At 43.9% G+C, this 144,179-nt stretch overlaps 2 protein-coding genes across 2 annotated transcripts; one reads left to right on the top strand and one right to left on the bottom strand.

The window, feature by feature from the left end:
- Nucleotides 1-9,541: 9,541 nt before the first annotated feature.
- Nucleotides 9,542-83,924, bottom strand: FSHB (follicle stimulating hormone subunit beta). The gene is made up of 3 exons (XM_056526674.1): nt 83,845-83,924; nt 20,267-20,426; nt 9,542-12,154 (listed from the first exon to the last, which is right to left on the bottom strand). Exons 1-3 carry the CDS (start codon nt 83,883-83,885, stop codon nt 11,930-11,932), a joined length of 426 nt encoding a protein of 141 aa, XP_056382649.1. The 5' UTR covers nt 83,886-83,924; the 3' UTR covers nt 9,542-11,929.
- Nucleotides 83,925-121,491: 37,567 nt separating this feature from the next.
- Nucleotides 121,492-126,121, top strand: KCNA4 (potassium voltage-gated channel subfamily A member 4). The gene is made up of 2 exons (XM_056526670.1): nt 121,492-122,017; nt 122,664-126,121. Exon 2 carries the CDS (start codon nt 123,528-123,530, stop codon nt 125,613-125,615), a length of 2,088 nt encoding a protein of 695 aa, XP_056382645.1. The 5' UTR covers nt 121,492-122,017; nt 122,664-123,527; the 3' UTR covers nt 125,616-126,121.
- The last annotated feature ends 18,058 nt before the right edge of the window (nt 126,122-144,179 follow it).

A 144,179-nucleotide genomic window follows, 5' to 3' on the forward strand; every position in this document is an offset into this window, starting at 1 on the left:
GAAATTTTAATTAAGCATGTATGTATCTATTTCACCAATCGTAAAATTAAAGGCCCAAGCCCAGAAGCATCATGAAGGCAAGTAGTTCCTGAAAGACACAGGAGCAGTCAGGAGTAGGCATCAGCAGTACCCAAGAGGCTTTCATAACCCCTTACATTGCACGATCAATCGCGAGATCGAGCAATAACAGGTGTGTGATGCCCTCAGATGTCCGGGGCTGCACGCGCGCTTCACTGAACGGACCAGCGTGTATCTATCCTTCACCGACAACTGCGGGTAACCCGCTCAACCCCATTCATGATAGGGATCGGGAATTGCAATTATTTGCCATGAAAGAAGAATTCCAACTAAGTGCGGGTCATAAGCTCGGGTTCATTAACTCCCTGGCCTTTGTACACACTGCCTGTCTCTGCTACCGATTGGATGGTTTAGTGAGGTGCTCGGATCAGCCCCGGCGGGGTAGGCGACGGCCCTGGCAGAGCACCGAGAATTTTAAGATTATTGTTGAAATTAGCATTAAGCATGTATTAGCTACTGCTAAACTTCCAAAAATTAAAGGCCCAAGTAGCCTGAAGCATCAGTGAAGTGAGTAGTTCCTGAAAGACACAGGATGAGCCAGGAGCAGGCATTCGCAGTACCCAAGAGGTTTTCATAACCACAAAAAAAATAAAAATACAGGGATTAAACCCTAAATTAAACCCTAAATTGCCGTGAGGCATATTGACAGTTTGCGCTCCAGAAGAGAGCTCCCCAAGGGTTGAATAAAAGAAGAGAACTCATGTTTCACTACTAATAGATGTCTGCTACGTTGAAATGTTCCATACGGGATGTGCACAGATGTCTTTTTCATTGTCTATTGTTCATGCTTATGATTCTTATTTGAACCTGTCTCTTGTGATAATGTATTTTATGTAGTAGTATATTTTAATTCAGAACTGGTGACCCCTCCCTCAGAGTTTTGCACAAAGAGGGGAAGGTGTGAACAGGTGGAATGGTGATCAAGAGCGTGCATGTGCACGAAACGCGTCCATGTTGTAGTGCATCACTGGTTAGGTGGTGTGTCGTGAGTGCTATTTTGCAATATTTTATGCTTTGGGTTACTAATAAATTTGATGTTTTACAGAATTGCTGGATCAAGAATACATTTCTTCATAATCATTTCTGTACAGATCCTTAATCTACTTTATCCCACGTTAAAAACAAATGACTGTCCTTTTCAGAAAACAAAATGCATATTTAAATTACTTTTCTAACCTTGATTGTCTCAAGGCTTAGATGGCATAGAATCAACAGTAGCGTCTGTGTATACATAGTTACATAATGCATAAGGTTGAAAAAAAAAAGACACAAGTCTATCAAGTTTAACCTAAAACCCTACTTTGTTGATCCAGAGGAAGACAAAAAAAAACCTTAAGAGGCTGATGCCAATTTCCCGACTCCAAATATGGAAATCAAAACAAGTCCCTGGATCAATGTTCTATCCTCATAAATCTAGTATCCATATCATCCATATCAGTATCCATATACATTGAATTCGTTTTTTCTTAGTCAGCCATCATAACATCATATGACAGAGAGTTTCATAGTCTCATTGCTCTTACAGTAAAGAATCCCTGTCAGTGATAATGGTGAAACCTTCTTTTCTCATGACTAGAGGTTGCACCATTGTCATGGTTACTGCTTAGGTATGAAAAGATCACTAGAAAGCTCTCTGTTCTGTGTATTCATATATTCATATGTCAAATTGTCCCTAAGACATCCTTTTTCCTAACTAAATAACCCCAAGTGTAATTACCTTGGCCGCCCTTCTCTGCACCCTCTCCAGTTCAGTCATGTCATCATGTACAGGTGCTCAGTATTAGACATGACACTCCATATGTGGTCTGACTAATGATTTATACAGAGGCAAAACTATATCCCTGTCACTAGCCCCTATGCCTCTCTTGATACATCCTACAATTTTGTTAGCCTTGGCAGCTTCTGTCTGACACTGATCACTAAAGTTAACGAGTTCCTCTCATTAACTTGATACATTTTATAATCCTTCCAGGTCACTGCCACCATTTGTGATAAACCACCCCCTGCCTTTATTTTTAGATTTTTTTTAGTTTTCTACCTTGATATTGCTCTGTTTCTGCTTAGTCTCAGTTTCAGATTGACAGACTGGGAAGGGGTGTTACCCAGCAGGCGTGACATCATCTGAAGTCATACAGGGGAGAACTTCCTCCCTCACTCAGCAACCAACAGCAAACAGCAGTTAAGTGTGAGAGGAGCAATGATTGGATATAGCTGGACATCCCCAATCCCTTAGCACTCCAGACTGCATTTCCTGTGTTTGGACTTCTGTCAGGCCAGTAGGAGTCCAAAGTCCGTGCAAAAGACTGGGGGGGGGAGGGTGTATGTGCTCTGGACAATTAAGAAGACACCTAGTGGCAGCTTTTTTTTTTTAAACACAAAACAGAGAGAATTTCATTTTTTTAACCCCTTAAGGACAGACCCATTTCTCACCTTAACCTCCCTAGCGGTACGATTCCGTCTGGAAATTTGTACCAAAAGCGGTACAATTTTTTGCATTGAAATTCCACATCTCCCCCCGTCACATTCCCCCTCCCTTGTCACATTCCCCCCCCCCATATCACATTCCCCCCCTGTCACATTCCCCCCACTTGTTGCATTCTCCCCCCCCCCTGTCACATTCATCCCCCCTGTCACATTCTCCCCCCTTGTTACACTCTCCCCCCCGTCACATTCATCCCCCCTGTCACATTCCCCCCTTGTTACATTCTCCCCCCCCCCTTGTTACCTTCTCCCCTCTCCATGTTACATTCCACTCCCCCCCTGTCACATCCCCCCCTTGTCACATTCTCCCCTCTGTCACATTCCCCCCCTTGTCACATTCCCCCCTATGTCACATTCCCCCCCCCCCTTGTCACATTCCCCCCCCCTTGTTACATTCCCCCCTATGTCACATCCCCCCCCCTTGTCACATTCCCCCCCCCCCCCTTGTTACATTCTCCCCTGTGTCACATTCCCCCCTTGTTTCATTCTCCCCTGTGTCACATTCCCCCCTTGTCACCTTGTCATCTTCTTGTCCTGCAGCAAATACACTAGGTTTGCCGGCAGATTTCAAACCTAGTGTATTTGCTGCAGAACAAGTCCTTTCCCCTTCAGCCAATCACAGGCTTTACACCACTGCGGCCTGTGATTGGCTGAAAAGGGAAAGGTCCTGTAAGATGAATAGAGCAGTGACCAGAGCGCACGGAGGGGACCGACATCTGCAGGGACCGGGACTAGGTGAGCAAAAGGTTTTTTTATTTTCTTCCTTCTTACTTTTACACTTAGTTCAGGGTTTTCTACCAGGGGGCCTCCAGCTGTTGTGAAACTACTGCTCCCAGCATGCCCGGACAGCCTTTGGCTGTCCGGGCATGCTGAGAGTTGTAGTTTTGCAACATCTGGAGGCCCCCTGGTAGGGAAACACTGACTTTTAGTATATGTCTTTACCTGCTCTGGCCGGCCCCCCAACGGGAGCTGACCCGAGCAGATAATCACATATTTTCCCGGGGGCTGCATCACTACATCGCAAAAAGCAAAAATCGCGATTTGATTGCTTTTGCGATATACTGTGCAGCCCGCACAGCAACTCTGCAATTCTACCCCGAGCGTGACTCGGGGTTACCGCTTCTAGCAGCGAAAATTAACCCCGAGTCACGCTCGGGAATACCGCTAGGCTGGTTAATGACCAGGCTCTTTTAATTTTTTTTACATGTATCTCTTTAAATCGTGACATATTGTACTTTATATAAGTGGTGCATTTTTGTTGACACATGCAGCATTTTTTGTGAAAAACTCCAAAATATTTTGAAAAACTGGAAAATGTCTTGCATTTAAATATTTTTTTTTAATGATGTACACAGTGTGCGGTAAAAGGGATTTTGGTTTTATTCTGTGGGTCAGTACGATTATGGTGATACCCATTTTATATAGTTTTCTATGTTCTTTTTCCTTTTCTGAGCAAAATTCTTTTTCTGTCATTAATTTTTTTAAACACAAAAGAGAGAAAATTTCATTTTTTTAACCCCTTAAGGACAGACCCATTTTTCACCTTAATGACCAGGCTCTTTTTTTTTAAATTTTACATGTGTCTCTTTAAATGGTAATAACTTTAGAGCGCTTTTCCTGAGCGGATCGATTCTGATATTGTTTTTTCGTGACATATTTACGGCGTTCACCTTACTGGATAATTGACATTATAGTTTTATAGTAGACATCATTACGGACGTGGCAATACCTATTATGTATGTGATTTGTGTTTTTGATCTTTTTTGGTGATAATACAGGGCTTTTATTGGGGGCATTTTTTTTCCACTTGATACTTTTATTTAACCCCTTAAGGACTCAGCCCATTTTGGCCTTAAGGACTCAGACAATTTAATTTTTACGTTTTCATTTTTTCCTCCTCGCCTTCTAAAAATCACTATTTTTGTGGGGAAATTAAAACGAAAAACGCAATTTTGCTAATTTTGGAAGGTTTTGTTTTCACGCCGTACAATTTCTGGTAAAAATGACATGTGTTCTTTATTCTGAGGGTCAATACGATTAAAATGATACCCATTATTATATACTTTTATATTATTGTTGCGCTTAAAAAAAATCACAAACTTTTTAACCAAATTAGTACGTTTATAATCCCTTTATTTTGATGACCTATAACTTTTTTATTTTTCCGTATAAGCGGCGGTATGGGGGCTCATTTTTTGCGCCATGATCTGTACTTTTTTTTGATACCACATTTGCATATAAAAAACTTTTAATACATTTTTTATAATTTTTTTTAATAAAATGTATTAAAAAAGTAGGAATTTTGGACTTTTTAAATTTTTTTTCGTTCACGCCGTTCACCGTACGGGATCATTAACATTTTATTTTAATAGTTCGGACATTTATGCACGCGGCGATACCAAATATGTCTATAAAAAATGTTTTTTACGCTTTTTGGGGGTAAAATAGGAAAAAACGGACGTTTTACTTTTTTATTGGGGGAGGGGATTTTTCACTTTTTTTTTACTTTAACTTTTACATTTTTTAAAATTTTTTTTTACACTTGAATAGTCCCCATAGGGGACTATTCATAGCAATACCATGATTGCTAATACTGATCTGTTCTATGTATAGGACATAGAACAGATCAGTATTATCGGTCATCTCCTGCTCTGGTCTGCTCGATCACAGACCAGAGCAGGAGACGCCGGGAGCCGGACAGAGGCAGGTGAGGGGACCTCCGTGCGGCGTTATGAATGATCGGATCTCCGCAGCAGCGCTGCGGGCGATCCGATCGTTCATTTTAATCGCGAACTGCCGCAGATGCCGGGATCTGTATTGATCCCGGCACCTGAGGGGTTAATGGCGGACGCCCGTGAGATCGCGGGCGTCGGCCATTGCCGGCGGGTCCCTGGCTGCGATCAGCAGCCGGGATCAGCCGCGCATGACACGGGCATCGCTCCAATGCCCGCGGTTATGCTTAGGACGTAAATGTACGTCCTGGTGCGTTAAGTACCACCTCACCAGGACGTACATTTACGTCCTGCATCCTTAAGGGGTTAAGAACTTTTTATTTTTTACACTTTTTACAGGTTATACTATGCTGCAATACATTTGCACTGCAGGACAGTATGACCCGATCAGATGCACACAGTATAGCCTGTGCGATCCAGCCTCTGGCTCAGTTATGTTTGGCACACAGAAATGTGCTGAAAATGTGTTGCATCACATAAATTCTCCCATTTTATGTTTAAAAACTAAAGTGGTTAGCTATATCACCTCAGAGGCTTCAACACAGTCTCACTGCTCCCTAGGGGTATGTTTACAAGGCGAAATGTCCCACTGGAAAATTTCCAAGCAGACATTCCACAGACTGTAGGTGATGGCACTTAAAGGGGTATTTCGAGCAAAAATATTTCATTCCCTGTCCAAAAGATTGGGGATAAGGTGTCTGATCGCGGGGGGCCTGCTGCTGAGACACTCCCCCCCCCCCTCCCCCCCCCCCGTGCTCTCCCTGCCGAATCTCCAGTTTCGGAAACCTCCAGGTTACCAGGACTGGGATGTGACGTCACGCCACAACCCCCTCCATTCATGTCTATAGACACATAGGGGGAGATTTATCAAAGGATTTAGACTGGTTTTTCCTGTCTAAATTTGTCGCACAGAAAGTCGCAGTCTAAATATGTGCGACTTTTCTGCGACTTTTGCTGTAGAGGATTTTTAGAACATGATGCATTCTAGTCTATTTTAGACGGAAATGCATTGGAAAATGCATTGGTGCTGAATTTATCAAGTGCGACTTTTGAGCGACAAGTCGCATCTGCCCAAAATACGCTGAAATGTCAGACCATGTTGGAGCAGGTCTAAATGCAGTTTAAGCTGTAGACCCTGAAGTCTGAGCACAGAATTTATCAAGGGCTGTGAGACCTTTGATAAATTAGGAGCACAATACACAGGAGACTACCACATACGCTGGTCTATAAGCATACCCAGAATAGACTAGATTAGTAAATGTCCCCCATAGACATGAATGGAGGGGGCGTGGCATGACGTCACGTCCCCAGTCCCGGAAACCCGGAGGTTTCCGAAACTAGAAACGCAGTCCCCGCATAGAATGCAGGGAGCTCAGCAGCGGGCCCCCCGCGATCAGACATCTTATCCCCTATCCTTTGGATAGGGGATAAAATGCTTTTGCTCAGAATACCCCTTTAGAACCAATGCTAGGACTGCTTGGAAATGCGCCATTTCCATAGACAGCAATGCATTTCCAAACGGATAAAATTTTTCCTGTGTTATCTGGAATCAGAATTTTCTTAGCAGATGTTTCCATTAAAAAAAACAAGATCCACAAGGTTGAAAAATTACAAAGAAATTCAAATAGAAATAGGAAATACGCAAAATCATCAAGGACCTGCAGCCAATACTAGCAGAAGATGAGGTGTTAAAGCAAATCTTTCCTGAACCACCCATCTTGGCCTTCAGACAACCACCCAACTTAAAACAAAAGCTGGTCAATAGGAAACTACCCACAGACACATCAGATACAGACAATAGGACCAAACCCTGCACCAAACCGCGCTGTAAACTCTGTCAACACATCTGCACAAATTCTGAGGCCTCCCACAACAACAAGACATACAACATCAAGGGACAATACTCTAGTCTACATGATACAATGCACCAAGTGTGACCTGGGATGTTACATTGGTGAGACCAGTCAGCCACTCAATAAAAGGATGAACCTTCACAGATCGTCCATCAACAACCATAGAGAAAAGGACTATTGCACCCCAGTTGGACACCACTTCACCCAAACAGGTCACTCCCTACAGGACCTCAAAATCAAGATCTTGAAAGGAAACTTCAAGTACACCCAGGAAAGAAAGACATTTGAAGCCAAAATGATAGTTTTTTATGACTCCAAGAACAGAGGACTTAATGTGGATTTAAGCTTCTTATTCCATTATCAAAATGTCCTATAACCTTTGTCAAACTGTCTTCCCTCTCTCTGCTCTAACACCATTACACCCCTGCTCCCCCTCCCCTGTCTAAGTCTTATCTTCAGTCTATGGTTCTGTAGTAAAATTGTCCTTTCTCCTCTGTCCAGTGTAACCACCATTCTCACCTCTGCTCTCCAGCCCCCCCCCTCATCCTTATCTGTATCTATTGTCCTATAGCTATACAATTTATAGCCCAACTTAATGTCTATTCTCCACATATGTTGTTTTAACCCCTGCACATTTTGTGAGACAGAACGTGTGTTTTCCCCTTGTGAGCTCAGAAATGCTTATGACTTGATAAAGGGAGGAATCCCGAAAGCTTGTCTCTACAAAATCTTGTTAATCCAATAAAAAAGGTCATTACAATATACTGAAACTACAGATGATTTTGCTTTTTAAAGAAATTCAGACATACTTATTATGCTGCCTAAATGAGAGGTCCATAGTTTGACTAATGTCTTCTCAATGACCTGCCAGCCTTGAGCCTTAGATGACTTTCTTCACTTACCAATGTCGAGAGGAAATAAGTATGGCCTTAACTCCTTAAAGACCATGTTTTTTTCATTTTTGCACTTTCGTTTTTTTCCTCTTCACATTCTTAATGCTTTCAATTTCCCAGGACTTGTTTTTTGAGCCACCAAAATCTAGGGTGGGCTTCAGACTCTACACAGAGCACTTTTCGGTAAAAATTACACTTTTAAAAATGTCCTCTTCTGACCCCTATAACTTTTTTTTATTATGTGTGATGGCTCATTTATTGTGCCGTGATCTGTAGTTTTTATTGCTACCATTTCTGTTTTGATGGGACTTTTTGATCGCTTTTTATGAAAATTTTTATGGTATACAATGTGATCAAAAATATGCAATTTGTGGCTTTGGTAGTTTTTTTTTTTATGTATACACCATTGACCATAAAGTTTTAATTAACATAATATTTTTATAGTTCAGACTATGACATATATACATTTTATTATGTTTACATATTTTTTATATGGAATTTGGGAAATGGGGGGTGGTTTTAACTTTTAATATGGAAGAGGTTAATTGGTGTTTTTTAAACTTTTATTCAACTTATTATTATTTTTTTTTTTTACAATTTATTGGTACCCTTAGGCTAGGTTTCACACTGCGGAATCTCCAGGGGAAAATTTCCGCCTGGAGATTCTGAGTGTGTCCAGCACCGACTGAATCAGTTGGCGCTAGGACCGCGCGGACACTGCAGTCTCCAATAGATACACAAAATCTTCAAGCGGATTTTCCGTTCACAAATTCCGCTTCACAAATTCCGAAATGGGAATTTGTGGACAGAAACCAATTCACTATATTATACATTTCAGTAAGCGGAATTGTAGGTGGAAATTCCATAGAACTACATTGATTTGTGTGCTCTGCTTTCGATTGATAAAGCCTAGTCCAGCCAGGCTCTATCAATTACAGAGCTGGGACCGGGACAGGAGGAGAGGTAAGCCCTCCGGCTATTGCGCTACTCTGTGCCCTGTACTGAAAAAATGTACCTCTGTGTCCCTTAAAACAATGAATGAGGTGTCTGTGCCCCCTCAATAAATTATTCCACTGCTTCCCCTTATGAACTTTGCTACTATGCCTTCCATAACTGTGCTACTATGCCCCCATGTACTGTACCAATTTTCCCCCACCATGAACTGTACCACTATGCCCCTACATTAACTGTGCTCTACATAATTTAATCGCATTGCCTGCATTACAGAAGAAGCGTCGGGTGGCCGGGCAGGGAACAAAGTGTTCCCATGCTATGAACTGCGACTATTCATTTGTATCAATGTCTTAAATGGGGGCTGGAGGTATCCTCAACCACCTTCTGCCACTCTCAGGGGTTTTTATTCCTTCTAGTCCCAAACAACCTAGAGCTAGGTGGTTTATTCAGCCAACTCTAACACCTGTCTACTATTACTACATTGATTCTATACTAGTAATAATAAATGTCTTTTTCTGAGTAAACGATGTACATGGAAAATTCAGGAGTACAGTTTTTATCTACTTATACATAAAAATGCACCACTTGATAAACTCCATTCATTATATAGAAACAAGAACATAATGCAAACTAAAACAAACGTATATTCTGCATATGAGAGACATATATTGCATTAAAGTGATGCAGAGAGTTGCATTTCATATATCTATACATTAGTATGCTGCTTTTTGAAAGTTTTAAAGTGCAATTCTACCTAAAAATCTTGTACAGTAGAATCATCTCCCAATAGTGGACACTCACGGGGAATAAAAAAGTGTCCGCTATTGAGAGATGTCCCCTATTGGAAAAAAATGCTTAAAAACCTTTCTAAATGACCGAATACAAAAATTACCTAAAAAACATGATAGAAAGCAATATTACAATAGAATCTCCCAGTGCCGTTTAATCATCCCTTATCAACCCCCTGTACCCCCCCTATACCCTGTGCCACTTTATCCCCCCTGTGCCTTATGCCAAATCATCCCCCCTTACCCCTGTACCACATAATTTCCCCTTGATCCCATCTGTGTGGGGGGTAATTTGGCAGAGGGGGAGTAAGGTGGCACATGGGGATAAAGGGGGATTAAATGTCACAGGTGGGATGAAATGGCACAGGGGGTGGTAAAGAGGGGATGATGAATTTACACAAAGGGTAATAAAAGGGGAATTAAATAGCACGGGGGGGGGATCAAGGAGAAATTTTTGTGGCACAGGGTGTAATACAGAGGGGAGGATTTGGCACAGGGGGAATAAAGTGGCACGGGGTGTTGGGGCGAATTATGTGGCCGTGGACGGACAGAAGCAGGAGACCACTTTTTATACAGGAGTCTTCTGCTTCTGTTCTGGGGCTTTTGCAGGGGGGTGCAGCTGGGGTCAGGATCCCCTTGGAGCCTGGGCCCCTTACTGATGTATTGGCTGTATCTCCCTGACGGTGGCCCTCTGTACAAGGCTGGCACACTGGCACATAGGCTGTCATAGGCTATTGGGTGTGTTTTGTCCTCTATTGGGAGTGTTTTGTCCCCTATAAGGTTTGTACATGTCCACTATTGGGAGTGTCTCCTAATCAGAGGGTGCATTAATACATTAAGTCTTATAGGACTCTACCGGGGAATTGCAAACTGTCCGCTATTGGGAGGTATCACTTATTGGGAGGTGTCCGCCAAGGGAGATTTGACTGTAATAATGCTTTTTCGCCTTTTTCTCTCAAGTCAAAATGTTGAAGTTCAGTTGAGTTGCTTCTTAGTTTATTCCCTTGTTTCAATTATTGGTAACTACTGCACTGCAGTACAAGTTACAGAGACTATCGAGTGAGATCTAGGATGTATAACAAGAGATATAAAAACCTTTGGTCTCAATATCATTTTACTGTTTTACAAATCTTTCAAATACAGTGTTTACTTTGGGCTCTGCACTGTAATAAGGATATAGGAGAGTGGGAAGGGATTTCAAGGTGGGTAAGGAGGCTAATAAAATTGTATTTTTTCAGCTCGAAAAAAAAAGTATATGTTATTACAAAGAATTCTTTATAAAAGACCAGGGTCATTCATTAGTTGTAGAGAGAGATAATTCAGACTTTTGCATAGGAAAGGGCTCTTTACATTTAGAGTAGTCAAACTATGGAGTTTACACGAAGAGGGAGTAATGTTAGATACTACGACAGCATTTAGAAAGCGCTAGATGCTTATCTAAACGTGCATGGTATTAAGGGTTATGAATAATCTAGCAATTAAAGGGCCACTTTAGCGCAAAATTATATTTCCCACCCAGCATAAGCATGGCTAAGGTAAACGGCGGCCCTGCTCTTACTGGGTGTTTAATTTTCATGACAGGACATTATTTCCATTCCCCGCTGCCGATTCACACTGAGGTCTGTGTGTAGACTAGAAGTCACTTTCTTAATGTAACTCTGTAAGTCTCACCAATAGTCTCCTAGAGTTACACTAATCACGTTACTTCCAGCACGGGACGGAAGACGGCATCCTATTGTGAAAAAAGAGTGCTTAATAAGAAGGGGGAACATGGCAGTCGTATACCCATATTATGCTTAAGCTGGGAGGGGAATATTAGGTTTTGCTGGATGGTCACTTTAAAGAGATATTCCCAAAGGATATGCCATATACCACCTCTAGGACCCAATCCTTTGTGCTGAATCGGTTTGACTGGGTTTGAAGTGCTCAGCTGAGTGTTGCACCCCTTCAGCTGTGCTCGCCTGATACTCGGAGAGGTGAAGCATGTGGTGTTTCTATGGATCCATAAATGGCTCAGTTTGCACTTCCGAGGATCCGCCAAGCAGAGCTTAATTGAGGCAAAGGGGCAAAGGGCTCAGCTGCCCCGTTGTTTCAGCATTTTTAGATAGAATTGCTCTTTACATTATTTTGTAAGGTATAATTTTCGACGTTCAGTCTTGGCTGAGGGAACAGTAAGTAGGCCCTAAGCCTCTCACTGTGCAGTCAGTAGTTTCAGAGTCGCACCTTCCACAATGACAATCAACCGCCATCGGATAAGTGTAGAAGGGATTGACATTCTCGGGACAGCCAGGAATTTTCACCATTTCATAAGTGATCTCTTTGTACGTGCAGACTTGTTGTTTTTCAGACTTGTGGGGGTGCATTATATTTGGATCCTGAAATAAGAACACATTTTAAATTATTTTCCAGTTGAATATGATGATACCTGGTTGTATATGAGTGTGTAATTAGTTTTTCATTAAATGTAAAGTGGGTGACTATTCATGAATACAGAAATCCTGGGACCCCAATGAAAAATCATAATTGGCCCAAAACACTACTAAGATATACTCCAAATATACATAAGGAAATCTCATCTTTGTGTGGTTGGTGAAGACCTGATCTTTAGGATCACCACTGATTTTGCGCATAGGGACTGCAGTCCTATCCTAGCACTTGTCAGAAATGATGCTGGTAGCCACCACTCTATGCCTTGTTGCCACCACTCTATGCCTTGTTGCCCTTCTCTCTCTATGTGCTAGGTAATTGGTCATCATCACTAATCTCTTTAATGAATGTGACCCAGCAAATCTGATGGTTAGATGTTATGGTTCCTTTCTCTCTCATGACTGTGTATGACTTAAAGGGGTATTCCAGCTTTATAAATTTTATCCCCCTATCCAAAGATGGGGGTGTGTGATGTCACGGCCACGCCCCCTAGTTACATCACGTCACGCCCTCTCCATTCATGGGAGGGGCGTGACGGCCCTTTGGATAGGGGATAAGATGTATAATGCCGGAATACCTCTTTAAGGTTTGTATTAAACGCTGATCAAGTAGATTGGTGCTAGTTTAAGAGTCTTTTTACACAGCTCCACTATCGTGCAAGCAGTTTTTTGGCCTTTTACTTCTATCATTCGCTGGCTGCACATCCTACAGTATGACATGGGGAGATGTGTTTCGCCAACGAAATAGGATTTTTAAACTTGCTTGAAAGATGCAACAGTGAACTAGCAAGAGGGATATTGGTCTGTTTAGTCAATAACTACCTCTTTTTTCCTGGACTAAGCCTTAACCCTTAGATTGTCAGCCTGCAACTTCTTGACCCACTACTGACTATACCTCTGCTGGTAGTTCTATACTTTTGAATTATTCACCATATTCCTGACCAAAGCTTTAGGATATCGTGCAGCAAAGTCTAAACTTCTCATGGGGGTTAAAGGGGTACTCAACTGGAAAACATTTTCTTTTTAAATCAACTGGTGCCAGAAAGTTAAACAGATTTGTAAATGACATCTATTTAAAAATCTTAATCCTTCCAGTACTTATCTGCTGCTGTATTTTCCAGAGGAAGTTCTTTTCTTTTTGAATTTCCTTTCTGTCTGAACACAGTGCTCTCTGTGATGTCTATGTCAGGAACTGTGCAGAGTAGGAGAAAATCCCTATAGCAAACCTATGCTGCTCTTGACAGTTTTTAAATCAGTGGTCTCCAAACTGCGGCCCTCCAGATGTTGCAAAACTACAACTCCCAGCATGCCCGGACAGCCGTTGGCTGTCCGGGCATGCTGGGAGTTGTAGTTTTGCAACATCTGGAAGGCCGCAGTTTGGAGACCACTGTCTTAAATGGACAGAGGTGTCAGCAGAGAGCACTGTGGTCAGACAGAAAGGACATTCAAAAAGAAAAGAATTTCCTTTGGAAAATACAGCAGCTGATAAGTACTGGAAGGATTAAGATTTTTATATAGAAGTAATTTACAAATCTGTTTAACTTTCTGGCACCAGTTGATTTAACCCCTTAAGGACTCATGACGTACCGCTACGTCATGAGTCCGCTCCCGATCTATAACGCGGGGCCGCGGCGTGACCCCGCATCATAGCGGGTCGGGCCCGGGTCGGGTCGGGCCCGGCCTCTAACAATTGTTAGAGGCTGGGACCCGTGGCTAATAGCGCGCTAAGAGGCCGGAAGAAGCATGCATAGACCCGTGAAATGACCGGCATAGCCTCTGAGCGCTTCGTCTCCAGCCCAATATCCTCCCGATGCCCCGGACCTCCGGAGATATAGACACCAGTGTTGCGGTGAGTGCATGCAATTGTTCCTCGTGTTTATTGCCAAAGGTTGACTGAGATAAGCATACATGTTTACCCTCTCCATGTTTATAGGGCAGTCAGGGATACATAATACTGTAAATGTATATGGGTAACTATACTGTATTATTGTGACTATAGCTACACCAGAACAACAACCATAGCGGAATTCTTCACATTATGGCAGCATTTTGGAGACATACTGGGTGAATATCAGGAACTGTAATGTTTTGCAATATAAAATCCATCAAGCTACATTTCCTTCCTAAATGCAATATCCCTTTAAGACAGCTCTCAATGAAAACAAGGCATAAGCAAGGGCAGCAGTATCGGAGCTACATGTATTCTGGCACAGTTTTCCTTTTCATTTTTAGCCTTGTATCCAATTCTCCTGAGATCAATTATGTGTATAAAAGCTTGTAAGGAGAGGTCCCCAGCAACTGTAAATGGTGAAAGACCAGTGAAGCGGACACATGCCTAGCAATTCATAAAGAAATAGACTGAAGTCAAAGGCATGTATAATATTAGCCATTTTTTAAATACAATTCTTAGAATAGTCTCCTAACTTTTTTTATATTTAAAAAGAAGCAACAGAAAATATATGGAAGTAGTAGATCACCTTCCTAAAGATCTTTTTGCTATTTCTTGTCTCATGTATGAGCTCTGGACCTGCTTCATGCATGCATACTGCATATCACAATATACTATAAAGTACCATAAAGACAATCTACATATTACTCCTGTGGGGTCCATTTGGGACAGGGACCTATATGAGTGATGAAAAGCCATGAGAATTTGTACAGGACCCTCTCTACATTGACTTTTCAATGTTAGCAAGGATACGAGGAGTTAAATCAAGGTTAATGGGCTGGAAGAAAGACATTAACCAAGTATGAAGTCTTTCTGCTCCAGGTGGTAAAGGGTATGATGGCGTTAATCTGCACCAGAAAGTTTAAAGGTAATGTATCACCTCAATTTCATGCCACTTTCACTGATACTGAAACAGATTCTTTTTTTAATAATCTGTTTTAATTCTCTAATTGTATTTTTTTATTTCATTTTTGTATTATTATCTAGAGATATGTTTTATAGCAAGCCCCATGGACATAGTTAACAAGTAACTGAAGCTGTCCTATTGATAGGAATTGGAAAGGTGTCTGGGCATGCTTAGTGACCTTTACAAAAGTCATTTTAGAGGGAGGAGAAGGCTGAGCTTTAAGCAACATCTATTATGTGTACCTCTGTTTTCTATATACTGGTGTCATCTTTTACTGTACTCCTGTCTGTGATGACATGGAGTGGACAGCTGGAAAATTATCTGTACAGAACAGGAAGTCTCAGATTCTTATTAGGCCTAGTGGCCAGAAAGGAAAATGCAAGATTTCAGGAAGATACACTGCTCAAAAAATAATAATAAAGGGAACACTTAAACAACACAATGTAACTCCAAGTCAATCACACTTCTGTGAAATCACACTCTCCACTCAGGAAGCAACACTGATTGACAATCAATTTCACATGCTGTTGTGCAAAGGGAACAGACAACAGGTGGAAATTATAGGCAATTAGCAAGACACCTCCAATAAAGGAGTGGTTCTGCAGGTGGTGACCACAGACTACTTCTCAGTTCCTATGCTTCCTGGCTGATGTTTTAGTCACTTTTTAATGCTGGCGGTGCTTTCACTCTAGTGGTAGCATGAGACGGAGTCTACAACCCACACAAGTGGCTCAGGTAGTGCAGCTCATCCAGGATGGCACATCAATGCGAGCTGTGGCAAGAAGGTTTGCTGTGTCTGTCAGTTTACTGTCCAGAGCATGGAGACACTACCAGGAGACAGGCCAGTATATCAGGAGATGTGGAGGAGGGCAACAGCCCAGCAGCAGGACCACCACCTCCGCCTTTGTGCAAGGAGGAGCAGGAGGAGCACTGCCAGAGCCCTGCAAAATGACCTCCAGCAGGCCACATATGTGCATGTGTCCACTCAAATGGTCAGAAACAGACTCCATGAGGGTGGTATGAGAGCCTGACGTCCACAGGTAGGGGTTGTGCTTACAGCCTAACACCATAAAGGACTTTTGGCATTTGCCAGAGAACACCAAGATTGGCAAATTCGCCACTGGCGCCATGTGCTCTTCACAGATGAAAGCAGGTTCACACTAACCACATGTGACAGACGTGAGTTTGGAGACACCGTGGAGAACGTTCTGCTGCCTGCAACATCCTCCAGCATGACCAGTTTGGCGGTGGGTCAGTAATGGTGTGGGGTGGCATTTCTTTGGGGGGCCGCACAGCCCTCCATGTGCTTGCCAGAGGTAGCCTGACTGCCATTAGGTACTGAGATGAGATCCTCAAACCCCTTGTGAGACCATATGCTGGTGCAGTTGGCCCTGGGTTCCTCCTAATGCAAGACAATGCTGGACCTCATGTGTCTGGAGTGTGTCAGCAGTTCCTGCAAGAGGAAGGCATTGATGTTATGGACTAGCCCACCCATTCCCCAGACCTATATCCGATTGAGCACATCTGGGACATCATGTCTCGCTTCATCCACCAACGCCACATTGCACCACAGACTGTCCAGCAGTTGGCGGATGCTTTAGTCCAGGTCTGGGAGGACATCTCTCAAGAGATGATCTGCCACCTCATCAGGAGCATGCTTAGGCATTGTAGAGAGGTCATACAGGCACGTGGCGGTCACACACACTACTAAGCCTCATTTAGACTTTTTAAGGACATTACATCAAAGTTGGATCAGCTGGTAGTGTGGTTTTCCACTTTGATTTTGAGTGTGACTCCATTTCCAGACCTCCATGGGTTGATAAATTTGATTTCCATTGATCATTTTTTTGTGATTTTGTTGTCAACACATTTAACTATGTAAAGAGGAAAGTATTTCTTACAATTAGTTCATTCATTCAGATCTAGAATGTTATGTTAGTGTTCCCTTTTATTTTTTTGGCAGTGTATAAATAGTTAAATGGAAAATTAGAAAAACACATCACAAAAAATACTTAAATGGGCACTGTCAGATTAAAAAAGTTTTATATGTTGTACATCTTGCCAAAAAATTAACCTTTCTAATATACTTCCTAAAAATGTTTTTCTCCTTTTTATAGAAATCATGGTTTATAAAATCATGGCTTTGTCCAAGCTGAAGCACAGGCATGGACAAAGTCCAGTAAGTGAATGGGCTAGAACTCCTCTGTGCTCTCTCCTGTCTGATAGCACTCCTCTGTGCTCTCTCCTGTCTGATATGACTCCTCTGTGCTCTCTCCTGTCTGATAGTACTCCTCTTAGCTCTCTCCTGTCTGATAGGGCAAGAGAGAGCACAGACAGGGCCGCCATCAGGGGGGTACAGCCAGTACTCCAGTAAGGGACCCGAGCTCCCAAGGAGGCCCAGTCCGCTTCACCCCCCTGCAGCAGCCAGGGTCGGAACATTGGCAGTGGCTGGAGGCTTGGAGTCCCAACACACATATAGATCAGTCAGTGTGTCAGCCTGAGAACTCAGGACCTGTGTGTACCGCAACTGCAGCATTACACACAGGTCCTGAGACTGACAGCTGACACAGTGACCGGAGGTCCAGAGGCTACAGAGTCTGTACTACATACTGTACAGACAGGACGCTTACTGCTGCCTCTAATGTCTGCCTTCTCCTCACTGGTTCTGGCTCCTCCTGCTGATGGCACACAGGAACAGAAGCTGCTCAGGGGAAGATCTGCTACACTGGGTAAGAGGAGAACCTGATATTATTACTATGTGAGGAGGGGGGCTGAGAGTCCTGCTGTGTGATTGGGGGGTGGTGGTGGTGGGGGAGAGGCCTGTTATAATTTGGGGCAGGGACTAGAGAGGGGTGACCTGTTATAAGGGGGGGGGGCTGGAGAGGGGAGACTTGTTATAGGGGGGGAGGGAGAGGGGAGACCTGTTATAAGGGGGGAGGGGAGTTATAGGAGTGAAGATCTGCTGTTACTACTGTGTTAGGGAGGGGGCACTTTGTTTCTCTTTTTTTTTGCAATCAGACAAGAGAGCACAGAGGAGTACCATCAGACAGGAGAGAATACAGAGGAGTGCTATCAGACAGGAGAGAGCACAGAGGAGTCCTATCAGACAGGAGAGAGCACAGAGGAGTCCTATCACACAGGAGAGAGCACAGAGGAGTACTATCAGACAGGAGAGAGCACAGAGGAGTACCATCAGACAGGAGAGAGCACAGAGGAGTACCATCAGACAGGAGAGAACACGGAGGAGTGCTATCAGACATCAGAAAGCACAGAGGAATCCTATCAGACAGGAGAGCGTTGCACAGAGAAGTGCTATCAGACAGGAGACAGCACAGAGGAGCGCTATCAGACAGAAGAGAGCACAGAGGAGTGCTATCAGACAGGAGAGAGCACAGAGGAGTGCTATCAGACAGGAGACAGCACAGAGAAGTACTATCAGACAGGAGAGACCACAGAGGAGTGCTATCAGACAGGAGAGAGCACAGAGAAGTGTTATCAGACAGGAGAGAGCACAGAGGAGTCCTATCAGACAGGAGAGAGCACAGAGGAGTCCTATCAGACAGGAGAGAGCACAGAGGAATACTATCAGACAGTAGAGAGCACAGAGGAGTGCTATCAGACAGGAGAGAGCACAGAGGAGTGATATCATACAGGAGAGAAAACAGGAGTACTATCAGGCAGGAGAGAGCACAGAGGGGTACTATCAGACAGGAGAGCACACAGAGGAGTGCTATCAGACAGGAAAGAGCACAGAGGAGTCCTATCCGACAGCAAAGAGCACAGAGGAGTCCTATCAGACAGGAGAGAGCACAGAGTAGTACTATCAGACAGGGAGAGCACAGAGGAGTGCTATCAGACAGGAGAGAACACAGAGGAGTACTATCAGACAGGAGAGCACACATAGGAGCCCTACCAGACAGGAGAGAGCACAGAGGAGTCCTATCAGAAAGGAGAAAGCACAGAGGAGTCCTATCAGACAGGAGAGAGCACAGAGGAGTCCTATCAGACAAGAGAGAGCACAGAGGAGTACTATCAGACAGGAGAGAGCACAGAGGAGTACCATCAAACCGGAGAGAACACAGAGGAGTGCTATCAGACAGCAGAAAGCACAGAGGAGTCCTATCAGACAGGAGAGCGAGCACAGAGGAGTGCTATCACACAGGAGAGAGCACAGAGGAGTGCTATCAGACAGAAGAGAGCACAGAGGAATCCTATCAGGCAGGGGAGAGCACTGAGGAGTTCTATCAGACAGGAGAGAGCACAGAGGAGTACTATCAGACAGGAGAGAGCACAGAGGAGTGCTATCAGACAGGAGAGAGCACAGAGGAGTACTATCAGACAGAAGAGAGCACAAAGGAGTACTATCAGACAGGAGAGAGCACAGAGGAGTGCTATCAGACAGAAGAGAACACAGATGAGTGCTATCAGACAAGAGAGAGCACTTACTGGACTTTGTCCATGCCTGTGCTTCAGCTTGGACAAAGCCATGATTTTATAAGTCATGATTTCTATAAAAAAAAAATATAACATTTTCTTATTAAGTATATTAGAAAGGTTAATGTATTATCTTGCCCTCACTTTACAAGTGGCTTACTACTGCCAAACCCAACAAAACAAACTTTCCATGTGTTACCTCACCAAAGTTGCAATTGTCCCAGGAACGGTAGCAGACCTCAAGGCTTAGGACAAAGCTTCTCTCAGCTAGTGCAAACTATCAGCTAGTTCTAAAGCTCAGTGACCAGCTGTCTTCAGCACCTGTGCTGATCTGCACAACTGTGAAAACCTGTCCTGGCCCAGAACCAAACCTGCCTTTCATCCCATATTAATTGATGCCTGGTAAAAGGGTGTATAAATGTCCCTAGCAGCTATGGTCTACTAGAGATTTAACTCTTTACTGGATTTTCCCTTATTCCACCTAGCCTTCCCTGGATGAGATATGCGCCTCCTGAAACCTACTTGCTACATATGACCAGTACCTTGGGGAAATATATCGACCTCCAACCACTATTCTTGTCACTGGCTCACAGTGGCCATCCAGAGTTTGTAATGTGAATTGCAGCCTGTCGAGAGTTTTGCTAAAATGTTCTGATAATGTAGTACATTTAAAAAGTGGAGACCTTAATGAAATATGGGGGAAACTAATGGGGGACACAACTGTATTGTATAGCACATTTTAATGCACATATTTTAGACTTGTTCCACTCACCTTTGTTTCACAATATCCTGAGCACCAAGTTGTATTTACAGAGACACAGGCACCGCATTCTTCCTTCTCCAGCACAATGGTGATGTTAGATAGCTGGCAGGAAGTGCACAAAATGATCTTCCAACACAAAACCAGCGCGTATAGAAATAATTTCTCCATGCTGTGGAATATAGTACAAATAGCTTTAACCTCCCACTGAATAATTAGAAAACCCCAGACATTTTGGAAACTAAGCAACAGAACAGATTCACTTCTAGATGAACATGCAAGTGACTCATGGGTGGCATAAACACACATGAAAACATCTAATCTCATATAGTAATGACTTATCTCTAGTATACACCATCACTATGATAAGTGAGGGTCTGATCTCTGGGACACTTAATGATCCTGCAAACGAAGGGGCTGCACTGCTGATTCAGCACTGTGGACCCTTCACTGTTTTCTCCCAGTCGCTTGCTTTTTAGAAAACTGCAGGCGGTCCCATTACCTTGAATGGATTGAAAAATAAATACTAGTTTTTTTTTTAGTCTGTATAAACATCTTCTTGGATATTTTTTCAGTATTGTTTTATCCTCAACAGATTTTCCACATGTCATGTTACAAGGCAGTGCATACCATATGGTACCATGGGTAACAAAAAGCCATTATACCATCCAAAGGATAGGGGATAAGATGTCTGATCATGGCATTCGTGTAGAGCGTCGGGTTTAGTGCTGGGGGCTCATGACGTTGCGGCCACGCCCCCTCAATGCAAGTCTATGGGAGGGGGCGTGGCAACCGTCACGCCCCCTACCATAGACTTGCATTGAGGGGGCGTAGCTGTGACGTCAGGAGCGGGGCGCGGCCGTGACGCCACGAGCCTCTGCCCTGCATCGCCATTCATCCAGCATGGATTCGTTCCTCTGTGCACCGGATGTCTGGGGTGCCGCAGCCAACCCCCGCGATCAGATATCTTAAGATGTCTAGGGGCGGAGTACCCCTTTAAGGCATTCTTATTTGTTACTTCCTTGAATTACCTCAGAGAGTGACTGCAAGAGCATATCTCGCTCAGATGCAACCAGTACTTCAAAGGGCACTTGTAAAGCTTCATGGCGCTGTTGGGGAAGTGAGGTTCCCCTGCAGATTATAACTGTTTACTTGACTTGGACTCTTTGTCTTTTATCAAGCTTATGAACTATGGAACTATAAATATTACAGGTTTTGGATATCAGTTTTTTTGGGATAGAACATTGATGCCGGAATTTATTCCAAGTCGGGAAGGAATATTTCTCCCTGGTATGGGGCAATTAGTTTCAGCCTTATAAGGTTTTTTTTTTTTTTTGTATTCCTCTGGATCAACACAGTAGGCACACAGTAGGGATAGAGGTTTAACTTGATGAGCTCAGAATTTCTAACATAAATGGCCTATTAAATCCAAACAGAGATGCTCTGTTATTTCTTTCATTATTATACCGACATCCGATGGGTATAGCCCCTGCTACAGGACATAGTGTGCCAGTGTCTTTATAATGTACTCTGAGTCCAGGTAACACCAAAAATAATCTATGCAGTCTGCGAGGCGTATATGCTTACTCTGCATTGCTCTAGGCTTAGAAACTGAATATAAATGTAGAGAACAGATCTTGTCAAAGTCGAAGAAGCAAGAAAACTATTAAAACAATTGGTGTATTTGCTGATTTGCCACGGGATGGCTTACAGCTATACATCCCAATAATTTCACAAAAATTGTGTCTGTCCTTTAGAGTAGAGTTTGGTAGTTTAATTAAAATAAAGGTCATATATATATAATGAAAAGCTATGGAAGTTTCAAATAAACTTTTTTAGTTTACTATTTTCATGGTAGCTGCGTATAGCACTTTTGTTTATAGTCAGTGGCTGAAATCCTCTACACACATAATGGGGTTATCCAGGAATAGAAATGCAAAGCAAATTCCCTCAGGTTGTGTGGGGTATTACAACTTGGCTCCATTCACTACAATGGAACTAAACCGCAATATCAAACACACAGATCGGGGAAGTTAAGTGTGTGCGATGAGATATGATTGGATAAGGCTGCACCCCCCCCCCCTCAGTATTTCCTGATTTTGGACTTTTGCCAGGCCAGCAGGAGTCCAAGGTCTGTGCAAAAGATTGGGGAAAATGTGGATACCTAGTGGCAGCTTTTTTAAACACAATTACAATTATTTAGTATAAGGAGTGCAATAGCAAAAATTAGTTTTAATGAGAGTGCCCATTTAAGCAGTCTTTTACTCTATATAAGGGGGTGGCCATTACAATTCTCTCACTTTCTGCTGAGGACAGCAAAGCACAGACATCACAGATCCTGTGTCCAGTACAACTGGAGGCCATAAAGCCTACAAACCAGCCACATTGTCAGTTTATCTATGTCTGCTGTCTCTACTAAAGTCAAGACACTGATCAAGTCTATTCTAGTCTGTGTGGCTGGACTAAAGTCTATTACAATATCTACATGTACCAGCAAGCTTCAGGGCCCTTTCGGTGTTACTGGTTGACTCTCTGGGATTCTGGCCTAGCTGTGAAGATAATAACACCTGTCTTAACTCAGTAAAGCCTCCGTTAAACCATAACTTGGTTGTGGACGCTCATTTCACTGCCTAGCCATTGGAATAGCAGAGATACTGTTCGTGTGGTTCCGGTATCCAAAAACCACTCTGGTGTCACGAACATTAGGGGATAATAACACCTTGCCCCTGGGGTTAATACCATCTTGCCCCATCCACATACACCGCTACACCCCGTAGTCCCGCCATCACCGTGGGTCACCACAGTACCCTCACAAAATGACACTGTCATACACTGTACCCTCTGAATATAACTCTGTCATATTTTGAACCCTCTGAATACAACCCTGCCACACTTTGTACCTTCTAAATATAACACTGCCATGCATTTGTGCCCTTTGAATTAAACACTGCCAGAAACTGTACCCTCTGAATATAATAGTTATAGATTATGTGCTTTCTGAATATAACTTGCAGTTGCATTCTGCACCCTCTTTATTTAACACTGCCACATAATGTACCCCCTGGATTTAACACTGCTACACACTGTATCTTCACAATATGACAATGTCAAACACTGTACTCTCTGAATATAACCCTGCCAGATATTGTACTTTCTAAATGCAACACTACCAGACTCTGTACCCTCTGAATATAACCCTGCCATTCACTGTCTGAATACAACTGCCAGACACTGTACTCTGCCTTTAAATATAACCCTGACACATTTTACACATACTGAATATAACACTGCTAGACTCTGTACCCTATAAATATAACCCTGTCACGAACTGTGCCCTCTACATATAACACTGTAAAACACTGTTCCCTCTAAATATAACACTGCCACACACACTGTACCCTCTCAATATAACACTGCCAGACACTGTACCCTCTGAATGTAACACTGTCAAACAATGTATCTTCTGAATATAATCCTGCCATGCACTCTGCCCACTGAATATAACACTGCCAGACACAGTGTCCTCTGAATATAACCCTGTCACATTTTATACCCTCTGAATATAACCCTGCCACCCACTGTGCACTCTGGATATAACCTTGCCACAAACTGTTCCCTCTAAATATAATACTGCCATACACTCTGAATATAACACGGCCATATACACTGTATCCTCTGAATATAACACTGCTAAATGCAGTAACCTCTGCATATTACCCTGCCAGACACAGTATCCTCTGAATAGAACACTACTAACACAATGTTAAACTTGGATGAACTTAATGGACATGTATCTTTATCAACCATATTAATTATGTAAGTATGTAATATACAACCTAACTATAACACTGCCACACAGTGTGTTCCCTAAATATATCCATGTCAGACACTGTACCCTCTGAATATAATACTACCACACACTATGCAATCTAAATGTAACTGTCACGATGCCGGCTGGCAGGTAGTGGATCCTCTGTGCCAGAGAGGGATTGGCGTGGACCGTGCTAGTGGACCGGTTCTAAGCCACTACTGGTTTTCACCAGAGCCCGCCGCAAAGCGGGATGGTCTTGCTGCGGCGGTAGTGACCAGGTCGTATCCACTAGCAACGGCTCACCTCTCTGGCTGCTGAAGATAGGCGCGGTACAAGGGAGTAGACAGAAGCAAGGTCGGACGTAGCAGAAGGTTGGGGCAGGCAGCAAGGATCGTAGTCAGGGGCAACGGCAGAAGGTCTGGAAACACAGGCAAGGAACACACAAGGAACGCTTTCACTGGCACTAAGGCAACAAGATCCGGCAAGGGAGTGCAGGGGAAGTGAGGTGATATAGGGAAGTGCACAGGTGAACACACTAATTGGAACCACTGCGCCAATCAGCGGCGCAGTGGCCCTTTAAATCGCAGAGACCCGGCGCGCGCGCGCCCTAGGGAGCGGGGCCGCGCGCGCCGGGACAGAACAGACGGAGAGCGAGTCAGGTAGGGGAGCCGGGGTGCGCATCGCGAGCGGGCGCTACCCGCATCGCGAACCGCATCCCGGCTGGCAGCGGAATCGCAGCGCCCCGGGTCAGAGGACGTGACCGGAGCGCTGCCGCGGGGAGAGTGAAGCGAGCGCTCCGGGGAGGAGCGGGGACCCGGAGCGCTCGGCGTAACAGTACCCCCCCCCTTGGGTCTCCCCCTCTTCTTAGAGCCTGAGAACCTGAGGAGCAGACTTTTGTCTAGGATGTTGTCCTCAGGTTCCCAGGATCTCTCTTCAGGACCACAACCCTCCCAGTCCACTAAAAAAAAATTTTTCCCTCTGACCTTTTTGGCAGCTAAAATCTCTTTGACCGAGAAGATGTCCGAGGAGCCGGAAACAGGAGTGGGAGGAACAGATTTGGGAGAAAAACGGTTGAGGATGAGTGGTTTGAGAAGAGAGACGTGAAAGGCATTAGGGATACGAAGAGAGGGAGGAAGAAGAAGTTTATAAGAGACAGGATTAATTTGACACAAAATTTTGAAAGGACCAAGATAGCGTGGTCCCAACTTGTAGCTAGGGACACGGAAGCGGACATATTTAGCGGAGAGCCATACCTTGTCTCCAGGGGAAAAAACGGGGGGAGCTCTTCTTTTCTTATCCGCGAACTTCTTCATGCGTGATGAAGCCTGTAAGAGAGAATTTTGGGTCTCTCTCCATATGATGGAAAGGTCACGAGAAATTTCATCCACAGCGGGCAGACCAGAGGGCAAGGGGGTAGGGAGGGGGGGAAGAGGGTGACGGCCGTACACCACGAAAAATGGGGATTTGGAGGAAGACTCAGAGACCCTGAAGTTATACGAGAATTCGGCCCATGGGAGGAGATCTGCCCAGTCATCCTGGCGGGAGGAAACAAAATGTCGCAAATAATCACCCAAGATCTGGTTAATCCTTTCTACTTGTCCATTGGACTGGGGATGATATGCAGAAGAAAAATTTAATTTAATCTTGAGTTGTTTACAGAGAGCCCTCCAGAATTTAGACACGAATTGGACGCCTCTATCCGAGACAATCTGCGTAGGCAACCCGTGAAGACGAAAAATGTGTACAAAAAATTGTTTAGCCAACTGAGGCGCAGAAGGAAGACCAGGAAGAGGGATGAAATGTGCCATTTTGGAGAATCGATCAACGACCACCCAAATAACAGTGTTGCCACGGGAAGGGGGTAAATCAGTAATAAAATCCATACCAATCAGAGACCAAGGCTGTTCGGGGACAGGCAGAGGATGAAGAAAACCAGCGGGCTTCTGGCGAGGAGTCTTATCCCGGGCACAGATAGTGCAGGCTCGCACAAAGTCCACAACATCCGTCTCCAGAGTCGGCCACCAATAGAAGCGGGAGATGAGTTGCACAGATTTCTTGATACCCGCATGACCTGCGAGATGGGAGGAGTGACCCCATTTGAGGATTCCGAGGCGTTGGCGAGGAGAAACAAAGGTCTTTCCTGGAGGAGTCTGCCTGATGGAGGCAGGAGAAGTGGAGATCAGGCAGTCAGGTGGAATGATGTGTTGCGGAGAGAGTTCAACTTCTGAGGCATCCGAGGAACGAGAGAGAGCATCGGCCCTAATGTTCTTATCGGCAGGACGAAAGTGAATCTCAAAATTAAATCGGGCAAAGAACAGAGACCACCGGGCCTGGCGAGGATTCAGCCGTTGGGCAGACTGGAGGTAGGAGAGGTTCTTGTGGTCGGTGTAGATAATAACAGGAGAACTTGATCCCTCCAGCAGATGCCTCCATTCCTCAAGTGCTAATTTAATGGCTAGAAGCTCTCGATCCCCGATGGAGTAGTTCCTCTCCGCTGGAGAGAAGGTCCTAGAGAAAAAACCACAAGTGACAGCATGCCCGGAAGAATTTTTTTGTAGAAGAACAGCTCCAGCTCCCACTGAGGAGGCATCAACCTCCAATAGGAAGGGTTTGGAAGGGTCAGGTCTGGAGAGGACGGGAGCCGAAGAAAAGGCAGATTTGAGTCGTTTAAAGGCGTCTTCTGCTTGAGGAGGCCAGGACTTGGGATCAGCATTTTTTTTGGTTAAAGCCACGATAGGAGCCACAATGGTAGAAAAATGTGGAATAAATTGCCTGTAATAATTGGCGAACCCCAAAAAGCGTTGGATAGCACGGAGTCCGGAGGGGCGTGGCCAATCTAAGACGGCAGAGAGTTTGTCTGGATCCATCTGTAGTCCCTGGCCAGAGACCAAATATCCTAGAAAAGGAAGAGATTGGCATTCAAACAGACATTTCTCAATTTTGGCATAGAGTTGGTTGTCACGAAGTCTCTGAAGAACCATACGGACATGCTGGCGGTGTTCTTCTAGATTGGCAGAAAAAATTAGGATATCGTCCAGATATACAACAACACAGGAGTATAACAGATCACGAAAAATTTCATTGACAAAGTCTTGGAAGACGGCAGGGGCGTTGCACAGTCCAAAGGGCATGACCAGATACTCAAAGTGTCCATCTCTGGTGTTAAATGCCGTTTTCCACTCGTCCCCCTCTCTGATGCGGATGAGGTTATAGGCGCCTCTTAAGTCCAATTTAGTGAAGATGTGGGCACCTTGGAGGCGATCAAAGAGTTCAGAGATGAGGGGTAAGGGGTAGCGGTTCTTAACCGTGATTTTATTAAGACCGCGGTAGTCAATGCACGGACGTAGGGAGCCATCTTTTTTGGACACAAAGAAAAATCCGGCTCCGGCAGGAGAGGAGGATTTACGGATAAAGCCCTTTTTTAGATTCTCCTGGACGTATTCGGACATGGCAAGAGTCTCTGGGGCAGAGAGAGGATAAATTCTGCCCCGGGGTGGAGTAGTGCCCGGGAGGAGGTCGATAGGGCAATCATAAGGCCTGTGAGGAGGTAGAGTCTCAGCTTGTTTTTTGCAGAAAACATCCGCGAAGTCCATATAGGCCTTAGGGAGACCGGTTACTGGAGGAACCACAGAGTTACGGCAAGGGTTACTGGGAACCGGTTTTAGACAGTTCTTGGAACAAGAGGACCCCCAACACTTGATCTCCCCAGTGGACCAATCCAGGGTAGGGGAATGAAGTTGAAGCCAGGGAAGTCCAAGGAGAATTTCCGAGGTGCAATTGGGGAGGACCAAAAGTTCAATCCTCTCATGATGAGATCCGATGCTCATAAGAAGGGGCTCCGTGCGGAAACGTATGGTACAGTCCAATCTTTCATTATTTACACAATTGATGTAGAGGGGTCTGGCGAGACTGGTCACCGGGATGTTGAACTTGTTGACGAGAGAGGCCAAAATAAAATTTCCTGCAGATCCAGAGTCCAAGAAGGCCACTGTAGAGAAGGAGAAGGCAGAGGCAGACATCCGCACAGGCACAGTAAGACGTGGAGAAGCAGAGTAGACATCAAGGACTGTCTCACCTTTGTGCGGAGTCAGCGTACGTCTTTCCAGGCGGGGAGGACGGATAGGACAATCTCTCAGGAAGTGTTCGGTACTAGCACAGTACAGGCAGAGGTTCTCCATACGGCGTCGTGTCCTCTCTTGAGGTGTCAGGCGAGACCGGTCGACCTGCATAGCCTCCACGGCGGGAGGCACAGGAACAGATTGCAGGGGACCAGAGGAGAGAAGAGCCGAGGAGAAGAAACGCCTCGTGCGAACAGAGTCCATATCTTGGCGGAGTTCCTGACGCCTTTCGGAAAAACGCATGTCAATGCGAGTGGCTAGGTGAATAAGTTCATGTAGATTAGCAGGAATTTCTCGTGCGGCCAGAACATCTTTAATGTTGCTGGATAGGCCTTTTTTGAAGGTCGCGCAGAGGGCCTCATTATTCCAGGACAATTCTGAAGCAAGAGTACGGAATTGTACGGCATACTCGCCAACGGAAGAATTACCCTGGACCAGGTTCAACAGGGCAGTCTCAGCAGAAGAGGCTCGGGCAGGTTCCTCAAAGACACTTCGGATTTCCGAGAAGAAGGAGTGTACAGAGGCAGTGACGGGGTCATTGCGGTCCCAGAGCGGTGTGGCCCATGACAGGGCTTTTCCGGACAGAAGGCTGACTACGAAAGCCACCTTAGACCTTTCAGTGGGAAACAGGTCCGACATCATCTCCAGATGCAGGGAACATTGGGAAAGAAAGCCACGGCAAAACTTAGAGTCCCCATCAAATTTATCCGGCAAGGATAAGCGTATCCCAGGAGCGGCCACTCGCTGCGGAGGAGGTGCAGGAGCTGGCGGAGGAGATGACTGCTGAAGCTGTGGTAGTAACTGTTGTAGCATAACGGTCAGTTGAGACAGCTGTTGGCCTTGTTGCGCTATCTGTTGTGACTGCTGGGCGACCACCGTGGTGAGGTCAGCGACAACTGGCAGAGGAACTTCAGCGGGATCCATGGCCGGATCTACTGTCACGATGCCGGCTGGCAGGTAGTGGATCCTCTGTGCCAGAGAGGGATTGGCGTGGACCGTGCTAGTGGACCGGTTCTAAGCCACTACTGGTTTTCACCAGAGCCCGCCGCAAAGCGGGATGGTCTTGCTGCGGCGGTAGTGACCAGGTCGTATCCACTAGCAACGGCTCACCTCTCTGGCTGCTGAAGATAGGCGCGGTACAAGGGAGTAGACAGAAGCAAGGTCGGACGTAGCAGAAGGTCGGGGCAGGCAGCAAGGATCGTAGTCAGGGGCAACGGCAGAAGGTCTGGAAACACAGGCAAGGAACACACAAGGAACGCTTTCACTGGCACTAAGGCAACAAGATCCGGCAAGGGAGTGCAGGGGAAGTGAGGTGATATAGGGAAGTGCACAGGTGAACACACTAATTGGAACCACTGCGCCAATCAGCGGCGCAGTGGCCCTTTAAATCGCAGAGACCCGGCGCGCGCGCGCCCTAGGGAGCGGGGCCGCGCGCGCCGGGACAGAACAGACGGAGAGCGAGTCAGGTAGGGGAGCCGGGGTGCGCATCGCGAGCGGGCGCTACCCGCATCGCGAACCGCATCCCGGCTGGCAGCGGAATCGCATCGCCCCGGGTCAGAGGACGTGACCGGAGCGCTGCCGCGGGGAGAGTGAAGCGAGCGCTCCGGGGAGGAGCGGGGACCCGGAGCGCTCGGCGTAACAGTAACACTGCCACACACTGTACCCCATAAAAGAAAGCAGCTCCACACAGTGTGCATCCTACATTTTAAACTGCACCCTCTAAATATAATACTGAAACATTTCATAGCCTATAAAGCGGTTCCTCACAAAATACTTCACTGCTCAAAAAAATTAAGGGAACACTTAAACAACACAATGTAACTTCAAGTCAATCACACTTCTGTGAAATCACATTGTCCACTAAGTAAGTAACACTGATTGAAAATCAATTTTACATGCTGTTGTGCAAATGGAACAGAAAACAGGTGGAAATTATAGGCAATAAGCAAGACACCCCCAATAAAGGGGTGGTTCTGCAGGTTGTGACCACAGACCACTTCTCAGTTCCTATTCTTCCAGGCTGATGTTTTGGTTACTTTTGAATGCTGGCGGTACTTTCACTCTAGTGGTAGCATGAGACGGAGTCTACAACCCACACAAGTGGCTCAGGTAGTGTAGCTCATCCAGGATGGCACATCAATGCGAATTGTGGCAAGGTTTGCTGTGTCTGTCAGCGTAGTATCCAGAGCATGGAGGCGCTACCAGGAGACAGGCCAGTACATCAGGAGACATGGAGGAGGCCATAGGAGAGCAACAACCCAGCAGCAGGACCGCTACTTCCGCCTTTGTTCAAGGATGTGCAGGAGGAGCACTGCCAGAGCCCTGCAAAATGACCTCCAGCAGGCCACAAATGTGCATGTGTCCACTCAAACGGTCAGAAACAGACTCCATGAGGGTGGTATGAGGGCCCAATGTCCACAGGTGGGGGTTGTACTTACAGCCCAACACCATGCAGGACGTTTGGCATTTGCCAGAGAACACGAATATTGGCAAATTTGCTACTGGTGCCCTGTGCTCTTCACAGATGAAAGCAGATTCACACTGATCACATGTGACAGACGTAGAGTCTGGAGATGCCGTGGAGAATGTTCTGCTGCCTGCAACATCCTCCAGCTTGGGGTGGGTCAGTGATGATGTGGGGTGGCATTTCTTTGGGGGGCCACACAGCCCTCCATGTGCTTGCCAGAGGTAGCCTGACTGCCATTAGGTACCGAGATGAGATCCTCAGACCCCTTGTGAGACCATATGCTGGTGCAGTTGGCCCTGGGTTCCTCCTAATGCAAGACAATGCTAGACCTCGTGTGGCTGGAGTGTGTCAGCAGTTCCTGCAAGAGGAAGGCATTGATGCTATGGACTGGCCCGCCCGTTCCCCAGACCTGAATCCGATTGAGCACATCTGGGACATCATGTCTCGCTCCATCCACCAACGCCACGTTGCACCACAGACTGTCCAGCCACCTCATCAGGAGCATGCCCAGACATTGTAGGGAGGTCATACGGGCACCTGGAGGCCACACACACTACTCAGCCTCATTTTGACTTGTTTTAAGGACATTACATCAAAGTTTGATCAGCCTGTAGTGTGGTTTTCCACATTTATTTTGAGTGTGACTCCATATCCAGACCTCCATGGGTTGATAAATTTGATTTCCATTGATAATATTTGTGTGATTTTGTTGTCAGCACATTCAACTATGTTAAGATTAAAGTATTTCATATGATTAGTTCATTCAGATCTAGGATGTGTTATCTTAGTGTTCCCTTTATTTTTTTTAGCAGTGTATATGTTCCACATATAAATTAATTACAAACTGTGCCTCCATATATAAATTACTTACGTAGATGACCTGATGAAGAAAGGTGTTTGTCCTTTTGAAACGTATAGTCTTGAATTACAATAAACCATTTTATTATTTTCCATTGTGGTCCTGTAAAATCGGTTTTATTTCCATTTATTTATTTTGCATTGAACTTTACACTTCTATCCAAAGTGGACCATTCTTGCCCAGGAGATTGGTTTGGGACATGGGCTGCTGCCAGTAACCTTTGATTATATTTGCAAAAGAGTTTTGTTCCACAAGTACAACACGGTAAGGTGAGCATACATAATATTTACTATTTGTTAGACTACTATCTCCAAAGATAACGGCACTAGATAGCGCCCCTATGTGCTCTTTTCTTTTTTTATGCACTAAATTACTATATATAAGATACGTACCTGACCTGTGTTCACCTCAGTTACATCTTCACTAAGTGCTGATCTTGCCTCAGCTAGCCCAGCCTGGCATGCAGATATCGATGCAGGTAGCGTGATTACTCAGTCACCCCTACATCCTACAGGAAGTGTCGAGATGCAGTGAGCCTAGGGCCATTGATAATTTAATTGTAGTGCATCCTAAAGAGCATGTTAACATGATGGAATTTCCATGCGGAATTCTATTTCTAATGGAGATACCACAGCAGCAGAGTCCCATTGATATTAATGGAATTCTGCTGTGCTGTGCACAAACATCTGCTGCAGAAATTCAGATTCTGGAGTCCACAGGAAGAATAGACATGTCAATTCTTTCTGCGGAGTCCACATGGAAACATACTGCTATCTATAAGACAGCACATTTCCGAGTGGTCCCAGCGCCGACTTGTTCTGTCAGCGCTCCGCTGTCAGGGCAATGTCCACATGTGAACTTTCAAATAGTTTATAGCTAGGGAACCAGTCCTGGATCTCACCGATCTGGCTGATATTCAGTTGGTTCCTGTGCATCAGGCAGAATTGACTGAATCCCACCACTGCAGCAACAGTTCCATTAAAGTGAATGGAGCCAAGTTGTAATACCACACACAACCTGGGGACAGATGTTGAGCTGTTTTTCTTTTAAAAGAAATTAGCTCTGTTTTACTATTCCTGGATAACCCATCAAAGCTTGCTTTGAGTAACACTGGAAACTCTAATAAACATATTAGAATAAATACCGCAAGAAGATAAATGGACAAATGCACCTCTTTGTGTCCCGATGTTCTATAGTTATTCTAACCTCTTATGAAGCCTGATGTTCTTTGAGGAAGTTAATGATATGTAAGGTAAAGGCAAAAATGAAATATGCAGTGGAGATACAAATATGATCTGTATTCAATTTCAGTTTTTCCCCCCATATCATGCACACCTACCATCACTTGTCCTACAGCGCCATTTGTTTCATTCTAGCACAGCTGGATATATGCATTTCATTGCTGTAACTTCGCCATGTGATCACCAGTTTGACCCACAGAAAATCACAGTGCTCCACAGACTCCTCCCCTTTTCCACACTCAGCTCCGTCTGTACACTGCTGCTGCAGCTATCTCTATTGAAATTGGGATCTGGCTATATAGTAGTTATGCACCTCCCATTTGTGCACTTTTTTTGTTTTTGCAGTGATTTTCCTGTGGTGTAAAAATTGTGCTATTTACCCCAATTGTGCAAAACACAGTGAAAACTTGTAATGTTTTAGCAGTTTATGGAAGTCAGAGGAAAAACACTTCCATATCACTGTCAAAAAGGCTGCAAGACGGGTCAAATCACTATCAATCCCTATGACCACATGTCAATATTTATCTAAAAACCCACTTTGAATAAGAAAATGCATCATAATGTGAACAGCCCCCAACCCACTTATGAGTCTCTGCTGTTTAGGCTTCTGATTGCTAGAGTCTAACCAGGTGATTAGGTTGGTTTTATTAGGTGAACTGCAGTGATTACACTCCAGCTCCTCTCTCTGCAAAGCCAGAGGATTCATGGGAGATGTAGGCAGCATGAGAAAATAATTTCTGCCCTGAAACAGCCACCGGTATGGCTAAGAAACCCAAGTACAAGGCATACGCAAGAACCTCTATATTATTCTCTAATAATAGCCTATGCAGCACTGTATAAGAAAAATACTTGGAGTGCTTTCTTTAAGTCATTTAAAATGTTAGGGTATGTTCACACTGCGAAATTCCCGTGGGATTCCATGAGCGGAATTCCGTGAGTAGAATTCTGCGCTGCGAACATTATCATCTGTGTGAATGGGTCTTCCACAAGACCCGTTCACACTGCGGAATTTCATTGGCCGACAATTCCGCCACTGAAATTGTTCAGTGCAAAGAAAGGACATGTTCATCCTTTGTGCTGAATTCCGCGAGTACTGCATAGCCGTAAACGGTGACGGCTCAGTGCCCCGCAGTCCTACCGTCAAAGTATCTTCAGCGGCGGCCGCCTGATGGAATCTCTTCCGCAATGTGAACATACCCTTACTCTACCTTTACATTCTGCCATGTCACAGAACAGTGGACAAGATTTACAATCATAGTAAGAATGGTAGGGTCTATAAGCGGGAGATTTATCAAAACCTGTGAAAAGGAAAAGTTGCCCCATTGCCAATAGCAACCAATCAGATCGCTTCTTTCATTTTGCAGAGGCCTTGTTACAAATGATAGAAGTGAGCTGATTGGTTGCTATGGGCAACTTGGCAACTTTTCTCCTGGACAGGTTTTGATAAATCTCCCTCTAGTTATAGCAAATAAGGGAAGTAGGAAACAAACAGCAAACCCTTATGTCCTAGCTGGCAAAACCCAAAATTGTAAAGGGTGCCCCATTCTATAGGGCCGACTAATTTCTATGGTAATCATGTCATTTGTGCAATAATATGGAAATCCTAAATACATGAGCTCTTCAGGGTACTCTAAGGGTACGTCCACATGGACGGATTACCTGCAGAATTTCCTTCAATGGGTCCGAAGCAAAATCTCCAAATCTGCCTCTATTGCGGATTTTCTGTTGACCCATTGAAGTCAATGGTAGGCAATCCTCCCATGTTAAAGTACCCTAAGACTGAGTTTACAATGTCATATGGATATTGTAGATTATCATATTGTTTGGGGTTTGTTAGCTGAAATGGATCTGAATATTCACTTTGACAGAAATATCAGATTAGGGAAAGTAAGGGAATCCCGCACCAATATCATCGTCTGACATGAAAGACCCGACTATACTGACAAATGAAAAAAATGCTGTCTATAAATGGGTGTCTCTACCTTTTGGAGGAAACTCTGGTTTAGCTACACTAAACACTAAAGCCACAATAAACTAGCATTATAGGGGTTGGTGGAAGAAGTAACCATCTAAGAACCCTATAATCAACCTCTACCTAGTGGGGAACTATTGACTGTATTCCCCTGCATAGCAAATTAAAGGGGTTATCCAGGAAAAAACTTTTTTTTATATATATCAACTGGCTCCAGAAAGTTAAACAGATTTGTAAATTATTTCTATTAAAAAATCTTAATCCTTTCAGTATTTATGAGTTTGTGAAGTTAAGGTTGTTCTTTTCTGTCTAAGTGCTCTCTGATGACATGTGTCTCGGGAACCGCCCAGTTTAGAAGCAAATCCCCATAGCAAACCTCTTCTAAACTGGGCGTTTCCCGAGACACGTGTCATCAGAGAGCACTTGGACAGAAAAGAACAACCTTAACTTCAGAAGTACTTAAGTACTGAAAGGATTAAGATTTTTTAATAGAAGTAATTTACAAATCTGTTTAACTTTCTGGAGCCAGTTGATATATAAAAAAGAAGTTTTTTCCTGGATAACCCGTTTAAGATTATTTTTATATTTGTTGGCTTTTGTCTGTTTAGGAAACATGTCAAATTGGGACAGTTAATATAGCTAAAGGGCTTATCCAGGATTAGAAAAAAAAAGCAAATTGGACACCACATCTGTCCTCAGGTTGAGTGTGGTATTGCAGCTCAGTTCCATTGACCCAAATGGAGCCTAATTGTAATACCACACACAACCTGAGTACAGGTGTGGTGCTGTTTTTTGGAGAAAAAAAGTAGCTCTCTTTTTCTATTCCTGGGTAACCCCTTTAATAAAGGAGGACCTGTCTTCATTAAGCCAGTGTTTCCCAAGCAGGGTGCCTCCAGCTGTTGCAAAACTACAACTCCCGGCATGCCCCGACAGCCTTCGGCTGTCCGGGCATACTGGAAGTTGTAGTTGTGCAACAGTTGGAGGCAGCCTGGTTGGAAAACACTGCATTAAATGGTGAGGGGGGCAGCAACAAAGAGTGACCTTCTCTCTGGAGGACCCAGCATTACGCAGACAACTATCAATGTGCACTCTGTAATGCTTCACCTCCCTTGTGGAACTGGTTCAGGGGTTGTCAGTTCATTGGTTGGTCAATTTATTATCCAGGATTAGCAAAAGCATACTGCTTTCTTCCAGAAACAGCACCACTCTTGTCCTCAGGTTGTGTGTGGTACTGCAGCTCAGTTCTTTAGAAGTGAATAGACCTGAGTTGTAATACTTCAAACAACCTTATGACAGGGGTGGCATTTTTTTTTCTAATTCTGGACAACTCCTTAAATAGTTGATTTCCTTCGTCTAACTTTACATTTAAATGTTATTAGACTTTGTCCTGCTCAAGAAAGTTTCAAACTCTTTTAGCATTGAATTATTGTCTGGTGTTGAGCATAGCCAGATCAATACAGGATAAACAGACTCATTACATGACACTTATAGAAGATAAATATGTCCCCCCTACGGTGATTGATTCTATGCTGACATTACATTCTACAGTAAGTAAAATCTAATTGCTCCATTACCTTTACTCCTGTGTGCTCCCGTATAGCTCCTGGATGCCGTCAACCCTTAAATCAAGCTCTTTTATAGGCAAATCTCACCTTGAGGATTTACCAGGAATTAAAAACATATCTAGTTTTGGCTGATCGTAGGATTAGAACCTGGCTAGACATTTAAACCTTGAGACAAAAAAGTGACATTTGCAGCCCAAACAAACCATTTGTATTTGAGAATGTGGCCATGGCCCTGTGCTGGGATTAGTTGTTCAGTTTTGTGGAGGAGGAACGTGAACAACCCTGGCGTCTATGGATTCTTACCTCTTCTATGTTCCTAATGGCTAACATGGTTTGATAAAAGCCAAAAGTTTTATTGTATATTTAAGACAAAAATAAGCAGAGCTCTTTATAGGGCAATAAGTCTGACATGTAGAGAAAAATAGGAGAAATGGTTGTGTAACAGACACAACCACTCGGCAGGCAGAATATAGGTGGCGCAGCATTCCGGGTATCGGCACGGGGAACACGTCCGCCAAATGATACAGTTGTCCAGTTGAGGGAAGAAAAATCGGGTATGTGGCACAATTCACCAACAGGCAGTGATAGATAATATCACAAGAATCTTTTTTGTAGAACCAAACCCTAAGGCTAGGTTTCCACTTGTTTTTTTTTGTACACCTAAAAAAACGCCAGTAAAAACCCCAGAAAAACTGCCACAGGTTTTTCCTGAGTTTTGGCAGTTTTTCTGGCTTTTTTTCTTGCGTTTTCCCTGGTGTGTGGAAGCAGCCAATTTTGTCCCCTGTGGCAGTATTTTCACTGCCTTCTGGATACCACTCTGTGGGTGGGATGCTGAGCGCCCGGTCCACAGAGTGTAAGGAGATGAGGAGGGATGTACAGCATCACTACTCACCTCCCGGGCCGTACAGTATACAGGGGGGTATAGTGTACCTGTTAGAGATGAGCGAACTTAAAGTAAATTCGATTCGTCACAAACTTCTCGGCTCGGCAGTTGATGACTTTTCCTGCATAAATGAGTTCAGCTTTCAGGTGCTCCGGTGGGCTGGAAAAGGTGGATACAGTCCTAGGAGACTCTTTCCTAGGACTGTATCCACCTTTTCCAGCCCACCGGAGCACCTGAAGGCTGAACTAATTTACGCAGGATAAGTCATCAACTGCCGAGCCGAGAAGTTCGTGACGAATCTAATTTACTGTAAGTTCGCTCATCTCTAGTACCTGTGTATACTATACAGGAGCTGGGAATCCTGTCACCAGACTGACAGGACTCCCTGCTCCTATAGCCCCTTTGGGCGGTATACAGAATATACAGCTATCTATAGATAGCTGTATATAGTGTATACAGAACAGAAGGTCCACTTACCTCCCTAGTTTCTGTCACCGCTGGTCCGTTTAGCTCCGCCCCCAGTGAGGATGCCATTAGGGGGCGGAGCTACATACGCGATCCAGGCTGGAAAGCGTATAAGGCTCTGTTAACATTGTCCTTATTGGATAATGTGAACAGACCCTTCTGCCAGTGTCTACCCAGACAGGGAGACTCCAGCTCGTTTCAAATCCCTGTATGCAGAGGATTACAAAGGATTTGATGGATTATGACGGATGAACTTGATTTTTTTTATTTTAATAAAATGGTAAACGAGGGCTGTGGGGGAGTGTTATTTAAAATAAAATAATTTTTCCAATGTGTTGTGTCTTTTTTTTATTGAATATTCAGGCTTAGTAATGGAGGCTGTCTAATAGATGGAATCCATCACTAAGCCGGGGCTTAGCGTTAGCCCCAAAAACAGCTACCGCTAACCCCCAATTATTACCCCGGTACCCACCGCCACAGGGGTGCCGGGAAGAGCCGGTACCAATAGGCCCGGAGCGTCAAAAGTGGCACTCCTGGGCCTAGTCGGTAACAGGCTGGCGTTTTTTTTGGCTGGGGAGGGCCAGTAACAATGGTCCTCGCCCACCCTGGTAACGTCAGGCTGTTGCTGCTTTGTTGGTATCTGGCTGATACTGAATATACAGGGAACCCTATGCGTTTTTTTTTCCATAAATAAAAATAAAATAAAAATAAAAACGCATATTGGTTCTACAATAAAATGATTATTTTGATATTATCTATCACTGCCGGTTTTTCTTCACTCAACTGGATAACTTTTATTTTAGCTCTAGAACTCCCTCACTCATTGTTGGTCTTCATATCTAGCATTATTGTTCAGCTGTATCATCTTGGCTACATTTGGGTTAGCTTGTTATTTATAATTGTCACTGCGTCTCATAGGTTTATTTGACGTTTCGTAGTTTAGGGAGTAAATGCCCAAATAATCTATTGTAGATTTATAACAGTGCTGTATTAACTCAGTTGAAATATTTGGATTTCCCTTTGACTTTATACTACTTTTAGCTATACCACCATTTATAATTCCCTGATGATCTATGACATGAACAGTTATTTTTCATAGACAAATGCATGGGGAAAACTATGCATCACTTGTGTAACTGTATTACATCTTTTATTTGTTTTGGTATGGTTTATGTATAATGATCAGTGGAAAACTATATATCATTTGTTGCGTATCTGTATTACATCTTTTAGTTGTTTTGGTATGTTTTATTCTCTCAAAGGAGAACTCCAGCCAAATGAAATTACCTTTGTATAGCTGCATATGTTAAAATTTGCTTAGCGCATACCCTGGGTCTCTCAGCTTTTCTACCAGGCAGAAAGTCCAGTATTTGATTGTTGTTTATAGAAGACTTGTTACGCCGAGCGCTCCGGGTCCCCGCTCCTCCCCGGAGCGCTCGCTACACTCTCGCTACTGCAGCGCCCCGGTCAGATCCACTGACCCGGTGCGCTGCGATACCGCCTCCAGCCGGGATGCGATTCGCGATGCGGGTGGCGCCCGCTCGCGATGCGCACCCCGGCTCCCGTACCTGACTCGCTCTCCGTCGGTCCTGTCCCGGCGCGCGCGGCCCCGCTCCCTAGGGCGCGCGCGCGCCGGGTCTCTGCGATTTAAAGGGCCACTGCGCCGCTGATTGGCGCAGTGGTTCTAATCAGTGTGTTCACCTGTGCACTCCCTATGTATACCTCACTTCCCCTGCACTCCCTCGCCGGATCTTGTTGCCATTGTGCCAGTGAAAGCGTTTCCTTGTGTGTTCCTAGCCTGTGTTCCAGACCTCCTGCCGTTGCCCCTGACTACGATCCTTGCTGCCTGCCCCGACCTTCTGCTACGTCCGACCTTGCTTCTGTCTACTCCCTTATACCGCGCCTATCTTCAGCAGTCAGAGAGGTTGAGCCGTTGCTAGTGGATACGACCTGGTCACTACCGCCGCAGCAAGACCATCCCGCTTTGCGGCGGGCTCTGGTGAACACCAGTAGTGACTTAGAACCGGTCCACTAGCACGGTCCACGCCAATCCCTCTCTGGCACAGAGGATCCACCTCCTGCCACCCGGCATCGTGACAGTAGATCCGGCCATCAGCTGTCTCAACTGACCGTGATGCTACAGCAGCTACTTCCACAGCTTCAGCAATCATCTCCTCCGCCAGCTCCTGCACCTCCTCCGCAGCGAGTGGCCGCTTCAGGCCTACGACTATCCTTGCCGGATAAATTTGATGGGGACTCTAAATTTTGCCGAGGCTTTCTTTCACAATGTTCCCTGCACTTGGAGATGATGTCGGACCAGTTTCCTACTGAAAGGTCTAAGGTGGCTTTCGTAGTCAGCCTTCTGTCTGGAAAAGCTCTGTCATGGGCCACACCGCTCTGGGACCGCAATGACCCCGTCACTGCCTCTGTACACTCCTTCTTCTCGGAAATTCGAAGTGTCTTTGAGGAACCTGCCCGAGCCTCTTCTGCTGAGACTGCCCTGCTGAACCTGGTCCAGGGTAATTCTTCCGTTGGCGAGTACGCCGTACAATTCCGTACTCTTGCTTCAGAACTATCCTGGAATAATGAGGCCCTCTGCGCGACCTTTAAAAAAGGCCTATCCAGCAACATTCAAGATGTTCTGGCCGCACGAGAAATCCCTGCTAACCTACATGAACTCATTCATCTAGCCACTCGCATTGACATGCGTTTTCCCGAAAGGCGTCAGGAGCTCCGCCAGGATATGGACTTTGTTCGCACGAGGCGTTTTTTCTCCCCGGCTCCTCTCTCCTCTGGTCCTCTGCAATCCGTTCCTGTGCCTCCCGCCGTGGAGGCTATGCAAGTTGACCGGTCTCGCCTGACACCTCAAGAGAGGACACGACGCCGCATGGAGAATCTCTGCCTGTACTGTGCCGGTACCGAACACTTCCTGAAGGATTGTCCTATCCGTCCTCCCCGCCTGGAAAGACGTACGCTGACTCCGCACAAGGGTGAGACAGTCCTTGATGTCAACTCTGCTTCTCCACGTCTTACTGTGCCTGTGCGGATATCTGCCTCTACCTTCTCCTTCTCTACTATGGCCTTCTTGGATTCCGGATCTGCAGGAAATTTTATTTTGGCCTCTCTCATCAACAGGTTCAACATCCCAGTGACCAGTCTCGCCAGACCCCTCTACATCAATTGTGTTAACAATGAAAGATTGGACTGTACCATACGTTTCCGCACGGAGCCCCTCCTAATGTGCATCGGACCTCATCACGAAAAAATTGAGTTTTTGGTCCTCCCCAATTGCACTTCCGAAATTCTCCTTGGACTACCCTGGCTTCAACACCATTCCCCAACCCTGGATTGGTCCACAGGGGAGATCAAGAGCTGGGGTACCTCTTGTTTCAAGGACTGCCTTAGACCGGTTCCCAGTACTCCCTGCCGTGACCCTGTGGTTCCCCCTGTAACCGGTCTCCCTAAGGCCTATATGGACTTTGCTGATGTGTTTTGCAAAAAACAAGCTGAGACTCTACCTCCTCACAGGCCTTATGACTGTCCTATTTACCTCCTCCCGGGCACTACTCCACCCCGGGGCAGAATTTATCCTCTGTCCGCCCCAGAGACTCTTGCTATGTCTGAGTACATCCAGGAAAATTTAAAAAAGGGCTTTATCCGCAAATCCTCCTCTCCTGCCGGAGCTGGATTTTTCTTTGTGTCCAAAAAAGATGGCTCCCTACGTCCTTGCATTGACTACCGCGGTCTTAATAAAATCACGGTAAAGAACCGCTACCCTCTACCTCTTATCTCTGAACTCTTTGATCGCCTCCAAGGTGCCCACATCTTTACCAAACTGGACTTAAGAGGTGCTTATAATCTCATCCGCATCAGGGAGGGGGATGAATGGAAAACGGCATTTAACACTAGAGATGGACACTTTGAGTATCTGGTCATGCCCTTTGGCCTGTGCAACGCCCCTGCCGTCTTCCAAGACTTTGTTAATGAAATTTTTCGTGATCTCTTATATTCCTGTGTTGTTGTGTATCTGGACGATATTCAGATTTTTTCTGCCAACCTAGAAGAACACCGCCAGCATGTCCGCATGGTTCTTCAGAGACTTCGTGACAATCAACTATATGCCAAAATGGAGAAATGTCTGTTTGAATGTCAATCTCTTCCTTTCCTAGGATACTTGGTCTCTGGCCAGGGACTACAAATGGATCCAGACAAACTCTCTGCCGTCTTAGATTGGCCACGCCCCTCCGGACTCCGTGCTATCCAATGTTTTTTGGGGTTCGGCAATTATTACAGACAATTTATTCCACATTTTTCCACCATTGTGGCTCCTATCGTGGCTTTAACCAAAAAGAATGCCAATCCTAAGTCATGGCCTCCTCAAGCGGAAGACGCCTTTAAACGGCTCAAGTCTGCCTTTTCTTCGGCTCCCGTGCTCTCCAGACCTGACCCATCTAAACCCTTCCTATTGGAGGTTGATGCCTCCTCAGTAGGAGCTGGAGCGGTTCTTCTACAAAAAAATTCTTCCGGGCATGCTGTTACCTGTGGTTTTTTTTCTAGGACCTTCTCTCCGGCGGAGAGGAACTACTCCATCGGGGATAGAGAGCTACTGGCCATTAAATTAGCACTTGAGGAATGGAGGCATCTGTTGGAGGGATCAAAATTTCCAGTTATCATTTACACCGATCACAAGAATCTCTCCTATCTCCAGTCTGCCCAACGGCTGAATCCTCGCCAGGCCAGGTGGTCTCTGTTCTTTGCCCGGTTTAATTTTGAAATTCACTTTCGCCCTGCCGATAAGAACATTAGGGCCGATGCTCTCTCTCGTTCCTCGGATGCCTCGGAAGTAGAGCTCTCTCCGCAACACATCATTCCTCCTGACTGCCTGATCTCCACTTCTCCAGCCTCCATCAGGCAAACTCCTCCAGGGAAGACCTTCATCTCTCCACGCCAACGCCTCGGAATCCTCAAATGGGGTCACTCCTCCCATCTCGCAGGCCATGCGGGCATCAAGAAATCCGTGCAACTCATCTCTCGTTTCTATTGGTGGCCGACTCTGGAGACGGATGTTGTTGATTTTGTGCGGGCCTGCACTGTCTGTGCCCGGGATAAGACTCCTCGCCAGAAGCCCGCTGGTCTTCTTCATCCTCTGCCTGTCCCCGAACAGCCTTGGTCTCTGATTGGTATGGACTTTATTACAGACTTACCCCCATCCCGTGGCAACACTGTTGTTTGGGTGGTCGTTGATCGATTTTCCAAGATGGCACATTTTATTCCTCTTCCGGGTCTTCCTTCAGCGCCTCAGTTGGCAAAACAATTTTTTGTACACATTTTTCGTCTTCACGGGTTGCCCACGCAGATCGTCTCGGATAGAGGCGTCCAATTCGTGTCAAAATTCTGGAGGGCTCTCTGTAAACAACTCAAGATTAAATTAAACTTTTCTTCTGCTTATCATCCTCAATCCAATGGGCAAGTAGAAAGAATTAACCAGGTCCTGGGTGATTATTTACGGCATTTTGTTTCCTCCCGCCAGGATGACTGGGCAGATCTTCTACCATGGGCCGAATTCTCGTATAACTTCAGAGTCTCTGAATCTTCTTCCAAATCCCCATTTTTCGTGGTGTACGGCCGTCACCCTCTTCCCCCCTCCCTACTCCCTTGCCCTCTCGTTTGCCCGCTGTGGATGAAATAACTCGTGATCTTTCCACCATATGGAAAGAGACCCAAAATTCTCTCTTACAGGCTTCATCACGCATGAAGAAGTTTGCTGATAAGAAAAGAAGAGCTCCCCCCATTTTTTCTCCCGGAGACAAGGTATGGCTCTCCGCTAAATATGTCCGCTTCCGTGTTCCCAGCTACAAATTGGGACCACGCTATCTTGGTCCTTTCAAAATTTTGTGCCAGATTAATCCTGTCTCTTACAAACTTCTTCTTCCTCCTTCTCTTCGTATTCCTAATGCCTTTCATGTTTCTCTTCTTAAACCACTCATCATCAACCGTTTCTCTCCCAAACTTGTTTCTCCCACTCCTGTTTCCGGCTCTTCGGACATCTTCTCCGTAAAGGAGATACTGGCCTCCAAGAAGGTCAGAGGGAAAACTTTTTTTTTGGTCGATTGGGAAGGCTGTGGTCCTGAAGAGAGATCCTGGGAACCTGAGGACAATATCCTAAACAAAAGTCTGGTCCTCAGGTTCTCAGGCTCCAAGAAGAGGGGGAGACCCAAGGGGGGGGGTACTGTTACACCGAGCGCTCCGGGTCCCCTCTCCTCCCCGGAGCGCTCGCTACACTCTCGCTACTGCAGCGCCCCGGTCAGATCCACTGACCCGGTGCGCTGCGATACCGCCTCCAGCCGGGATGCGATTCGCGATGCGGGTGGCGCCCGCTCGCGATGCGCACCCCGGCTACCGTACCTGACTCGCTCTCCGTCGGTCCTGTCCCGGCGCGCGCGGCCCCGCTCCCTAGGGCGCTCGCGCGCCGGGTCTCTGCGATTTAAAGGGCCACTGCGCCGCTGATTGGCGCAGTGGTTCTAATCAGTGTGTTCACCTGTGCACTCCCTATGTATACCTCACTTCCCCTGCACTCCCTCGCCGGATCTTGTTGCCATTGTGCCAGTGAAAGCGTTTCCTTGTGTGTTCCTAGCCTGTGTTCCAGACCTCCTGCCGTTGCCCCTGACTACGATCCTTGCTGCCTGCCCCGACCTTCTGCTACGTCCGACCTTGCTTCTGTCTACTCCCTTGTACCGCGCCTATCTTCAGCAGTCAGAGAGGTTGAGCCGTTGCTAGTGGATACGACCTGGTCACTACCGCCGCAGCAAGACCATCCCGCTTTGCGGCGGGCTCTGGTGAACACCAGTAGTGACTTAGAACCGGTCCACTAGCACGGTCCACGCCAATCCCTCTCTGGCACAGAGGATCCACCTCCTGCCAGCCGGCATCGTGACAAGACTGCATGTCCCGTTACAATGTTATACTCCGTTCTCCTTAGCTCTCCAGTGTATTATTGTCCCTGATTGGCTGAGGTGTACACACCTTCCTCATCTTCATTTACTTGCTTGTCTGCCTGGTCACCAGGTATATAACCAATCCATTATTAATGGCAAGTAAGCTATAAGTGGGCAGGATCTACAGGCCCAGTTGTAAGATCTGAGACACATATGCTACAAGATGCCATACATGCCCAACTGTATATCTCATCTTATATCCAGGCTAGAGGCAGCCAACAGGGTACTAGAGCCTCCTTTCAATTGTACAGTTTCCCCAATAAACTTATCCTTTGTAATCACTTCCATATATCATCATTACATTTACATTCAATTCCAACAACTCCTTCTTGATGCATTATTTATTAATTTTATGTGTCAGTTAGGGGAATATATCAAATCTGGTGTGAGTTTTGGATGTTATTAGTCCTAAAATGTTGTGGATAAAGTGGCAAATTTGTCAAATGGCACACGGACTTTGATGAATCACCACAGAACTGCTCTAATTTAGTCTGGTTAAATGTTGCAGAAACAACTGTATCAAATGTCGCATGGACCTTAATACAATTGTTACATAGCGTTCTAATGTGGAGGGTTGACTTGCCCTGTGATAACTTCTACATCTGGTCCGTGCGACATTTGTCCGATATTTCACAAAAAGTGATAAATCGATGACCACTGCACAAAGTGCTCTAATTAAAAACACTTGATGGTAATGACATGTAAATGTTCTAAATGAAATGTTGCAGAAAATGTTGCACAGGGCCAGTTTGTATGTAACAAATTTAGATGAAAAAAGCAGTCTAAATGACTTGATAAATTCCCTTAGTGAGTGTATTTGATCATTGGCAACTTTCTTCTAGTCATGTAAGTGGATGCCACACAGCTAATTCATGATTTAACTTGTCAAATAGAATCATTTTGAAATAATCCTATAAAATTAAGATTAAGACTTTGTAGGAAGAAGGATAGCAGGTAGAAGGACACCTAGGAAATAGTGATCATAATATAATACATTAAAATTTGTTCTGCAAAAAGGGAATCTCTTGAGGGGCCACAAAAACAATGAACTTTAGGAAGGCAAAGTTTGATCAACTCAAAGAAGCCCTTAACAATAAAAATTGGGATAATGTCCTCAAAAACAAGAATACTGACACTAAATGGGAGACTTTTAAATATAGCTTAAATTCTCATTGTAAGATGTATTTACCTTATGGGAATAAAAGGGTCAGGAATAGAAGAAAACCAATTCTCTTACAGTAAAGAACCCCCGTCTGTGCTGGTGTAGAAACCTTCTTTCCTCTAAACGTAGAGGATGTCCCCTTGTTATAGATATAGTCCTGGGTATAAATAGATCATGGTAAAGATCTCTGTACTGTCCCCTGATATATTTATACATAGTTATTAGGTCTCCCCTAAGCCTTCTTTTTTCTTAACTAAATAACCCCAATTCTGCAAATCTTTCTGGGTACTGTGGTCCTCCCATTACTATTACTCTGGTTGCCCGTCTTTGAACCCTCTCCAGCTCCACTATATCTTTCTTGTACACTTGTGCCCAGTACTGTGCACAGTATTCCATGTGTGGTCTGACTAGTGATTTGTACAGCAGTAAAATTATTTCCTTGTTTATTTGCCTTGGCAGCAGCTGCCCGACACTGGTCACTACAGTTAAATTTACTATTAACTAAGACCCCTAAATCCTTTTCCATGTCAGTCATCCCAAGTGTGCTCCCATTTAATACATAACCCCAGCCCGGATTTTTATTCCCCATGTGCATTACCTTACATTTATCAGTGTTAAACCTCATCTGCCACTTCCCAGCCCAAACCTTCAACCTATCCAGATCCAATTGTAACAGTGCACTGTCCTATATAGTGTTTACCGCTTTACAGAGTTTAGTATCATCTGAAAAGATTGCTACTTTACTATTCAACCCCTCTACAAGGCCATTAATAAATATATTAAATAGAACAGGACCCAAGACTGACCCTTGTGGTACCCCACTAGTAACAGTCACCCAATGAGAAAAAGTACCATTAATAGCCACACTCTGTTTCCTATCATTAAGCCAGTTACTTACCCACTTGAGAGTGGAGTCTAAGTGTTCCCCTGGTTTTCTGGATGCGAAAGCTGTACTTCAGCTGCAGGCGAGACACTAGGTTGCTAGAGAGATCCCAGTAAGTGGCAACTGTCCAGGCAGGCCAAAATACTCTGGTGCCAAGTACTAAGGATACAGGCCGGTGGGGCTAGCTTATGTTATAGAAGGTATTAGCACAGCAAGAGAGTCTGATGAAGCAAAGCTGACTTGTGTATAACTGAGCTGGAGCTGTTAGAACAGCAAAGCTGAGGAGCAGACTTAATCAGCAGACAGAGGCATGGTAGATAATACAGGTCAGGCACTGGAGAAGCAAAAGTGTCAGTACCATTTTTATAATAAAGAAAGGTGGTAGCAGTATCATGCTTTGGGGTGTTTTTCAATGGTTGGGATATTTAAATAGAGACATTCTTAATGAAAACCTGATCCAGAGTGCTCTGGATATTAGACACAGAAGTGACTTAGGTAATACTCTGTAAATGTCCTTGAGTGGCCCAGCCAGTCAGAGCTTTGACTAAAACTCAACCGAACATCTCTGGAGAAAACTGAAAATGGCTTCCACTGATGTTCTCCATCTAACCTGACAGCTTAAGTGGATCTGCAGAAAAGAATGGAAGAAAATTCTCAAAGGTGTGTAACCCTTGTGGTATCTATCCATCTATCTATCTTTGGACTTATAGGAGTAACCACTTATAGGCATACCAATATTCCATGCACCATTGGATTATTAAAAAAGTGTTCCCATGCTCTAATGTTGTGGAATATCACTAGCATTTTTCTAAATTCCAAACCTGTTGCTTAGCTCTGACTACTATAAAGATATATTATGAAATTCATCAGCACATAATGGTACCTATTTAGATACAAAAATAGTGGGCATTCCCTTAGGCTAAGTTTCTATTAGTTTTTTTTTTTTTTTGTGGCCCAAAAAAACACCAGAAAAAAAACGCCAGAAAGAAAACACCAGAAAAAACACCATAATATTTTCCTGTGTTTGCCTTTGAGTGAAAATTGCATTTTTGGCCCATTTGATGTTTTTTCAAAATTTGTTGGGTACCAAAATAAAAATAAAAAAAGGATGCAGTAGTGATATAAAAAAAATGGTTTTTAACGAAATGTATATTTTTTATAACAACATTTTAATAAATTTTTAAACAGGGATCAATTTATGTGGGCGGGCAGGGCACTAAAAATGTAGCCGACAATAATAAAAATGAAGAGTGTGGGTTTTTCACTTTTTTTCTTCTATATTTTTTAGGTAGTACTACTACTCCCAGCATGGAACCCACTGTTCCATGATGGGAGTAGTAGTTCCTGTACTAATAGACAAATCACCCCGGGTGTCACTCCTGATAACCGATGCGATCGTCCACAATATAGCAGAGATGCGGAGCGGCTCTATACAGCGCTTGCATCTCTGCACTATACTCCTGGCAGGCCAGTGATGTGAATAGAAATTCACATCACTCATTCATATATTCCGCCCAGAGTGGAGATTGGTTGGATGGTTGCAGCCAATCACCGCTCTCAGCAGGAAATATGAATGGTGAGTGGCTGGCTGGAGTACAGAGCAGAGATGCGAGCGCAGGAGAAAGTCGCTACGCATCTCAGGGATGAAGGATGATTGCAGCGGATGTCAGGAGTGACATCCGCTGTGCTCTGTCGTTAACTGCAGGTACTACTGCTCCGAACATGGAACAGAGTGTGCTCCATGTTGGGAGTAGTAGTACCTGCAGTTAAGGACAGATCACAGCGGATGTCACTCCTGACACCCGCTGTGATCCTCCTGTATAATATTTGGAACCATCTGGCCATCTGGTATGGAACCATCTGGCCAATCATAGCTCTCTGTGGGAAATATGAATTGGTGTATATATATATATATATATACGGCAGTGCAGGGGACCATAGAAGAGCAGCTGGCCGCATCTATACATTATACAGGAGGATCGCAACAGGTGTCAGAAGTGACACCCAGGGCAATCTGTCAATTAGTACAGGTACTTCTACTCCCATCATGAAACAGTGTGTTCCATGCTGGGAGTAGTAGTACTACCTAAAAAATGTTTTAAAAAAAGTGAAAAACACACACACACACACACACACACACACACAGACACACACTACATTTTTATTATTGGCGGCTACATTTGTAGTGCCCTTCCTGCCCACATAAATTGATCCCTGTTTAAAAATGTTTTTACATTTCATTATAAAAAAAGATAAATTTCGTTACATACAATTTTTTCCATCACTACTGTATCTTTTTAATATATATTTTTTTATGGTACCCTACGAAATTTTATTAAAAAAGGTATCTACATCACTTTTTTAGATCGCTAAAGTCCAAAAAAGAATAAAAACCGCAAGATAAAACCCACATGCCAATTTTCTTGGCATTTTTTTTACTCCCATAGACTTCTATGAGAGAAAAATGCCACGATTTCAGGAAAAAAAACGCCATAGGCTAAGTTTCCACTTGTTTTATTTTGTGTGCGTTTTTCCCCCCCAAAAAACGCCAAAATGGCCCCTCCTGCGGCCAGATGTTAGCTGTAAATTAATGAGAAAATAATTTTTCCACTTTGCGTTTTTCAGTCTGTTGTTTTATAAATCCTTTTGGCGTTTTTTTCACTCTTTTCTTAGCTCCTTGGCGGTTTTACAAAGTCGCAGCATGTTGAGCCTATGGTGTTTTTCTTTCCCTGAAATAGTGGCATTTTTCTCCCATAGAAGTCTCTGGGAGTAAAAAAAAACGCCAAGAAAAATGACATGTGGGTTTTAACTAGAGATGAGCGAATCGAAGTTGACGAACCCAAATTCGTTACAATTTTTAATTAAAAATTTGATTTGCAACAAATACGAATATCGCTGCGATTCTATCGTGCAACCCGCTTCATTAAACTCCATTTTACAGCATTCCAGGCTATTGGAGATCTAAGATGGCGGATCCACATGTAAGTACATGGGGCAGGGGATTATGGGAGGGCGGGAAACAGCGGCGGAAATGAAGGTAGGCGGGCTGACCCTGAATCACATGTGAGATGCAGCCTATCAGTGTTCACTGACCTCTGTGATGTCACAGCCCCTATATAATCGGCGGCCATCTTGCCTCTCTTCATTTCATCTATGCACTCAGATGGAGAGGACGGGACTGCGTGTGTGTGAATAGCTCATACCACAGCGTTGCACTGCAACTGCTTGTCACATCAGCATTATGAAAAGACAGGAGTGCAGAGTGCTGTGCTGTTACACTGAGAAGGATCATTGATTGCTAAACCTCCTATTCACGTTATTGAGCATTGCAGCAGAGAGGGGCAGATAGCTGTCAGCTGCCTCATACAGATCTCCAAGCTGCCTGAACTTTCTGAAGCATCTTATCATGTCCTCATTTTTCAGCTCTATTGAGTTTTATTTTTTTGCTCCACAAATCTTCTGCTGCCAGACAGAGTGCAATTTAGGGTTTAATCCCTGGAATTTTTTTTTTTTTGTGGTGCTGCACTGTTGGGTCCTGCTGCTGTTCAGAAATACGTGATTGTTCAGTGGACTGTAGTGCATTTGTACAATTTTGTACCTGTTAATCTGTCAAGGGGCTACATACTGTGCAAGTTCAAACAATAGTATTCACCGGCTGTTTTTTTTTTAAATAGATTTTTTTTCTGCGTATAGTTACGCATATTACTGCCCTCATCAGTGCATACTGCACAGGTAATTCCAAGTATTGTACCATTTAGTACCTGTTAAGCTGTCAAAGTCCTCCATACCGTCAAAATCCAAACAATAGTATTCACCGGCTGGTGTTTTACAAAAATACAGAGTTATTTCTGCGTATAGTTACGCATATTACTGCCCTTATCAGTGCATACCGCATACGTACATCAAAGTATTGTACCATTTAGTAACTTTTAAGCTGTCAAGGTGCTCCATACCGTCAAAGTCCAAACAATAGTATTCACCGGCTGGTGTTTTACAAAAATACAACGTTTCTTCTGCGTATAGTTCCGCATATTACTGCCCTCATCAGTGCATACCACATAGGTACATTCAAGTATTGTACCATTTATACCTGTTAATCTGTCAAGGTGCTCCATACCGTCAAAGTCCAAACAATAGTGTTCGCCGGCTAGTGTTTTACAAAAATACAGAGTTTTTTTCTGCCTATAGTTGCGCATATTACTGCCCTTATCAGTGCATACCGCATACGTACATCCAAGTATTGTACCATTTAGTACCTGTTAATCTGTCAAGGTGCTCCTTACCGTCAAAGTCCAAACAATAGTATCCACCGGCTGGTGTTTTACAAAAATACAGAGTTTTTTCTGCATATAGTTACGCATATTACTGCCCTCATCAGTGCATACCGCATAGGTACATCCAAGTATTGTACCATTTAGTACCTGTTAAGCTGTCAAGGTGCTCCATACCGTCGGAGTCCAAACAATAGTATCCACCGGCTGGTGTTTTACAAAAATACAGATTTTTTTCTGCGTATAGTTATAATATTACTGCCCTCATCAGTGCATACCGCATAGGTACATCCAAGTATTGTACCATCTAGTACCTGTTAAGCTGTCAAGGTGCTCCATACTGTCAAAGTCCAAACAATAGTATCCACCGGCTGGTGTTTTACAAAAATACTGATTTTTTTCTGCGTATAGTTAGGCATATTACTGCCCTCATCAGTGCATACCGCATAGGTACATCCAAGTATTGTACCATTTAGTACCTGTTGATCTGTCAAGGGCCTACATACTGTGAAAGGGCAGCCGTAAGTAATCACCTGCTGCTTTTCTAGACATATACTGTTTAAAGAGTAGTGTAGCGTATTGTAATACCCTCATAAACGCACTAAGTATGTAAGACAGAAAAGTGCCAGGACATGCACAGAGGAGTGGCAGAGGCCTGAATACTTCAGGCAGAGTTGGCAGCAGTCTTGGGTCGAGTGGCAGCAGGAGTCACAGCAATAGGCCTGAGCTCCCGTTATCAGCCAGCGGTCGTGTCTCCACCAGTAACCCATCTGCCGTCGTCGATTGGTTAACACGCTCATCCACATCATCACAAGTGACATCTGACACCCCCAGTCAACAGTCGGTGGGTTCCTCAGATACAACCCTCAGTTAGAGGACAGTCAGCAGCTACTGGACAGCCAAGAAGGGGAGGAGACATGAGCCGCTTGCTCCACAAGGCGGCCAAGTAGTGATGCGGAGAGTGACGTGGGAGGCGGTGTTGCAGGTGTTCAGGGTCCTGAAGCAGACACTGTTGGGGAACTGAGGAGGACATCAGTGACGTGCACACACCTGTTGATGATGATGAAGCCGATTGCAATTGGGAGCCGGGTGCAGAAGGGGCTTCATCATCATCAGGAGAAGAGAGTTGCAGGTTGCCCTTGAGGCAGCAAGGCAGTAGCACGGTTGACAGTCAGTGTGGTGGCAGTAGTGGAAATTCAAGAGCCAAATGTGCCCGGGGGAGACCACCTGCTTCGCGGCAGCCTACCTTTCCGGGAGGTAGTGGAACAGGGGTTCCTGGAGACGGTGCCAGTAGCAGTCAATTAGTGCGGACTGCGGGTGGGAAAATCAGCTACTCGGCGGTGTGGAAGATTTTCATCCGGAGGAGGCTCATGTAGCCACATTCAAGATCTGTCGGCAGAAGGTGAAGCGTGGCCAGGGTCCCAATGTCGGCACCACGGCCCTGCATCAATACATGCTTCGCCACCATAAAGCGGCCTGGGAGAACCGTGGCTCCGATGTAGTGGTCCAGCCGGCAGCATCACCCAGTGGCCATCCGCTCCCTCCTTCATTCAGCCAAGGCTCCACCACCTCAGCCGAAGGGAGCTGTGTGTCAAACCCTCCTTCTGTCGCTCCTGCTTCTCCTGCTTTTAGTTAGCGATTCCGCCAACAATCCATCGGCAAAGCCATGTCCAAGAGACAACAGTATGCGCCCACTCATCCATCGGCGCAGAAGTTGAATGTGCTCCTGTCCAAGTTGCTGTTGTTTAAGTCCCTCCCTTTTCAAGTGGTGGACTCTGCACCTTTCAGAGAATTGATGGCTTGTGCCGAGTCGAGGTAGAGAGTCCCAAGCCGTTATTTCTTTGAGAAGAAGGCAGTACCAGCCGTGCATGAGCTTGTACAAGAGAAGGCGGGCCAGTCCTTGAGCCTGTCGGTGTGTTCAAAAGTGCACGGCAGCGCCGACGTGTGGAGCTGTAACTACGGGCAGGGAAAATGCTTGTCTTTTACGGCCCACTTGGTAAATGTGGTTCCTGCACAGCCACACCAGCAACTTGGACAGGTCACATCGCTTCCTCCTCCACGCTCTCGCTCCCAGGCAGTTGGTCCTGTTACAGTGTCCAACGCCGCCTCCTCATCCTCCACCGTGTCCTCGGCCTCCACTGCACGTCCAAATCTCGGTGGCCCTTCATCGTACCATGTGTGTAGGGCACAGCGGTGTCCAGCTGTTTTTCACATGGTTTGCCTTGGCGACCGGAGTCACACAGGGGAGGAACTGCTAAAGTTCATTCGTAAAGAAATACGAGTATGGCTTACTCCACGAAATCTGGAAATGGGAACCATGGTGACCGACAACGAGAAGAACATCGTGTCCGCGCTACGACAAGGAAGTGTGAAACATGCACCCTGCATGGCACACGTGTTGAATCTGGTTGTCAAGCACTTCCTCAAGTCTTCACCCCATTTGCAAAACATCCTGAAAATGGCAAGGAAACTGTGCATGCACTTCAGCCACTCGTACACCGCCAAGCACACCTTCCTTGAGCTGCAGCGTCAGAACGGTATCCCACAACATAGTCTTATTTGTGACGTTGCCACACGTTGGAATTCCACTCTCCATATGTTGGACAGACTATACGAACAAAGAAAAGCCATCACCGATTTCTTGATGATCCAAGCATATAGGATTACTCCCCTGTGTAACTTCAATGTGAACCAGTGGCAGCTCATACGTGACACCTGCCACTTGCTGAGGCCCTTTGAGGAAGCCACATTATTTGTAAATTGCCTGGATTATGCCATGAACAACGTAATTTCACTCCTACATTTCCTACAACAAATGATTGAAACCATGGCTGGTCACGGCAATGGAGACGTTGCGCCTACATCTCAAGGCTACATGAGCCCTTTGGGGGCTGAACTGGAGGAGGAGGATGATGAGGGGCAGAGCGAAGCACAGTTTAGGTTGGATGAGATGGCTGGTGTTTCTAGTCATCGGACAGGAGAGGAGGAGCAGGAGCAGCCAGAGGAGCTGGAGGGTTATGAGGAAGGTGAGACAGAGGACTCAGACACACCATGGCAGTATTCAGTGGAGAATGAGGCAGGTAGTCCCTCTGATTCACTGGCGCAAATAGCACGATGCATGCTCAGTTGCTTGCGTAGTGACCTCCAAATTGTCAAAATTCATCAGCGGATGACTTCTGGATCTCCACCTTATTAGATCCTCGCTACCGTCCCAAAATGGGGGCCTTTTTTTACACCCACTTAGAGGGAGGACAAACTGACCTACTACAGAGAGATTCTACGTAGTCAGTTGGCTGATGCTTATCGGCCCCATGGTCCATCCACTCGCAGGTCTGACTCAGGGGGCCCTCTGCGCTCACCTTCCACTGCCATGGCTGCTGGGGAAGGGAGGGGTGGCAGGAGCAGTACCAGCTCAATCAGCAGCAGCCTGAGTCTACAGTCGCTGATGAGTAGCTTTCTTCACCCGCATAGTGAATCAACTCATCAGCAGCAGGTAGACATGGAGCAGGACCTTAACCAGCAGGTGGTGGCATACCTTGCCATGGCCATGCCAACAACCATTGAAGATCCGCTGGACTTCTGGGCAGCCAAACTTGATTTATGGTCACAACTAGCAGAGTTTGCCCTGGAAAAGCTGTTCTGCCCAGCCAGTAGTGTGCCATCAGAGCGGGTGTTTAGTGTGGCCGGGGCCATAGTCACCCCAAGGCGAACTCGTCTGTCCACTAAAAATGTGGAGAGACTGATGTTTGTGAAGATGAATCAGGGATGGATCAGCCAGGTTTTCCAGCCACCAATGCCAGATGCCTTAGAGTAGATTGACCATGCTGCTACACCAACATTTCCCAATTATGGTTGGTTATGAAACCCTCTTGGGTTATCAATTAGGGTTATGAAACCCTCTTTGGTACTGCGATTGCCTGCTCCTGGCTCATCCTGTGTCTTTCAGGAACTACTTGCCTCACTGATGCTTCTGGCCTTGGGCCTTTAATTTTTGGATGTTTAGCAGTAGCTAAATATATGCTTAATGCAAATGTCAACATTGATCTTTAAATATAAGGGGTTATGAAACCCTCTTGGTACTGCGATTGCCTGCTCCTGACTCATCCTGTGTCTTTCAGGAACTACTTGCCCCACGGGTGCTTCTGGCCTTGGGCCTTTAATTTTTGGATGTTTAGCAGTAGCTAAATACATGCTTAATGAAAATGTCAACATTGATCTTTAAATGTAAGGGGTTGGTTATGAAACCCTTTTTGGTACTGCGAATGACTGCTCCTGACTCATTCTGTGTCTTTCAGGAACTACTTGCCTCCCTAATGCCTCAGGCCTTGGGACTTCAATTTTTGGATGTTTAGCAGTAGCTAAATACATGCTTAATGCAAATTTCAACATTGATCTTTAAATGTAAAGGGTTGGTTATGAAACCCTATTGGGTACTGCGAATGACTGCTCCTGACTCATTCTGTGTCTTTCAAGAACTACTTGCCTTCCTGATTCCTCAGGCCTTGGGCCTTCAATTTTTGGATGTTTAGCAGTAGCTAAATACATGCTTAATGAAAATTTCAACATTGATCTTTAAATGTAATGGGTTATGAAACCCTCTTGGGTCCTGAGAATGCCTGCTCCTGACTCATCCTGTGTCTTTCAGGAACTACTTGCCTCACTGACACTTCTGGCCTTGGGCCTTTAATTTTTGGAAGTTTAGCAGTAGCTAATACATGCTTAATGCAAATTTCAACAATGATCTTTAAATTCTCGTCGCTCTGCCAGGGCCTTCTCCTACCCCGCCGGGGCCGATCCGAGGACCTCACTAAACCATCCAATCGGTAGTAGAGACATTCGGTGTGTACAAAGGGCAGGGACTTAATGAACCCGAGCTTATGGCCCGCACTTAGTTGTGATTCTTCTTTCCTGGCAAATAATTGCAATCCCTGATCCCTATCGTGAACGCCGAACGGGGTTCAGCGGGTTACCCGCACCTGTCGGTGAAAGATAGACACACGCTGGTCCATTCAGTGTAGCGCGTGTGCAGTCCCGGACATCTGAGGGCATAACACACCTGTTATTGCTCAATCTCGCGAGTGATCGTGCAATGTAAGGGGTTATTAAAGCCTCTTGGGTACTGCTGATGCCTACTCCTGACTGCTCCTGTGTCTTTCAGGAACTACTTGCCTTCATGATGCTTCTGGGTATGGGCCTTTAATTTTAGAATTTTTGAAATACATACAAACATGCTTAATTTAAATTTCAACATTTATGGTGCAATGTATGGGGTTATTAAACACTCTTGGGTAGTGTTTTTTTTCAAATTTTCTGATAATTATCACAGTAATAAACTTGAATTTTCCACAATAATAACCATTACACCATTGAACGCTTGTTGCATGTGATTTTTTAAGTAAAATTAAAAAAAAAAATACGGAGAAGGATGAACTCTGTTTCTTTATTTCATAAAAAATTATTTTATAGAAGAATGTCTTTTGGTGGTCCACCGCGCTTGTTCTTAAATAAAGGTACAAAAACCAAAAATGGCCGGTCAGGGCTATGGAAATGTTGTGCCTACATCTTATGGCCACATGAGCCCTGTGGGTGCTTGTGAGATTAGGTCCTTTGTACCCACACAGTGGGGTCCGGGACACAAATTTTGATTTAAATTTCAAATAAAAAAATCCCACATTTCAATGGTCTCCTCATGCTGCAGCCAACTCCAGGCTGCATCATTCTGAGAGCTCTCGCTTTCCTAAATTTTTGTTAAAATGTTTTGTCAAAAATGTTTGTCTTATTTATTAGGGATTGTGAAGCTTTGGTGCGTACTCATGCATCAGCCAACTCCAGCCTGTGTCATTCAGGCAATATATGGTTTACTGCTGGTGCTGCTGGGCCTGGGTTTGGGAATTTCAAATTTTCTCATAGGTAGCACCCGCTATCCAAATGTCTTCTTCATAAATTTCTACAATTGTGTTTTTTTGGAGGGATTGTGAAGCCCTAGTGTGTACTCATGCATCAGCCAACCCCAGGCTGTGTCATTCAGGCAATATATAGGTAGCACCCGCTGTCCTAAATATTCTTAATTTTTTTTTTTTTTAAATGGTTGTTTATTCTTTGGGATTCTGAAGCCCTGGTGTGTACTCAATTCTGCTTCCTGCTACACTCTGCCAGCCCGTTGGTTCTGTGACAGTGTACTACTCCGCCTCCACATCCTCCACTGTGTCTTAAGCCTCCACTGCCCGGACAAGTCTCAGTGGCCCTTCAGCATACCATGTGTGCAGGTCAGGGCATTGTCACGCTGTTCTTCACATGGTTTGCCTTGGCGAGAAGTCTTGGAAACAATGGCCTGTCAGGGCAATGGAGACGTTGCGCCTAAATCTCACGGCCACATGAGCCCTGTGGGGGCTTGTTGGATTTGGTCCTTCGTACCACACGCTGGGGTCCGGGACACGCAAAGGTTGTTTTAAATTTCAAATCAAAAAATGATGGCGCTGCTAGGCCTGGGTCTGGGAAATAAAAATTTTCTCTTAGGTAGCACCCACTATCCAAAATCTTTTTCAAAAATTCATAAAATGTACGGCCTCACCTGGAATATGCTGTTCAGTTTTGGGCACCTGTCCATAAAAGGGACACGGCGGAGTTGGAAAGGGTGCAGAGACGCGCGACTAAACTAATATGGGGCATGGAACATCTTAGCTATGAGGAGCGATTAAAGGAGTTACAATTGTTTAGTCTTGAGAAGAGACGTTTAAGGGGGGATATGATAAACGTATATAAGTATATTAATGGCCCATACAAAAAATATGGAGAAAAACTGTTCCAGGTTAAACCCCCCCAAAGGACGAGGGGACACTCCCTCCGTCTGGAGAAGAAAAAGTTTAGTCTCAAGGGGCGACACGCCTTCTTTACCGCGAGGACTGTGAATTTATGGAACGGTCTACCTCAGGAACTGGTCACAGTAGGAACAATTAACAGCTTTAAAACAGGATTAGATACATTTATGGAACAAAATAACATTAATGCTTATGAAGAAATATAAAATCCCATCCCTTCCCCAATATCGCGCCACACCCCTACCCCTTAATTCCCTGGTTGAACTTGATGGACATATGTCTTTTTTCGACCGTACTAACTATGTAAAATTGTTGTGTTGTTTGGGGTGGATTGTGAAGCCCTGGTGTGTACTCGTGCATCAGCCAACTCCAGGCTGTGTCATTCAGGCAATATATGATTTACCGATGCCGCTGTGGGGCCTGGGTCTGGGAATTTCTAATTTTCTCATAGGTAGCACCCACTATCCAAAATCTTTTTCAAAAATGTATAAAATAGTTGTGTTTTTTGGGGGGGCATTGTGAAGCCATGCTGTGTACTCGTGCTTCAGCCAACTCCAGGCTGTGTCATTCAGGCAATATATGGTTTACTGATGCCGCTGTGGGGCCTGGGTCTGGGAATTTAAAATTTTCTCATAGGTAACACCTGCTATCCAAAATCTTTTTCAAAACTTTATAAAATTGTTGTGTTTTTTGGGGGGGATTGTGAAGCCCTGCTGTGTATTCGTGCTTCAGCCAACTCCAGGCTGTGTCATTCAGGCAATATATGGTTTACTGATGCTGCTGTGGGGCCTGGGTCTGGGAATTTCAAATTTTCTCATAGGTAGCTCCCGCTATCCAAAATCTTTAAAAAAAAATGATAAAATTGTTGTGTTTTTTGGGGGGGATTGTGAAGCCCTGGTGTGTACTTGTGCTTCAGCCAACTCCAGGCTGTGTCATTCAGGCAATATATGGTTTACTGATGCCACTGTGGGGCCTGGGTCTGGGAATTTCAAATTTTCTCATAGGTAGCACCCGCTATCCGAAATCTTTTTCAAAAATTTTGAAAATTGTTGTGTTTTTTGGGGGGAATTGTGAAGCCCCGCTGTGTACTTGTGAATCAGCCAACTTCAGGCTGTGTCATTCAGGCAATATATGCTTTACTGATGTTGCTGTGGGGGCTTGTTGGATTTGGTCCTTTGTACCCACACGATGGGGTCCGGAACACTCAAAGTTTGTTTTAATTTTCAAATAAAAAAATGATGGCGCCGCTGGGCCTGGGAATTTCAAATGTTCTCATAGGTGTTACGCCGAGCGCTCCGGGTCCCTGCTCCTCCCCGGAGCGCTCGCGGCGTTCACCTTCTTGCAGCGCCCCGGTCAGACCCGCTGACCGGGAGCGCTGCATCAGTGTTACCGGCGGGGATGCGACCCGCGTAGCGGGACACGCCCACTCGCGGCTCGCATCCCAGTCACCTCACCTGTCCTGTCCCCCGTCGGCTCAGTCCCGGCGCGCGCGGCCCCGCTCCCTAGGGCGCGCGCGCGCCGGCTCTCTGCGATTTAAAGGGCCAGTGCGCCACTGATTGGCGCCTGGCTCAATCAGCGCTCACACCTGTGCCCTCGTTATAAAAGCTCACTTCCCCTTCCCAGCATTACCGGATCTTGTTGCCTTGTGCCAGTGAAAGTGTTCCTTTTATGTCCCAAGCCAGTGTTCCAGACCCTCTGCCATTGCCCCTGACTACGATCCTTGCTCCCTGCCCTGACCTTCTGCTACGTCCGACCTTGCTCTTGCCTAATCCCTTGTACCGCGCCTGTCTCAGCCGTCAGTTGGGGTTGAGTCGCTATCGGGTGGAACGACCTGGGGGTTACCTGCCGCTGCAAGTCCATCCCGCTTTGCGGCAGGCTCTGGTGAAAACCAGTAACCCCTTAGACTCCGTTCCCCTGGTACGGCCCACGTCATCACCCCACTGACACAGAGGATCCACCACCAGTATCCTCACAGTATCCGGACCCTGACAATAGATAGCACCCGCTATCCAAAATCTTCGGTTTAAATTTCTTAATTCATCTTTTAATCTTAGGGATTGTGAAGGCCTAGTGCCTGCTCATGCTGCTGGCAACTCCGGGCTGTGCCATTCATCCACTATATGGTCTCCTCATGCTGCCAACACCTCCATGCTTTTTCATTCAGCCACTATATGGTCTCCTCATGCTGACAACATGTCCATGCTGTGTCATTCAGCCACTATATGGTGTCCTCATGCTGCCAACACCTCCATGCTGTGCCATTCAGCCACTATATGGTCTCCTCATGCTGCCAACACCTCCACGCTGTGTCATTCAGCCACTATATGGTGTCCTCATGCTTCAGCCTCATCCAAGCTGTGTCATTCAGCCACTATATGGTCTCCTCATGCTGCCAACACCTCCACGCTGTGCCATTCAGCCACTATATGGTGTCCTCATGCTGCCAACACCTCCCTACTGTGCCATTCAGCCACTAAATGGTCTCCTCATGCTGCCAACACCTCCACGCTGTCATTCAGTCACTATATGGTCTCCTGACACTGATTCCTCTACCAGGCTCTGTCATTGTGCTGCTGTGCGGCAGTGATTCTAAAACGATGCTGGTAATCTGCATGTTATTCTGAATAACAGTATTATTTCACTACCCCAGCACACTCCATATGCGTTTTAGAACACAGCAAAGTGTTCTATACCCCTATAGAGGCTGTATGTAGGCTAAAAATAGCCTTTTTTAATATAGATTCGCCGCAAAAAAATTGGGATCGAAACAAATTTTTGAAAAGTTCGCTCATCTCTAGTTTTAACTTTGGCATTTTTGCAGGCGGTTTTTATTCTGTTTTGGACTTTAGCTATCCAACAAAGTGATGTAGATACCTTTTTTAATAAAATTTCCTAGGGTACCATTAAAAAAAATATTAGATGGAAAAAATTCTATTTAACAAAATATATCTTTTCTATAACGAAATTTTTATAAACTTTTAAATAGGTATCAATTTATGTGGGCGGGCAGGGCACTAAATATGTAGCCGACAATAATAAAAATGTAGTGTGTGTGTATTTTTCACTTTTCTTTTTTAAACATTTCTTAGGTAGTGCTACCACTCCCAGCATGGAACACACTGTTCCATGATGGGAGTAGTAGTACCTGTACTAATTGACAGATCACCCCGGGTGTCACTTCTGACACCCATTGCGATCCTCCTGTATAATGTATAGATGCGGGCGGCTGCTCTTCTATGGTCCCCTGCACTGCCGTATATATACACCTATTCATATTTCCTGCAGAGAGCTGTGATTGGCCAGATGGTTCCAGCCAATCGCAACTCTCTGTGGGAATTACGAATAGGTGTATATATACCTCAGTGCAGGAGACCATAGAAGAGCGGCCGCCTCTATACATTATACAGGAGGATCACAGCGGGTGTCAGGAATGACATCCGCTGTGATCTGTCCTTAACTGCACGTACTGCTGCTCCCAACATGGAGCACACTCTGCTCCATGTTGGGAGCAGTAGTACCTGCAGTTAAGGACAGATCACAGCGGGTGTCACTCCTGACACCCGTCGCGATCATCCTTCATCCCTGAGATGCGGAGCGACTTTCTCCTGCACTCGCATCTCTGCTCTGTACTTCGGCCGGCCACTCACTCATTGATATTTCCCTCTGGGAGCGGGGATTGGCTGCAACCATCCGCCCAATCCCCACTCTGGGCGGAAAATATGAATGAGTGATGTGAATTTCTATCTCACATCACTAGCCGGCTGGAGTATAGTGTAGAGAAGCGAGTGCTGTAGTGCCGCTCCGCATCTCTGCTATATTATGGACGATCGCATTGGTTGCAAGGAATGACACCCGGGGCGATCTGTCCATTAGTACAGGAACTACTACTCCCATCATGGAACAGTGTGTTCCATGCTGGGAGTAGTAGTACTACCTAAAAAATATTTTAAAAAAAAAGAATAAAAAAACACACACAAATTGTTATTATTGTCGGCTACATTTTTAGTGCTCTACCCTCCCACATAAATTGATCCCTGTTTAAAAAATTTATTAAAATTGTATTATAAAAAATATGCATTTGGTTAAATCATTTTATTTTTCATCACTACTACATCCTTTTTTTTTTTTTTTTTTTTCTGGTACCCAACAAATTTAGAAAAAACGGGGCCAAAAATGCAATTTACACTCAAAGGCAAAAAACGCCAGAAAAAAAATGCCAAACACAGGAAAATGCTTTTTTTTCTTGTGTTTTTTTGGGCCACAAAAAAACCAAGTGGAAACTAAGCCATAGGCTCAACATGTTGCGACTTTGCAAAACCGCCAAGGAGCTAGAAAAGAGTGAAAAACTGCAAAAGGATAAAAAAAAAACGCCAAACTGAAAAACGCAAAGTGGAAAAAGAATTTTGCGATTTCTCATTGATTTATAGCTAACATCTGGCCGCAGAGTTTTTTCAATGAAAAAACTCCATGGGGGCCGTTTTGGCATTTTTTGGGGGAAAAGAACGCACACAAAAAAACAAGTGGAAACTTGGCCTAGAGGTTTGGTCATTATATTGAGGGGAAATTTATCAAACCATTTTGACTGCTTTTCTTTTGTCTAAATTTGTCACATGAAAAGTTGCAGGGAGACCCATGCATCATTTTCTGAGACATTTCATTTAGAAGTTTATATTTAATTCCCACAAAGTGTTCTCATTAAGAACACTTTTTGCAGTGGTCACTGATTTATCGTGTGTGACTTTTTGTTAAATGTCACACAAAAGTCACACAAATCTCGCAGAGCCAGATTTAGAAGTTATCCCAGGGCAGGTCAACAATGCCCTATTGAACTATGGAAATGACTCTATGTGACAATTGTATTAGGGTCCTTGCCACATTTGATACAACTGTCACACTGCTGTCATTTCTCTGCAACATTTAACCAGAATAAAGTAGAACAGGTCTGTGGGAATTCATCAAAGTCTGTGGGCAATTTGATAAATTTGGCACACATTCCCCATTTTCTCCGTGACATTTGTGTTCTTCACAAGTTCAAAACTCTTACCAGTCTTCCTAGATGTCCCTCATTGTCCTCATTTTAGTCAGTATTTTTAGCCAAAATCAGAAGGGGGAGGAGAGAACACACGAAAATACACTTTTCATTTTAATTGTTTTATGTGTTAGGAGTACGGCCACTCTTGGTTTTGGCTTAAAATATTGACCAAAATACTATGTGTAAACCCAGCCTAAGGGTGCGTTCACACGCTAGTAGCTAGCAGCGAGTTTCCCGCTGCGGAAACCCGCTGCGAATTATGCTAACATTGATTTAAATGGTATAACAGAAAAGACAAAATGCATTTTAGAGATCAAACAATACTTTATTGAGTACTTAAATTACATTAAAAACCCATAAAAGGGATTGGAAAAGTATACCTGGGTAACCAACACCTAACCCAACGTTTCGCTATTGCTTCATCCGGGGCGCCCCGGATGAAGCAGCAGTGACACGTTGGGTTAGGTGTTGGTTTACCCAGGTATACTCTGTCCCACTGCGGTCTCTTTATATGTTGCTTTATACTTTGCTATTAATATATACAGTATCAGAGTAACCTTTTTTTATCATGTTGTATTATTGCACATGGGCTTAGTCCCATTATTAAGGGTCTGTTTACATACATCCTTGTTCACCAGATTTATATTTATTGGTAGCCATTATTTTCAGTCTGGTCCATTGTGGCCATTATCATTATTGTCTGTTGTATCTTTTCCAATCCCTTTTATGGGTTTTTAATGTAATTTATGTACTCAATAAAGTATTGTTTGATCTCTAAAACACATTTTTTCTTTTCTGTTATGCTCTTGTAAGTAGCGTGGGATCAGTTACCCATTGGGGTAGTTTTCTGGTATTGATTTAAATGGTTCAGTGGACAGTCCGCAAATCTGACACTATTGCGGATTGTCTGTGGACCCATTCAAATCAATGGTAGTGTAACTCGCAGCAGGTTTCCTGCAGGGTGAAACCCGCTGCTAGTAATAGCGTGTGAACGCACCCTTAAAGTAGAAATCCAGCCAAAATGTACTTATCTCCTATCAGCAGGATAGAGGGTAAGTAGCTGATTTCGTGGGGGGGTGGGGGGGGGGGGGAGTCTGACCGCTGAGGTCACCCGTGTTCTCCGGAATGGTACCCGGCCCCGGCACTCAGTGAAGAGTGCCTGCTTAAGACGGCACACACTCCATTAATTTCTATGGGAGCACTGAAGAGACCTGAGTACAGCACTACCTGAGTACAGTCTACCGGTAGACAACACACGCTCCTCACTCCGAGAGTCATCAATCAGCTCCTTATCCCCTATCCACAGGATAGACGATAATTTCATTTTGTCTGGAGTTCTCTTTTAAGCTTCAAATTCAGTAACACAGCATTAAATGTTTATCTCTAACTATTCTGTGTTTTCTCTAATTCTAATGTAAACCATAGGATAACCCAACAGCCCTGTAATATTTTGATCCTCAGGCTTGTAATGGAAATTATGTATGGACAGGATGCTCCTTGAGATCCGCTGACCTTGATACAATAAGCCGCATTTCTCCATAGTCCCTGCAGACCGTTCTCACTGTGTGCTGATGGAAATCCGTGCTTTGAGCAGAGTAAGGGAGAGATAGTCTTAACCTTCACCTGTCAAAGGGAGAATGAACCGATAAGGCCACACGCTGTGATGAGACTTCACCTTGTTCCTCTAGATGGAGGTAATGGTTTATTTTATGCTCAGCAGATTGCTTTCTACTAAGGGAATCAGATATACTGACAACATGCAGCTAGAAATAAAACATAACCTCCATATCCAAGTTCTAATGCTTTCTTAGCAAATTGGCAGATAACTTGTGACAATATTCCACTGTATGGATATATAGATTTATAATAGGGTACTAAGATACTGGAAAAATAATATACATTATGTTATAAAGCTTGTATGATATTAGGGAAACATTATTGCTTTCTTACAAACACAGCGCCATTCTTGTCGATAGGCTTTTTCTGGTATTACAGCTTAGCTCTGTTCACAGAAATGGAACCAGGATGTGAATATGTTTTTGCATAGTACTCCCAAAAGTACTGTAACTCAGCTAAGGGTATCAGGAACACCTCCCCACTCCTCCTCCCCTTCCCAGCTCAATTTAGAGACAGGGCTTCCACTACCCAGCCCTGGCAAAGTCTCATGCATGTGCCATGATTTCATATTGTGGTACATGTCTGAGGTTGTCACCCTGAGCAAGGGAATTCCCCGAATATACACCACAATATAAAAGTGCCAAGCAGGTGCAAGATTTCAACAGGATTCAGCTTTGGAAGCTTAGACCTGTCTGTCACTCAAACTGGGGAAGGAAGATGAGAGGAAAACGAAGGGGCACTTTACAGGGCCGGGAACACCTTTTTGCAATTCTGCAATTTTGGGGCATTACACAGTGTAAACTTGGTCCTTGACACGGGAAGCTGAACAAAAAGCTTCTCCAAGAGGAAGCGCGGTGGATACACCGATTAAAAACAAAAAGTCCAAATGGCCTCAATGAAGGCTTTACATTTACAGCATTCTTGTAATGATTAAACAATACCTGCAGGATTACACATATATATTTTTTGCAAATATTCAAGTAGCCTTAATAATGGAGCCTTACAACTGTCATCAGATGTGATAAAGTGGAGAGGAGATAAACTATATAAGATAAAAATAAGGTAAAAATATTTACAGTGGAACCTTATGAAATATACTCACCTATTAACATTGGAAACAACAATTACCGCCAGCAAACAATCCCAGCTTAATATTCAAAAGTTAGAACAAGTGGTAGGCTGCAAAGCCTTCTAAATATGCCATGTTCCAAAATAGGAAAGGTACTTAGTGCGTATCAGTTCGCGCAGGTTGTTCTGCGCAGGACCTATGCGAGCTATCAGCTCGCACAGCTAAGTCTGCGCAGATGGGGACTGCGCAATGAGACACCAACCAATGTCAAGCGGCCACGTCATCAGCCAATTGTCCAATGGGCGCACATGTAAACAAAGGACATGTGCGCAAGTGCTGTGACGGAATGCACGGCGCTTGGATTTTTCCCTATTAGTCTGCGCAGAATTTAAGGCACAGAAGCGGAAGTACTAGGTAACGTATGTCCGGAGCGGGCCGCTGGTAAAGCGAGTTGATTGGCGGGTAGCCTGTCAGTCAACAACAATAAAGGTCTGATGAATGCTGGGAATTCTGACGTCATCATAATGAAAGCAGAGGATTGGCTGTTGGGTGAATGCATCTCCCTGTCCACCAATGTGTATATAGAACATCATGAATATGACAATATCCTGTCTGATGACATCACATATGGGAGGTTTTAAAACCCCAGGCTCGAATTCTACACACGCCATTTGCCCATGAACCCTTGAGAAAGCCACCTGCTGGTGGTGAAACGTCGGGGGGAGGGGGGGGGGGCGATGTGTACAGTGTTTTAAATAACAATACGAGTGGTCTCTCTCTACTTATACTGCGGACTGCAGCCGCAAATCACCGAATCAATGGCATGTTGTTACATGCTTCATGAATGTTTCAGTACACATAGAGAGACCACCTATTGGGATTTTAATTAATAGGCACAATATTAAAAGTTATGTTTTACTTTTTTCACACTTTTTTCATTAATAGTGGATGGTAAATTTAGGGTACTAGTGACCACTTACGTGGTCAATTGTAAATAAAGGGAACACCTTTTTGACACTTGTCAGTGGCATATAAATCATGTTTTACTATTTGGAACCATGGACATGTAAAGCATAATGTATTACAGTATGTGTCTCCTTGCCATAAAGCCTATACGCCTTTCGGCCGGCAGGCGTACGACTAAGGCCTGCTAGACAGGCCGAAACGTGTCACATTTCACTTGTTCTGATATACCTTGTTTGTTTAGTTTAATAAAGAAGCATCATTCTTAAGAAGACGCAGTGGTGGACAATCGTTCTTTGTATTAAACATGGCAGTGAATCCACACCTGTCCGTGCATCTGCGGGACACGGAGGTGAGCTGGCTTACACAGTTTGGACTGTCAGAACTTTTTTACATGTTTTTCCGGTGACCAATTCTCTTTAAAGAGGCAGTACCTTCTTTTGTTATGATTCGGGCTGGAACTATATTTGCCCTGTTGGGCCTGGGACCATTCTATGCATTGCAGCATGGAGAGCCCCAAACTCACAGCATGGACCGCCCTATGCATACCAATAAAATTGTGTCGGACCAAGACAGATGCCATCTGCTTAGTCTTGGCCACGTTACAGATTTGTGTCAGAGCGGTCAGATCCCTCATTGATCGGACACAGAGCACAGCATATCCTGGACATCTCTGATTCAGCATTTGCAGACAATAGCAGTTTTACAGATTTAAAAGTACAAAATAAAAATACATGTTATACATAGTAAAAAAGAGCCACTAATTGGTATTTTAGTCTGATTTACATCAGTTTTACAGTCACATTTTGCTGACTGTAAATTTTTCACACATCAGCAATCCATCAAATACCAGGCAGTAAATTATTAACCAGTGTTCCAGCCAGAGATCTTATGTTTTGGTTGAAAAGACAAATAACATAAATGTTTTTTTTTTGGGGGGGGGGGGGGGGATTTTACAGTTAGTATTTGCACAAAATATATGAAGTGTGAGATACCTGAAAAGGTTAAATGAAAGACTAAAGTGATGTAGAATCCAGGCTCCTTGGGGAGCGGCTGCAGCTGTGCAGGTAACTTAGGGAACAGTCCCAGCTATATAGGAAGGTCACAGAACCTGAAGTCTTTTCCTGTGAGGTGCCCAGAAGATGGGTCCCGGAGGAGCAGGGAGTGTATTAATGATGGAGGCAGGAATGGTGGTGCGTACAAGAGATGCTTATCCAACTGTTTGTAAGGAACGATAGTATACATGTTTACAGAAGTATAAAATACAACAATTTTTACAATAAATTTATGCCTGTTTCATTCATATAGCATTGTATCACAAAGAAAAGATGCAGTGCCGCACTCACCTTTCTTGCTCAGACTTCTTTATTGTAAAAAACTCAGCAGGTACATAGGACAGATGTACAGGAGCGTCTTCCACAGAAAAGACCAGAAAACTGATGTTACGCCGAGCGCTCCGGGTCCCTGCTCCTCCCCGGAGCGCTCGCGGCATTCCTCTCTCTGCAGCGCCCCGGTCAGATCCGCTGACCGGGAGCGCTGCACTGGCACTGCCGGCGGGGATGCGATTCGCATAGCGGGACGCGCCCGCTCGCGAATCGCATCCCAAGTCACTCACCTGTCCCGGTCCCCGGCTGTCACGTCCTGGCGTGCGCGGCTCCGCTCCTTACGGCGCGCGCGTGCCAGCTCTCTAAGATTTAAAGGGCCAGTGCACCAGTGATTGGTGCCTGGCCCAATCAGCCTAATTAGCTTCCACCTGCTCCCTGTCCATATTACCTCACTACCCCTGCACTTCCTTGCCGGATCTTGTTGCCTTGTGCCAGTGAAAGCGTTTAGTGCTGTCCAAAGCCTGTGTTCCAGATCTTCTGCTATCCACATTGACTACGAACCTTGCCGCCTGCCCCGACCTTCTGCTACGTCTGACCTTGCCTCTGCCTAGTCCTTCTGTCCCACGCCTTCTTAGCAGTCAGCAAGGTTGAGCCGTTGCCGGTGGATACGACCTGATTGCTACTGCCGCAGCAAGACCATCCCGCTTTGCGGCGGGCTCTGGTGAAAACCAGTAGCAACCCTAGAACCGGTCCACCGACACGGTCCACGCCAATCCCTCGCTGACACAGTGGATCCACATCCTGCTAGCCAAATCCTAACAACTGAATTTCAGCAGCGGAAATCCACATGCGGAAATTCTGCTGTGTGAATACGGAATCCTATTAAAGTTAATGGGCAATAAATTTAGGTGGAATTCTGCCCAGAAAACACATGCGGATTTCTTTACAGAATTTATGCTGTGTGAACACGGCCTTATAGTGAAGAGGAGACAAACCAAAGATAAACATCCAGAAGACAGGAATGAGGGGAGGGGGAGGCCGCAGAAGACCCATTAACAGTTAACAGTATATTCCAGGATAACACAACAGGGCAAGGGGCAACCCCTTACAGGTTGTGGCTTATTGGTATTGCAAATGCCTAAAACAAAGTAAAAAAGTTTTTTTTTTTAAGATCAGCTTTTTAGTTGTCGTGTCCCGGTACAGAACGTGGTTCTGTACAGTTTCCTAAAGTCCCCTCAGGTAGAGTCCCTCCAGTCCACAGGGCTCTCCTGCAGGATCCCCCTAGGTCATTCTTATGATTTCTATTGTACATTAATTCTGTATGTTTATTATCGGTATTGTACAATGAATATAAGCTATGGACAAAGGTTATTAGGATGTTTAAACTGTATAGGACCTTCCTAAGGTCATATGATATGTCATGTGATATGTGATCACCTGATACCCAGAGTTCCAGAGGCACAGGTAACCCCAGGCAACCAGCTACCAATGGGCTTTAGTCCAGCCCCCTGATATATAAGGGGCTGTAGTCTCCACACTAGGTCTCTTCTCTTTCCCTTCATTCCTGGACACTAAAGCGAGCACAAGTCCTGTACAAGTTCAGTCCAGCTAGGCCAAAGCCTACAAGTCTGCAGCCACATCCAATCTGTAAGTCTCTTTTATGTCAACAAGTCAAGTCTCTACTGTCCCTAGCAAAGTCATAACAGTAGCACAGTGGCCTGCATCATCATTATTACCACTACAAGTCCAAGCAAGCCTGAGAGGTTCCCTGTGTCCCGGTCACCTCTGTGGAAGTTGTGTAGAAACGTTATACTGCCTTCTTCAGTAAAGTTCCAGTTGCATCAAAACCTGCTTTGGATTCTCATTTAATATATGCCGTTTCTGGGTTGGTTGTCGGCGATGCCCTACACCAAACTACCACATCCTGGCGTCACGAACACTACAAGGGATTATACTACCATCTGTCCCTGGGCTATTACCACCTGCCCCTTCTACTACCTGCACTACACCACCCTGGTACCACATAGTCTCAAAGGGGTTATCCAGGAATTAAAAAAAAAACAGAGCTAGTTTCTTTCAAAAATTGCTCCCTGTCTGTCTCTGTTAGATGCAACAAATTTATTAAGAGGTGCTAGCATCTATGGCTGTCTGTGCACCCAACATTTTAAGGGAGTCTGTCAGGTCCACTGATCTACATGTGGTGTCCCAGCATCAAAGGCTGTCCTGGGGGCTGCAGATCTCCTCAGGCAGACTTGCGACACAGGTGTCGGGCCCATTTAGTGACCGTCTGCTGTATTCCCATTGTTCAAGCACTTTATCCTATAATTTATTGTTTCTAATAGGCCCTGTAAAATATGTTATATATGTGTGTTGTACCTTTAAGAGTGAGGAGCATTGTAAACCATGTGACCCTGCCTGCCCAATGGGAACCCCTAAATTGTTAGGTATATAGAGTAGTGAGGGAAGGAGTTGCCCCAGTTGTTGTAAAGAAGTGAAGTGGTGTGTGGAGAAACTCTGAGGGAAGTCTAAGAACAAATCTCTTCTCAATCCTGTCCAGCCATTCTGCAAGTCATTCCCCCATACAGTGGAAAGTCAAGCTTTGGCGGAGAAATCAATTGGACCTCGTCAGAACCCTAGCCGGCCTGGAGAATCTTCAGTCTCATATCAAGTTAGAATTAATTCAGTGGGTGAAAGCACTATAAGTCCCAGCAAGGCAACAGGGCTCCCAACGGTTTCACTGCATTCCGTTCACTTTGCTCCATACTGTTGGCGTGTAATAACATCTGCACCCTGCTCAGTAAAAGGCATTTATTTGTAACCTGTCAGTGTGTTTCTTTACTCCCCGTGTCTGGCCCAGGAAAAGCTGACTCTACCTGGCTCGACCGTGTATAGACTAAAGCCACCCTGGTGTCACGAAGTGATCAGGTATTCCTTGCACCACCGTGTCACCACATACAGACACCATTGGATAGCTGAAAAGGAAACCGTACCCTTCCTAGAGCTGATGTTGGTTGACCATTTTATTTCTCAGCCAAGGGTCAAAAATGCGGGGCTGATGCAGGGCTGGACTGGCCTACCGGGATACCGGGAAAATTCTGGGCTGACAGTGTCTGAAGGACAGGCTGCCTGAGTACCGACAATTCACTGTGTCAGCCTGTTAGGAGTGTCAGGACCTGTGTGCACCGCAGCTGCAGCATCACACACAGGTCCTGACTCTCCTGACAGGCTGATAGAGTGAGCGGAGGTCAGGAGGCTACAGAGTCTGTACTTGGAGCTGTACAGACTGGACACTTACATCGGCTTCTACTCTCTGTCTTTTCACTGCTCCTGGCTCCTCCTCCTGTCGGCACAGAGTCACTGCAGCTGCTCGGGGGAAGATCTGCAGCCCTGGGTGAGGGGAAAGGGAAACCTAATGTGTGAGGTAGTGGGGTGGGAGTCCTGTTATGTGGTGTGTGTGTGTGTTGGGGGGGGCCTTGCTGCAGAGGGGGAACCTTTGATGTGGATGGGGTATTGCTGGAAAAGGGAGACCTGTTATGTGGGGGGGATAAAGAGGGGGTGGACCCGTGATGTGGGGGCTGGAGAGGGGGGACCTGTGATGTGTGGGGGGAGGAGGGTTTTCTGGAGAGGGGGGACCTGTGATGTAAGGGGGGGTGCTGGTGGAGAGGGGGGGCCTGTTATGTGGAGGCTGGAAAGGGGGGTCCTGTGATGTGTGTGTGTGTGGGGGGGAGGGTTTGCTGGAGAGGGGGGTTATGAATATTGATGAGCCGGGTGGAGCGGCCTCCCAGTGGAGATGACGTCAGCTTGCCCGAGGCCCTCATTAGGTTAAAAAGAAAAACGCCATTTGTGACGGAATGGCTGGGCGAATCTGGACAATGTGAGTACCGTTTTAATCAGCATCACCCGCACTACAAGCCTGTGTGACAGGTTTAGTGCGGGTGATACTACTGACAGATTTCCTTTAACTATTTTTTATATTAAATTACAGTTAAAGGACAAATCTCACGTTTAAAAACCGAAGGATATGGGATAAGTTTTAGATCGCAGGGGGTCCAACCCCTGAGCACGTCACTACCCCCCACCCCCACGAAGCGGAGGCCACCATGCCCTCTCCAGATGGTTCTATGGGAGAGCGGTTCGGCAATCTTTGGTTCTCCCATAGTGTTTTATGGAGGGGGCAGGGGTCGTGACTCCCCGCGATCTAAAACGTATCCCCTAGGGGATACGTTTTTAAACATGAGACATGTCCTTTAAGGGGAACCTGCTATCAATTTTGATTATGAATTACACTGAGACACTCGGTCATTCAGAGTAATCTTAGTTGGAAATTGCCACTGGAACGCCAGTAATAATTCCTCGGGGCGGGTGACACATCTCTCCCTATATCAATGGTCTCCAAACTGTGGCTCTCCAGCTGTTGCTAAACTAAAACTCCCAGTAAAACTACAACTCCCAGCATGCCCAGACAGTAGTTGGAACAGCTATCAGTCCACAGTTTGGAGACCAAGGAGGAGATTTATCAAAACCTGTCCAGAGGAAAAGTTGCCCATAGCAACCAATCAGATTGCGTCTTTCATTTTTAACAAGGCTTCTTCAAAATGAAAGAAGCGATCTGATTGGTTGCTATGGCCCCTCTGGACAGGTTTTGATAAATCTACCCTCTAGGCACTATACATTCCTGCAATATAAATCATGGGAAGCACTCTCTGTGCAAATCAAATGCCAGGCTTCCCTGTCTCTTCCCTGCAGCCGGCGGCTGCCAAAGTGACACAATGCTGTGGGGCTGGTATGCTAATTTTTCCAGGGCTGGTTTTTAGCCCCAGTCCGGCCCTGGGCTGATGCTCTGAAGTGCCACATCCTTGTATGCCTCCTCCCTCACCCACACGTTCCAGCCAGAGGCGTAACTTGTAGCTTCTGGGCCCCAATGCAAATCCTTCAACAGGGCCCCATGTGGCAATTATAATCAATTACCGTATATACTCGAGTATAGGCCGAGTTTTTCAGCACGATTTTTCGTGCTGAAAACACCCCCCTCGGCTTATACTCGAGTGAACTCCCCCACCCGCAGTGGTCTTCAACCTGCGGACCTCCAGAGGTTTCAAAACTACAACTCCCAGCAAGCCCGGGCAGCCATCGGCTGTCCGGGCTTGCTGGGAGTTGTAGTTTTGAAACCTCCGGAGGTCCGCAGGTTGAAGACCACTGCGGCCTTCAACATCATCCAGCCCCCTCTCACCCCCTTTAGTTCTGAGTACTCACCTCCGCTCGGCGCTGGTCCGGTCCTGCAGGGCTGTCCGGTAAGGAGGTGGTCCGGTGAGGAGGTGGTCCGGGCTGCTATCTTCACCGGGGAGGCCTCTTCTAAGCGCTTCGGGCCCGGCCTCAGAATAGTCACGTTGCCTTGACAACGACGCAGATACGTCGCTGTCAAGGCAACGGCTCTATTCCGGGCCGGAAGCGCGGAGAAGAGGCGCCCCCGGTGAAGATAGCAGCCCGGACCACCTCCTCACCGGACCACCTCCTTACCGGACAGCCCTGCAGGACCGGACCAGCGCCGAGCGGAGGTGAGTACTCAGAACTAAAGGGGGTGAGAGGGGGCTGGATGATGTTGAAGGCCGCAGTGGTCTTCAACCTGCGGACCTCCGGAGGTTTCAAAACTACAACTCCCAGCAAGCCCGGACAGCCGATGGCTGCCCGGGCTTGCTGGGAGTTGTAGTTTTGAAACCTCTGGAGGTCCGCATGTTGAAGGCCGCAGTGGTCTTCAACCTGCGGACCTCCGGAGGTTTCAAAACTACAACTCCCAGCAAGCCCGGACAGCCGATGGCTGCCCGGGCTTGCTGGGAGTTGTAGTTTTGAAACCTCTGGAGGTCCGCATGTTGAAGGCCGCAGTGGTCTTCAACCTGCGGACCTCCGGAGGTTTCAAAACTACAACTCCCAGCAAGCCCGGACAGCCGATGGCTGCCCGGGCTTGCTGGGAGTTGTAGTTTTGAAACCTCTGGAGGTCCGCAGGTTGAAGACCACTGAGGGCGAATGATGAGAAGAGGATGATGAAGGGGGGGGGGGGGTGTGGGGATGATGAAGGGGGGGGGTGTGGGATGATTACAAGGGGATGATGAAGGGGGGATGTGTGGGATGATAAGGGGATGTGTGGGATGATGACAAGGGGATGATGAAGGGGGGATGTGTGGGATGATGACAAGGGGATGATGAGGATGTTAATGACGGGTCTGGATGATGACAGGGGGGGATGAGGTATTTCCCACCCTAGGCTTATACTCGAGTCAATAACTTTTCCTGGGATTTTGGGTTAAAATTAGGGGTCTCGGCTTATACTCGGGTCGGCTTATACTCGAGTATATACGGTATAATGCTGATCTCTTATGGGGAAGATGCGCTTTGGGGGCCTCTTAGGCGCCACACAAGGGCCCTGATGCAACTGCTTTTCTTTGCACCGCCTATAGCTACACCCCTGCTACCAGCCTCTCCTTGGTTAATGTACAGAGCTCTGTCAGTAAGACTAGGTTTGCACTTGTTTTTTTTTCTTTTTTTGCAAAAATGCCTCCAAAAATGCCTCAAATGCAGCACAATGTGTTTTTGTGAACAAAACTCATAAGCCAGATGTTAGCTGAAAGTCAAAAAGGATTTCTGAAATACAATACTCAATTGCCATTTTTTTTCCTTTGGTGTTTTTTCACTCGTCTTTGGTGTTTTTCTGTGGTTTTGGGCTCAGTGGCAGTTTTCCAAAATTGCAACATATTGAGACTATGGAGATTTTTTGGACAAAATCTTGGCGTTTCTCTCCCATACAAGTCTATGAAAGCAAAAAATGCCGTAAAAACACAATGTGGGTTTATCATTGGCTTTTTCCCCCTAGAGTGAAAAATCCTTGAGTTACATGAGGAAATAATTACTTGACTTATCACGATGTGGGGGGGGGGGGGGGGGGTCACCTAGAATAACCCGACCCTGCTATTTTGGAACTTAAGCCTAAAGTAGAGGGAAAAAGGAGACATGACAGGCTGTAGTACTTGAGCAGCTCAGCCCCGTCACCTTGACATTTCTCTGAGAAATAAGCGGATGATTTTTTTAAGTCTGGCAATCACCATCAGCTCCAGGAAAGGTACAATTTGCTATCCAATGTTGTCTGCAGCTCTTAGCAGCAAATACAGCTGACAGATTCCCTTTAACCTGTTGGGGACCAAGGGCGTACAGGTATGCCCTTGCTCCCTGGTACTTAAGGACCAAGGGTGTACCTTGTACCATAGGAATTTCGGTCCCCGCAGCGGTGGGCAGGGATTGGACCGGGATGCCTGCAAATATCATTCAGCAGGCACCCCTTACAAACCCCTGGGGGGGTCCTGAGACCCCCCACATGTCGATGATCGCCGCAAATCGCTGATCAATTCAGATCGGCGATTTGCACGATTCTGGGCTGATTAAGTCTCTGATGACCCGATAGCCCCGAAAATAGGGATGATTAGAGCTGTCAGAGACTCCCTGATTATCCTGAAGGATAGGAGCGAGGTGGCAGGGTGCCACCTCCTCCTATCCCCTGTGATTGGCCGGACTGACCGGCGAATCGCAGGGCAGGGGTGGGTGGGGCGGTGAAAGTTCATTTCCCCCGCTCTGCCCGCCCCTGGAAGTCCGATTCAGAGCGGGAGAAAATGGGGGGCTGTGGATGCGCACGGGGGGGGGGGGGGGGTATTGGGATCGGCAGTTAGCTGCAATCACGCGGGGACCAGGGACCGGTGGCTGAAAGGACTGCAGGCAAGTGGCGGTGGTGACGTCAGAGGCAGCAGTGAAGATCGCTGTAAAGTGATCTTCACTGCTGCTTCTAGGAGTTTCGAAACTACAACTCCCAGCATGCCAAGACAGAGTTGTAGTTTTGCAACATCTGGAGGGCCACAGTTTGGAGACCACTGTCCTTCCAGATGTTGCTAAACTAGGACAGTCTCGGCATGCTGGGAGTTGTAGTTTTGCAACATCTGGAATGGCACTGTTTGGAGACCAATATACAGTGGTGTCCAAACTGTAGCGCTCCAGATATTCAAAGCATGCCAAGACTGTCCAGGCATGCTAGGAGTTGTAGTTTGGCAAAATCTGGCCCTTCAGATGTTGCCAAAACTACAACTCCCAGCATGCCTGGGCAGTCTGGGCATGCTGGGAGTTGAAGTTTTGCAACATCTGGAGGGCTACAGTTTGGAGACCACTTCACAGTCGTCTCCAAACTGTTCTCCTCCAGTTGTTGCATAACTACAACTCCCAACATGCCCTTTGGCTGTCTGGGCATGCTGGGAGTTGTATTATTGCAACAACTGGAGGCACACTGGTTGGGAAACATTGTCTTTTGCCTAACTCAGTGTTTCCCAACCCATGTGTCTCCTGCTGTTGCAAAACTACAACTTCTAGCATGCACTGACAGACCATGCATGCTGGGAGTTGTAGTTTTGCAACAGCTGGAGACACATGGGTTGGGAAACAGTTAGGCAAAAGACAATGTTTCCCAACCATTTCTCCCAAGTACGGAAATACCTTATATGTGGATGTAAAATGCTCTGCGGGGAACTACATGGCTCAGGAGTGAGAGCGCACTATGTACATTTGAGGCCTAAACTGGTCATTTGCACAGGGGTGGCTGATTTTACAGCGGTTCTGAAATAAACGCAAAAAATAAACACCCACGTGTGACCCCATTTTGGAAACTACCTACAATTTTTATTTGCACAGCCCACTGTTACAAAGATCTGTCAAACTCCAGTGGGGTGTAAATGCTCACTGCACCCCTCGTTACGTTCAGTGAGAGGCGTCGTTTCCGAAATGGGATCACATGTGGGGGGGGGGGGGGGGTCGACTGTTCTGGCATAATGGGGGTTTGTAAACTCACATGGCCACAGACTTCTATTCCAACCAAATACTCTCTCCAAAATTCCATTGTCACTCCTTCCCTTCTGAGCATTGTAGTGCACCCACAGAGCAGTTTACATCCACATATTAGATATTTCCTTACTCGAGAGAAATAAGGTTTACAAATTTTGGGGGACATTTTCACCTATTACCCCTTGTAAAAATGAAAAATTAAGGGTAACATCAGCATTTTAGTTAAAAAAAATTTAAATGTTCATTTTCACGTCCAATTTTAACGCAAAGTCGTCAAACACCTGTGGGGTGTTAAGGCTCCATGTACCCCTTGTTACGTTCCTAAAGGGGTGTCATTTCCCAAATAGTGTGCCATGTGGGGTGTTTTTCGCTGTTCTGGCACCATGGGGGCTTCCTAAATGAGACATGCCCCCCAAAAACCATTTCAGCAAAATTCTCTCTCCAAAAGCCCAATGTCGCTTCTTCCCTTCTGAGCCCTCTAGTGCACCCGCAGATCACTTTACATCCGTATATGAGGTTCCCTACTCAAGAGAAATGGTGTTTCAGATTTTCGGGGGACATTTATTTATTTGGTATGTCTATTTTCCTCATAAACAGAGAGCTTCGAAGTTAAAAAAACGCGAAATTTTCTAATTTTTCATGGAATTTTTGAATTTTTCACCAAGAAATGATGCAAGTATCGACGAAAATTTACCAGGAACATAAAGTAGAATATGTCATGAAAAAACAATATCGGAATCAAATTCATAAGTACAAGCATCCCAGGGTTATTAATGCTTAAAGTGACAGTGGTCAAATGTGCTCTGGTCCTTAAAGGTGTACTCCGGTCGAAAAAAAAAAAATTTTCAAATCCACTGGCTCCAGAAAGTTAAACAGATTTGTAAATTACTTTGATTAAAAAATCTGAATCCTTACAGTATTTATCAGCTGCTGTATACTACACAGGAAGTGGAGTTGTTCTTTTCTAACCATAAAATTTAGCAAAATGAGGAAGTAGCAGGTGTCTTTATGATCTGCAAATGATCAAATTTTCAAGCACCTAACTCCAATCTGTGACATATGGACGGAGATTCAAAGGTATAAAAAGCCACATGAAAGCTCAAAAATCAGATCACTAGGGGTACAGTATGATTGTGTTTGTTGCAGAGACAATTGTTTATCACTTTGGCAGATCGCTATGCATGTAGGCCAAATTGTCAACACTGTTCAACATTGCATGAACTGGAATGACAGCGAGAGGTTAACCTCTACACAGAAGAATCATCGGATTAGAAGAATGAAGTGTAGTGATCCAATGGGTACTGAAAGTGAACTTCACATACTAAGCCTAGGGTGTCAGATATTGGAGGAGATTTATCAAAACCTGTCCAGAGGAAAAGTTGCTGAGTTGCCCATAGCAACCAATCAGATCGCTTCTTTCATTTTTCCCCGGCCTCTTTATAAATGAAAGAAGCGATCTGATTGGTTGCTATGGGCACCTTCACTACTCTTCCTCTGCACAGGTTTTAATACATCTCCGACATTGTCTACACAAATCCTCAGAAGGAGCTTGGACTAAAAGACAGACGTCCACCTACATCTGGAATGTCATTGGTTGGCAATTGCAAAAATAGCTGCAGCAAGGGATAGTCACTAATGCTTCTAAAGTATTCACAGCGCTCTCTCACAACTGGCACTTAAGATGCCCTGCAATCTTCTGACTGGACCGGTTCTTGGCATGAGTACTCCAGCCCCTACCTTCAGAAACCCTCTTGTGCTGAACAGCAATGACTGCACGCTAAACCAATCACGGTGGAGTACATTTCCATCCATGAAAAAATAACTAATAATCAAAAACGAATAAAAAGTTAGCGTACTTGTCATATTACAGAAAAAAATGCTTCTATAAGTTACTCACTAGGTCATACAGATTCTTCACACGTCTTTGTTATGTGTCTAGCTTCTGTATTTGGCTCACAAACTGCTGCTCGCTCATTCTGACATCCACTGCTCAGGCAAGCACTGAGCCCACCCCTCACCCACCATGCATTGACTTACTCCCTGAGTCTGCTGTGCTGGGTCTCTTCATCCAATCACTTTAGGCTGCCCTGTAACCCCCTCCTCTCTGTTTTCATGCTGTGGTCTGATAGACTGTACAGGAGTGGGCACAAAGGACTGCTAGTGCCGCAATCCCTTACTGGATTTGGTCCCAGCCTGTGCTTCAGCTGGGGCAAAGATGATGCTACAGCCAGACAGGATTATGTTCTCTATGGTATGAAGACCCCTAGTGATCTTTTTTATAAGCCATGATTTATATAAAAAGAACTACATGATTTTTTTTAAAGAACTACTGTATATAAGAAAGGTTTATGTTTTGCCAAGATGTACAACACATAAAAAGTTTTTGAATCTGACAATGCTCATTTAATGCTTTTGAATTAATTGCGGTTTTGCAACCACTGGAAGCTCCTTTGCTTTGAAACACTGCCACTGATGAAAAAGAAATCACTTTGTCCTCAGGATCCAAAATAGCTCCATCCTGAAAGGGGTACTCCGCCCCGGACATCTTATCCCCTATCCAAAGGCCCGCTGCTGGGGACCGCTGCGATCTCCCGGCTGCACCCGGCATTCGTTTAGAGAGTTGAGTGCAGCACCGGAGGCTCGTGACACCACGGCCACGCCCCGCTCATAACGTCATGGTCAAGCCCCCTCAATGCAAGTCTATGGGAGGGGGCATGATGACTGTCACGCCCCCTCCCATAGACATTGCATTGAGGGAGCGTGGCCGTGACATCACAAGCATGGCGTGGCTGTGACATTACGAGCCTCCGCCCCACATCGCCAGTTATCTGGCATGGAGCGAAGTCTGGGGTGTTGCAGCTGAGATAGAGGGGGTCCCCAGTGGACCCCCTTGATTAGACATCTTATTCCCTATGCTTTGGATAGGGGATAAGATGTCTAGGGGTGGAGTGCACCAGATGTCTGGGGCGTTGCGGCTGAGATCGAGGGGGTCCCCAGCGGCAGGACCCCTGCAATTAGACATCTTATTCCCTATCCTTTGTATAGGGGATAAGATGTCTAGGGGTGGAGTACCCCTTTAAGGGATTGATAGCATCTTTGGAGCAGCACCCCCTATATTTTCTCATCCCATTTGTCTGCACTGTGGTCTTGCAATGGGGTTGACGTTGAATAGCTTCCAAGAAAATAGTAAAACCAGTTTGTTTTTACAGGTAAAACCCGACTGGTATTCACGAATCATCTAGAGTATCATAATGACAGGGAATGGAATCAGCGGAGACAGGCGTAGCCTTGCCTTCCTTTATCTTGAGGCATATTAAAATTTTACATTCAGGATGTGTACTCTAGCTTTTACGCGAAGATGGACAGTTTCAGAGATATCTAAATTATTGGATTGATATAATGGAATAAATGGATACTGAGTTAAAGCTTTGTATACGCCTCTTTAGTGACATGCAAATTGAAAAGTTCTGTCTGTTAAGTAAACTATCTCCTCCAAGTTTTTACTTGGAAACACCAGCGTCCGCAAAATTCTTCTTATTTTTTTCTTTTTTTAATTTCATTGGTGCGCTGCCCCTTTTTACAATGACATGAAGAAGAGGGGCCCAGTCAGTATCACATTGTCAGCATTACATAAGGTCTTCTGCATAATACATACCCCAGAATTATACATACCCCAGAATTATACAGACACAAGAATCACTCCCCCTGCATAATACAGACCCTAGAAGCAGTCCACAGTATCAGGCCCCCTGCATAATACCCCAGAACAAGACTTCAGTATAAGACAGACCTCAGATTCCTGTATAATATAGACCCCAGAACATGATCCCAGCAAATAATCCCCCACATACAGTGACCATATAATGGTGGATATCAGCTGTACACAGGCTCTGCAGACCAAAGAAGACAATTAACATTACATCTGGTGACTTGTCTCTGATTGATCACTTTCCTTTTTCTTCTCCATCCAGTCCAGACCATCATGACGGCATCTTGCAGCCATGAATCATCTCCACAGAACCTGCCAGACAAACATTTTAAGCATTTTAGGCTCAGTAGCTTTAGTATCCCAAACAGTAATAACACCCCTCATAGGTAGTAGCAGTCCCCTGTAGAGCCCCGATATAGCAGTAGACCCCCATCGAAGTAGGTTATCCCCATAGTCCAGCTTCACAGTGGCAGCTGTTCTGCTTCTTTTTGGCGGGCAGGGAGAGGAATGGCGCTGTTGGCTAACATCACTGCGCTGTGTCTAGCAGATGTGTCTGTATGCAGCATGCTCCTAGCAGCCACTGCTCCATTGAAGTGGAAGAGGGCGGCTGCATTCTTAAAGTGGCGGTGGCAGCCTCGGGCAACTGTCACTCCACACTGTAACAAACCTCATCCTAACTTAATGACCTCCACCTTATGATATGACCTTACTGCTGGGGGGGACATAATACATTGTAACAAATGTCCTCTTAGTGTAATGAGTTTACTGCTGGGAGGACATAACACAATGTACCAAACCTCCTCCTCATGTAATGACCTTACTTCTGGAAGGGGGGACATAATACAATGTTACAAATGTCCTCTTCGTGTAATGACCTTACTGCTGGGAGGGACATAAGATAATGTAACAAATGTCCTCTTCATGTCCTTAAGTGCTCCCCCTCATCCACTCCCTGCAGACACCCATGCTTGGAAATAGTTCAGACTTCACTTATATTAATGCACATCCTAAAAGGTCCATCCATAGATGTTTATTCAGAACAGAGCCAAACTATTGAAACAAAGTAAAATAAAGTTGTGTCCTCCGTTCACCTCCGAACCTAGATACACACTCTTACTACAGCCAGCTTCAGTCTCTTCAATAGATCATATATGCTTAAAAGTCCAAAAGAACTATAGCTATAAGGACACAAAAGGTTAACTTGAAACTCTTGGGCCATAACCTGGTTTCCCAAATGTAACATGTCAACTATGGCAATTTGTGGTCTTATATGGGACAGATGGGGCTTTTGGGCCTCACCTGTTTTCAGTGCACAGATGTGACCCCCAAAGGTTATGCAGCAGCCATGCACTTACAATCAATGACTGAGAGGAGCGATCTTGTCGCTTTCCATCATTAACCCCTTAAGCGCTATGATGAATAGCGATCATGGCACTTAAAGGACAACTGTAGTGGTACCGTTTTACACATTGACGTCATTCCACTTCCTGGGGACGGGGACGCCGCAGAGCCGTTGGCGTATCACCGGCCGTAGCGATGTCCCGCCCCGGCTGGTGATAGGCTGAGCCGACTGTCATGTAAGGAGCTCAACTGAGGATGGACCTAGCAGGTCCGAAACGCGTCTAGTCCTAGCATACCAAGTCAAGCACAACTACTCTCAAGCACTGCAACAACTAATCTAACCCTGAGGCTAAGCACAGACCAAGGAAATCATCCTAGCGCGCCCGAGACTACACACGCGCCCATCACCACCAGCTCCGGTCACCGCTGGCCGGTACAGCATCATTTCTTCACCTGCAGAGAGGACGGACACCGCAGAAGCTACAGGAAGCACCGGGTGAGCGGTACATAGTACCTGACATCTTCTCCCCCTTATCTGCTTACCTATATTTGCAACTGCTGGAGCCTCCTCTGTCTGTCCCACCACGGGACCGTAGTACATCCTGCGGCTTTCCCGCTCTGCTGTATCCAGCGCGGTCGCAGCACCGCCAACAGCTATACTACTACAGGCTTGTATCCTTCTCATATCACAGCTGCAATATTGCTATATCTGATACATTATTTCTACGGGACGAGATTGTCCCTACGGTCGCAGTACCGCTATCGCCATAACTTTGTTTCACTTTACAATTGATTGTTTCCTTCACCTTTGCATTGGAGACACTGCATAAGTACGGTCGCAGTACCGTGGATAACTTACTAACTTATTTACGGTCGCAGAAACTGTGCATTGGCCAATTGGGTACATGGTCCAGTAGGACATACTGGACAATATACGTGAATATTATTATCGGTTACTTGAGAAGCAGAGCTTCTGTCCAGTGCTTTGAACTATTGACTTTATGGCTATTGAATACTGATTCTATGGTATAATTATTTGACTTGGTATTATTGGTGTAGTACTATATATATTAATTTTTATTTATTTATTATTATTATTTTTTATTGTGTATTGGAAAACAAAAGTGCTAGGGCCCAGCACTTTTTCCATATAGTGTATGTCATTTTTATAACAAATAAATTGTTTAAGCATCCAAATACAAACCATTCTACTCTTCTTTCTTTCTCTCTCCTTTTTCCTCTTTGTCCTCTTCACATTCACCCATCACACCTAACCTCTATCACAGCTACACTAACATACACGCCTCAGTCATACACACATCATACACACACACACTCACACACACACACTGTCATACATTTTCAACGCATCTCATACAACGCCATTCACTCTAGTACATTCATGACCATAGATATCACATTCACAATATATAACACACTACCATAACCATCATCCCATATATACAGACACACTGACAACACCCTACCACACCACTACCCAATCTCACAGGACATCACTATAGTAATTCCCATAGACCTAGAGAACCAGTCACCTTTTTTCCTTTCTCACACTGTCAGTAATACTTGATAATATCTAAGAAGTATGGGAAAACTGACATTTGGCACACTTATATGTAAGGGCATCAAATAAGGCTTCTTTCACACTGCTGTTAGGACATGGCAGCCTGTCGGCTGCCGGGGGAGCCGGGGAGAATAGTGGGAGAAAAAATACTGCTTGCGCCGTCTTTTTCCCTATTCATTTTTCTTGTCAAAAAACAACGGTGCCCAATGGCCCCCATAATAGTAAATGGGAGCCATTGGGACCCGTTGTTGCCCTTTGTGCCCCGTCATGAGAACGGTCGTTAAAGTCACACACAAAAAAAGAGACTTTAACGGCTGTTCTTGATGAGCAGATTCCTGTTGGTTTTTTAAGGGGTCTTACAGTGAAAACTTGACAGCATAGGTAGGGTTAAGGGGTTCCCAGTGCAGGAACCCCTTGTGATAATCAGATAATGGCAAGACAGTTTATTAATGGATGTTTGGTAAAGCATGAAATCAATGGACATCCATTGATCTTGATGGTAGACATAGAGTCGCTTCCTTTAAAACAAATATTTCAGGACTGAGCTGTCAGTTGCACTCCATACTTCCTTTACCTTTCTTGTATACACATCACTCTTCTTCTTTGACAGTTCATGTACTGCTGAGAATATCACTGGCCATACTGGAAACAGACAGCCTAAAACAGAAAATGATCATTTATTGGATAGCATGATCGATACGTTTGTATCCTGTACAACTGGAAACAACTTAAATTTTCTTCACAACACATTAAGAACCCAATGTTGGAGATTCTCCTAATCTATACCTCCGACGGAAGACTGCAATGTACCCCAATGCATAGACATACAATGGGATATGTTGCTAATAGGCTTAATTGTTAAATATTACATATATATAATGTACAGAATATTTTGAATCAGTCTACTTTTTGCAAAGTATAACCTGTTATATTACCACAAAAAACATATTCTCATGTGTACCAACCCGATGTCCTTTAAATGGAGCTCTAAGGATACATTAGGCTTATAAATTATAAACTAGGAATTCTTCTCAGTGTATACACCGAAATAATTCAACAAGACTCTAAGGCCCTAGGTAGGAAACTTAACAGTAACCACAAACAGAATAATCCACCAATTAGGCCCAATCAAAAAAACATAACTTTTACTCCAAAATATTTTAAAAGATGCATACACATATACTAGAACAGAAATACACAGATACAATATTGTTGAAGGGAATTTTAGCCTCTAGGATTAATATCTTCCTCAATATTATGAGATTAAATAATGTGATGTGTGTTTACATACAATAAACACCTTAGGTTAGGAAAGGGGTTAGGGTACATATGCGATTCCTTACAGTAACATAAATACCCTCCTTACCTATCCATAAGGCTCACCCTTCCTATTCTAGCAGCGGGGACCAGGTGAGGGTGACACAACTATCACATTGAGAACCCTCTAAGAACAAATATCCATAATTAATATCTTAATTCACTTTTGGTAACTCTTTTCTTTTCTTTTTTTTACACTTTTTAACTTTTTTTTTTTAGTTCCCATAGGGGGCTATAAAATACAATCTTGTGATTGCATACACTGTTCAATGCTGAGCTTTGGCTCAGTATTGATCAGTGTTATCAGTGCTCTGCTGCTCTAGCCTGCAGAGCCTGGCTGCAGCACCAGAGCACCAATTGGACGACGAGGAGGCAGGTAAGGGCCCTCTTTCAATCCACTCAGCTGATCAGGACCCGCAATGTCCCAATCAGCTCCGCTGAGCTAACCTGCACCGTTAACTCCCGCATTAACTTTAATTGTGGCATTTAAAGGGTTAATGTCAGGCATCGGCCCAAAAGGCGATGTCCAGCATTAACTGTGGGTCCTGGCTGCTGAAAGCAACCGGGACTTACTGGGTATCAAGCATGTTGAGCTTTTGAGCATGCTTCAAACCCCGGTAATGGGACCAGGGCGTACAGGTACACCCTTGGTCCTTAAATACCAGGATGCAAGGACGTACCTTAAGGGGTTAAAAATGTTAGAGTAAAAGTTATGTTTTATCTATTTACTTGGGCCTATACACCAAAATAGCATAAACTTGATATGAACCGGACCTGAGAAGAATAGCATGAATTTATTTCTCTAAATACTCCAGTTCCATTTGTTATTTGTGATAAGTAATCTGGATCATAGGACACGTAGTCATTTGCATTACCTGGTATTATTAATATGATGAGATAATTTATACTAGACATATAAAAGATATACTCTTTGAGAATGGGGCCAATCAGGTCCTGCCTCAGCATCCGCATGCTCTGCCGCCCAAAGTATTCAAATTATTTATCCTCTTGTTTTGTGGTTAAGATTTTGACATGACCCCCTGGCTATTTGACCTGGACTTCTGATATGTGACCTCCTGGTACTGACCCACCTAGTTCACTACATGTTTTTCCTCATACTAGTCTTTGTTCTTACACAGAGTTGCACAGAAATAGATTGTCTTCATGGTTTGGGCCACCCTTTTTGGGGCAAGTGCTCCAAGAGGCAGGGAGAGGTGAGGTTTGGGTTGTCATGAGGGCTTCACATTTCCCCCTTTTTTTATTTTGTGTTTGACATGACTGTCTGCTTTATTTTTTATGGGAAAAGTAGTTGTAACATATGCACCTAGCCAGGTTCTAGCACCACCTCTGGTTCTTACTCCCCCCCCGCTGGTAGTACTGCTAATAACAGCAGTTGCATGTAGGTCAATGTGTGAAGTGGCACTCAGCTGGGTTGCTTGTGATTGTGGATTCTTCCCTTTTCTCATTTTCCAGTTTTATTTTGCTTCTTCTGGTGACCTGACCTTTGCGTGTGACTCGTCCTTCGCTGCCCTCTTATGACCCTTGGTTTGTCCTTTGCTTGTCCTGACTTTGCTTCTGATTACAATTTTTTACTATGCTCTACTCTAGGTGTACACTCTCTGGCTTGTCCTTGGTTAACCCCTTGACTGCTGTATTGTTTTGCCCGTGTTTTGCTGACTTGGCCTATGTGACTTCCCTTGAGGCCCTGTGCACTTAGTCCAGTGTAGGGACTGTCAAACAGTTAGGGGCCACTATTTAGTGTGGTTCATCACAGTGGGTAGGGACAGGGATTTAGGACAAGCTCAGACCTGCACTGCTCCCTACCTTATGTGACAGTAATCACTTGTATGTACATTTACATTGCGTTTTTTTTTTTTATAGTCATAGTTTTTGTTTTTTTTTGCAAAAATTCTGCAAATAAGAAATTCAGCTGCAGCTTGTAATTTTATTTTGTATGACATATGCTGATCATTATAAATGATGTGATACATTATTTGTACAGAATGTTACAGTTATGTCTATAATACAATGTTTTGGGACTAACAGTCCCCAATTTTTCTCTAACAACACAATATATTATCAGTCAATCCTGGGGGGCTTTAAATAAACCCTGCATTTTCTACCCACACTAGATAGCATTGATAATGTCACAGAAATTACCCCTTTAGTCTCTCCCTTGAATATGTAGTGGCGGGGTGTGAGGTGCAGGGCAGATGTTGTTACCCTAGGGGCAGATGGCATTAACCCCTTGTATTCGTGATGCCAGGGCATGGTTTAGCCTATAACCACCTGAAGGTATACCACTGGATCCTGGGCTAGGCATGGGGGCAATAAAGATTCCGATGCCAAGTTACGGACAATGGAACTCAAACAGGAAAGATCTTGAGAAAAGCACAAACTGAGTTGAGACTTAATCTCCTGGAAACTGCAAATAATAGTAGATTGCGGAAACAACAAATCAAGTATGCTTAAGGTGAGGGGGTGGGGCATGTATTGGCTAATATTGTGAAGGCCCAGGATCCTCCATTATATATCTCAGCTATTCAGGATAAAAATGGCATCCGGGTGGCTGATAGTACTGAGATATTGCAGGTTTTTGTGGAATTTTATTCCACATTATATCAATCTACTAATAAAGTCTTTTCAGTACATAAAGATATGATGGATTTCCTAAACAATGTTAATCTTCCTCAGTTGTCGTTATCTGAGCAGGAGTTATTAGAGGGAGAAATAACTCTTGAAGAACTACAGCAAGCGGTTAGTGCCTCCGCAAATAATATATTGCCTGGGAGCGATGGACTTTCAGTGGAGATATACAAAAAGTATGACGAGGTCCTATTACCAAAACTTCTGGATGTCTACAATCAGTCATTGAGAGATGGGTTTTTACCATCCTCAATGAATGAAGCTATAATCGTTGTCATCTTAAAAAAAGATAAAAAAACCCTTAACCCCGCTTCCTATAGGCCTATATCCTTGTTGACTAGTGATGTAAAGCTTTTGGCAAAAGTACTGGCCATACGCTTAAATCAAGTGATAGCAAAACTGATCCATCCAGATCAAACTGAATTAATTTCGACCAGATCAGCATCAATGAATATTAGGAGGTTTTTTTTGAGTCTACAGGTTCCTCCCGACTCTGCCAAAGACAGGGCCATTTTTTCATTAGACACGCAGAAAGCTTTTGATTCGGTGGAGTGGCCCTGTCTTTGGGCGACCCTGGAGGCTATGAGGTTTGGGACAAGATTTATATCTTGGATAAAGATGTTGTATAAAAATCCGACAGCACGTAACAGAATAAACGGGGGTATATCTGAAAGTTTTTAATTAAACCGGGGGACAAGAACTTAAAGGGGTACTCCGGCGGAAAACTTTTTTTTTTTTTTTTAAATGAATTGGTGCCAGAAAGTTAAACAGATTTCCTTCCAGTACTTACTAGCAGCTGTATGCTACAGAGGAAATTATTTTCTTTTTGAATTTCTTTTTTGTCTTGTCCACAGTGCTCTCTGCTGACACCTCTGTCCATGTCAGGAACGGTCCAGAGCAGCAGGTTTGCTATGGGGATTTTCTCCTGCTCTGGACAGTTCCAGATACGGGCATCAGGTGTCAGCAGAGAGTACTGTGGACAAGTCAAAAAGGAAATTAAAAAAGAAAAGAATTTCCTCTGTAGCATACAGCTGCTAATAAGTACTGGAAGGACAAATATTTTTTGATAGAAGTAATTTACAAATCTGTTTAACTTTCTGTCACCAGTTGATTTAAAAAAATTCAAAAAATGTTTTCCCCCGGAAGTACCCCTTTAACCCCTTAAGGACACAGGGCGTACAGGTACAGATCGTACCTGTATGCCCTGTGTCCTTAAGGGGTTAAAGGGGTACTTCCAGTGGACACAAGGTGTACCTGTACGACTGTGGGAATTTCGGTCCCCGACGTACGCCAGGCGGGGACCGGACCGGGATGTCTGCTCAAATGATTCAGCAGGCACCCAGTGCAAATCGCCGGTCATTTCAGACCGGCGATTTGCTGCGATTCTGGGTCAATTTCTTCTATTTGACATGGAAAAATAGGTGAATGGGGCTGTCCGAGACAGTCCCATTCACCCTTACCCAGCAGGAGTGAGGTGGCACGGGTGCCACCTCACGATCACATGATTGATCGGTCAGAACGACTGACCAATCACTAACCTGCTCGGCGGTCATCGGGCCAGCTGGGGTCTCCTACCTTTCCCTGGCCCGGCGGGGGTCCCCTCAAGAGCGGCGGTGGTGGCAGCAGCGGCGGCAGTCCTGGCGGTGCAGGCGGCAGGATACAGAAGGAGGTGAGGCCTGTTCACCTCCTGCTGTTGCTTAGCAACAACCCTCAGCATGCACAGCCAAAGGGCATGCTGGGAGTTGTAGTTTTGCAACAGCTGGAGTTCCAACTAAAACTCACAGCATGCCCTTTGGTAGTCTGTGCATGCTGGGGGTTTTAGTTATGCAACAGCTGGAGGCACATTTTTTCTATGAAAAGTATGCATCCAGCTGTTGCATAACTACAACAGCTGGAGACACATTGGTTGTGAAACAGAGTTTTGCAACCAGTGTGCCTCCAGCTGTTGCAAAAATACAACTCCCAGCATGCACTAAGAGACTGTACATGCTGGGAGTTCTAGTTTTGCAACAGCTGGAGGCTCACTGGTTGCGAAACACTGAGTTAAGTAACAAACTCTCAGTGTTTTGTAACCAGTGTGCCACTAGCTGTTGCATAACTACAACTCCCAACATGTATGATCTGTCAGTGCATGCTGGGAGTTGTAGGTTTGCAACAACTGAAGGTTTGCCCCCGCATGTGAATGTACAGGGTACATTCACACAGGTAGGGGTTTACAATGAGTTTTCTGCTGCAAGTTTGAGATGCGGCAAATTTTCAGCAGCAGCTCAAACTCCCAACGAGAAACTCACTGTAAACCCCCACCCGTGTGAATGTCCCCTAAAAACATGGAGCCTCCAGCTGTTGAAAACAACTCCCAGTATTGCCGGACAGCCACTGACTGTCAAGGCATGTTGGGAGTTTTTCAACAGCTGAAGGCACCCTGTTTGGGAACTACTGCCGTGGAGTATTTTGGTGGCAGATGCAAATCCCCAATTCAGGCCTCAAATGCGCATGGCGCTCTCTCGCTTTGGAGCCCTGTCGTATTTCAAGGTAACAGTTTAGTGCCACATATGGGGTATTTTAGTACTCGGGAGAAATTGCGTTACAAATTCTGGGGGCTTTTTCTCCTTTTACCCCTTAGGAAAAGGTAAGCATGTTAGTGTAAAATTTTTTATTTTGTACACTAACATGCTGGTGTTGCCCCATGCTTTTCATTTTCGCAAGTGGTAAAAGGAAAAAAAGACCCACAAAATTTGATTTGAGTACGGAAATACCCCATATGTGGGTATAAAGTGATCTGATTTTCTCCTATTACCTCTTGTAAATGTGAGGGAAACCAGCATTTTAGTGAAAAAAAAAAATTCATTTACACAGCCGACTTTAACGAAAAGTCGTCAAACACCTGTGGGGTGTTAAGGCTCACTGTTCCCCTTATTACGTTCCTTGAGGGGTGTAGTTTCCAAAATAGTATGAGATGTTGTTGTTCTTTTTTTGCTGTTCTGGCACCATAGGGGCTTCCTAAATGGGATATGTCCCCCAAAAACCATTTCAGAAAAACTCACTCTCCAAAATCCCATTGTCGCTCCTTCCCTTCTGAGCCCTCTACTGCACCTGCCGAACACTTATCATACACATATGAGGTATTTCCTTACTCGTGAGAAATTGGGTTACAAATTTTAGGAAGATTTTTCTCCTTTTACCCCTTGTAAAATTTCAAAAACTGGGTCTACAAGAACATGCGAGTGTAAAAAATGAAGATTTAGAATTTTCTCCTTCACTTTGCTGCTATTCTTGTGAAACACCTAAACGGTTAACACACTTTCTGAATGTCATTTTGAATACTTTGATGGGAGCAGTTTTTATAATGGGGTCATTTATGGGGTATTTTTAATATGAAGGGCCTTCAAATCCACTTCAAAACTGAACTGGTCCCTGAAAAATTCAGAATTTGGATATTTTGTGAAAAATTTGAAAATTGCTGCTGAACCTTGAAGCCCTCTGATGTCTTACAAAAGTAAAAATGTAAATTTTATGATGAAAGTATAAAGTAGACATATTGTATATGTGAATCAATATATAATGTATTTGGTATGTCTCTTTTCCATGTAAGCAGAGAGTTCCAAAGTTAAAAAAAAATGCTAAATTTTCAATTCACTGCTCAGTGTTTGGAACAAACTGTTCTGAACGCTGGAGCCTGTGTCGGGAGCTTGTGACATCATAGCCCCCCCCATGCTGTCAGGCCCCCCCCCCTCAATGCAAGTCTATGGAAGGGGGCGTGACTCCCCTCCCATAGACTTGCATTGAGGGATCGGGGTGTGACGTCATGAGGGGGCGGGGCTATGACATCACAAGTTCCCGACTCCAGCGTTCAGAACAGTTTGTTCCAAACGCTGAGCAGCGGAGTACCCCTGAATAGCTGAATCCTTTATGCTGAGAAACTGTAGGCTTATTGCTAGCCTAAAAGAGGCATATCTATAGCGTAGGGCCCATCCCAAAATGAGGTCAGCTTACTGTAATGGGATGTCTGCACACTACCCTGGCTAGGGTCAGACTAATCTGGTCCTAGTCCTGCTAGCAACTTCTACATAAAGGAGTTGTGTAACCAATGTTCAATGCATCCTTACAGACGCAATCCATTAGTGGCAGTAAAAAATGAAATATTCAATATTCAACCTGTATGCACAGGTAGAAATGTGATACAGAAAATAGCAGGTTAAAATCAGACATAGGATGTCACTTATCAAGGCCCTAAAATAGTTCCAAAGTGGCAGAGCACAGCATCCGCTGCATTCATGATGTGACTTCTTCTGGTGTATATGGCCAGCCATATACACCAGCGAATCCAGCAGGCGTTTTATTGGGCAGACTAGATGGGCCAAATGGTTCTGCCGACACATTCTATGTTTCTATGTTGTGGTCATGGATTCTCTGGCCTACAGTATATGTACTAATTTATGATGGGCAACTTTTGCAGAAGTCATACAGTTTTGCATAATGGCCCCTCTAGCTTGAACCAGCCGCACCAGGCTGACTGACAAGTGCACTCCATTTATTAAAAGGTGCAAGCATTTATCAATAGGGCACCAACCTCCTTAGGCTCCATTCACATCTCGTTTTTGCAATATGGTTCCCGTATCAGGTTTTTTCTAAAAAAACGTATGTCTCAAAACCAGGCCGCACCGTATACAACCGTGTACAACCGTATAGACCTCTCTACGTTTTTAAACCATATACGGTTTGAAAATGGATGTCCGGTTGCAAACGGTTTAATACGTTTTTTATTTTTTTTTAAACGGATACGGTTTTATGTTTGTCCTTAATTAAATAAAGTTCTTCTTGTGCTATTTGTGGGAATAACTTTTGGCGTGCACTGCGCATGTGCAAACTGAAAAACCGTATTGTGCAAACCGGATGGAACCGCACGCACATACGGTTCAGTACGGTTCCCATAGACCACCATTTAAAAAAAAAAAACGTATACGGGTTGTATACGGTTTTTCACCCGGACATACAACCGTAGTAGACTACGGTTTTGGAGATGGGAAAAAAATGGATAAAGCCGTAAATGACGCAAAACGTACACAACCGGATGCTGCGGTTGGCATACGGTTTTCTATGAAATGTCTTTACATACGTTTTTTTCACTGAAACCGAATACAGGAACCGTATATCAAAAACGAGATGTGAATGCAGCCTAAGTCCTTCAGAGCAGGAACCACTCTTTGCAGCAGTGCCCAGAAAGTCCAGTGTCTATAGTCTCTATTAGGACTCACCCTAGTGAAGGTTGAGAACTTTTTATGATGTACTAGTAATATATTGCCCATTTCATTCTACTTAAACATTGCTTCACAAATGCTTATACAGGAGGAGTAACGATAACCCAGGGCAAGTGCTTGGTGCATTGTCAAAAGGAGATCATAAAACTATTTTATTAGCCAAACTCCAGTTCCACTTTTCCAAAAGTTCACAACGTGATCCCCTTGAGAGTAAGCTCATTGAATTATATATGACAATTAGAATATTCAGCCTAGTTAAGGTCAGCTTTTGCAACAACGAATGAATGTTAATGGAAGATCAACAGTCTAAATGAAATTCCATTATTTCCGTTATCCCGCTATTCTATTATATATAGGAAATGATAAAAAAGCAATTAATCCGTGCTCTTTATTGTCCTGAAATTACAAGAAATAATGGGGTTAGCATTTGATATGTTCAGATACTAATGAACAATATTGTAATGAGATCTACATGTGCCCAATTATACTTGGGGACCTCTTTCAAGACAAAAATGACCATGAGTAAAAGCTTATATATGTGCGTCGAGCAAGACTTTGTGCAGCGCAGACATTGAAGTACCAAACAGTGTCTCAACTTTTCATCATTATCTTGCTGTAAGTTCAAAATTTTGTTCTGATATATTTCTTAATATAGCTTTATAGTGACCAGTAGGTTCATGTTTAGTTTTTTATATATGCCCTTCCATCCCTGATATATGAGGGTTTATTGTTTGTCTGACAATTCAGGGAATCATTCAGATGGGTGTGAACTTAATTTTAATAATAAGAGTGAATATCAGGTGACGGGCGAGGTCAAACAGTCAGGAGGTGTGTATTAGACATATGTGCCCCTAAATCTACAACATTCACACCCCCTGACTGAATAATCTCACCCATCACCTGATCTTCACTCTAATTATTAATTTTAAAGCGTACCTGTCAGATCCCACAAAAAACATATTTTTATGCCTCTAACACCTAGGTTTATTATAAAATACCTCTTTTCATTAGCTCACAGTGTTAGAAATCCTCTCGGGGAAGGGGGCGTGTCCCTCCCTTGAGGTGGTGGGAGGTGATTGGTGTGTCTGCTCATGCAGCCTTGTCCATGAGTCATCTCTTGTCCATGACTCATGATGCTGCTGCAGGACTAGTTAGTGTCCCAGTAGGTATGATGATCCCTAGTGGTGGGATTTTCAGGAACTGTTTTCTTTATTAAATATTCAACATTTTTAAAACAACCATATTACAAGATGTCTTTAATTTTCCTCAATAACAACATATAACAAGTTTTTGGATCTGACAGTGCCCATTTAGGTCCACGCCCATTTGACTGAATACCTGAATTGTCAATCTATAAACCCCCGTATGTTAGGAACAAGAGGGCAAAAAAATGTAAAATAATGTTTGATCAGAGCACCCTATGCTATTTCATGACAGTAAAATCTCATATTTTTGGGGTTGGCCACAGGTCCTCTTTAAACTCACTAGAAATAGTCCACATGATTTAACATATGTGACTGAGTTACAGAGGTTGTGTGGGAAGACAAAAATTTTGAAAAAGGTGAAAAGGGGTGAAAAAACAATTAAAGTGGTTATCCTCAATAAGGTGATTTTAATATGTACCTGTCAGACAGTAATGGACATGCTTAGGAATGATCTGCACTTGCCTTGGGGCTAAATGGTTATGTCATAAGATTACCATAACACTGTGGCTATTTTTTTGGGAACTGGTATTTCCTTTTAGAGTTTTCTTCTTTGCCTACAAATCCCATAATTCCATTTTCCGCCCTCCCATACATCAGCCAACCCACCCATTGAAACATAAAGGAGCTGCATCTATTCAAAAGACCTGTGGTAAAAGTATGTAAATGCTCACTGCACCCCTCATTAAATTCTGTGAGGGGTGTAGTTTCCAAAATGGGGTCACATGTGGGGGGTCCACTGTTCTGGCACCACAGGGGGCTTTGTAAACGCACATGGCTCCTGACTTCCATTCCAAACAAATTCACTCTCCAAAAGTTTAATGGAACTCCTCCTCTTCTGAGCATTGTAGTTCGCTCGCAGAGCACATGACGTCCTCACATGGGGTATTTCCATACTGAGAAGAAATGGGGTTACACATTTTGGGGGTAATATTCTCCTATTACGCCTTGTAAAAATGTAAAATTTGGGGAAAAACCAGCATTTTAGTGAAATTTTTTTTTTTTCATTTACACATCCAATTTTAACAAAGTCGTGAAATACCTGTTAGGTGTTAAGGCTCACTGTACCCCTTGTTACATTCCTTGAGGGGTGTAGTTTCCAAAATAGTATGCCATGTGGGTTTTATTTGCTGTTCTGGCACCATAGGGGCTTCCTAAAGGCGACATGCCCCCCAAATACCATTTCAGCAAAATTTGCTTTCCAAAAGCCAAATGTGACTCCTTCTATTCTGAGCATTGTAGTTCGCCCGTAGAGCATTTTACGTCCTAACATGGGGTATTTCCATACTCAGAAGAGATGGGGTTACACATTTTGGGGGGCATTTTCTCCCATTACCCTTTATAAAAATGGTAAATTTGCGAAAAAAACGGCACTTTAGTGAAACTCCTAAAGGGTTAACACACTTACTGAATATCATTTTGAATACTTTGAGGGGTGCAGTTTTTATAAAGGGGTCATTTGTGGGGTATTTCTAATATGAAGGCCCTTCAAATCCACTTCAAACCTGAACTGGTCCATGAAAAATTCTGATTTTGAAAATTTTGTTAAAAATTGGAAAATTGCTGCTGAACTTTGAAGCCCTCTGATGTCTTCCAAAAGTAAAAACATGTCAACTTTATGATGCAAACATAAAGTAGACATATTGGGGGATATTTATCAACGTTGTCTATGTCCCGCATCAATATAGAGCAAACTACAGAGGGTTAGGCCGGTCTATTGTGCGCCTAATTTATCAAAAGGCGCACGGCTCTTGATAAATTCTGTGCACAGACTTTGTGATCTATGCTTCAGTCTATATTTAAACCTGCTCCAACATGGTCTGACATGGCATACTTTCAGCTGATGCAACTTGTCGCTGAAAAGTCGCTTTTGATAAATCCAGCATCAATGCATTTTCCAATGCAATTCAGTCTAAAATGGACTAGCATGCATCATGTTCTTAAAATCCTCTAGAGCAAAAGTCGCAAAAAAGTCGCACATATTTAGACTGCGACTTTCTGTGCGACAAATTTAGACAGGAAAAAACAGTCTAAATCCTTTGATAAATATCCCCCACTGTATTTGTGAATCAAAATATAATTTATTTGGAATGTCTATTTTCCTTACAAGCAGAGAGCTTCAAAGTTAGAAAAATGCAAAATTTTCAATTTTTTCATCAAATTTTGGAATTTTTCTCCAAGAAATGATGCAAGTATCGACACAATTTTACCACTAACATAAAGTAGAATATGTCACGGAAAAACAATCTCGGAATCAGAATGAAAGGTAAAAGCATCCCAAAGTTATTAATGCTTAACCCCTTTACGACCAAGGACATATATTTACGTCCTTGGCCGGTGACCCCGCGTCATATCGGGTCGGTCCCGGCATGTATCTGATGCCGGGACCCGGGGCTAATAGCACGCGGCAGCGATCCTTTAGACGCGGCGTTCAAAGTTGAGCGCCGCGTCTAAACCGAAAGTAAAACCTGCCCGGCTGCTCAGCGGGGCAGATCGGGACCACCGCAATGTGTCCTGATCAGCTGGGACAAGAGCGGAGGTCCTCTTACCTGCCTCTGGCGTGTCACCTCGGCGATTGATTGCTCCAAGCCTGAGATTCAGGCTTAAGCAATGGACCGCCGATAACCCTGATCACTGCAAAGTTATGGCTTTTCAGGGATCAGGGTAAAAGATGTGTGAGATTATAGGTCCCTATGGGAGCTATAACACTGCAAAAAAAAAGTGTAAAAAAAAGTTAAGAAATGTGATTTAACCCTTTCCTTAATAAAAGTTCAAATCACCCCCCTTTTCCCATAAAAAAACACCATGTAAATAAAAATAAAAATAAACATATGTGGTATCGCCGCGTGCGTAAATGTCCGAATTATAAAAATATATCATTAATTAAACCACACGGTCAATGGCGTATGCGCAAAAAAATTCCAAAGTCCAAAATAACGTATTTTTGGTCGCTTTTTATATCATGAAAAAATGAATAAAAAGCGATCAAAAAGTCCAATCAATACAAAAATGGTACAGCTAAAAACTTCAGATCATAGCGCAAAAAATGAGCCCTCATACTGCCCCATACGCAGAAAAATAAAAAAGTTATAGGGGTCAGAAGATGACAATTTTAAACGTATAAATTTTCCTGCATGTAGTTATGATTTTTTCCAGAAGTGCGACAAAATCTAACCTATATAAGTAGGGTATCATTTTAACCGTATGAACCTACAGAATAATGATTAGGTGTAATTTTTAACGAAATATGCACTGCGTAGAAACGGAAGCCCCCAAAATTTACAAAATGGCGTTTTTTCTTCGATTTTGTCGCACAATGATTTTTTTTTCCATTTCGCCGTGAATTTTTGGGTAAAATGACTAATGTCACTGCAAAGTAGAATTGGTGACGCAAAAAATAAGCCATAATATGGATTTTTAGGTGGAAAATTGAAAAGGTTATGATTTTTAAAAGGTAAGGAGGAAAAAACGAAAGTGCAAAAACGGAAAAACCCTGAGTCCTTAAGGGGTTAAAAGGTGAGGAGGAAAAAATGAAAGTGCAAAAACCCATGGTCCTTAAGAGGTTAAAGTGAAAGTGGTCACGTGCAAAAAATGCTCTGGTCCTACAGTGAAAATTGGCCTGGTCCGTAAGGGGGTAAAGTCAATTAGAATATTTTTTTTTTGCTATATTCCATATTATGGTGTTCAAAAACATGCAGATGTTGTGCAGAGGCAATGTGGATTCCCATGGAAAAAATGCTGAATACATACAGAAATTATATGTATTTCATGGTGAAATGCACATTGGTCATGTGCCAAAATATGTTTAAAAGATGACAACCCCTTCACTTAGTGATCCTGCAACCTGTGGTTGTCCAGCTGTCACAAAGCTTCAATTCTCAGCATGATTTAAAGGGGTATTCCAGGCCAAAACTTTTTTTTATATATCAACTGGCTCCAGAAAGTTAAACAGATTTGTAAATTACTTCTATTAAAAAATCTTAATCCTTCCAATAGTTATTAGCTTCTGAAGTTGAGTTGTTGTTTTCTGTCTAACTGCTCTCTGATGACTCACGTCCCGGGAGCTGTGCAGTTCCTATGGGGATATTCTCCCAGCATGCACAGCTCCCGTGACATCATCATTGAGCAGTTAGACAGAAAACTTCAGAAGCTAATAACTATTGGAAGGATTAAGATTTTTTAATAGAAGTAATTTACAAATATGTTTAACTTTCCAGAGCAAGTTGATATATATATATATATATATATATATATGGATATGTATATGTATATATGTGTATATATGTGTGTATATATATATATATATATATATATATATATATATATATATATAAGGTTTTGCCTGGAATACCCATTTAACTATTAGGACATGTTGGGAGTTATAGTTCTGCAACAGTTGGTGAGCCAAAGTTTGGGGATCTTTTAATGTTTAGCTGGAAACAACTTTCTTATTTAAGGTCCCTACCATTGGATATATGAAGGAAATTAAAAAAAAAAGTTTAAAGGGTTATTTGAGGTTTTTTTGTTCTTCAGCCTTTGAGTCTATGATGCCACAATATAATGCTGTGCAATATTTTTCTATTACTTTCGTGCGCAGCTTTGTACCATTTTATGCATGAGACCAACACCCTGATGTGCTGTGGTGCAAGTTTTTTTTACTTTACTGTTGTCTCTGACCTTCCTCAACATTCCATGTAACCAAAGACAATGGGGGATATTTATCAAAGTTGTCTATGTCCCGCATCAATATAGACAAAACTACAGAGGGTTAGGCTGGTCTATTGTGCGCCTAATTTATCAAAAGGCGCACGGCTCTTGATAAATTCTGTGCAAGAACTTCAGGATCTATGCTTTAGACTGTATTTAAATCTGCTGCAACATGGTCTGACATTTCGACGTACTTTCAGCCGATGCGACTTGTCGCTGAAAAGTCGATTTTGATAAATTCAGCACCAATGCATTTTCCAATGCATTTCCGTCTAAAATAGACTTGCATGCATCATGTTCTAAAAATCCTCTAGAGCAAAAGTCGCAGAAAAGTCGCACATATTTAGACTGCGACTTTCTGTGCGGCAAATTTAGACAGGAAAAACCTGTCTAAATCCTTTGCTAAATATCCCCCAATATGTCCAAACTCACATGGTCTGTAGGGGGCGTGACTATGCTGCAGTGGTGGGTATATAGCAGTACTTCAGTAAATCCCTTCTACTCTGCTATTGCAGCATAGCCATGCCCCCTGGAGACCATGTGACTTATGGCATTTTTTCTTGGCCGCATGGAACGCTGGGAAAGGTCAGATACAACAGTAAAGTAAAATAAAAAGACTTGCACTACAGCATTTTTAATTGTGGGTCCCGTGCATATAAATGGGACAAAGCGGTGCAGACAGGTAATAGAAGCATATTACACACTATTATAACTTGATATCATGGGCTCAAAGAATGAATAAAAGAAAATCCTGGAATATTCCTTTAATTGAGTAGATTAGAGATGAATTGTTACAAAAATAACAATAGGCTGTTTGACGAACCAGGAAAATGTGGCACTACCCCATGTGGACAATGTGAACGAGTGCCTGCCTCCACTAATAGCAGCCTTGCTGACTTCCTTGTATCAATGCCAGCCTTTGTTTACTATATCAGTGTCAGGATTCGGCAGGCTGGATGTGGATCCTCTGTGTCAGCGAGGAATTGGCGTGGACCGTGTCGGAGGACCGGTTCTAGGTTGCTACTGGTATTCACCAGAGCCCGCCGCAAAGTGGGATGGTCTTGCTGCGGCGGGAGCAACCAGGTCGTATCCACCGGCAATGGCTCAACCTCACTGACTGCTGAGAAGGCGTGGGACAGAAGGACTAGACAGAGGCAAGGTCAGACGTAGCAGTAGGTCGGGGCAGGCGTCAAGGTTCGTAGTCAATGGCGATAGCAAGAGGTCTGGAACACTGGTAAGGCAAACACTATAAACGCTTTCTCTGGCACAAGGCAACAAGATCCGGCAAGGAAGTGAAGGGGAAGTGAGGTTAAATAGACAGGGAGCAGGTGGAGGCTAATTGGACTGATTGGGCCAGGCACCAATCATTGGTGCACTGGCCCTTTAAATCTTAGAGAGCTGGCGCGCGCGCCCTAAGGAGCGGAGCCGCGCGCGCCAGGACGAGACAGCCGGGGACCGGGACAGGTGAGTGACTTGGGATGCGATTCGCGAGCGGGCGCGTCCCGCTATGCGAATCGCATCCCCGCCGGCAGTGTCAGTGCAGTGCTCCCGGTCAGCGGGTCTGACAGTACCCCCCCCTTAGGTCTCCCACCCTTTTTGTCCGGATGTCGCTCCACATGGGACGAGGACATTGGGAGCGATTGTAGAGTCTCCTTCTGGAGGACAGTGAAGTCCTGGGTATGCTCATCAACGGCAGGCAGTTCAGAAGGAGTGGGAATGGGGAGGGGGGGCAGAGGGTGAAGCTTGGCACGGGGCAGAGTGTTACCAGGACGGGGGCTATGAGGAGGCACAGCATAGTCCTGATAGGCCTTGGGGAGACCAGGTATAGGAGGAGACACTGAGGTTTGACAGACAGGACTGGGGGCAGACATGAGGCATTGTTTGTGGCAAGAAGCACCCCAGCTCTTGATCTCCCCGGTGGTCCAGTCAAGGGTAGGAGAGTGGCGTTGGAGCCATGGCAGACCGAGGAGGACTTCAGAGGTGCAGTTGGGCAAAACAAAAAGTTCAATTTTTTCGTGATGCAGTCCAATGCTCATGAGCAGGGGTTCTGTGAAGTAACGCACAGTGCAGTCCAATTTCACTCCGTTGACCGAGGAAATGTAGAGCGGCTTGGCGAGACGGGTCACAGGGATGTTGAACTTATTAACAAAAGAGGCCAAAATGAAATTTCCCGCAGAACCAGAGTCCAAGAAGGCCACAGCTGAGAAGGAGGAGTTGGCAGAAGGAGAAATCCGTACGGGTACAGTGAGACGTGGAGAAGCAGACTTCAGACCAAGAGATGCCACTCCCACGTGAGCTGGGTGCGTGCGTTTCCCAGACGTGGAGGACGAATAGGGCAATCCACCAAGAAATGTTCGGTACTAGCGCAGTACAGACATAAATTTTTATCTCTGCGGCGAGTCCTCTCTTCATGGGTCAGGCGAGACTGATCCATTTGCAAAGCCTCCTCGGCGGGAGGCACAGGGGTAGATTGCAAAGGATACTGTGAGAGAGGTGCCCAGAGATCAAGTTCTTTTTCCTAGCGGAGCTCCTGGTGTCTTTCAGAAAAAATGCATGTCAATGCGGGTGGCCAAATGGATAAGTTCATGCAGGTTGGCAGGAATTTCTCGTGCGGCCAGCACATCTTTGATGTTACTGGATAGGCCTTTTTTAAAGGTCGCGCAGAGGGCCTCGTTGTTCCAAGATAATTCAGAGGCGAGGGTACGAAATTGGATGGCGTATTCGCCTACAGAAGAATTTCCCTGGACCAGGTTCAGCAAGGCAGTTTTGGCAGAAGAAGCTCGGGCTGGTTCCTCGAAGGCACTATGAACCTCAGCGAAGAAGGACTGTACAGTGGCAGTGACAGGATCATTGCGGTCCCAGAGCGGTGTGGCTCATGACAGGGCCTTCCCAGACAGGAGACTGACCACGAAAGCCACCTTCGACCGTTCTGTAGGAAATTGGTCCGACAACGTCTCCAAATGTAGGGAAAATTGTGACAGGAAACCACAGCAAAGTCTAGAGTCCCCATCAAATTTGTCCGGCAGGGACAAGCGGAGGCCAGGAGTGGGCACTCGCTGCGGAGGAGGTGCAGTAGCTGGCGGAGGAGATGGTTGCTGCTGTACCTGTGGCAGAAGTTGCTGTAGCATGGCGGTCAACTGCGACAGCTGCTGGGCGAACTGTTGTCCAAGTTGCTCTATCTGTTGAGACTGCTGGGCGACCACCGTGGTAAGGTCAGCGACAACTGGCAGCGGGACCTCAACGGGATCCATGGCCGGATCTACTGTCAGGATTCGGCAGGCTGGATGTGGATCCTCTGTGTCAGCGAGGGATTGGCGTGGACCGTGTCGGTGGACCGGTTCTAGGTTGCTACTGGTATTCACCAGAGCCCGCCGCAAAGCGGGATGGTCTTACTGCGGGGGTAGCAACCAGGTCGTATCCACCGGCAACGGCTCAACCTCGATGACTGCTGAGAAGGCGTGGGACAGAAGGACTAGACAGAGGCAAGGTCAGACGTAGCAGAAGGTCGGGGCAGGCGGCAAGGTTCGTAGTCAATGGCGATATATATATAAGAGGTCAGGAACACTGGTAAGGTAAACACTATAAACGCTTTCTCTGGCACAAGGCAACAAGATCCGGCAAGGAAGTGAAGGGGAAGTGAGGTTAAATAGACAGAGAGCAGGTGGAGGCTAATTGGACTGATTGGGCCAGGCACCAATCATTGGTGCACTGGCCCTTTAAATCTTAGAGAGCTGGCACGCGTGCGCCCTAAGGAGCGGAGCCGCGCGCACCAGGACGAGACAGCCGGGGACCGGGACAGGTGAGTGACTTGGGATGCGATTCGCGAGCGGGCGCGTCCCGCTATGCGAATCGCATCCCCGCCGGCAGTGTCAGTGCAGCGCTCCCGGTCAGCGGGTCTGACCGGGGCGCTGCAGAGAGAGGAACGCCGCGAGCGCTCCGGGGAGGAGCAGGGACCCGGAGCGCTCGGCGTAACAATCAGCCCTCCCCCAAGGTTTACATCTCGGTTACAGCCATCATGGAATGTGCGATAGACACATTGTATAAGAAAAATATTGCTGCAAGCATGAGCAGCAGATCTTACTGCTAAATCTGCCCCAAATCATTTACCTTTATTTAGACAGACAGAAGCTGCTGCCATCCCCGTTACTTACCCAAGAAAAATCAGCAGCCACTAGCACTGATCTGTGGAGGGAAGCAATTGCCGTCAATAAATAATTGGGACACTGCTAAATGCACTAACACTCTGGTAATCCTTCCCAGTAAGATTTCACAGCAGAGATTCACGAGAATAAAAAAAAAAATCAGACTCAATCATTTTCCAATTACTTATATATATATATATATATATATATATATATATATATATATATATATCACTGTTTAAATTGTTATGGTAATGTATTGTGCAAAGACACGATGCCCAATTGTGCCTGCCTTCTCTCTCTAGATCTAAGACGTAAGCTTGTTGTGTGGCATGCTTGCTGCGTCCTCTATCTGGTATTCTGCTCAGCATTACAGCAATGGGTAGACTCCTGCCCGGGTTCCAGCTGTGCTGTTTTCTGTTTATTGGTTTTCTGCTGTTAATGACTAAATCTTAGTGACAACAGTTCTGCTAGCGGGCAATTTTTGGTCTGTTCTATATATAACCTGATATATTGTTTTAGTGGGAGGGGAGGGGGGGTTACTAGCTTCTTTCTCCCACTTGTTTCCTTTTCTATCTATTCTTTTCCAAAAATAAATCATTATTAACGCCTTTGTTCCTTTTTGTAGTGTTAAGAAGCCTGAGTGATCCCCCCAATGGTTTCTACTGATTAAATCATCAGTAGACATGCCCCCCTTTTCTTTCCCTAGCCTGTATAAATTGATCTGCTGGCATTTGATGTTGTCTTTGATCGCAAGCGTATGTGTAACCTTCAGCTATAGACATTTCAGAGCAGAAAACTTACATTTGTGTCACAGATAATTACAATCTAATATTCGCTGTCACTACTGATTCGACAACATTAATGGATACTGTTTGCGGTTTGAAATCCCCTTATAATGATCATAACAGGGTCAATTAAGAGCATTTTAAGTCATGGGTATTCCCATCGTATGAAGTTCAGGCATGTCTAAAAAATATGTTGTCTTGCAATCCTGTTGTGGGTTCAAATCCAACATCAACATGTGCATGGAGTTTGTATGTTCTCTGCATGTTTGCATGGGTTATCTCCAGGTACTCTAGTTTGATTTTACAATCTAACAACATACTGATAAATAAAGCAGGGGTGGCGGACTGCATCTTTTTCAAGGTTTGCGTCAATCAGTCTGGAGACAAACAACCTACAGAGGAGGCTGTCCCTGTAGGTAGTTTGCCTCCCACTGTGTATGTAGCTTGCCCCCTGTAGGTAAGACTTCCAAAAAACATAGCTTTATATAGAACCCCTCTGTAGGTAGTTTGTACCCTGTAGGTAGCACCCCCTGTAGGCATTTCCCCCCCGGTGGGATCCCGGTGGGTATATATAGGCCCCTGTGGGTACTTTTTCTAACTTCTGGAGGCACATGATAACGTCAGTTATTGTGCACATCCCAGAGGAAAAGAAGTCCCCATTCTCTAGTGATCGCAGGCAGCTTCACTAGAGGCAGTAAACCCAGCTTCTCATCCTAAGATGTGCTTGGACACCTTTGATGGTGTTAAGCCATGTCTTAGGGCATCTTGTTAATAGTGTCCTCACTGGAATGCCTCGGCACCCCTGGCAGGTTCTCGTACACTTTAGTTGGGAACCACTGGCCAGCCTCAAAAAAAGATGTGGTGGCCTTATATTGCTCACAAACCGGACATTCCCTACTCCTAGGTGAAAGGGAACCTGTCAGCACTTTCATGCTGCTTGAACCACGAGTCTATCGGGACATCCCCAGAGGCTTCTTCTGTCCCACCAGCCTTCATAGATATATATCTTTATTCTATTTCGGTATACTAACATATATCTAACAATCAAGGCTGACAGGACAGACAGAGGCCACTGGGGACCCCCTAATGACTAGTGGTTAAGGCAGCATAAAAGTCATGACAGATTCTCTTTAATTTAAATTTCAAATATGAGATATGTTCAAATGTCTGATAGATGCAGGTCCTAAAGGTGGGACATCTTTCTCAAGTGGTGGGACCCCCGCGATCAGGCATCTTATCCCCTATCCTTTGGATAGGGGTTAAGATGTCTTAGCGCCGGAGTACCCCTTTTAAGACAGAAATAACCAACAATTCTCCCTGAAATAACTTAAAACTGGCAAAAGTAATAATGAATAAAAATGTTCAAAAAAATAACTGATGAAAATCAGACATTGCATTTATATTGTGGTTCAACAGAATCATCATTTTGAAACACGCACCTTAAAAAAAAAAAAAAAAAAAAAAAATATATATATATATATATATATATATATATATATAAAAAATTACATTTTTTTAATTTTTTTTTATAATTATCAAAATACAACCAAGAACAGCAGCCTAGTATTATCAGGGCAGGGAGGTCCATATATGTTGGGCTTTTACCACCCTAACATTACTGGCATGAGGCCTCCAAATTGGATGCAAGCTCACCCCAACTTGCACATGTTAAATCAGCTCTGTATTGTTATCTATTTTTTCATTCTAGTTATCACATTCTATTGGTTTAATAACAACTACTGTATTTATGTTGTTCACACTCTATTTTCTCCATACTTATTTAGGACATTATGGTATGATGTCTTCCTACTGTGGTCCGAGGTGCTCAGCCGTCTACAACTGAAATGCTACACTCCACGTTCCCTAAGGTATTATCTACTACTCAGAACCTCCTCTACGCAAATCATTTTCTTACACAGATAGATGACGCTTAAATTTTATAGCCATAATGTTAGGGGCCTAAATTCACATAAACGTAGAACTTTCCTATGGAACGACATTAAGGAATCTAATGCAGATATTATTTGTATACAAGAAACACACATTAGGGATCAAGATAGCAACAAATTTAAATATAAGCATTTTCCAAATATATTCATGTCCTGTGCTCCGACGAAGAAAGCTGGTTCCATGATTTTGGTTAGAGACACTGTGACATTCCATAAGAAACAAATAGAAACAGATCCACTAGGACGCTTTATTATCGTATCCTGCACAATCAATAATAAGGACTACACAATTGCATCAGTATATGCCCCGAACTCAGGCCAGATAAGGTTCTTAAATAAACTAATGAAAAAAATAAATAAGATTAAACAAGGAAAACTAATTATATGCGGTGACCTAAACTTAACAAACGACTTTAAACTAGACTCTAATTCTCAGAGTTCAAGAAAAGTTCTAACACTCAACAAATGGTTATTCACTGAAGGTCTATTCGACATTTGGAGATGTAAACACGGAATTGAGAGGGATTACACATTCTACTCTCAGACACACAAGTCTTACTCGAGAATAGATTATTTTCTAACTACAATTCATACAATCTCTGATGTTGAATTATGCACTATTGGCAATATAACGTGGGCCGATCATGCCCCTTTGTCCTTAACTATCTCCACACCTGATTTTCCAAAGAATAAATTTATTTGGAGTAATAATTCTTACATTATGAACCTACCAGAGGTCAAAAACAGACTCTATAAAAACTTAACTGAATACTTTAAGCTTAATGTAAACTCCACTACGAAGTGCTCAACCCTCTGGAATGCACATAAAGCTTATGCAAGAGGGCTATTAATCCAAGAGACTGCTAGATACAATAGAAACACGAAAGAAAACATCAAAAAAGTTCTCCAATCCATAGCAACCCTAGAATCCCAAGATAAATCGAACCACTCTCAGAATTTGGATATAAACACAAAACTAAAAGCAGTTAGGATAAAATTAGCTGAGTTATTGTCCGCAAAGTTTGATAAACAGATTAAAAGACTTAAATACAATTATTATTGTAATTACAATAAAGCATCTTCATTGATGGCCATGAGAGTGAAGGGTATCAACACTAAAGCTAGAATCCCCCACCTGATTAACCCACAGACAAAAGAAAAAATACAAAACCCACAAAGTATAGCAGATTCCTTTAGTAAGTATTATGAATCCTTATATAACTTATCAAATGACCCCTTAACAACACAACCAGACCCTGACAAAATAGACCTCTTTTTGAAAAAATGCAACCTCCCTCAACTACCACAGAATTGCATTACAGAACTAAACAACCCTATCTCTCCAAAAGAAATATCAGAAGCCATTACCTCCATGAAACTAAATAAATCCCCTGGGCCAGATGGTTTTACGTCAGAATATTACAAAACGTTTGAGTCCATACTTCTCCCCTATTTGGAACAATTCTTCAATGAATCAAAATTGAATGGACATTTCCCTAACGAATCTTTAGAGGCGACTATAGTGACTCTTCCGAAACCAGGGAAAGATCCGTCATGGCCATCTAATTTTAGACCCATATCTTTACTAAATAATGATGTGAAAATTTATGCTAGGATATTAGCTAATAGAATTTCGCTAGTCCTGTCCCACATTATACACGATGACCAAGTAGGATTTATGATTAATAGACAAGCAAATGATGGGGTCAGGAAAATAATTGATTTAATTCACTGGTCAAACAAAAATAAACATCCATCCATATATTTATCATTAGATGCAGAGAAAGCTTTCGATAGGATCCACTGGACTTATGCGTCTAAAGCAATGAAATCATTCGGCTTTCCTGATGAAATTATAAAATCCGTCTTTGCCCTATACAGCAACCCGAGCGCCTCAGTCCTGGTCAATGGCATTCTTTCAGTCCCTTTTCAGATAACAAATGGAACTAGGCAAGGTTGCCCCCTATCTCCATTATTATTCCTTATCTCATTAGAACCATTAGCAAAAATGATAAGAGACAATCTTTCCATCAAAGGCATCCCTATATCTAAAGAAAGCCAGAAAATAGGATTATTCGCAGATGACATAATCTTATCTCTATCTGAACCTCTCACTTCTCTCCCGATAGTACAAAATATTCTACACAGATTCGGCGAACTCACATATTACAAAGTCAATGAACCTAAATCTAATATTTTAAGCATTCATATTGACCCACCCACCAAGGAGCAATTAATGAGACGCTTCTTATACCAATGGGACCCACCGAAAATGAAATATTTAGGCATAATCTTAAACAAAAACATTTCGTGCATGGTGAAAACAAATTTCTCCACCCTAAAGTCAGATCTCCAATCCTCTCTAGATAAATATACGAAAGGTGAATGGAGTTGGATGGGTCGTTCCATCATATACAAAATGTTTATTATGCTCAGGGTTTTATATGTTATGCGATCCCTTCCAGTTTACGTGCCAGCCAACATACTAAACAGTCTTAATAAACAAATGACATCATTTATATGGGGTCAGTCTAAACCCAGAATTTCCCTAGTGGCATTACAAAAATCTTTTAAACATGGAGGAATGGGACTACCCAATTATCATGCCTATTATAAATCTATTATTATCAGGCAATCCCTGGAATGGCTAATACCCCTAGAACAACAGAAACCATGGGTTAAGCTTGAATCAAATATTACTAAAATAGAGAACTGGAGTACTACCCTATTAAATAAATCACGCTTCCAATTACTTAATAGACCTGGAATTCCCCCAACCCTCTCAATAGCGGGAAAAGTGTGGAGTTCGAGTATTATAAACATTGACAAAATTGAGGGTACCATGGACTCCCCGATACCACTCCAATCTCTCCAGCTCTTTCTCCCTAAACTGAACATTCTACATTGGGAGGATCTGGGCATTAAATACATCTCTGATGTACTTAGGAACAACAAAATGCTATCATTTGATGAATTACAGTCAAACTACAAAATACCCGAATCCGATAAAAAATATTACAACATTCTACAGAAGCACTTGCAAAAATTCCCTGAATCCTATTCTACGCTCCCAAAAAGCCTCCATACTTGGTTCATTGATCCTGTAAAGGAGAAAGAAAAGGGACTTAAAAACTTTTATTCCTATTTTAATGAAGACAAATGGTTAAACAAAAATTCGGGGATGGTACGATGGGAATCCGACTTGGGACAATCCTTCTCTGAATCTAAATGGCTGAATACATCCTTAAAGATAAAAAAAGCAACAGTATGTGCTAATTTATGGGAACATCATTGCAAGTTTGTCAATAGATGGTACTACACACCTAAAAAATTATCTTTGATTTTTCCTCACCTGTCGCCACTATGTTGGAGGGATTGTGGGGAACAAGGCTCCCTAAAACATATCTTCCTCACTTGTCCGGCCATAGTTACCTTTGTTTCAGAAGTAAAAAGTATGATTTTGAAATTGATCCCTCATTGCTCACAACCTAAAGATGAATTACTTCTATTACTTCTGGGTCTGGAAGATCTTCCAAAAAACATACAAACTCCGATTGTACACATATGTTTGTCATATAAAATGTTACTAGCCTCCAAATGGAAATCAAAAGAGATTCCACACATTAACGAATTAATAAATACACTGCTATCTCATTATAACTATGAGCTAATATTTTTTGGTCAAAAGGGAAAAAGAGATGAGTGTACAGCCTCATGGGAATCCTGGATTAAGCTTTATAAACCCCCATAGACCCTTACTATCTAAACTAAGTTATGATACAATTTAGCTTACTACACACAAAAGAGCGGTTCTTCGAGTGTATAAGACGGCTGACCCTTGTGACACCCTTGTGACACCTCGATTCTGAATTCTACCAAATACCAGACAACTGCCTGATTCAGCAATTTTGATTGATTTTGTAGAAGTTATGGAGACTCACTATTTTATTGTTTTATTGTTTTCCTTCTTATTGTTATTTTCTTGCTCTCAAATTTCAATTAAGGTCCCTTTGGACCTGATAGATCCTTTGTGAATATGCATGACACTGTTTGGATGAACAATTATGCTCCACCAGTCAAGGTTGTTATGCATGTTCATATGTAAACTCTGACACATCTGATGTCATAATATGTTATATGTTACATTTCTTATGTTTATAAAATTCAATAAAAACATTGTGAAACATGAGGCCTCCAAAAGACTGGAGGATCATTTTAGGTGCTCCAGTTCTGATGGTACCTGGCTCTTCTGGGTATCCTGGTGGCGATGGGTACAAGGGTAATACCAAGAGGGTTAGTATTAGCCATTTTAGGGTACAGGAGTCTGTGTCTGTGTCAGATGGCCGGAGCAGGGAACATCTGAATGAAAAGTATAATTTGTGGCAGCCATTCACATTTAATTTATTTATTCCCCTCAGTTTAACTGAGCAGGAAGGCATAAAGCCTGTCTGCTCAGTAAGTAGTTTCCATTGTGCAATGGAAGTTATGTGAAGAGCTGGGACAGTTAATCCCAGCTCCTATAAAGTAAACAGTGAGGCGCTATGCATCCCTGTTTAATGTATGTCCCACATATATAGCCTAAGTAGCAATGATCCTTACACTCTATGGGTGCTCTACAACTGGTCAGGAAGTGTAGGGCCAAATTTAAATCAGATATTTGCCTATTTTCCAGCCTATGCATAGGCTGCAACTGAAAGGAGGGGATACATGTAAAACTAAAAGGGGAACTTTCTTCTGGCACTATAACAATGTCACACATTATACATACTTGGCATCCTTGTGCACGGGAGGGCAATAGGAGATTCATTTTTTGTGTAAATATAATTGAACTTGTTAATAATCATTTTCCTTATATACAGTCATAAAAGGGTTTGAGAAAACAACAGTGTATATAAAAGTCAAGTCTAAGGCAAAAAAAAATAAAAAAAAATTAATCTTATAATGTTCCTGTCATTTCCTAAATTTTCTTACATGTCATGTGACATACTGTAGTATGAGATCTGTGCTCCTTTGGTTCTGACCGACTCTTTTTGCTCTCATAGAAAATCTATAACCTGTATACGCAAACCCCCTAATCCCTTAAAGCCAAAAGACATGATCAGAGCTGAGCACTTCTTCCCCTCCATTCCAGCAGTTGGCAGTCATCACTGTATGTCAAAACTGTTGCGAAATAGTAGTGACTCTTCATAAAAAATGAAGGCATACATTACAGGAAAGTGTACTCGTGTACTTGAGTCAATCAGAAACAAATAATAAATGAAGTTGTATTGTCTGAGACCACGAAGAGGTCAGCTAAGGAAAAGAACAAATATGAATGTGGAGAACCTATTGTCATCCTCCTGGATCCAGGTAAAATGTTCTAGTTCCTTCTGCAGTGAAAGCTGGAATGATGAACGATTGTGGAACAAGAAATTATTGGTTATTTTTCCACCGCAAAAATGAATTCTAAACCCTATCTAAATAGGAAATATGTGTGTTCTATGTTATAAATCGTCAGCGCCAGATCACATTTCCAGATGCGATGAGTCAGCCATTTTCTCGTCATGGATGTGTGAACTCACTTAGGAAGCCCCTGGGCACTAGCTGAAGACTAACTGAGCCATCCAATTCAACGGCAAGGCACATTTTAACAGCATATAAACTTAGACGTGCCAACCCCTGTCTTGGATTTCCCTCGTGATATTTTTTCACACACTCTTTCCTTTAAATAACACTAGGACTGCACCCTATGAAATCTGACACTTTAAATAAAGAATATTATAGATATGGTGTTAGGATCACAGGGCCTATTAGTGGAGACCAGACAAATAACATTTACAAGCTTCTGGCAATTCTTGTTATTCTATATATAAAACTAGACCAAGACGTAACCTAAGGGAGATATTTACTACACAGATGGCAGCAAAAATGACAGTATGGACAGAGATCTGCAAGGAGTATAAGAGAAGGGATATCATTACATCATTGTGTCGTTGTGTCCAAGTGTAATAGGATGAGGAACATCACAACGTCCTATGGATGAGTAAGAAATGTAATGGGAGAAGGGTATTATTGTACATCATATAGTGCAATGAGTAAAATGGCACAGGGAACATGGATGTGCTTCAACCCCTTGCAATTTTATTTGCAACAGTTTTGTGTCATAAGGAAGATACAGAAATGTAATGGAAGAGGGGACAAAATTGTGTCCCATAGTAACTCTATGAGTATATAAGGATAAAGCACAATGTTTTCTCCTTAAGTAGAACAAAGGATGTAATAGGATGAGAAACTGTACTGCTTTCTATGGAATTCCAAGGAAAATAATGTGAGTAGGGACATAACTATGTCCCATGGAAATAAAGTGACTGTAATGGCATGAGACATATCATTGTATCTTATGAAAATGCAGTGACTGCAATAGTACGAGGCACATCATTGTGTCCCATACAAGTGCAATAAGTGTAATGGAATGAGTAACATCATTGTGTCCCATGGAAATGCAATGGACTGTAATGGGATGAGAAGGACTGTAAGTGTGCACTATGAAACTAACAAGCATTTGGCATCAATGCAACCCACAATGATCGTATGGGATGAGGCACATCATTGTATAGACTGAATGCATGGTCAATGACCACAGAGCTCCTTCCACATCACAGGTAGGTAGAGACGTAGCTACTGTACCTCTGCAGTGCAAGGTTCCCACCATACACAATTTTGGACACTTTAGGGTCTGTTCACAATGAGGAAATTCTGCAAGGATCTGTGGCATTCAAATTGGTGCATATTTCGTGGGGAATTTGCCACTGAAATAAATTGCTGACATTTTAAGTCCCATTTGATTAATAGGACTTTGCATGCGGATCAATGGTGGAACTTCCGTAATGAAAATTCTACTGCATGGACTGAGTAGCAACTCAATTAAATTTTTTTCTAGAATTTCCAGTGTGTAAGGCAAGACTGAGGAATTTCTGGGCATAATTCCGCTTTAAATTACACATGGAAATTCTAGTGCAGCAGAATCCCATTGCTGTCAGTGGCATTCACTGCACAGTCCTCACTTCAGAATTTCAGTGGCAGAACTTCCTCCTCTCAAATTCCACATAAAAAATTCCACATAATTTCTTGCTCATTCTTTTGGTGGAATCCACACAAAATACAGTGCCATCTATGGGGACAGCAATGTCCGTGTGATCCTAGCTGCCCTAGGTATCTCTGTTTGGAATATTTCCAGATGAAGGTTCATCATTCTAAACCTAGTCTTAACATATTTTACCTAAAAAAGGGAAACAACATTTCCTGATCTTGAGTGGGATTATATGTAATGAGTAGTCTGCTAGAATTAACCTCACATGGCCCTGTGCGTGGTTTGGATCAGCCTTCAGTCCTGTATTGGCAGTCCTAGCCTATGACCCGATCATGAATGCAAATTAAAAGCTCTTATGAGCTTTGGAACACCTTTTTATGATCCATTATAAATAAAAGATGAAGTAATTATTAGGCAATAAATGCTTTGAAACCCTCACGAACAACGTCCTTGATTCCCATTTAGGGATATAACGTGATCAATTACTTCACATGTGGCAAGCCTTATAGTCAAATTGTTGGAAAGAGCACAGGAAATCATTCTGTTGGTAAAACGAAAGTAAAGAATAACTCCAGGAAAAGATTTTTTCCACAGATGATCCCCTCGCAACCCATATAGCAACCATCCACCCAACTTGGAGATGCAGTTTGTTGCTAGTGACCGATCTGGCACAACCTGAAGATTGCGGAAAAGCCTGAAGAATGCTAAAAGTGTTTATTGATCACTGGTACTTAATATTGCCCCATTTTTTCTAATTAAAATTCAATATAGTAACCAAAAATATCCAAGTTTTGGCCTCTGAGACCAGGGGCTGAAAGCAAAAAACTGTAGATATTAATGTGCAAAGGATATTAATGGGCAGAATAACCCACAGTGGGATTTCCACTTTTCCATTCAGTTTTATAGAGCTATAACTCCTGTTCCTCTGGCTGGGGTTAACCACTGATTTTCTTAGTAAAATAGCTGTTCTGCAGGGTTATAGGGAACCTATCATTGCTTTCATGCTTCCTGAACCACAAGTCAGCAACACAATTCCAGTGGCTCATATCTGCCCCACCAGCTTAGAACGATAGCTCTCTTACTATATCCAAACATTGAGAGATCTATCGATCAAGGCTGGTGGGACAGGAAAAGCCGCTAGGGACCGCCCCAATGACTTCGGATTTTGGTACCAGACCAGATAGACACAAGACCTGGGGGTCAGAATTATACACTATAATAGGACGTCATTTGATATTTGCTATGGGCCCCCTTTCTTCTATGTACACCACTGAAAGGTTCCCTTTTAAGTAATGAAACAAAACTAACTTCTGATGTAAACCTCAGCTCTCCAGTATGAGGACAAGTGATAGGTTGGTGTTAGCTGCAGTCACATCTGATCTTTTGAGTTCTTTAAGTGAGTAACATGTAATGAATGGAGTTCACCATATTTGATTTCACCTTACAAATCAGCCATTTAAACTCGCCCTGATCCAGAAGGAACATCTATTTCATCTACGTCTCTCCATCTCCCTACCAAATAATCCATCAGATCTAGTTTGCAGACATGTTGATGGCGGCCAATATCAGCGGGCTCGGTTTACAGCCACACACTGATTGAGGTTGGCCTTATGAAATTTACGGCACACTGATATATTTTCCAAAAACAAACCCGTCAGATACACTTAAGTTGCCTTTCAACAATACAATTTCAGAGGCATTTTTGGCTTTACGCTGAGAGAATATGAGAAACAGGGACTGTTGGTTCTCCAAACACGAAGCCTGATGTGTTTTCATTCCGCTCGATATTTTAGCAAAGCTCCAGGATATTCTGCCAAAGTCTGCAACTCTCAGATATAATTCTAACTGTTCTGGGCGTTGAATACTCATCTTGTCAGTGTAACTGTTATAGATTGTGCAGTGATCTGAGGACGATAATGTAGAACTAGAAAAAGAAGCAAACAAATCATGAACACCTTCACTAGTGTAACCTAATGTAACCTAAAGGGGCTGTTCAACTTTGGCCCATGGTTTAACCCTTGAAGGAAAGGATAGGCAGGGAGATAACTACTGCACCACAGACCTGGAGCCCTCTGCGGGAGTTCAAAATTCCCTCTGCTTTATAATAGAAACAGTTCTATAAATGATACACAAGAGTCACTAAATTTGCATAACAGCCTAGGAGCCAAGTTATGCAGTGTCTGGATGCTGATACCTGTAATATACCATTGTGATGGCATGTAGAAACTAGTATACTAGTAGGAAAGCCAGTTACCTTTGGCCAATCTACATGTTCCCAATCTACATGTCAATTTTTTGCCCTAAGGCTAAGTTCATATTGCAATCCGGCTCTGCTAAAGGGAGCTCCGTCCATTATAATGACTGTAGTTCTATGAAGAAAAAAGTGCATGCACTATTTTTTTTCTTTGCTAAATTTTGATTAAATACAGGATCCCTAACAGACCCCATTCAAGTCAATGGGAATCTGTCAGGAGTCAGTTGTGCACTGGCCTATTTTGGGGCAGAACGGACCCAGGATGAGACGGAGAACAACGTCTATGTGGACCAAGCCTAATTTGGACATAGCATTCACATATGTCTAGTATCCAAATCAGTATGTTTTCCGCCTGCTTACCGCCACCCATTGATTTTAGTGGAAACGGCTTAAAGGCTACTCCGGGAGAAAACAATTTTTTTTTAAATCAACTGGTGCCAAAAAGTTAAACAGATTTGTAAATTACTTATATTTAAAAATCTTAATCCTTCCAGTACATCAGCTGCTATGTGCTCCACAGGATGTTCTTTTCTTTTTAATTTTTTTTTCTTTCTGACCACGGTGCTCTCTGCTGACAACTCTGTCCATGTCAGGAACTGTCCAGAGCAGGAGCAAATCTCCATAGCAAACCTATCCTGCTCTGGACAGTTCCTGGCATGGACAGCTAAATGGCTGTGTTGTGAGTCTGTGGCTGCAGCTTTCTGGAGAATGATTCCCCCCCACCCAGCAGTTGCTCCACCCATTGAAGCAGACTGGCTCCCTTTCAACACCTGACTAGTGATGTAATGTTTCGTGCTGTACTGCAACCTGGGAAAACTTCAGACAACACTAATTTTGTATACTGACAAAAATAAACATTACAAAAGAACACAAAAGAATAGAGACTATATTATGAACTACACTAACTCTACAGCACCTGTAGCATAGTCAAATAAAAAAAATCCCATAATACCTCTTTAACAATTAATACACTGTAAATAAACTATAGCTAAAAGAAGGAGCCTTTAACCTCTTAACCCCTTAAGGACCCGAGGTTTTTCCTTTTTTGCATTTTAGTTTTTTCCTCCTTACTTTTAAAAATCATAACTCTTTCAATTTTGCACCTAAAATTCCATATGATGGCTTATTCTTTGCACCACCAATTCTATTTTGTAATGACATCAGTCATGTTACCCAAAAATCTACGGCGAAACGGAAAAAAAAATCATTGTGAGACAAAATTGAAAAAAAAAAAAAAAAAACGCCATTGTGTAAATTTTGGGAGCTTTCGTTTCTACACAGTACATTTTACGTTAAAAATGACACCTTCTCTTTATTCTGTAGGTCCATACGATTAAAATGATACCCTACTTATATAGGTTTGATTTTGTCATACTTCTGGAAAAAATCATAACTACATGAAGGAACATGTATACGTTTAAAATTGTCATCTTCTGACTCCTATAACTTTTTAACTTTTCTGCATATGGGGCGGTATCAGGGCTATTTTTTTGCGCTGTGATCTGAAGTTTTTAGCGGTACCATTTTTGTATTGATCGGACGTTTTGATTGCTTTTTATTCATTTTTTCATTATATCAAAAAGTGACCAAAAATATACTATTTTGGACTTTGGAATTTCTTTGCGCGTACGCCATTGATCGTGCAATTTAATTAATTATATATTTTTATAATTCGGACATTTCCGCACACGGCAATACCACATATGTTTATTTTTACTTACACAGTTTTTTTTTTTTTTTTTAAATGGGAAAAGGGGGTGATTCAAACTTTTATTAGGGGCGGTGTTAAATGATCTTAATTCACTTTTTTTCTCACTTTTTTTTTTGCAGTGTTATAGCTCCCATAGGGACCTATAACACTGCACACACTGATCTTTTACATTGATCAGTGGTTTCTCATAAAAAAAACACTGATCGATGATTCTGCCGCTTGACTGCTCATGCCTGTGTGGTGTCCCGGTACCATATTGCATACCGTACCTTGTATGGTGTCTCTAAAGTCAGAGTTACTACGTTCAGGTAGGGTCCTCCAGGTGGGACAGCCCCTAGTCACCACCTCCTTCTCTAATTAGGGGTTAAGGTCGCAGGGTGTACCTGTACACCCTGCACCCTATCCCGGTATATAACATACCAGGTCGGTCCCGGCAACTAATGAAAGCCGGGACCCTGGGCTAATAGCGTGCCACACCGATCGTTGTGCCGCACGCTATTAACCATTTAGATGTGGCGTTTAAAGTTGATCACCGTGTCTAAAATGAAAGTGAAAGCTTCCCAGCAGCTCAGTCGGGCTGATCCGGACAATCGCTGTGAAATTGCGATGTCCCGATCAGCTAGAATGCAAGCGGAGGTCCCCTTACCTGCCTCTGTCGCGTCCGATCGGCGATTGATTGCTCCAAGCCTGCAATCCAGACTTGAGCAATGGATCGCCGATAACACTGATCTTTGCCATGTCAATGCACGGCAATGATCTGTGTAGCAGATCAGTGAGTGCAGTGTAATAGCCACTGGGGGGGGGGGAGGAGCTATAACACTGCAAAAAAGAAGTGTAAAAAAAATTAATAAAGATCATTTAACCCCTTCCCTAATAAAAGTAAGAATCACCAACTTTTTCCCATTTAAAAAAAAAATATATATATGTGGTATCGCCGCGTGCAGAAATATCCAAACTATAAAAATATATTGTTAATTAAACCACACAGTCAATGGCGTACGCGCAAAAAAATTCCAAATTCCAAAATAGCGTTTTTTTGGTCACTTTTTACATAATGAAAAAAATTCATAAAAAGCGATAAAAAGTCCAATCAATATAAATTATACTGACAAAAACTTCAGAACATGGCGCAAAAAATTAGCTCTCATACCATCCCGTACGCGGAAAAGTTATAGGGGTGAGAAGATGACAATTTGAAACGTATACATTTTCCTGCATGTAATTATGATTTTTTTTTTAAAGTATGTCAAAATCAAACCTATATAAGTAGGGTATCATTTTAATGGTATGGACCTACAGAATAAACATAAGATGTAATTTTTACTGAAAAATTTACTGCGTAGAAACGGAAGCCCCCAAATTTACAAAATGGCATTTTTTCTTCAATTTTGTCGCACAATTAATTTTTTTTCCACTTCGCAGTGGATATATTGAAAAAAATGACTAATGTCACTGGAAAGTAGAATTGGTGGTGCAAAAAGTAAGTGCAAAAGTAAGCCATAATATGGAATTTTGGTTTCAAAATTGAAAGCGTTATGATTTTTTAGAAGATGATGAGGAAAAAATGAAAATACAAAAACGGAAAAACCCTGCGTCCTTAAGGGGTTAACAAACATTGTTATTCATGCAGCCTATCTTAAATAACAGAATAAAAAATTGATAAATAAAATAATTATACATATATATATATATATATATATATATATATATATATATATATATACATATATATACAGTAACAGGGACGTGCACACATAGGCATCTTAGGGGGCTGGTGTCCCGGGGCTCCTTCTCAGTACCTGCCCTTAGATGCCCTTTTGAGATGCATATTATTGCATTTTTACACATCTTGCGCAAAATCGCAGCAAAAAGGCCGCAATTTTGCCCAAATGTGGCAGACTGCAATAACCAAATTTTTTTTCGTATAGCTCTTTGGCCTGTACAAAGCCAATAAAGCAGCACAAACACTGTTACAGGACCTTTCAGGATGTTTTATGACCTTTGGCCTTGAGGATATGTAATGACCTTTTCAGTGCAGGGAGGAATAATAGGGGACATAGGGGGAGATTTATCAATACCTGTCCAGAGGAAAAGTTGCTGAGTTGCCCATGGCAACCAGAGTTCTTTCATTTTTTAAAAGGCCTCTGAAAAATGAAAGAAGCAATCTGATTGGTTGCTATGGGCAGCTCAGCAACTTTTCCTCTGGACAGTTTTGATAAACCTCCCCCATAGTGATGGCCGATGCGTGGGATAGTCTGCAGGCACAGGAATCACCGGCTGCTAAATCATTCCCTGCACCCAGAGAGCTTTCAATAAAAGTAAGTATATTTATATGTATATGTAGTGTGTGTACATGTGTAATGTATACACACTACATATATATAAACATTTTGTCTGTAAGGCTACTTTCACATTACCATTGTGCCCCGTCGAGAACGGCCGTTAAGTTCTCTCTTTATTTTATTTTTACTTAAATGGCCGTTACCTGGATGGGGCACAACAGGTAGCACCGATCGCAACTATGGCCAAACCGCACCCCTCCCCCTTTCTCCCTCCCTCTAGGGCCGCTGTGATGGAATTCCATATACCCCGGACAATTTCTTGTCCACTCCTCCCCTCAGCTCTCTGGACATTTCCAAACTGGATCTTCAATATACATTCCTTACCTCCGCCTCCCCGCCACTGGCTACAGTACAAATGGCGCATTCATAAATATAAAAATATTATAACTGGGGAGTAATCGAAAAGAAAACTGCAATATTGCCGGTTTTCCTTTTTACGCAGTGCACTTTATGGTTAAACTAACAGGTTCTCTTTATTCCGGGGGTCAATACGATTATAAGGATTCCCATGGTTACACACTTTTCTATTATGGTACTGCTTCTAAGAAAATTCAAAATTTTCAGACAAAATTTGTATGTATAAATCCCCCCCATTCTAACCCTCCATAACTTTCTCATTTTTCCATATGCAGGGCTGTATGAAGGTCATTTGTTTCTCCATTATCTTTCATTTTTATAGGTACCACTTTATTTTATTTTTGTACCACTTTTTATTACATTCTTCTGACATATGATGTGACATCACTGTGTTTATTATCCCTGTACTGTGACATCACTGTGTTTATTATCCCTGTACTGTGACATCACTGTGTATTATCTCTGAACTGTGACATCACTGTGTTTATTATCCCTGTACTGTGACATCACTGTGTTTATTATCCCTGTACTGTGACATCACTGTGTATTATCTCTGAACTGTGACATCACTGTGTTTATTATCCCTGTACTGTGACATCACTGTGTTTATTATCCCTGTACTGTGACATCACTGTGTGTATTATCCCTGTACTGTGACATCACTGTGTGTATTATCCCTGTACTGTGACATCACTGTGTATATTATCCCTGTACTGTGACATCACTGTGTGTATTATCCCTGTACTGTCACATCACTGTGTTTATTATCCCTGTACTGTGACATCACTGTGTTTATTATCCCTGTACTGTGACATCACTGTGTTTATTATCCCTGTACTGTGACATCACTGTGTATTATCCCTGTACTGTGACATCACTGTGTTTATTATCCCTGTACTGTGACATCACTGTGTATTATCCCTGTACTGGGACATCATTGTGTATTTTCTTTGTACTGCGACAACACTGTGTTTACTATCCCTGCACTGTGACATCACTGTGTATTATTCCTGTACTGTGACATCACTGTGTATTATCCCTGTACTGTGACATTACTGTGTGTATTATCTCTGTACTGTGACATCACTGTGTTTACTATCCCTGCACTGTGACATCACTGTGTATTATCCCTGTACTGTGACATCACTGTGTTTACTATCCCTGCACTGTGACATCACTGTGTATTATCCCTGTACTGGGACATCATTGTGTATTTTCTTTGTACTGCGACAACACTGTGTTTACTATCCCTGCACTGTGACATCACTGTGTATTATTCCTGTACTGTGACATCACTGTGTATTATCCCTGTACTGTGACATTACTGTGTGTATTATCTCTGTGCTGTGACATCACTGTGTTTACTATCCCTGCACTGTGACATCAATGTGTATTATTTCTGTACTGTGACATCACTGTGTATTATCCCTGTACTGTGACATTACTGTATATTATCCCTGTACTGTGACATCACTATGTTTATTATCCCTGTACTGTGACATCACTGTGTATTATCTCTGTACTGTGACATCACTGTGTATTATCTCTGTACTGTGACATCACTGTGTTTACTATCCCTGCACTGTGACATCACTGTGTATTATCCCTGTACTGTGACATCACTGTGTATTATCCCTGTACTTTGACATCACTCTGTATTATTAAGTACTAGGCATCACTTGCTTATCTGGCAGTTCAGTGCTGTAGCTTTCCAGCTGTTGCCAAAGGCATGCTGGGAGTTATAGTTGTGCAACATCTGGAGAGCCACGTTTGGAGAGGCCGATGCTGCATTCCAGTGTTTCCCAACGAGGGTGCCTCCAGCTGTTGCAAAATTACAACTCCCAGCATTCCCTGGCAGCTAAACGCATGCTGGGAGTTATAGTTTTGCAACATCTTCAGAGCCACAGTTTAGAAATGCCAAAGCTATACTTTGGTGTTTTCCTACCAGGGTGCCTCCAGCTGTTGCAAAACTACAACTCTCAGCATGACCGGACAGCCGAAGGCTGTCCGGGCATGCTGGGTGTTGTAGTTTTGCAACAGCTGGAGACACCCTGGTTGAGAAACACTGCTGTGGTTATTTACTCAATGACTGGAATGCACCCTTAAGTAGTCACTATAAATTGTAACTTTCCTTTGCTATGCGGACACATACAGTATGTAGCCAAACTGGCTTCTTAGTAACACGAAACTTCCCCTTCTAAGGTTTTATTTGAGTCAAAAAAAAAAAGTCTGTTCTTACTCTACTGACTTTTGTTTCCTCCCCTCGGACAATGGTTCTAGTAGATGGATTTTATTAGATGGATATGCATAATTTAAATTAGGAATATTTACTTCAATAATTCATATTTCTTTATTCAGTGGGAATGTAAAAATGTGTATCTGAAGACAGAGTGCAGTTCCCCTTGATTCCATTAGGGGCTGCTATGGAGCCGGGGAGCCCTGGGAATAAATCAGGCTGGGCTCACTCGCTTGTCCTTCAGTGATACATAAACACAACTGGGAATTGGAGACTTGCAGTAGAGACACAGCACTTGTTCCTATAACAGTCTGATTTATGGGAGGCTTCTTTAGGGGTAGATCACTGGATGCCATCCTTCTATGTGGATCCTAGCTATTGCACTGTAAATCTGCTGGAGGATGCTAGCTGGAGATTGGTCCAAGCTGGAAGAAGAGGTTCACATCCAGTATTAAATGCATGTTGGGGGAGAAATCTCTAAGCAGTCATCATCCCTTTTGTCAATATGACAGTCAGATGAGGACATGAGAATACAAACAGACGTGCAGAGCCAGCCACAAGGAGGTGGAGGAAGAGCAGTTTGGCAAAAAAAAATGACATGCAAGGAATCTGGGGTTTACAAATCATCTTCTCTGTCTTGAGTCCATCAACTCCTGCGAGCCTTGAGAATAAAATAAGACAAAGCATCTCCTAGAAGGAGAAGCCTCTACATCAAGTGACCAGCAAAATACCCCCCTGGAGGACAGCTGCCAATTGCCGCCAGTGAACTGTGAGTATTTCTAAAAGCGAGGGGGGCTGTGAACCTGTTTGATACAATTCCTGAGAATCATTGTTGCCATCTGTATCCATGACTTCACTCGGCAGATGATGCTCTTTTTATAGGTGCCTGCTGCGAAATAGGTCTAGGGAAAGGGAGGACCTGATGTCACTATTTATTCTTATTCTTCTCCCTATTATTACCATGATCATCGATGTTGTCATTATTCCCTATTGCCCCCCTTTAAAGGACTGGCAGAGTGATTTGCACGGTGTTCACACCGCTTCACCGTAGCTGTTTATTGTAAGCAGTGCAGCTGGGAAACCTGTAGCTGCTGCAAAAAAGAAAGCCACTTGGAAAGCAGAAAATAATAGCGTGCTGTTGCTTTAAGAGGGATTTAGGAGTAAAAGCTCTGGTTTCCCAAGGGCTTTTCGAAAGCTCCCTGTGGAATAAGCTACAGAGCCCTGATTGATAGGCGGCGGCGATGCTGCTGTTCTTTTCAATATCATGTGACTGTGGCCTAATGGAGGAGACTGTAATAAGTATATATCGCTATAGGTGTCCCTAGAGAGATGTGCAGCAGTCCTGGGGTGGCAGGGCCTAGGTTGGAGCCTATTGTAAAGTATTTTCTCCCCTCCATTCTGTTCTGTTGTTCCAGGCTGTGAACCTGCTATGATGTGAACCAAAAGGGGGAGATGCTTTCTTTTGCCAGTGTTTGCCTCGGAGACTCTGCACGGCTTGCCATCATCCCCTTCTATTGCTGCAGAGATGGACGGAGACAAGCGACTAAAAGGAGGAGAGCAGCGGCACCTACAAAGTGATGGCTCCCAGCTACTTCCTTCTGGTACCCCCTGCAGGTATCCCACCCAGCTACTGCCTGCTCATCCTATTGAGTGTGGTGAAATGAATGAGCCCCCCGTCCTGGCAGCTCTTCTGCTGCCTTCCACAGTCACTTTGCATTAAGAACACTGACTATGACGATGGATTAGAGGACAGCGCTGGCACATGTGGAGTTTGGCAAGGGGTCCTTGCTTCTAGGACAACAGACCTTCTTTTGGCTGCTATTTATTCCTTCCAAGAAGCCAGGGCAGATTTGCTTTTCCTTAAAACCAAGGCTCTGCTGGATTTTAACTCTTTGCACCTGGATCTATATACTACACGGACTGGAAACCTATACATTTTGTGGGGGCTATCTGCTCCCATTGCAGATCTCAGAGACCCCGAAAGCCTCTTGTGGATATTACATTTTTCTAGGAAAAAAGTTGCATATTTTATTTTTTTATTGCAAAACTGACCATACCGGAATTTCATTTTGCAAAAGGACTAAAGAATTGGAAGAAAGCCTAAAATAATTGCAATTGTTGGAATGATTTTCTATCAGCCCGGTGTGTTTGTGATGGGAGCTGCTGGCATGGCTGAGGCTGGGCCATGGCAGGGTGGCACACACCGGGGCTAGTGAAGCAGCCACTTGTCACAAGTTACTAACAGCCTCTGTATATACACACACCACCAAGGACTAGAGATGGAGGTTGCTATGGTAAGTGCAGAAAGCTCTGGCTGCAGCAGCCACCTGCCCTATGGGTACGCGCAAGCCCGTGCCCGAGAGCGGGAGCGCTTGGCACACTCCCGAGCAGCCGCTCAGCAGCAGCAACAACAGCAACAGCAGCAGGCAGCAGCAGCCACAGAGGGAGGGAGCGTGGGGGGCGTGGCTTGTCCATCCTCTGGGGGAGCCCCCACCACCAACAACAGCAGCAGCGGCTGCGGGAACTCCAAGCGGGCACCCCAGCAGCCATCAGAGCAACAGGGGGCAGCAGGAGCACAGAGGAGAAAGAAGGGGGGAAACCGGCGCAAGTACTGGCCCCTGGGAGGCTGCAACAGGTGGAGGAGCCGGCACCACCAAGGGGGCAACGAATGCAGCAGCGAGGGTGTTGGCGGAGGAGGAGAAGAAGATGGCGGAACCTTCCCCTCGGAGCTGGCTCCTTGCGGCTCTGAGGAGATGATGCTGAGGGAAGAAGAAGAGGAGGAGGAGGAGGCAGACGAGGAGCAAAAGTTTTACTTGGAGGAGAGCATTGGTGGTGGAGGAGGAGGCAGTGGTCGGGAGCAGAGCCCTGGGGGTTACCACCCGGTCTACAGCGAGTTCGAGTGCTGTGAGCGGGTGGTTATCAATGTGTCTGGGCTCCGCTTTGAGACGCAACTGAAGACACTTGCTCAGTTCCCAGAGACGCTGCTTGGAGATGCAGAGAAGAGGATGCGATACTTTGACCCGCTCCGAAACGAGTACTTCTTCGATCGCAATCGGCCGAGCTTCGATGCCATCCTGTACTACTACCAGTCCGGGGGCAGGCTGAAGAGACCGGTCAATGTGCCCTTCGACATCTTCTCAGAGGAGGTGAAGTTCTACGAGCTGGGAGACGAGGCGCTGCTCAAGTACCGGGAGGACGAGGGCTTTGTCAAGGAGGAGGAGAAGCGGCTACCAGACAACGAGTTTAAGAGACAAGTGTGGCTTCTCTTTGAGTACCCCGAGAGCTCCGGGCCGGCCCGGGGAATAGCTATTGTGTCTGTGCTCGTCATCCTCATCTCCATCGTCATCTTCTGCTTAGAGACCCTGCCAGAGTTCAGGGATGACAAGGACAACCTCCTGCCCCCGCTGGGTTCTCGGGGGGACGAGGATGGCTATGGGGGATACAATGGCACTGTGGGGGTATCAGAAAGCGCCCACACTGCCTTCAATGACCCCTTCTTCATAGTGGAGACTGTGTGCATTGTGTGGTTCTCCTTTGAGTTTGCAGTGAGACTTTTTGCCTGTCCCAGCAAGCCTGGCTTCTTTAGAAACATCATGAACATCATAGACATTGTTTCCATCCTGCCTTACTTCATCACCCTGGGCACTGAGCTTGGGCATCCACCACAGCAGCAACAACAGCAACAGCACCCCCTACAGGGCACTGGGCAGCAGCAGCAGGCTATGTCATTTGCCATTTTGCGAATAATCCGCCTGGTCAGGGTCTTCCGAATCTTCAAGTTGTCCAGGCACTCCAAGGGGCTGCAAATTTTGGGGCACACCCTGCGGGCCAGCATGAGAGAACTGGGGCTGCTCATCTTCTTCCTCTTCATCGGAGTCATCCTCTTCTCCAGTGCAGTGTACTTTGCTGAGGCTGACGAGCCCACCACACACTTCCATAGCATCCCAGATGCCTTCTGGTGGGCGGTGGTCACCATGACCACTGTTGGTTATGGAGATATGAAACCCATCACGGTTGGGGGCAAGATAGTCGGTTCCCTGTGTGCCATAGCTGGGGTGTTGACTATCGCCTTGCCCGTGCCAGTCATTGTCTCCAACTTTAACTATTTCTACCACAGGGAAACAGAGAATGAAGAACAGACGCCTTTGGCGACCAGCAGCTCCAGCTGCCAGTACTTGCCCACAAACTTGTTAAAGAAATTAAAGAGCTCAGCATCTTCCTCTCTCCAGGACAAGTCAGAGTATCTAGAGATGGAAGAAGGGCTCAAGGAATCTTTGTGTGTCAGAGACAAGTCCAGCCAGGGCAATGGCAATGAGACCATTAAGTATAACTGTGTGAATCTAAAGGCTCTGGAGACTGACGTGTGAAATTTTTATTTTTTTGAAACTTTCTATTTATGCATTGATGAGTGCAGTGATGATGATGATGATTATAAAAACTAAAATATGCAAATCTGATCAGAAAAAACCCTCACCGGGTCTTCTGATTGGATAGGAAATATAAGTGGCTTCCTCTTGTAAGAACATACAACCTTGGGACCAGATACTAAACGATCACTATACAGGATGACAGTGCCTGTTTTTTGGCTTTGTTTTTGTAAAGTTACACCCCTCCCGCCCATCTCTACTGACATAATGTTATGTACTGCCTCCTGGTACCAACCAAAATGAATCCGCTGTGTTTTCTGCCCTCAATGTAATGGTGTCCAACCTGTGGCTCTTCTGCTGTTCTAAAACTAGAGCTCAGTGCATGCCCTAGGGTTGTGAGACTACGTTCATTTAGCAAATATGCCTCCTTTCCCTGATATACCTGATCCTTACCTCCCTTGTTACAGCTTGTTGCCTAGGTTACAGACCACCACTTCACTCTTGAAGCTGTGTTCAGGCTGATATATATATATATATATATATATATATATATATATATATATATATATATAAAATACATACCACACACAACACCATCCTGGAGTGGTGGTCTGTAACCTAGGCAACAAGCTGCAACAAGGGAGGTAAGGATCAGGTATATCAAGGAAAGGAGGCAAATGTTCTAAATGAATGTATTTTTTGCATAGATATTTAACTTGACTGCCCTAAAACTTTAAAGGGGTACTCCGGTGGAAAACTTTCTTTTATTTATTTTTTTAATCAACTGGTGCCAGAAAGTTAAACAGATTTGTAAATTACTTCTATTAAAAAAAAATCTTAATCCTTCCAGTACTTATTAGCTGCTGAATACTACAGTGGAGATTCTTTTCTTTTTGGAACACAGTGCTCTCTGCTGACATCACAAGCACAGTGCTCTCTGCTGACATCTCTCTCCATTTTAGGAACTGTCCAGAGCAGCATATGTTTGCTATGGGGATTTTCTCCTACTCTGGACAGTTCTTAAAATGAACAGAGATGTCAGCAGAGAGCACTGTGCTCGTGATGTCAGCAGAGAGCTCTGTGTTCCAAAAAGAAAATAATTTCCACTGTAGTATTCAGCAGCTAATAAGTACTGGAAGTATTAAGAATTTTTTAGTAGAAGCAATTTACAAATCTGTTAAACTTTCTGGCACCATTTGTTAAAAAAAAAAGTTCTCTCACCGGAGTACCCCTTTAACTATGATACTTAAGTTGGGAATACCCCTTTAAGAGCAGTAATACTATATTTCACAGAACATTTTGCTATGTATATTAATACTTCTACTCACTGTTCTAGAACTTCAACTCATAACATGCACTGCTGTTGGAAGACTGCAACTCCCAGCATTCACATTGTAAAATTACAACTCCCAGCATTCATGGTTTGAAATGCTTTACTGTTTCCCAAGCACAACTTTTAGAATGAATTGTGTAAAACTCTCAACATGCATTGTTGTTGCAAGACTTAAGGGCCCAGCATTGTATAGTGTGAAACTACAAGTCACAGCATGTCCTGCTCCCAGCATTCTTGTTATTCACAGCATGCCATGCTGTTTTCAAAATATAACTCCCAGCATTTACTGTGAAAAACTACAGCTTACAGCATCCCTGTTATTTGAAACTACTACTCCCAGCATTTATGTTGTGGAACCACATCTCACAGCATTACTGCTATTTGAAACTACAACTCCCAGCATTTATGTTGTGAAATTTCAAGTCACGGCAAGCACTGCTGTTTCAGAACTAGAAATCCCAGCAAAACTGCAACTCTTAACATCCACTGCTGTTTTGAAAAAAGAACTCTAAGCATTAATTGTTGTGAAACTACAACTCACAGCATGCCCTGCTGTTGGAAAACAATTTCCAGCATTATTTTTTATGCTACAACTCACAGTGCTCCCCCCCCCCCCTCACCTTTTTAAAGGGGTTGTCTAGGAATAGAAAAACAGAGCTTATTTCTTCCAAAAACAGCGCCACCCCTGACCTCAGGTTGTGTGTGGTATTACAACTTTTCTGCATTCACTGTATTGGAACTGAGCTGCAATACCACACACAACCTGAGGGCAAGGGTGATGCTGTTTTTGGAAGAAATTAGCTCTGGTTTTCTATGTTTTGGACAACCCCTTTAACTCCTAGCTTTATGTTGTGAAACTACAACTTCCGTCAAGTCACGGCATGCTTTTGTATTGTAACTACAACTCTCAGTTTTCATTCTGGTTAATCTTTTCACCACAGCATGCCATGTTGCACGTTGTAAAATCTTAAGTTTTAGCATTTTGTGAAACTACAACTCCCATCATAGCCAGCGGTAGAGCCACAGGTTGGAGATCCCTGCAACAGGGTGTACAATTCATGATGGGCACAAAGGAAAAGAAAAACAATACTCTCCATCTGAAGACATATCTACTTGTGTGACCGAGATTTACCATGTTTGTTAACATCCAAAACTAGTAGATATATTAGTGGGGACATAGCCCCCAATCCCCCCCCCCCCCCCCACACCACCACCAGCCGCAGTACCATAAGCTAACATAATTTATCTTCTATGAGAACTCAATTCTGGAGAGTAGAATCCACTGTCATCATTTTTTTTTATCATTCTGAACATATCAAAGGGGGAGGGGGGATGGTAGAATAAAAGGGGGTTTTAAAGTTCAAAAATATATTATATCTCTATTTTTAATAGAATGAAATTGTTTTGCACAGATAAGAGCTATCGGGCTGTTTATTACACAACGTATAACTATATGTATGCATGAGGGTAATCCGACAGGTTTCACCAATGTATAAGAATGGAATTATAGATGTAGTAGCCATAATAATCTCATCAAGGGTTAATAAATAAATAAATGAATAAATACATAAATAAACAAATAAATAAATAAATGAAATAAGCCATGCCACTCTAGCAGCACAAGCATGAGTTATTTATATTTATTTATTTATTTATTTATTTTTAACAGATTTTTTAATCTGTAAACACACATGCAGTTTTTTGTGCCCTTTTTAAAGGGGTACTCTGGTGCGTAGAAATCTTATCCCCTATCCAAAGGATAGGGGATAAGATGCCTGATCGCGGGAGTCCCGCCGCTGGGGACCCCCGTGATCTTGCATGCGGCACCCCGTTTGTAATCAGTCCCCGGAGCTTGTTCGCTCCAGGACTGATTACCGGCGACTACAGGGCGGCCGGCGTGTGACGTCACGCCTCCGCCCCCATGTGATGTCACGCTCCGCCCCTCAATGCAAGCCTACGAGAGGGGGCGTGATGGCTGTCACGCCCTCTGTCGGGGGCAAGGACTGATTACAAACGGGATGCCGCGTGCAAGATCACGGGGGTCCCCAGCGGCGGGACTCCCTCGATCAGGCATCTTATCCCCTATGCTTTGGATACGGGATCAGATGTCTAAGCACCGGAGAACCCCTTTAAGCAAAAGCTCAAATAAGTGGTATTATAGGTGGGGGTGGTCTTGTCAAAGAGTATGTCTATAGTAGTTATATCCAAACTGTGGACCTCCAGCTGTTGCAAATCTACAACTTCCAGGATGCCTGGACATCCAATGGCTGTCCAGGCATGCTGGGAGTTGTGATTTTGCAACAGCTGGAGGTCCACAGTTTAGAGACCACTGATGTATAGTATATGGTAAAACTGAAGATCTGTCATTGGAAACCTGGATAAGGGAATGATCTTTTAGAGAGGTTTCACTGTATAAAAAAATTGCATGTGTGATTCCAGCCTTAAAGGGGTACTCCAGTGGAAAACAACATTTTTCAAATCAACTGGTGCCAGAAAGTAAAACAGATTAATCCTTCCAGTACTTATCAGCTGCTGTATGCTCCACAGTAAGTTGAGTTGTTCTTTTCTGTCTGACCACAGTGCTCTCTGCTGACACCTCTGTCCGTGTCAGGAACTGTCCGGAGCAGGAGAGGTTTTCTATGGGGATTTGCTCCTACTCTGGGCAATTCCTGATACGGACAGATGTGTCAGCAGAGAGCACTTTGTTCAGGTCAGGCTGAAAAGAACAACTAAACTTCCTTCGGAGCATACAGCAGCTGATAAGTAATGTAAGGATTAAGATTTTTTAATATAAGTAATTTACGAATCTCATGCAAGAGGGATGCAAAGACCGGCACTTCAAAAGGAGCACAAATATAGCTAGATGTGTGCAGACCAGACGATGGTGTGGATCAAGCTGGCAGAGTGGGAACCATGGACGGGACCTGCTGCTGTGCTGACACTGATAGAGTGAGGCAAGTATAATGCATGGAAAAACAAAGAATGTCGCACTCACCGGTCCAGTTTAAAACCTCTTTATTTAAGACTAGTCAGTGGGCGTACGGATCAGCATAGCGGGAGCCAGTGGAGACGCACCCACTATGCTGATCCGTACACCCGCTCACTAGTCTTTAAAAAGAAGTTTTAAACTGGACCGGTGAGTGCGACATTCTTTGTTTCTCCATGCATTATTACAAATCTGTTTAACTTTCTTGAACCAGTTGATTTGGAAAAAAAAATGTTTCCCACCGGAGTACCCCTTTAAACTAGTCTATGATGTAAAGGGTAACTCCGATCATTCTTCCGTATTTAACTCTTTTAGCAAATTTGTAGCCCAAGGCTACAGCGTTCAGAATACGGACCATGCAAGTCTATAGGATATCTGGAAATCCATATCCTAAAGCGCTGTGGTCTGGGGCTACAAAGTTGTCGGGAGATTTAAACAGATATCCTGCTCCCGGAGCGGTATCGGGGTGACGCTTTAAGTGTCCGCATCAAGAAAAAGTCACTGGTGAGAAATAGGAATCTGTAAGGACTGCCAATTCTGCACACTTAAGCTTCTGCTATCCGAGCATTCGCTGGGTGATGCTAAAGCAATGGCCGCTACATCTGCACATGGTGGACTTGCCATAGGGAATGCTTTTTTTGCACTACAGTCAAAGCTGGACGAGATAATTATTTAAAGAGACTTCGTACTGTGAACCATTTTGTGTCATTTCCGAAGTTTTGACAATCATCGGGGCCCTTTAAATGGCGTTGTCTTGGCTGCTCAAAGCGATACGCCATTGCTGAGTATAGACTAGCGTATAAGTCGGAAAAAGGGTCGTTATATATTTCCTAAGTCTCCCTATACATACATTACAGCTCCTATATACATATATATATATATATATATATATTATCTATATTATTATTGCTCGGGCCTTAAGGTAAAGCCAATGCACACCAAAGCCCAGACCATAGAGAAATATTTTCTATATTTGCATTCTAATAGTAAATGAAGTATATGGACCTTGCTTTGAAGGCTGCTACCTCCAACTTAACTGTATCTTATTTTTTTATTATTTTTTAAATAGTATATAATAAAGTCAAAATGATAGCCGTAAGCTAAAATAATATAGTTTTGGGATATAAGAGCATGTGCCTAACACTTTCTAACTGGTTTACAGTGGTCGGAGTTCTTTAAGTTCACTGTGGTTTAGGTCGCAAGCCACCATATTCTGGTAAAACGGCACCTATCCACTTGCATTGTCTGGAGTAAATGAAGCATTCCGGATTAGGATCTGATACTGTATTATTACCTTATATCAGTCCGGGAATACATTCTTCCGGAACGCCTTTGCAACTAGAGGGGATTGCAGGCAACTTGCAGATGGGTTGGATTGCAGTTCTCCCTGGCAGCTGAAAGGTTAATGTAACAAGGCAAGATCAACACGACGACAAGATTATTTTATTTATTTTTTTCAACTATGCTGCCAAGTCTTTACTATGGGTTTGCAAACAAAAGACATATCTGCATGTAAGGAAGGTCAATGGTCAATATTCATCTCACAAGCTCTTGTCCTCCCAGCCTTGTGGAGACCTCGGTGAATGCTCATTTCTGCAGCCACGCTACATGCAAAGGGAATGTGTTTACCCATTTCTATTTTTTTATTTTTTTGTTTTTCATTTTATTTTATATTTTTATTTAGCTGCAAAGTTTCCACCTCAGTATGTACAGTTCTTCCGAATCAAGCCTCATCTCTAAGTCCGTTTCTATGTCGAGCAGAACTGGAGATTAATATTGAGATTGTTTCTCTTTTTTTTTTAAAGTGTACACTGTCATGTTGCAATCATTTATTGCAGACAAACTAGATTACAATGGAATTAAAGCAATGTCTAAAATGAAATAGGTTTACTGTAGTCTTATTCCTCACGATGGGGATGTACTGCTGGACGTCATGCCCTTCACTGCTGGCTTTGTTATAGAAATGTTATTCCTGTTTGCCACCGGCATTTCCTTACGTGTTAGAGGGCGAGGAAAGTGGCCGGGCGCATATTCATGGCAAAATAATAAACTCTCTGTGTGTTATTCACTCTTGACGGCTTCCCGAGCTGTTCAACAAATTGAAATAATACAGGGCCGGTTTTTCTTGGCCTGACCAAATTAAATAATAACCACAGGTTTACTGAGTAGCTTTTGAATTACATGAAAAGTTATTTCAGATTTTTTACGGGAAGTATATTTCAGTGTAAATTGTAGGTGGAACTTAAAGGAGAACTCCAGCCAAAACAAACTTTTCCTCTATCCACAGGATAGGGGGTAAGTAGCTGATCGCGGAAGGGCTGACCGCTTGGACCCCCTGAGTTCTCCGGAACAAGACCCCAGCTGTCAGTGAAGGAGCGCATGTCATCTACCGGTAGACGGCACGTGTCTCATTCATTTTTATTGGAGCGCCGGAGATTTCCGAGTGCTGTACTCCTCACTGAGGGCCGGGTCCTGTTCCGAAGATCACCAGGGGTCCCAGAGGTTGGACTCCCCGCAATCAGCTACATATCCCCTATACTGTGGAAAGGGGATAAGTTAGTTTGGCTGGAGTTCTCCTTTAAAGAGGTATTCCAATTTAATAGGAATTTCTGGTGAAAAGGGTTTTTCTAAAAAAAAATGGCAAGGCTGCCTGCTTAAACAGCAACAACAAAAAATTATACTTACCTCATATGTCCAAGTGTCATTCAGTCAAGATACAACTGCGGCCAGAGATTGGCAATGTCTAGCACCGTCCTCAGCACCGGTAAATCTCCCTTTTTGGTGCTAGAATCCAATATGTCTGGCCTCAGCCAGCGATCACCTGAGCAGCTCTTTGACATAGTAGGCCCCAGGACCAGGAAGCCGAGCACAGCGGGGACCAGAACAGTGATACCAGAGGCTATACTGTTTAAGAAGGTAGTCTGGTTATGTTTTTAGAAAAACACTTTTCGCCGGACAATGCCTTTAATAACCAATTACAGCATGATGTTACATGTGTATAATAACAGACTAGTGCATACTCACTTCACTGGTATAGTACTAGCATGCCATTGTTCCTCAGTCCCTTTGTTTACCTCCTGACTACACGCTTTCGCTGCTCTGCTGGTGACGTTCTAAACATCAAGGATTGGTCCCAGTGGATGTAGAATGTTAATGGCAGAACATGAAGAGCACATCAGGGCAGGTGAGCAGAGGCACTGGGGCAGGCAGGACCCCCCGCTCTGGACTGGGTGAGGGGAGTATGATGTAGTAACATGCTGTAGTTAGGCTAATAATAAAACTGGAATACCTTTTTAAAGTTCTCGGCTCCAGTTCAAAGAATGCAATGGGACCTTGCACTATTTATATACTGGTGTCTTTTTATCTGGCAGATGGGCCTCTGGCTCCCTATAAGACCAAGGTGTGAGTGTGTCTTCTACCTCTGCACCTTGTATAGCTACTGCTCTGGTGTATATAACATATTCAGATCTCTTTTTTATTAGCTAGAATGCATTTCGAGGCAATGAACTGTGTGTACCTATAATAATGTCAGTTTTGTAGTACAGTACGTATAGAGGAGCGTTCATTGTAAACTTTGTGTCCCTGCGATTCAGGAGGTAATCGCACCTCGTGGGAATATCAGTCAGTGAGATAAAAATGAGCTTCAACATTTTTCCCAGCTTCTCATGATGCCATATTAAATTGATTTCACACGTAGCAGGTTCTCTGTGAATTTTGTATATGGATTTGTGCAGGTAAAGTCTGCAGCAGATTACTGTACCATACATGTGGATTGGATTTTACAAATCTCTTTCACATGCTGCACATGTTTTGCTTTACAGAAGATTGACAAGTCGTGGATCTTCGAACTCACTGCATATCAATGATGTATGATACAGATTTCTAACATGGATTGCGCTTGTTGCAATTTGCCGATCCTTGGAGGATCTGCAACAAAATCTTCATGTAGTTAATTTGGGTCACCCTTCCATGTGACCACCAAGGATTGGCATCTTTATTATGGCATTAGAATTTGCATATAGCTCCTGAAAATTCCCCAGAATCAAAATGTATCACTTAGCCTGTAGATAGGTGATAAATGTATTGCCCATCTACAGGATAAGTGATACATTTTGACTTTAGGGGCTCCTATTTTTTTTTCATATAGGCTAATGTTTTAAACCAAGTGCAATGGAATGCAGCAATAGGTTAACCTAAAAAACATGTGTTATATATAAGGGAAAAATAATAAAATAATACCGGTGTACCAGGTACACATATTTTCACCACACACTGACTGACCATATTGTAACTGAATAAAACCCTTGTACATAGACTGGTATTGCCCTGGATCTGTATACAATATAAGTTATTACATATACGAGACCACATAGTGGTAGATAAGTACAGTTACATGTAGTAACTTCTCTGTAATGTCTTCTCTGATTGCAGTCGCCTAATCTGTCTCTCCCCCCCAGGCACGTATGTCCTCAGATAGGTATCTCCCTACTCTTAATAGATAAACACAACCTTAGGTAGGTAGGTAGATCGACCCCTCCCCCTCCTTTAGTAGGTAAGTACATTAGTAGATAGCTATCCAGCTAGATAGGTAGGTCACTAGATACAGCAGGTAGATAGCCAGGTGGGTTGGTAGTTTAGCAGGTAGGTAGCTAGCTAGGTAAATAGTGTGTAGGAAGGTAGACAGCAAGGTAGATAGCCAGCTAAGGTAGGTTTCTAGATACAGTAGGTTGGTAGATAGGCAGCTGGTAGGTAGTTAGCTAGGTAGGTAGGTACATAGGTCACCAGGTAGGTAGATAGATAGGTTGCCAGGTAGGTAGACTTAAGTAGGTTGCCAGGCAGGTAGGAGGTTCATTAGGTCAGTAGATAGCTAGCTAGATAGCCAAGCCCCCCTCCTCTACTTTGTTTTGGGATAAAAAAGAAAATCATACTCATCTTCTGTCCAACGCAAAGATCACCGGTACAGCTGATAGCCATGCCATCTCCTTTCTCCTCCACAGTACAGGTGCGGATGAGTGATGTATTCTGCACTGCGTTGGGGCAGAGTTAATGTGTAGGCTGACACTTTCTGAGGCCTACACTGACAGCGGTGCTTGTTAACCTGAGGATACAGGGCAAGCGAGTGCCTGTGTTGCCACCCTGCCTGACATTAAAGGGCACTGCCTAGGGCAACTAATACACTAACCTTGTGTCCCCTATAATCATAGGTAAAAGTAGCCTCAGCATGCTGAATATGTGAACATAGAGAAAGCATACAATGAAAGGTGGAGATGTGTCTGAGGGCCAAAACCAGTTACTCAAGGTGCCTTCATATTTGGAATGTCTTCATGAAATGAAAAAATGCTGGGCTGCTCCCTGCTATACGTAACAAAAACACAGCTCTTTATTTTTAGCATTGTGACTCTCTGCAGTAAATCTGCTGTAACTGCTGCTACTGATACAACTGCTTCCCTTAAAAGGGTTGTCCAGTGCCAACAAGGGTTGTGCTAGTATGAAAATATTACTTCTCGATCCTCTGTCACTGATTTCAGACAATGCCAGCTTCCTGCGGATCAGTGTTTCCTGCTTTCATTTCCACACACAGGTAATGCTCACTCAGCTAGTCACTGATTGGTTAAGTGAGCTTTTTACTGCATGTCAAAACAAAAGTAAGAAGTGCTGATCAGCAAAAACGCGGCAGCAGTTTGGAGGATTTACTCCCAAAGCATAAAAATTTTCAAAAATCAGTAGATCAGGTTAATTTTACATGTCCTTAAAGTTTTTTTTTTCCAGAAAAGACCTTTATCACCTTTACATAGGATAGCTCATGTATGCACGTAGATATATGGGGGTCCACTACTGGGACCCCCACGATGACCTGACATCCCCTGTCCCATCTCAACCACACTGACAGTCTGAATGATGCAGCAGCTGCCACTCCATTTAGAGTCTAATAAGCTGTCGTGCAGTTGTGGACAGTGAGGAGGAAGAGGACACTCTGGACCATTCTGTTGATCCTTAGTGGTCCAAGCAGTGTTGCCCCAATTTATCATATATTTATCACCGGAGGATAGGTGGCGCATATCTTATTTGGGGAACTAAGATATATGCTATAGGAATCAGATAAGCCAATTTGCCAACGGTCCCTATTTTCTGTGTTGTCATCCAACTGGCTTCTGGATTTTGCAAATTACTTACTTACTTAAAAAATTTAATAATGCTTTGTATAAACATACGGCTATTTTTTTTTAAACCAAACTTTATTTACAGAAGCAAAATGCATCAACATACAGACAGCGATACAGAAGACGTCCAATACAATATCAGTATAGTACAGACAGTAACTCAGCATCACTACAATAACAAAATGGCATCTGAATATGAATGTATATTCGACTTCCGTGGTTTTTCTTTTTAGAGAACAGACATAACCTAAATGAGAACATAACCAAAAATGGAACCAGGTAATAGCGGATAGAAGCACTTATGATCACTCTTATCCTACATTTTCACTGTAATCACTACTCCCTAACAATATTGTACCCCCCCCCCCACAAAGTAACATGGTTGGCCTAAAGGGAATTGAGTAGCTCAATACAAAACCTCCTCTAATCAGGAGCAGCCTTTATCTACTACGCTCAATTATGGAGGTAATTCTAGATTTCCCAGCGACCCCTTTAAGCATTCCACACAGTACCAGAAAATGATGACCTAAAAATGTCTCACTATTCGGTGTCTTTCCGTCTTATCGGGTAAGTATTGTAAATATTTCTTCCACTTGGCAAAGAAGGATTTACCATGTAATTCTGAGTACCTAATTGCCAACAGCAGTTCCCTATGAAGTACTGAGTGGAGCTCCACAAGGATCTCTGGAAGGTTCGGAATAGTCGGGAGAAGACAATGCCGAAGAAGGTATTGTTTAGTAACTAATATTAATAAGTCCCAATCAGGAAAATTGGATGCATCTAGAGGAATATAGTGGAATAAATATGGCTCAGAAGAGATGGGTAGACATTTGCCCCATATGGTTTCTATTAAATCTCGTAACTCCGTCCAAAGCTGTAACACTCGAGGACATTCCCGCATACAGTGCCAGAGGTCAGCTCCGGGTAGTTGACATACAGGGCACTGAGTAAGATATGGGAGAGGAGGAGGGGTCCCTTTCCATTTGAATGCATATGTTGCCTTCAGTAAAATTCTCCAATGTATTTCCTTAAGCTGCACACTGGGGGTAGAGTTACAAACTGCTATCAACCCTTCTTTAAACAAGGACTGGAGGTCATTAACATGCATGGATCATTTGGTCAGTGATTTTGCAGCCACTCCCTTTAACGCTACATCCCTGATGTTTGTGTAGATGAACGAAAGGGAGTGGCTGCTGGCACTCATACCCATTATTCCATCAAACACACACTTCTTCTCCACTGAGGCATACCCCCACACCAGCCCATGAAAAAAGGAACAGAATTGGTAATACAGCCATTGGTGAGTACTGAAGAGATCATATTTAGAGCAAAAGTCTTCCCTTTTCAAAAGTAAGCCATCTGGCAAAGATAAAAAGTCTCCAAAAGAGTAAATATTTTTTTCTACCCACAATTTACGAATCGGATGGCATGCACGGTGCTTTAGAGCAGGAGTATGCCACAGCTGGAGAAATCTAGACAAGCACCACTGTAATCCATACAATTTGCGCACTGCCTTCCATGTTGCTAGGGTGTCACTAAACAGCACATTCCTCCTGACTGCTACAGGTATATCTCTGTAGGGGAAATGAAACAATGTCTGCAGAGACCCTATGGGGCAGAGACTATCCTCCAATTTAGTATTAGAAAAATAGGCAGTGTTAAGCAACCAGTCTCGAAAATGGCAAAATAGTGCTGAAATTATATAGCCTCACATTTGACAATTGCAATCCCCCCATTAATTTTCCCAAGTATAAATTGTTGTAGGCAACTCTCGGACGTTTGCCTGCCCATATGAATTTAGAAAAGCTGGCATGGATCCTCCTAACATCAACATGTCGCAATAATAAGGGGATTGTCTGTAATGGGTAGAGCAGCTTGGGAAAGCTCATAATTTTTTATTAACTGTACTCTCCCGCCAGAGACAGTGGATGGAAGCGCCACTTAGCTAGTTCTTTTTCTATTTTAGATATAAGGGGGGGGGGGGGGGGTAATTTAAGGTATATAAGGACAGTGGGGTTCGGCCCAATTTAACACCCAGATATGTGATATGATGCCTGGCCACCTGAACAGAAGCTACGGGCAGATTCCCATGGGACTGGGGACCTAAAAATAATAGTTCACACTTAGATATGTTGATTTTATAGCCTGAAAAGGTGCCACACAAGTCCAGGACGTCAAACGCATCTCGAAGTTGTGTGTCCAGGCTACTCAAATATAACAAAATGTAATCTGCAAAACAACTAACCTTAATTTCTGTTTTCCCCACTTTTATTCCCTTGAAGACCAGGAGCTGCAAGAAATGTTGTGCTAAAGGCTCTAATGCTAGATTGAAAAGAAGGGTGACAGTGGGCCCCCCTGCCTCGTTCCTTTCTGTAAGGGAAAGGGGTTAGATATGTAACCAGGTAAATGTACTCTAGAGGTGGGATTTGTATATAATGCCTGCAGATAAACACGAAACTGTCCCAGTGTCCCTGCCCTCCTTAATACCATATCCAGCCAGGTCCAGTTAACATTGTCAAAATCTTTTTCTGCATCTAATGCCAACAATGCTGGAACCTGGCTGGAGTATGGTTGTGACTCTACCACACTCTGGACCGCCAAAACCATACACAGATTAGACACAGATGCTTTCCCTTTTATGAATCCCACCTGTTGTGGTCCTATAAATTTAGGTAGTACGTTAGCAAGCCTATCAGCTAACAGTTTAGATATCAATAAAATGGGATGATATGCTTATGCTTCCAGGCTTATGAATAACCTTGAAGTGGGCCATATTACCAGATGGCAGCACCCTTCCTGTGGCAAACACGGTATTATATACTGCATGGAAGGTCGGGCTAATCTTATCATTTAATAGTTTGAAAAATTCCCCTGAATAGCTATCGGGGCCGGGTGCTTTATGTGCTTTCAGGGCCTTAATCCCTGCAGAAACCTCCTCTACTGTAATGGGGGCATTAAGGATAAGTCTATCGTCATCAGATGAGGTCGTAGGTTGAATAGGTTCAACCACTCTCTGACCTCTCGCCATGTTCGCTAGGAGCCTGCCAGATTTATTTGTAAAATTTATTTGTAAAATTCAGCTTTAAAGGTGTCATTTTGGTATTTTTCAACAGCTGCCTGAGCGGTTTCAAAATTCCTCTTGGCTGGAAGCCAAGCCTGCTTAGTGACATCAGAAGGAGATACCTGGAAGACTGTGTATGTCCATCTAAGAGTACCAGTCATATTATTATATTTGTCTCTCGCTTGCTTCTTATGGTATGCTACATGTGCAATCATTTTCCCCCGTATAGCCTTTCCAGCCTCCCAGAAAAGATACGGATCACTATTATGTTCTGCATTATGGGTTGCATATTCTTCCCACCAGTGATCCAACAGCTGTATAAAGTTTTCATCTTTGGTGAGATATGAGGGGAATCTCCAAATTTTGTCTGTGTCTGGGGGGAAGGAAGGGGCGATTTCTATATGTGAACTTTAGTTAAACGGGACAAGATAGATTGTGATATAAGTATATAATCCAACCATGACCATGATTGATGGGAATGAGAAAAATGGGTAAACTCCCTCTCAGTAGGGTTGTGATGTCTTCAGGAGTCATAGAGACCTGTTGCCTACGTAAGGGATTGCAAGTGATGCTCAGGGTGGGAAGAAATAACCGTGTCACCCCTCCTCTTCTATCTTCAGATGTATGCAGGACAGTATTAAACTCCCCACCCACCACAATGTTCTGTGTCTGAAAAGACATGACTAGAAAAAAAGTAGACATGACTAGAAAAACAGATATAATCACCTCTAAGGGCAAAAAGGTATGGTGGCAAAAAAATTAAATAAATTAAAACCTGCAACACAAGCAAAAAGAAAATAAACAGGCCATGTACAAGTACAGAATTCTGGCCTCTGCTGTCATCGACCACAACAAATGATAATACAACCTCTCACTCGCATGGGCCAGTCAAGGCACAATATCAATTGTTGCAACTGGTACTAGAATATAAAGGAGTGAGTCCCGAGAGTGAGTAACAGAAGAGATGATGTATCTGGACCATTGAATAGGCAGATCCTTAAAGACTAACAGCAGTCAGGTAGGCAAAAAGGAAAAGTCATACCTTTAATACGCAGTCCAAAGTCACTCCATGGTGTCAAGGGATAGCGGTGGACTCTTGTAGTGGCTGCGTTTGTTCTTGTCAGTCACGGTTGCTGCCGCCACCACTGCTCGGAGATTCAAAGCCGCCTGAGCCTCTTCAGGTGTGCGATACATCTCAGTGGATCCATCAGGTTTAAAGATGCGAAGAATCGCTGGATGTTGGAGGACAAATTTACGTTGCTGGGCCACTAATTAGGAGCATATAGGAGAAAAAGCCTTGCGTCTCTTGGCCACATTAGCTGAGAGGTCATTAAATAAAAGAACATGGTGACCCCGGATAATTAGTGGGGTGGACAACTTCTTGTAGGTGCTCTGGATAAGTGCCTTCTCTGCATAATTTAAATATTTGGTGATCACCTGTCTTGGGCGAATATCAGCCGAAGTGGAGGTAGGAGATGGGAATGGTCTCTGTGGCCCCAATCTGTGTGCTCATTCCAGTAGATAGCTGGCATTTAGGCCCAGCGCTTGAGGCAAATCTTTGGCACATATAGAATTTAATGGTTCTCCAGATCATCTGTTTTTTCGTAAAGTTGTGAGTCTTTGTAAGGCTAAGGGACTGCTGCAGTTGTTGTTTAGTGGCCATGATTTCTTCTTCAGCCGCACTTAGTCTTTCCTCTAAATCAGCAAGCTGGCTGATATGGAGAGTAACGTCTCCCTGGATACTGGTTAGCGCTGTGACGATGGTGCTGTCCAACTGCACTTTTATATCTGTCAGGAGAAGTTTAGCCACCTCCACCGCCAGTTGTACTGCTAGAGCCTGAAACGATATAGGGAGTGCTGGAATCAGAGGGTCTTCTGACCCCTGAGGGAGAGGAGATGAGGCTGCAGCTTGTGAGGAAGTAAGGGGTTGCGCAGCCTCCTCCACAGTGGCCCAAATCATCACCATCTTCCCCGCACTCACCTCTCCCTGTAGCTGAAGTGGAGTTACTGCACGCTGGCCTTGTCTGGCTGGCCTGGCCTTAAGAAACGGTACATCCAGTCCTCCAGACTTTCAGATAACCGTGGATGTGAGGCGGGAGCGATAATTGGCTGCAGTCAGGATGGGGCTCTGTCTCCCCGCACCTTAAATTCGTGCCGGAACCTAAAGTACACTCTGTATGGTTATTTTTAAGCAGAGGCCCATATAGATGTGATTGTAAAGGGATCTCTGTTTGTGGATTATGTCTGTATAAACTATGCAAATGTGTTAGGCATACAGCTTCACTTCTCTCATAATCCCAGACACCCAAAAATATGAAGGAACACTACGGGAAAAATTGTTAGGTTGTATTCTGCCTAGTGCAGGGCCTGAAGGGGTGGTGCATGACTTATGTAGACTCTTTGATTTTCCTTCAATGTCTGGATGATGTACTGCCCTCGGGCCCAGCACAAGACATAACACAGTTTTGCCTGAAGTGTTTCTTAAATTTTTTATATATTCCAAGCCACAGCAGAAAAAGTGCAGTGTGGGAACTTCATAAAGTCCTATTTACTCACCTTACAATTCCACAGCACAACCACTGTCTGTGTCAGGCTTTTTACCGATTTTTCTTGTCCTTTGTTGAATTTGCCTGGAAAATATTAAATATTCCGACGTGAAGAATGAAGAGGCAGGACTCACCGATTTGAAGTATTCTCAAGCTTTTATCGCTACTCACCATTGGCATATAGAACAGGTGAGTAATACAACAACGGAGAAATGTCAGTTTCTCACATTAGTGCTTCATCAGGTAAAGCACTAACGTGTGAAACGGTTGTTGCTTCGTTCTTGTATTACTCATTTCTTCTATATGCCGATGCTGAGTAGCAAGGAATCCATAGGATCCATAGGATAAGTAGCTGATTACGAGGGTCCGACCTCAGTGACCAACCAGCCCCATGCTGCAGACAGCACACACTCCATTTATTTCTTTGGGAATGCCAAAGAGACCAGGAGAGTACAGCCCTCGGGCATCCCTGGCTCTCCCATAGAAATGAATGGAGCACGTGCCGAAATGAATAGAGCGCTTCTCACTGACAGCCAGGGTTCTGTAATCACGGGGGTCCAAGTTGTCAGACTCCCCCCCCCCCCCCCCCGTGATCAGCTACTTATCCCCTATCCTGTGGATAGGGGATGTATTAGTTTTGGATGGAGTTCTCCTTTAACCCCTTAAGGACCTGCACTGTAAATGTACAGTGCTGCTAAGAAGTTCTTAGCGTACAGTGCCATAAATTTACGGCGTAGCTTTCCTGGATCCCCGCATCTCCAGACTTGGTGATCAGGCCAGGATGGCTTCTGTTATGTAATAGCAGCCACCCCGGCATATCGCCCAGGGGGTTCTTAAGACGCCCCTTGTTGGCGATCACCATGATTCGCCGATCAATTCTGACGGGCGAATCACGGCCATTCCGGGTCAATTGGGTTACTGGTGGTCTGAGACAGCACCAATCACCCTCACACTCACACTGAGTTAGGGTCTATTACCCCTTGTAAAAGCAACTCAATGCATAAAGTGACACAGGTCAGATTTGCAAAAGATGGCTGTGTCCTTAAGGTCAAAATGGGCTGAGTCCTTAAGGGGTTACAGCTTAAAAATACTGCAAGTTGGTGCATTCTTCACTGTTATTATTACGGTACATCGGGCTACATCGGGCTACAACGGTTGTTGCTTCGTTCTTGTATTACTCATTTCTTCTATATGCCGATGCTGAGTAGCAAGGAATCCATAGGATCCATAGGATAAGTAGCTGATTACGAGGGTCCGACCGCAGTGACCAACCAGCCCCATGCTGCAGACAGCACACACTCCATTTATTTCTTTGGGAATGCCAAAGAGACCAGGAGAGTACAGCCCTCGGGCATCCCTGGCTCTCCCATAGAAATGAATGGAGCACGTGCCGAAATGAATAGAGCGCTTCTCACTGACAGCCAGGGTTCTGTAATCACGGGGGTCCAAGTTGTCAGACTCCCCCCCCCCCCCTGTGATCAGCTACTTATCCCCTATCCTGTGGATAGGGGATGTATTAGTTTTGGATGGAGTTCTCCTTTAACCCCTTAAGGACCTGCACTGTAAATGTACAGTGCTGCTAAGAAGTTCTTAGCGTACAGTGCCATAAATTTACGGCGTAGCTTTCCTGGATCCCCGCATCTCCAGACTTGGTGATCAGGCCAGGATGGCTTCTGTTATGTAATAGCAGCCACCCCGGCATATCGCCCAGGGGGTTCTTAAGACGCCCCTTGTTGGCGATCACCATGATTCGCCGATCAATTCTGACGGGCGAATCACGGCCATTCCGGGTCAATTGGGTTACTGGTGGTCTGAGACAGCACCAATCACCCTCACACTCACACTGAGTTAGGGTCTATTACCCCTTGTAAAAGCAACTCAATGCATAAAGTGACACAGGTCAGATTTGCAAAAGATGGCTGTGTCCTTAAGGTCAAAATGGGCTGAGTCCTTAAGGGGTTACAGCTTAAAAATACTGCAAGTTGGTGCATTCTTCACTGTTATTATTACGGTACATCGGGCTACATCTGTTTGGGCTAAGCACTCTTGAATCAAGTGGGCTACCAAGTGACTGTTCCCCCAATAGTCTAAATGTAACACAGGAGCACTGACAGTGTCAGCTGATCTCTATTTAAATATTATTAAATTTTCTATGCAGCCACTGATGAATTAATCCATTTCACTTAGTCTCATTGCTCGGCGCTGCCTCTCTCAATGGATATGTCCGCAGTTACCTCATGTTTAGGTGTGCTTTTTCTTTTTATTTACCTTTCCCAGGGCCTTGCAGGTCAATGAGTGTTTGTTTAAAGGAATTGCCTATTAAAATTAATGAGAGACTCTCCTTAGATTAAGCACGCTGCTCAGGAAACTCTTAATGGAGCCAATTTGTAAGCTAGAAAAAAGAAACAATGATCTTGTAATGTTGACAAAGTAAAAAGGTAATTTTCTGTGCATATTGTTGTAACCTGAGAATATGT

Source organism: Hyla sarda, chromosome 6 (genome assembly GCF_029499605.1).
Source record: "Hyla sarda isolate aHylSar1 chromosome 6, aHylSar1.hap1, whole genome shotgun sequence".
NCBI classification, from domain to species: Eukaryota; Metazoa; Chordata; class Amphibia; order Anura; family Hylidae; genus Hyla; species Hyla sarda.

What these genes read in the sequence shown, in the direction of transcription:
- FSHB (XM_056526674.1), bottom strand. Translation starts at nt 83,885, where the DNA reads ATGAACTGTCAAAGAAGAAGAGTGATGTGTATACAAGAAAG. An exon ending in GTGATGTGTATACAAGAAAG is followed by an intron (nt 20,427 to 83,844) that starts GTAAAGGAAGTA and finishes TATATTCCACAG; the next exon opens with CATGGAGAAATTATTTCTAT. An exon ending in CAGGATATTGTGAAACAAAG is followed by an intron (nt 12,155 to 20,266) that starts GTGAGTGGAACA and finishes TTCTTATTTCAG; the next exon opens with GATCCAAATATAATGCACCC.
- KCNA4 (XM_056526670.1), top strand. Translation starts at nt 123,528, where the DNA reads ATGGAGGTTGCTATGGTAAGTGCAGAAAGCTCTGGCTGCAGCAGCCAC.